General features: G+C 40.4%; 2 long non-coding RNA genes across 5 annotated transcripts; both read right to left on the bottom strand.

Annotated features, from left to right (window-relative positions):
- Positions 1-8565: 8565 nt before the first annotated feature.
- Positions 8566-12130, bottom strand: LOC137142681 (uncharacterized). Of its 2 annotated transcripts, none has more exons than XR_010916992.1 (3): positions 12003-12130; positions 11369-11455; positions 8566-8826 (listed from the first exon to the last, which is right to left on the bottom strand). It is a non-coding gene; the product is annotated as an uncharacterized lncRNA (long non-coding RNA). The 2 variants fall into 2 exon arrangements; XR_010916991.1 differs by having other exon boundaries at positions 8567-8826; positions 11365-11455.
- A 54697-nt stretch (positions 12131-66827) lies between these two features.
- On the bottom strand, positions 66828-112730 carry LOC137142672 (uncharacterized). 3 transcript variants are annotated; one of them, XR_010916987.1, is made up of 5 exons: positions 112627-112730; positions 100580-100757; positions 67469-67566; positions 67129-67220; positions 66828-66911 (listed from the first exon to the last, which is right to left on the bottom strand). It is a non-coding gene; the product is annotated as an uncharacterized lncRNA (long non-coding RNA). The 3 variants fall into 3 exon arrangements; XR_010916986.1 differs by lacking the exons at positions 66828-66911; positions 67129-67220 and having other exon boundaries at positions 67429-67566; XR_010916988.1 differs by lacking the exons at positions 66828-66911; positions 67129-67220; positions 67469-67566 and adding an exon at positions 96252-96387.
- Between the last annotated feature and the right edge of the window lie 13846 nt (positions 112731-126576).

Below are 126576 nucleotides of genomic sequence, written 5' to 3'. Positions count from 1 at the left end.
AGAGCCAACACAGAAGAAGCTAGACCCATGGCTATTCAACTACTGCAAAAACAACGATCAATGCAAATTCTGACGACCAACACTTCACAATTAATCTCTGATCCACAGCTACACCATTACTCTTCTCCCTCTCTCAAGAGGCAGCAGACTGGAAATTACTGCTGCAAGGAACAGTGTTCGATCATAGGTGAAACCTACTGAAAACTGTGGATTTGCTAGGGAAGCATCAAATCCTCAGTCAGAGTTTACAAGCCCTGGGTCAGGATGTAAAGTGTCACTCCTTCGCCCTTCTCTTCCTTTGTTCTCCTTCTTTTCAAAAGGTGCTGTTCCACCCCAGTCTAAGTCTTGCCCACATGAACAGTAATGCACGTTCCCTAAATGGTACTCTAGGGAGCATGACTACTGCCCAACTCTGCGCCTATCTTACCCAGCTAAAGCCAATGAGTTTCCCCACCTAGACACAGATGTGGATTGTACACATGGAGGGGCAAGCACAGTGCTTTCAGATCCCTTCTGCACCTTAGGTCTGTGCTCATAGAAATGACATACTTTTGTTCATCTCTGTGCCACATGAGGCGCACGTGGGCTCCACAGTGCAAATATGATCAGCAATTTATTATAGTCCCTGGAGGATTAGACAGAAGTTACTAAAGCTGGACAATTTTAAACCAACAGGCCCAGATAACTTGCACTCAAGGGTTTTAAAAGAGCTACCTGAGGTGTTACAGGACTATTAATGTTCATTTTCAGTTTATCTTGGAGCACTGAGGAAGTTTCAGAAGACTGGAAGAAAGCTAATGTTGTGCCAGTTTTTAAAAGGGTAAATGGGATGACCAGGGTCATTTTTGGCCTGTCAGTCTGATGTCAATCTGAGTCAGTAAAATGGACAGGCTGGTATGGCACTTGACTAATAAAGAAATAAAGTAGAGCAATGTAACTAATGCAAAAAAAGTGGGTTTATGGAAAATAGATCTGCCAAACTAATATCTTTTTTTGATGAGATTACAAGTTTGGTTGATAAAGGTAAAGGTAATAATGTTGGCAATATCTGTGGCACCAAGTCAAAGTATATTTTGATTATTATTATATTTTATATATTATTATTATTATTATTATTTAAACAAAGAGAAGGTTAAAGGGGTGACGACGATAATCTATAAATATCTACAGGGGAAACAAATACTTAATGGGCTCTTAATCCAGCAGAGAAAGGTATAACAATCCAATGGCTGGAAGATGAAGTTAAACTGGAAATAAGGCATATGTTTTTACCAACGAGAGTAACCAATCATTGGAACAATTTACCAATTTACTATGATGGATTCTCCTGCACTACAGTTTTAAAGTGAAGACTGGATTTTTTCTAAAAGATATGTTCTAGGAATTATTTGGGGGAAGGTCTATGGCCTCTGTTACGCAGGAGGTTGGCCTAGGTGATCACAATGGTCCCTTTTGCCTTGGAATCTATGATTTCACACAACAATTTAACAACCAATGAGTCAAATGGGTTTAGTTTTGACGAAGCTTTGAATTTGCACTAAGTTTTCTACTCTTTTTAGACCACAGTGCTACTTACCACAGAGCTGTGGTAGATGTAGAAGCATACACTGGGAATGGAAATAAATCATACATATTTTAGGTTGGAAAATAATCTAGAAGAGCTTTTACTTTTGTTTGTCTTTTAGGGTTAATCAGCCCTGCCTTTTGTCAATCAGTTTTTGGCACCCTTCAAACAAAGGTGCATCCCTGACCTGGCCTCCGCTTCTAGCTGAGCTATGAAGGTGCTGATGCATTCACAAAGCAATCTCGTATGGAAAATTGAAACCTTTTATCTGGGTATCCACTTTGCTATCTATCATGCAGTATTATATAATGCATCTTAGCCCACTCCAAGAAAGTAGAACTCAATTAGAAAAATTTTTCCAGAAAGTTTTTCTCACTGAAAATCAAAATATAAAATTTGGGGGGGGGGTTGTTGAAAAACTGAACCCCCCCCAAAAAAAAACAAAAAACGGAAGTTTCTGTATTCAACTTTCAGATCTGCTGGAGGAAGTCTGAGCAATGGAGGAGAGAAAGAATACAAGCCAGGTGGAAAGTATGTTCAACTGTACTGAACTGAAACAATGCACATTACACACTGTTTAATATCATGGCTACAACATATGTATGTTTCAAGTTTATTAAATTAATTCTCAAAGAACCAGCATACTAATATTTCAAATATCCTAGCTAACAAGAGGCTTTCATTTCAGTGGCAAAGCTCACTCACTATCAGTGTCAAATTAGCAAAGCACAGGTTTTGTATTTTAAAGCACAGATGTTTAAATGGGACAGTTCTTGCAAAAAGAATAGTGAGCCAGAAAATGAAAACAAAACTATGGTCAAAATCATATTGATATAGACCAGCCAAATATACTGATCCATTTCTGCTGCAACCTCCCTGTATGTTTCTTTCCCGTTAAAAATCCATGTGTATTCTTGGATAATCTTTTACTCTACAGAAAAAAAAAAAAAAAAACTTACAACTATGGAAATAGTATTAAAATAATATGGTCAATAAGTTTTATACACAGACTCAGACACATGCAATAAATAACTTGTTTATTGCTGTATGTGTTATTCTAAATGTTGAGGTTGACCTGTAAAGGACAGTGTTACACAATACACAGGCTATTGGGGATTTTACTCAGTAATATTAAAGCTGTTGAGTACAAAGGTTAAGACAACAGACTATGGCTTTGATGTATTTACTTTGATCTACCAGGAAAAATTTCCCCCTATATTCTCAACGTGGCAGATTGCATGTTAGAAACCATGCGACTATTCAAAGTTGGCAAGATTATCACTTGCCAAATGCTTCCTTACTCTCCTGTACAAGCTATCCTGCACACAGCTCATAGCTATAGGGTGCAAATGGAAAAAACTAGGTTTTAATCATGGCCACAGTCTTCCTAAGGGATGATGAGCAAACCAATTAGATGAAAATTTTCACAAATAGCCATTTGCATTGTTGTGTAACAGAGGGATCAATTTACAAAAAATGCCAATATCTAATCTCTCACATTTAGTTCCATAACAGATGCAACTAAAGATCCTCTGATTTAATGCAACCAAATATTAATGGAGCAAACCCACTGCTACTAAAGATCATGCATACGACAGTTTCTTTGAGATTAATTGAAGGTGGGACAGAAACTTTACTTTGTCCCAGATATAACAGCTATGTCAAAAAATAATTTTTCATCACTGAAAAAAAAAACACAAACAGAACATTTATGGTTTAGCCTGGAATTTTCCTTGGTTTCTGAGAAAGTAAAAGACAGTTCTGACAAATAAAATAAAAACCATTTCAATCTGCCAAGCAAATAACCTGTTTTGCTGTGAAATGTCAGAATTTCTTTGCAAAAAAACAGTGTAATTTCTCTCTTGGGCAAATTAGTAATTTTCAAGAGCTCTGTGTGCTGGCAGAAATAATTATATTTCTCCTTGGATCAAATATTCAAATTCATGTGAATTCTCCACTGAAACTTCAGTGGTTTTTTGCTTGCAAATAATTGCAAAGCCAAAATGGATAGCTTCACATTGCCTTACTGACATGCCTGGGAAAGTGCTGGAGTACAAATTTGTCAGGCAACCCATAAACCGTTAAAAATATGACTAAATAGTAATGAGAGCATGTCTGAAGGGAATAAATACAAAACAAAATGCCTAAGTGCTAACGGACCTATTGCCTGAGGTCAACTCTATTTTACTACATAAACTATCATTATTTAAAAAATAGAAATACATGGGATACATTTAGAGCCAGAACCTTTATGTATTCTGGGTAGTACCTTAGAACCCCACTGAAACCAATGGTGACTCAGAGTAAGGGACTATTCCATGTGAGAAAAGTTGGCAGAATTTGGCCCTTGGAATGTTACTTCTACTTTGAGACTGGATTGAGGTAAATCAGATTATTTTTATCTCACTCTAATTTATTTTACAGAATGTACTATCCTGGATGCTTTTTCAGATATTTTCTTTTCCCCTCCTATCACCTTAGGATATTGTAAATTACTCTCTTATTGATGTGTGTTTGCAAAGGAAATCAGGCATGCTGCTGTGGGCATATGGCATATTGCCACAGTAATCCTGTTGCTGCTGTTTTCAGCCATGGACTCGGCAATTAATTGTGTTGGCTCATTCATCACATAGCACAGTACTAGTATAGTATACAACTTGTACTGTTAACACTGTTGCCTAAAATACTGAGTTTTTTATTCCCTTTAAAAATGTTTGCCTGTTTACTTGCTCCTTTCCTAGAAACTGATTATATGTTCCAAAGTTCATCACTTAAGTACATTATTCATAAATTAACCAGCGCCACTGTTGATTCAAAGCCTTTATTCTCAATGACTTACCAGTTCTGTAGTTTCTGAAGCAAATTAGTGTCAAAGAGAATCATTACTTGAAATATTTCTACTTCCTATGAATAACAAACCAGGCTATTCAACAGCATATACATAAATCTACAGCTGGAGGATCTTGAAAATTAATTGTTGAAGTCTGCATGGTCTACATAAGCTTCCCTATTACAGCTCATGCTCCAACTAAATAGGACATTCACCTATTATTTCTGTTGCTTAAATCCAGAATCATTCCGTTTTCTTCCCAGCTTCTCTTCCTTGTATCCATGGCAGCCACATCTCACATAGTGGGGCTTGCTAAAAAACACCCTTAAAGTGTTGACACAAAGCAAGGAAGTACAGTCAGTGTGAAAACACAACAGTAACATGGTTTCTAAACCAATAGGGTTGTACTGCCTTAGGTCTAATTAGAAAAAGCGTATTCATTAGGGCTTAGGGTAAATGGAAAGGGCTGGGAGACAAAGACATAGGTGGCAGATAGAAAGTGAACTGGCAAGAAAAAGCAAAACAGAGAAACTGAAATAACCGTATATCTTGCGTACTCACTTCCCATCTGCCCTCTTATACATAGGGAAATATTAGAGCTAAAATGCAGTTGACATGTTTGCATGTGGTGGACAGTTAGAGGACAGCTGTGAAAGGGGACCCTACACTCTGGATGAAATTCATCTCTGCACAAGATTTGGGCACTACTCACACCCTCATATTAGTGTAAGGGAAGATTTTAACAGCCCAGCAAAGTGCCTACGCCACTGCCAGTAATTGGAATAGCGACAGCTGCTTTTGGCAATAAGTGTGGCAAGGACAGTAGGCCCTTGCAGCAACCTTAGCATAGCTAGGCAAGCTCAGGGGAGGGGGCAGGGGGAGGAAGAAGGTGACCATGAGACTTGAGCGTGACCCTGCGCCCTCCTGTTAGGCTTTCTTTTAAACTGCTGAAGTATGCGGTGTTGAAAAACAGGAAGTCTATCTATATTTGACCTCAGGTGTATGTTTGTTGGGGCCCGCAAGACTGCAGACTCCGCAAAAAACACATCTGTATAACTAATGGCTTAAAATGTCTTACTTAAACTACTTTCTCAGCAGTTACTGGTGATTGATAAGCTGTGACACCTTGAGCATAAAAAGGGGAAAGAGGTCTGGGTCAAGCGGACCTTTTGTGGACGTATCTTAAGATCCCCAGCAGCAGATGGAAAGCCAGCTACCAGAAATTTGTTCTGGACCCACTGAAAGACCCCTGCAAAGGTAACTATTGGTTTGGGGGGCTCTAACCTGTTGCTTATGTATGTATGTGATGGAGACTTAGTAAAGTAGAAGTTTTAAGTGAAAGCACTCATGTTCTTCTGCATGTGCCAACCATTTATCAGATGTGCTGTGTCCCCATTGATTTATTTCCTGACATTGCCTTACAAAGAGTAGCTACCAAAAGCTTTGGGTTAAAAAAATATAAAAATAAAATTAAACAAAAATAATAATAATAAATAATAATAATAATAAAGCAGGTAACACTAGGACTGAAGCATAGTTAGTCAGAAAATGGGGACAAAAAGCTTTGCTAATTTTTGCTTTTCCATTTTTTAAAACTGTGTTTCATAAGTTCTTGATATTGAGAAATAAAATTAAGATTCCCAAATGAGAAAGTTTCATCTAGCAATAACTAAGTGCTGGACCTCTGTACAGGAGTGAGTTTCAACCTGCCCATGCAGCGCACAGCCAAACTCCGAGCCTCACTGGACTGGGGGGATGTGTGGATGATTTTAGGAAGGCCATGAGACTTTATGAACAGCACAGCTCCACTGATTTACACATCTGCACTGGGGGAAAGCAGGAAACATAACACATCATGTCTGTTATTCTTTCAGCATCATACAGCAACAGCTTTACCTCTGGAACACACTAGCTACCAATGGACCCTCACAATTATTGGCTCCTCTCTGCAAAGGCCTAGTTCCGGGATATTTTGTAAGTCATCGTACAGAACTCCAGTTTTTTAATGCAGAATTTGAACAGTTGCAGTATATTCTAGTAGAAGAGCTATAAACAAACATATGACAAAAATATTAATGAGATACATCATGCACTAAAACCAAAGGGTCTCTTTCCACTGACTTCAATAGGCGTTACCAGGCACAAAAGAATTGTGGTTTTTTTTACAATTACAGTGACGTAGATACCGATAGGAAATTGGTGTGTGTTATTTTCATCCTTTTTTTAAAAAGAAATGAAAGTTGCAGTATTTTACAGAAGTAATTAAATATTGAAAACTAGATGCTTCAGTAGATATTTGGGACATAGGCTAAGGATTAGTCACTATAAATTAATTTTTTCAGATACTAAATCTGTATAAAAATGTCAGCCCTTGGAAGTGATTACTGCAATATGAATTTTATGGAAAGTACCAATATAAATCTTCAACACACACACAACTAGACCATTTGGGGGCTTTAGTCATCCTCCCCAATGTGCATGCATTAGTCCTGTTAATAAATAGAAACCAAGAGGAAAATACACTCCATCTATGAGCAAACATCTTGATCATCCATCTACTTACTATGCACAATGTTGAATTTTACACAACAAATCCTCACCACACCTATGCTGATTATTGACTTCTCTTCAAAGGCAACGAACAACATAATAGACATAACAAAAAGACAACATCATAATAGAGGGTGCAATTCTGGCCTAATGAAGTAAGTGGAAAGACTCTCATTGACGTCTAAGGACAAGAATTTCACTGTGAAAGTTTAGAACCAAAATTTTGGCTCAACCAGCACTAGAGTGACTAGATGTACTGATTTATTTTGGGCAGTCCCGCTATTTGGGGCTTTGTCTTATATAGGTACCTATTATCCTCCCCACCCCTCATCCCAATTTTTCATACTTGCTATCTTTTCACCCTAAATAGCACAATGGCATAAGTGGGGACAAGATCTCCCTATGATCCCGTGCCAGCATCATAGGAGGAAAGTAAGCTCTGCAAAGCTGTGCAACATCCCCTCCTTTTTCAGATGGGTAGGGAGGAATGTACTGTGGTGAGAACTGGCTGGAATCTTGTCTCATCCCTTACAATACATTGCCCAATGTAGCTTTGCTGGGTGTAAACCAAATTTACTCCCGTCCTGGAGGGGGAGGGTAATTGATAGAGAGACATTCTCTGAGTCACAATCTCCCTTCCAAGCTGCTCATAGGGCAGAGCAACAGTGTACTGCCCCTTCCTCTGACCTTGTTTGAGTGAGCCCTTTATTGCTTTTAGCAGTTTAGTCAGCAACTTTTGCATTTCTTCTCCTCTTGTTTTTAAGCACTTTGCAGCATCAGTTACTATACCGGTTAAAGGAATTCACCTGACTGATGTCACTTACAGAGAACTTTGTTACTGACAACAATAATATAAAGCTAAGCCTATGCCCATTAAAAACCATTAAGATTTTTGACATTGATTTTAATAGACTAGACTCAAACTTAGAAAAAAGACATCTTATATGAATAATATTTTTATTCCATTTGATTCAGCAATTAATACTTCATTCAGTTTTTCTGTTCATTGATTGTGATCTCTTTTCTGACATTTGAAAGATGTCTTCATTATTTTACATGGTCTCTAAAGTTTTCTCTTCAGAATTTGAAATTTTAACTGGTGATACATTGCCAACCAAACCCATGTTAGTCAAGCAGTAGCAATGTTTCTGCTCCTTGACTGAAAGAGCAGAATTTTAATAATCAGGTTTCTGGTAGATAAATTTGGCTGAAGATAGTTTAAACTTTCAAACAAATATCTGTAAAAACATTTTGTAGAATTTGTTCTGTTGTAATATTTTTCCATTAACAATTTCATCTGCAAAAACTAGTTTAAATTTAAGTTCTCTTAAAAGTGCAGTTGGGTTTATGAGGGTGTAAAATTGTACAGAAGGTAGCTAAATCCTTTGTGGGACTCCATTGGTCAATTTCAGCAATGTCTGAAACCAAGATTCAGGAAAGCACCCTTGTTCAGGAAAGCACTTTAGTATATTATAAATCCTATGGACTTCAAATTAAAGTTAAACATGTGCTGACATGCTTTCCTGAATTGGGACCTCATTCCAGATGTATACAACACATGATTATTAATATAACAGGCCAAAATCCCACAGCCTTTATTTTACATAGTCCTCTGTAAAAGCCACTGAAGTCACTATGAGATTTGCTTGAGTAAGCACTGGATAAGCACAGGACGACTGGTCTAATGATATTTTTAATGTCTATTTGAATTAAAAATAAAATGTCAATTGTCAGCCTTTTGGAGAGGTGTTTAATAAGAAATCTGTTAAAAGTGCAGAGGGTCCCAGACTGATCTGCAGGCCAGCAGTGGGTGCAGAACACTTGCTAGCGATTCTCAGGAACTAGATCATCCCATAATGCTGGGTTTCTTCTTAACATCCACCTGCCATAATATTAAAAGACAACTGAAAATACTATTCCTGACATACTTTCCTACTATAAAACTTTTCCATATAAGCAATGCCTGTAGTTACCACAGAATGTCATGCAATTGCAAACAGGAGGGGAGGCGGGTCCATGAGACACTCTCTTTATTAAGATGAGGCTCATACACTATGGAAAAGAGTTTGAGAACCCCACGTTAAATGGCTATCAGAGGACTGGGAATCAGAATTCCCGGGTTCTCTTTCAGGCTCTTCTACGGATTCATTTTGTGAGCTTAGGCAATTCCCTTAGTCTTTCCATGCTTCAAGTGAACAAAATAGTTCTCTACCTCATAACAGTGCAATAGAGAAATAAATTCATTTAAGCCTTAAAGTACTCAAGATAGTTAGTTAAGTCCAAAGCAGACTGCAAAGAGTTACAAAGGGATCTCACAAAACGTGGTGACTGGGCAACAAAATGGCAGATGAAATTCAATTCAGTGTTGATAAATGTAAAGAAATTCACATTGAAAAACATAATCCCATCCATACATAGAAAATGATGGGGTCTGTGTTAGATGAGGTCTAAGTACCACTCAAGAAAGATCTTGGAGTCATTGTGGAGAAAACTGAAAACATCCACTCAATGCAGTGGCAGTCAAAAAAGCTAACAGAATGTTGGGAATCATTAGGAAAGGGATAGATGATGAGAGAAAATATCGTATTGCCTCTTTAAAAATCCATGGTACACCCACATCTTGAATACTACATGTAGATCTGGTTGCCCCAGCTCAAAAAAGATATATTGGAATTGGAAAAAAGGTACAGAAAAGGGCATCAAAAATGACTAGGAGTATGGAAATGCTTTCATATGAGGAGAGATTAATAAGACCGGGACTTTTCAGCCTGGAAAAAAGACGACTAAGGGGGGATATGATAGAAGTCTATAAAATCCTCATATGTAACAAAGTGACTGGTGTGGAGAAAGTGAATAAAGAAGTGTTATTTATTCCTTCTCATAACACAAGAACTAGGGGTCACCAAATGAAATTAATAGGCAGCAGGTTTAAAATAAACAAAAGGAAGTATTTCTTCACACAGTCAACCCATGGAACTCCTTGCCAGAGGATGTTTTGAAGGCCAAGACTACAACAGGGTTCAAAAAAGAACTAGATAAGTTCATGAAAGATAGGTCCATCAATGGCTATTATGCCAGAATAGGCAGGGATTGCTGTTTGCCAGAGGCTAGGAATGGCCAATGGGATGGATCACTTGATGATTACCTGTTCTATTCATTCCCTCTGAAGCACCTGGCATTGGCCACTGTTGGAAGACAGGATACTGGGTGAGATGGACCATTGGTCTTACACAGTATGGCCATTCTTATGTACTCTGAGATCCTTAGATAACAGGCACTATATAAATGCAAGGTATACTGTACTTACACCTAGGTATGTGTATTCAAATTAAAGCACTGCATGAGACAAACTAAAAAAGTAGATTAATTTACAGTAAATGCCATGCGTGTACTTACAAGAGAAATAATTCTAAAATATAAAGAAAAAGATGCTGTAGCAAGTTATAAATAACTCAAGGATACAAACTAGCTGCTTCTGCAGTGTGGTTATTGACATTATAGCACACTAGCTTACTCACTGAAATAAAACATTGAGGAAAACACTATTGCATAAGAGTAGCTTTTTGAATAAGAGGCTAGAATAAACAACCTGCTCAAATATGCAACCAATTACCTTAATCGGATAAAGTTCACTGAACCAGAAACTCCAGACAATATGTATATTGCACCCAGTAATAGCATTAATAAGTCCTAGTCATGAAATGTTAATTGCATTCCATTAAGAGTCACTAACGCTGCCTATGAAATTTTAAATATTGTTTGCTTAGTTTTCCCCCTTCTAATTGGTGACAAAAATGCTTCCACCTTGCATTGCTATGTGAAGCCAGAGATAATTCAGGGGCCTGAGGATGTGAACTTCTTTGATGTTTTTCTGTGCTTTTAGAAAATCTTTAAGCAATAAATTACAATTATGTAAATATTACCCTTCCCATGGGGATAAATGCCTCTGAGATATCAGATGATTAGAGCATACAAAATTATTAGATTTACCCATGACCCGAATGCATTTCTATTTTTCTTATGGAATGACTCAATCATGCTCCCATTAAAGAATTTAGACACTGACTTTAATGGGAGGAGGATTCATTTCATCCTTTTAAATACTACCTGGAAAAAAAGACACTAGTTAATGTCCCATGTAACAAGTTATATCTACAGTATAAAACAGTCTTTCCATAGTTAGAACTATGATTTACTCTTAAAACTTCCCACTTACATATAGCATTTTATGTGAGGATCTCAAAACATTTAAAACAAGCAAGGAAAACATCTTCAGAACACTCCTTTAAGGCAGCTATGTATTATTATACCCATGCAACATCTGGGCAACCAGACAATGCGTGTCCATAATAAAGTGTTGTGGATAATGTATGGGATCATTTGGTGATAGAAATTATTTATGTGAAATGCACTCACTCACCCACCTCACTCTTGACATTTACTCTTGGTGAATGATGGCTCCACCGGACGCTGGTGAGCCTTGTGGTTACAGGACTGAGTGAGAGAAGAAGCTGCAGAGAGAGAAGAATGTGAAGCAAAGCATGTTACAAAAAGTAACAGTGATTATGCAGTAGCTCAGTGCTTCGTTTTTGGAATATGTGACTTGGTTACGATCTCTAGGGAAAAGGGTGTGGGGGGCATGTCATTCACCGGCCACATGCACTGCCCTTATGCATGGGACCAGCTATGGCAGCTTCATCGGCTCTAGCATCCCCTTTCAACAGCCACTCAGACCCTGAAGAGATTTGCCCCTTCTCATGACCCACTTATAGTTCCCCTCCCTGCCAAGAGACTAAAGAGTCCAAAAACATCTGAAGTCCACTGACCTTACACCAGATCTCAAGCCCCACCTCCCTAGGCTTAGCAGTCCTTGCCTGCTTTCATCTGGTAGGCTTTGAAAGCTCTTTTCTAGGTGGGCCAGTAGGAGCATCCAGGCCCATCCTCTATGCTGGGTTCCAGCCTAGGCCCACTATTTTCCCAGCTACCACAATAGATCCTAAGCAGCTAAAGTCTGCTTTGTCAGACATGCTGCTGCTGCTTCCCTGTGCTACTTCCTACCTCATCTGCTTCCAGGCTCCTTTAACAGAGCAACTCATTCCAGTGCTTTATCCCTGGAGGTTCCAATGCCTTTGACCCACTTTCCTCCAGTTTGTAGCTGATACAAAATCCCCTCTCAGAGCAGCCTGCCTGCCTGCTCTGCAGACTCTTAATCCAGCTGTACATGGTCTGCCCAATTAGCTGTAGCTGAGGAGGTATCTACTCTGTCTGTATCTTAACCCCTTAGTGACTGAGGCAGGATAAACACCCCACCCCAAACCCGAATTTGATGCAGAAGGCACTGCAAGCTCATGAAGGAGAGCCATATAGTCTAGGTAATAGGAGAAGGAAATTGTTTTAGCAGCTGTATTCTGGACAGGGATGAGATAATCAGACAATCAGGAGGACAGAGAGTTGTATGGTATGGTAGTCAAGGCACAAAAAACTCCAGTCAATAGACAAGGGTTGCAAAGGAAGAGAGAACACTGAAGCTGATATGATAGTGGCACAATGTGCTCATGCATAAGGAGACAGAAAAGAGATAATGAAAGGATAAAATAATCATCATATTAAGATTAAGGCTTTGACATAAACTTCAGGCTAAGGATGGCATTCTCTTGGAATTAATATACATCCATGTTCCAATCTTTCTTAAGCATCTGAAGCACATATCTATGAATCAGAATAAGAAGTTGTTTGATATGTGTAAGGGTTCTCCATATATAGTATCATGAAAAATGGGTGTTATCACCATATAATCATACATTGCACAATATGATCCTGATCTTATTCCTTCTTAGTCTGTGTTAAGCAGTGTGAGCTCATTTTAAAAATCTGCAAAGCAAACTGATAGATTTTACAGTGTCCCATGGGGTTATGCTACTTTGGACCGTCTTCTGAATCTGCAACTGTAGTCTTTGAAGCTCTGTGTTGTTTTAAGTTGCTTTCTGCGCATAGCCACTGCTCTCAAAATCCTTTTTATAATAAAACACTGAGATGAGGCTTAGAATTTACTCTTCAGGGCACAAGCATTTAGTAGCAACTGCAAGGAAGGGCTGCAGGAACTTGCATCACAAAGACCCTAAGCCTGCCACATTTTTAAAGTGATGACTCTGTATATGTGAATGTATCTCAGGGGATGAAAATGAAAAGTGGCAGAGTATATACCCCTTTTTACTGGAGAAGTAATGCACTCAAAGCAGAAATATTTGTACAGTCCTGGAGTCTTAAATTCCCACCATTCCTTATTTTCTGCTCTGCTGCATGAATTGCATTGAGTTCCTTTAAAAAAAAAATCCCTTTTTACAAGTCAGGTGGAATTTTAAAGCTCTAGAACTGTGTATAGAATGTAAGGTTTGATCCAAAAAAACACTCAATGCAAGTTTTTCTATGGATGTCAAAGCATTTGGATCCTCAACAAGTAACCTACTGCATCATATATATACACCTTGATTTTACCACCATCCAAATGTGTTCCCTCTTTTAATGCTCATGTTTTATTACACTCCTGCAACTATACTTCTTTGACAGGACAGCTTTACTTCATAAGGTTTTAGCATTCAAATGCCATCTTGAATTTTGATTGGTACTATATCTGCTCAATGAAACATTACATTAAGCCACTGACACAATAATTCCCATTATATGTTTCAAAGCAGTGCCACATATACAGATGTGAGCAAGGTCTGAGTGGCACTCCTCCTGCTCAGCAGCTGAAAGGGGGAATTTTATTTTCATGGGCTTTGTATTTGCATGAGTACAATTAAGTACTCAGCATATTGTATAAGTACACTAGGTGCTGAGCATGATGGGAAATGGTCAATGTGCCTGGTATTGTGTTACAAATCACTTTTGTGTTGACTGAAGGAGTAATTCGATGTATGAACAAATGGCAGCAGAACTGTGTTTAGCCTGTTCTGATGAAAAATTCACTCTCATTTAAACAGAGCCCAACAAGGGTGGCGGACAGATGTTTCAGGATTGTAAGGGGGATGAAGGGGGCAAGAAGTCTCTTGCTGAGACTGCACTAGCCCTGGCAAAGGGCTACCCTCAGGCATGGATTGACTATTTCCTTCCACAGTTAAAAGGTAGAATTAATGATTCCTCTTGGAATCCTTTTGCTTTCGTTCTGCTAAAATCAGGGACATTGCTCCTGTGTCAGCAGAAGGTTTTCCCATGAGCTGAAAGCTGAAATTCACTAAGAGCTGAAATCGCTAGAGGAACTGGGAAACCTTGACTGACAACCAGCAGTGGGAGTCAGGAGCAGTCAGCGCCTGCAGACAGAGGGAGCCTGCAGACAGCTGCACCTGCAGACGGTGGGAGCCAGTAGCGGGAACTTGGCAAGGCCCAGAGGTGGCAGGAGGCAGCAGTGGAGAGAGCCTGGTCAAACCCACGTCCGGCAGGAGCCTGAAGAAGGGGACTGGCTGAGTCCCCAACCAAAAGGTGGACACTGCAACTGCGACGGTCAGTACAGGAGAAAGCAAGAAGGGGGAGGTGAAGAACACGTCCCCATACTCTGGGATGGGTTTGGCTCATTGAGGTCATGAATGCTGTTGCACTGGTTCCAAAACCAGTGCTGTGTTACTACCTTCCTTTTATTAAAAGGTTTACTTTCTACACTCAGACTCACTGCTTACAAGAGGGGAAGTATTGCATTTTGGGGGTGCCCAGGGGATAGTGTGAGATTTCCCAGGTGGCTGGTTGGGGGCTCGAGCCAGTTTGGTGTTGTATCATTGACAGGGACCCCTAGATATAGAACCCAGCCCTTTGCTGCTGCCAGCTCTGCCTGGCAGAAGGGTTACACATACAAGAAAATAAAGACAGCAAATTAAAGTGTGTAACATAAAAAATGTAACTTCCTGTGTTATCTAGCTAGGAAAGCACCAGTGACAAGTATGGGACCTTCACAGGTCACCGATGACCTTTTCTGAGACCACTCTATTTCACTTGGAGATTTTTCCCTTCTGCAGTCTTATAAATCTCCATAAACACCCTGCTTATGAAAACCCTAGTAAAGAATAGGAACAGGTATCCATGCTTATCTGAACATTATCTGTCTTTGAGAAATAAGGTCCACAGATCCGTCACAATGATTCTTCAGCCTGCTTCAGCCTGGTTCTGACCCATCATGTCACCGGCAGCATGAGAATGCTTCCCAAAGATCCCTCCCATTCAGCTCTGCAGAAAAGGACCTGGGGGTAACAGTGGATAAAAAGCTGGATATGAGTCAGCAGTGTGCCCTGGTTGTCAAGAAGGCTAATAGCATACTGGGCTGCATTAGGAGGGGCATTGCCAGCAGGTCACGGGAAGTGATTATTCCCCTCTATTCGGCATTGGTGAGGCCACATTTAGAATATTGTGTCCAGTTTTGGGCCCCCCACTACAAAAAGGATGTGGACAAGTTGGAGAGAGTCCAGCGGAGGGCAATAAAAATGATTAGGGGGCTGGAGCACAAGACTTATGAGGAGAGTCTGAGGGAACTGGGCTTGTCTAGTCTGCAAAAGAGAAGAATGAGGGGGGATTTGATAGCGGCCTTTAACTACCTGAAAGGGGGTTCCAGGGAGGAGGGGGCTAGGCTGTTCTCAGTGGTGGCAGATGACAGAACAAGGAGCAACGGTCTCAAGTTGCAGGGCAGGAGGTCTAGGTTGGACATTAGGAAAAAGTTTTTCACTAGGAGGGTGGTGAAGTACTGGAATGGGTTACCTAGGGAGGTGGAATCTCCTTCCTTAGAGGTTTTTAAGCTGAGGCTTGACAAAGCCCTGGCTGGGATGATATAGCTGAGGTTAGTCCTGCTTTGAGCAGGGGGTTGGACTAGATGACCTCCTGAGGTCCCTTCCAACTCTAATATTCTATGATTCTATGATTCTATAACATCCACAGCCAGGATGATTCAAATCTGCTTTCTTAAATTACAGAGTGTGTTAAATATATTTTGGGAAAAAAAACACAATTTTTTCTGCTGCCAAACGTGATAAATTATGCCTACTGACAACAAATCCAAATGCTTGGATGTCACTTTCCATCTCTAATCTGGATGATCCATTTGTCTCCAGAGTAGGCCAGATCTGTGGACATTATTCTCAAAGAAAGGAATTTTTCAGTTAAAATACAGACCAGCTTTCCTATTCTATGTGCAAAGGGCCACAGATCTGTTACAATGGGGTTTTTGCAGCAATGTGCCTCCCATGTAGGAAGCATGATCATCTTTTAAAAGACAGACAACCAGAATGAGATAGATTATATATAAATATCTCATCCATCTTCCCCTGGGCACTATGGGTATGTCTACACAGCAATTAGACACCCGTGGCTGATCTGTAAGGTGGGAGAGTCCCAGAGCCCAGGCTCTAGCCCACGCTTGGAAGTCTACACAGCAATTAAACAGCCCCACAGCCCGAGCCTCACAAGCCCAAGTCAGCGGACACAGGCCAGTGGCAGGTTTTTCGTTGCTGTGTAGACATACCCTAAGGGGTGGTGAAGTCTGCCAAAAGAAAGGAAATGGTATTGACTAAGCCAGGATGACCAATAGCAAAATTTGGTGAAGTAATGACTTTCTAGCAGATCTCAGTTAAGGAGATATGACTACATTGCCATGAAATTGTTGGTGCACCTAAGGACTGGACTTTGATCCTTAACCAAAGGTGGAATCTTTGTTGAATTTACTTAGGGAATGAATGCTATGACAGTTGTGAGGACAACTTGTCTGGGTCTCATTAGAGAAAACTCCTAACTTCAAATAAAATTCATCCTATTGCAGATAGTAGCCATTTGGGAAGCCTATTTTAATGAATAGGAAGTATAATGTGACCGCCTTCAGAGGTTCAGTTGTGGGAGTCGGGCAGTACCAAGTTAAAGGACTACTGCCAAAAATACCATGTTTTACTTATTATTCATTTATATATATTTTTCTGGGTCCCCTAATAAGGCCTTTCCTTTGTTTTATATGCAGACTCAGTGCTTGAGAACAGGGAACATAAGGGCACCAGGGAAGGTATTTCATTTCCACAGGTTTCTGAATGGGGGCTTGAGCTGATGATGGTGGTTAATTTTAAGAACCCCTGGCCATTTAAACCCAGGTATGTTGGGGTCTACTGCATGGGGCAGAAGGGCTACATACAAATTGGAACAAATGTCTGGAATTTTCATCAGAGAAGCTCTGCAGGACGGAGGGCTAGTTGAGCCTTTGTCCGCTGGGGAGGCAGAAAAAAGCTGAAGGGAACTTCAGGAGGTGGGGCATTCCCCTGCTGCCAGCGATTGACAGGTCTGGTTCCGCCTCCCAAGCTGCAAGCAGGCTAAGGCACCTCTGGAATGGATCTGTTTACCTTAGCACACACTAGAATAAATTTTGGTTTTGTACCATTGAATGTGGCTTTGAGTCACTCAACTTTTTTAAGTTTTTCTAGGGGAAAAACAAAACAAAACAAAAACAAAAAACACACCATAAATGCTCTGGCAATCATAGTTACCTTATTTCACTCCATAGCCTCTTTAATGCAAGATGTCAATCTACTTGTCTGGAGTCCCTTAAATCTATCCCTCAATCATTTTTGAAAGTTTAAGCTTAACATGAAGATTTATTTGTAAAGTGGGGGGAAAAAAGATTGAAATCCACTTTCACAAGAGGTATATCAGTAATCTGGAGAATCCCCATTTCTAAAAGGTAATTTACACTAAGAAATGGTCTGTCTTAGATGCTGAGTAGTTTAAAAAGCAGATTCTAACATCTTTATTCACACACCGATACCCTGCTGATAGTCCCACCTAGGTCAACGGGACCATTTGTGGAATAAGGTACTAGTCAACATAAGGGTTAGAATCCAGGCCTAAATTTAAACAGTTTAAATTTTGCTACCAATTCTCATACAAAAACACAATTACTCTGCTTTGTAGAAATTGTTTTAAGTAAAATAACAGTAATCATTACACACATATTGGACTAAATCCTGGGGTCCTTAATCAGTTTGGGGGAGTTCAGGCTTTGACTTATACATCTTGCAACGTTCAGTATCATTTCAGAAATTCATATTACACTCATTATAAACTAAAGTTTCAAGATAAACTTTCTGGCTTCAAGTCTGCCTTGTTTACACATGTAGAGTAGTGCCTTACTCTGCATTTAGTCTCATCTGGCAGCTATGAGACTACTGTAGAGTAAGGTACTACTGACATGGATAAATATAAAAGAATCAGGACTGCTGTTGCTTATCCTGTGCTGTTTTTCAGCCCAAATAGAGAGGTCAAAGGAGGTAGATGGTGAACAAATTATTCTAGGATTAAGCATTGTATCATTGTTTTGTAATATTCCCAAATCTTCAACTTGATTGGAGTCTTCTATGCACTGCTGTAATATAAATAATCAACTATAACCCCAATTATCCAAGGCTCTATTAACTCACATTTCCTTCTATCTGAAATAAGGTCATGTCTATTATGGTTTATGTCTATCAATCACATTGAAGAGTCCCTTAGTTATCCAGTCTTATTCAATGTCTCTCACCGCATTTAGTTAATTTGAGCTAGCACCATGCCTGGAAATCTATGAGTATTTTGAGACAGCTCTTCAGACTGCAATAACTGAGAAAGATCATATGGGACAAACCACACAGCATTTCTGCCTGTGGCCCCTCATTAAAAAACAACCATATCAAGCATGCCCTTGTGGACAAAATTCCTGCCACTATCTCACTAAGGGGGAAAAGATTCATTTAGTTTTCTAGGGCTTAGGCAACTCACTAAAACTGATCAGCCATAGCAGCTGCCTCATATTAAACCCATCAGTTAGCTGAAACACTGTTAGCCTCATATATATCACTGTGGTAGTTTTGGCAGCATTCATTCTCCCAGTTCTATTATGACATACTTCCCTTCTAATATTAGCACTGAACAAGCACTCATCAGGTATGTTTCTGCCTGTACTGAATGGATAGGATTGACAACAGCAAAATGCACTAATGGCTTAGTGCTTCAGCACTAGGAGACAAGATTCCCTCTGCCTCATTCTTCACAAACGTTGTAAAGGTTGTTTGTTTGTTTTGGAGGGGGAGGGGGTCTTTTAATCCTTTTTTGAAGGAAAGGATATTGTTTGGTTTTTTTAAAGCAGCTTTTCAGGGGTTGTTTGGGTTTCAATTAGCATTTTACAGAAAAGAAAAGATAAAATTAAAATGGAAATATGCCCCTTAAAACTTTCTTTAAAACCTCATAAGTAACAATCCCATTAATAACCCTTACCAAATCTTTATATCAAACTACTGACCAGTGCTCAGAGATGATCACCGGAGGAGCACCGAATCAGAGATTAGAATACACAGAAGTAGGGATCAAACTTCCCACCTCTTTAAGTGTACTAAAGCCAATAACTCATCAGAATCTACAATTTGTGGTTAAATATTAAATTTTGCTAAAGTCTGCTTATAGGGAAGAGAGGTTATGAACTGGGGGCTGGTGAGATGAGAGGAATGTGTGTGTTACTTAAAATCTGCAGTGCGAAGCCAGGCAACTGGGGAAGATTCTAGGCAGAATCAATATAGTGAAACAGGGTTCCCTGCTCAGTGTTAGGAGAAAGGGACTCTGTGATATTTTACCCTTGTCACCTAACATCACCCACTTTATTTCTGATTCTTAAAAACAGCTCTGGTGTCTGAATTAGCAGATGTGGAAATAGTGCAAAACATCATCCACTGATTAGTACAAGTTTAAATGCAAGTTTTCTTTAGCCATGTTCACACTCTTAAGTGTTGACTGTGTGCGCAAAAACAGTACTTGAAAACAAATTTTAAGCTTTCGGTCTCAAATACAGAAAGAGAATTTTAAGTTTTGCTTTCCATAACCATTCACCTCAGAAACCTAATTAAAGAGAAACATTCACCCAATAAAGGGAATAGAAACAAAGATAAGGGACTAGACACACAGCACTACTGTTAAGTATCAAATACAGACTTGAATTTCATTTACTCTAAGAAAAATTAAGTTTACTGAATAAATAAAGTTGCCATCTGCCCATAGACATTTGCAAACAGGGAGGAACAAAATATGACGCATAAAATACAAATTATGAATTATCTGCTCAACTGTGAGTATTGACCCTGGCATGCTTCTCTGGTGATGAGTTTTAAATAACACTAAAAATTTATTACAAATTAAGTTTGATTGCCAAATTACTCTGGAGTCTAATAAAACACAATTTCCATAAATGAGTGTAGGTTTCTTCTGCCCAGATTACAAGTATTTTCACTGTTGATAACCAAGTTTTCTATTTCAGTACATCAACCTGCCATTGTGTTTTATTGGGGTGGTGGATACTGCTAACTAATACACTATGCCTTTGTGTGGCTGACTATAAAGTGTGTGAAGACAGGGAGATATTTTATAAATGTTTATGCTATATTCCCAAGGCATCGGTCAAAGCCCTGGCAGACTCCACATGAAGCTGTTATAGTTTTTCTTGTAACTTTCCTTAGCGCTCAACAGCAAATTGAAATCTGGGAGCTTTCCATATAGTTCAAGAAGCCTAAATTAATGTTCAAGTTTTAGGTGGCATAGCTGAGAACTCATAAATCATGTGACAGCTATTAGACTGTACTTTTATCTCTCTTACATACCAAACCTCAGGACTTAAATGTCTTTCTTCAGCCTTGTTTAACAATTTTCTATTTTTGTTTACAAAGAACAGTGTTTCAGAAAGAGAGGCTTCCTGTCCATGGTTTACATAAGAAAGAAGTGTTACCGGAAAGCTTAAAAGATGATTTCTGTGATTACTCATCCCTTTTTGACAGATCATTCTCCCTCTGTCCAGCCTGGCATGCCTCTGCTCCAAATATCAAGCCAGTTTCCCTTTAGCCTTTACCTTCTACAATATAGTGGCCCTAGGACTAGCCATTTTTAGGCAGAAAAGAATTTCAGGGTAACTGTAATGAAAATAGCCGTAGTTGACTCCCATCCACACAGCAAGAGAAGATTCATGCATGGAGGGTGTTTTGCACACACACAAAGTTGGCAGGTGTTATCAACCAAGCAGATATTATACAATTGATAAAGTCATAACCTTCATCTTCAGAAATATGAAAAGATGACACATTGGTTTTGGGGTATAGCGCTAATGGAAGAAATAACCCAAGATATTACTATGATAAGAGTAAAACTAGATGTCCTGATGCAGGCAGGTAGCTAAATAAATGATAAATTACTACCCTGTGATGTATGTTTCCTTAAATTGAAAGAGAATGAACCAAAAGTAGCAGTGAGAGGGATGCAGTGATGGATGAGTTGTAAAGGAAAATATCACCATTAAGGAATGCTGCAATCCCTTTCAGCAGCAGCAATTAATGGAGCATTGTCAATTAGCTTGAAAGATTTAGTGTAATGGATCTGTAATACACCTGAGGGATAGTCCATGTTGCTCAATAACAAAGGTTAGCAGTAGAAATTTGGTTCCCTGCATTTTTAATCTGTGATTTTCTTCATGAAGGGAAAAATGAACAAAGGAAATCAAGATAATTTAACATTTTTGCAAAGGTAAGATTGGGTGTTTCTAAACCTTCTGGTACGTCCAGATTCTTCAGAACTTAAGCTTTCATTAGTAAAAATGGTCTTGATCCTGCAAAGACCAATAAATGGTAAGCATGAAAATAGTTTCACTGAAGTCAACAAGACTACTCACAATCTTAAAGGTAAGCACATGTATAACTCTTTGCAGGACTGGGTCCTATGTTTCTGAGCCTTCTCAACATGACTCAGTCTATTGTTATCACCCTGTTTTATGTGTGTGGTGCTCCTACTTCTGCCACCCTAGGCCCCGCATTAGCAAAGTACTGAGGTATGAGACTTTCAGCATACGATTTATCCCATTTAAGTCAGTATGACTTTTCACATGCTCACGTGCGGCTCGGGCTATGGGACTGTAAAATTGCTGTGTAGACATTTGGGCTCGGGCCTTCCAAGGGGAGCAGTTGGGGCAAAAAACCGAGCTGTCTTCAAAACTGAGCTTGATAAATTTATGGAGGGGATGGTATGATGGGACAGCCTAATTTAGCAATTAACTGATCTTTGACTACTAGCGGTAAATATGCCCATGGCCTGTGAAGGGAGTTAGATGGGGTGGGTTCTGAGTTACTACAGAGAATTCTTTCTTGGGTGTCTGGCTGGTGAGTCTTGCCCACATGCTCAGGGTTTAGTAGATCACCATATTTGGGGTCGGGAAAGAATTTTCCCCATGGCAGATTGGCAGAAGCCCTGGGGATTTTTCTCCTTCCTCTGTAGCATTGGGCATGGGTCTATACCTTGAAGTCTTTAAACCATAATTTGAGGACTTCAATAACTCAATCACAGTTCAGAAGTCTATTACAAAGTGGGTGGCTGAGGTTCTGTGGCCTGCGTTGTGCAGGAGGTCAGACTAGATGATCACATTGGTCCCTTCTGACCTTAAAGTCTATGAGTCTATGGAACGCAAGCTCTAGGACCCCGTGAGTGGGGAAGGTCCCAGAGTCTGGGCTCCAGCCCGAGCCCGAATGTCTACACAACAATTTTTAGCACAGCAATTTTTAGCAGCCTGAGCCCTGCAAGTCTGAGTCAGCTGACCTGGGACTGCCACAGCCGGGCCGTGGAGCTTTTATTCCATTGTAGACATTCCCATAGATACATACTGTCACCTCTCTGTCAAATGTTGGGACTTTGCAGGTCAGGTTCTTGTTGGAGGTTATATCAGTGATGAGCAGTCTTACAATAAAAAAGTTGCCCTAAGAATATACCCAGGCACATCATTCCTGGAATAAAGATGGTCAAACAGTATGCAGGCCATCCGTCTTTCAGGGATCTCAGCCAAAGATTCATGCCTAACTCCCAGTCAGAACTGGCTCTAGTTAGGGAGTTTGCTGTCTACCTTATCCCACAAAGAGACTGCAATAGTGTAACCAGAATCACAGTATCTCTTCCAGGACTAAAAATTCACTTGCACAATAAGAAAAAAAAACTTGCAAGACAATGAGTAACAGTGCCATCTGATGATCTCTGCATAACAAACAGCAGGTATTTCTCAAATTTAAGAAACAGTCCATAAACTTCAGTATTTATATGCATCTGTACTAGCCAAACACTGCCTAAGAGATTCTTCGTTTTAAATGAATTATAGTTCACCTCTAAACTTTTAGAGGAATCTGAAACCATTGCACTATTTTTAGATACATGTAATACCAACTTATTCCCCTGACATGAATGCAGCCATCTGTCAAATTCCTTCTGGAGAACAGAAGTCAAATGTATAACAGATTTAGAAATTACAGAATACTCTTCAGGAAGACGAGACATCTCTCTGGAACCTCATTAGTAAGCCACATCCTGATATTTTTATATAATTGCATTTATTTGTCTTATTCCCATTTGTCTGTGGTTTGTTTTGGAAAATGTGGGGTTGAAAACAAAAACTGTGTTCCTGTCACTTACATCCTCTTTCATTTCCAGGTTGGATTCTTTGTCTCTGACCTGATTCCTTTGAAACCGCCAACAATGCTTTCAGGAGGAGAAACCTTGCTGTAGAACAAGAGCAGCGCAACATCTGCCACATGCATAACCCTTCCTCCACAAAGCTGACATCATTAAGAATAAAATTCAGGTCATGCAGTTCTTCTGATAAAGGCCTGATCCAACAGAACAGCTCTATGGCATGGTGACATAAAACAAGCTAAGGAGGGCCATGAATGTTGCCCTCCGTGGTAGTCTGATCTCTTCATGGGAAGTTCTGCCTGCTACAAAAAGCAAAAGAATAAGAGTTCCCATTGCCATTGTCAGCATTAGACAGACCTGAATCATCATTAAGAGTTAAACTAACATATGGGGCTCTGGCTAACTGGCATTAGAGATGCTACCCTTCCGAAGGGATGTTCACAGGCTATGGAAGAAGTAGAAGAAGAGTCCATTAGTTAGGGAGCTAGCCTAGGACTCAGTAAAGCTGGGTTAAATTCCATCTCTGCCATATATATTTCCTGTGACACCTTGGGCACATCAATTTAGTGTTTGTGCCTCCGTTTCTCCTCTGTAAAATGGGAGTACCAATACATCCTGACTTCATAGGAATATAAAGATTGTGAGAAACTTAAATTCTACAATAATGGGGCCCATATAAATACCTAGGATACAGCATTAGGTTTTGTACCAATTAGATCTTGTTATGTTTTAAATATGACTTTCTGTTTTAAATATGGCCCCATTTAAGTTTTCAGGAATTTTGCTATTGATTTCAATAGGGTAAAACATTTTGCCATCTATTATAGGTAGAGCTGGTAGCACTGCTTATAGTTAAGATGGCCTGATGCTTCCTGTTTAATAAGCCACTGAAAACAGGGTCTTACAATTTTGCCACATTTTAATAATCTGGTTGTAATTTTCCATACCAGGTGACTGCCTCAGTTAGATTATTTTTGAAATTTTCAGCAAAAATGGTTCAGCTATTTCTGAAAAAAAGAGACTGGGGAAAGTGCATTGTTTTGCCTGTGTTAATAAAATTCTTAACCATTTAAGAAACTCTAGCTCCTCCATGCTTTGGAGCAGAGACTTGAAATTTGGCAGGAGGGTTGCCCTGATGTCAAGGGGTACCTTTTGCTGCTCTTGTGAAAAAGTGCCCAAGTTTTGCAAAGTTATCAACATTTCCAAAATCTCAGTTTGCATATGCTCATTAGAGTCTTTTTAGAGTTTAGCAGCTAAATTCTCCAAAGTTTCCATCTGCACTGAGCATGCTCAAGTCCAGGGTCATGCAAGATTTCCTCTGTAATTGCTGCTCCTGTCTGCTGCAGGCCACTATGGTTCTGGACACCAGAACTGAAAGCAGGTGTCAATGGACTGGGATGAAGGCAGACAAGCCCAGTAGTGGGAACAGGCATCAGGCCCCAAGGGCTAGGGACAGAACCAGAGTCAGTAGTCAGGAGCCAAAGCCAATGGTCATACTGGAGGGCAGGAACTGGATACGGGAGCCAATGGTTGAGCTGGAGTCCATAGTCAACAGCAGGAGCCAAGGGTCAAACCAGAGGGTAAGACCTGGATCAAGCAGGATACCAGGTAAGGAGGGGTGCGAGGCAGGGGCAGGACAGAGGCCAGGCTATGTGCAAGGCAGGAGCAGCAGGAACAAGGTAACAGAGCAGGCACAGTGGTAGGGATGAGCACTGAGAAGCCAGCCAGCTGCTGACGCAAGAGCCAGCCTGCTGGCACCAGCAATCACGCTGGTGGCATGGCCAATCGTACAGCCAGCTGCTGTACTGCTAAGGCTGCCTGGGGACTAGCTCTACAGGCCCTGATTTAGCAGTAACACCTAGAGTGCCTGTCCCAGACCTGAAGAAGAACTCTGTGTAGCTCGAAAGCTTCTCTCTCTCTCTCTCTCTCACCAACTTAGTAGCATTTAAGGATATTTACTTTATATGTTTTGACATGTGATGCTGACAATGTGTGTTTTAACAGTTGAGCTTTAACTTTTTGAATCTCAACCTTTGTCATTAACTATTTGCTGATACTGCCCCTCCCGATAAATTCCCACAACTGTGAAAATTTAAACTGATAGAAATAAAATGCTTAAAAATATACATTGATATTATCCATCAAAATGATAAAAAATAAAAATGAAATTCAGTCAACCTTAATGATGATACAGTTTTTAATTATAGGATCACATACAATTTTTTCCTACATGACCCCTACCCTCAGTAAAACCATGTAGGAGTTGAGGGGGTTGTTTGTTTGTTTGTTTTTGTTTAAGTGTATATATATATATACACACTTCATAGTGATGATACTTGCCCATTTTTTGTAAAAAACTATATAATCTAGTGCTAAATTCTCTGCACATATTTTAAATATCTGCTTTCTCCTTTGGACTTCTCATTTCTGTCTATTCTGTTTTATTCAGATGGTAAATTCTTCAGTACGGGGACTGTCTGTATTTTGTAGCAGGGGTTTGTGTGTTTTTCTGTAGTGTGAATCACATTGTCAGCATTAAACCAATAAGAGATCAGGTAATAATAAAGAGCACATTTTTACCCAAACTTAGATCAGAAACTGGTGAATAATTTTAGAGGGCTTCTCTGCTGATGAGGGCACACCCCATATATTCACTTAGCATGAGGTAAAGAATGATCTGCTTTTAATATACAGATTTTCTGTAGAACAGTCTTGGCTCAGAATCCACATTCTCCACTGTAGGTATTTACTTGGATAACATAACCAATATTTGCTTTTGCATTGCATCTTTACTGTGCATTTTGCCGATGATAAAGGGTAGTATAATCACTTTAAATCACTGTACTAAATAATACACAGTTAAGATGAAGTTACTTCCATAAATTATGAGTAAATTGGACTCCCAAGGGCAGTATCACCATTCCCAAACATTAAAAAATCATAAGGCTTTTAAAAAAAAAAGTTTTCTTTTATTTGCCATGTTTTTCTGAGCCTTTAGAGTTTGAACTTTTCTCCATAATCAGAAGTTCTAGAAACTTATTGTTTATTTTAAAAGAAAACTGAGAGAGCCTTATAATCACATGACTCCAGAAGCTAGGGATTTAAGAAACTGCAAAAAACTACAGGAGTTCAGAACACTGCAGTAGTACACTTCCTTACTGCTGCTTTTAGTATTCCAGCAGACTGAGGTAGCACCTTATACAGTTAGAGTAGCACATCTTCTCCCTTCCTAGCACTGAATTTTGGAATTTTGAGTGATTGTGTTATTTTTCATAGGATGACTCCTCCTTCAGGGCTATGTCCTGCTTCATTCAACTGAAAGGCAGAACTGAATCCATATTGCCATAGCACTGCTGTAATTTTACACTTTCATTGGAGAGCAAACATGTACAACCATACTTCTCTAAATGTGCTTGAAAACAGAAGGATTGTTATTTTCCTAACTAGAACTTTCATCTTCACTTTTAAAGTAGTGATGTTTATTCAGCATTAATATGGAGAAGTATAATTAATGTTTAAGTTTAACATAGGTGACCACTTCTGTCACAAACAATTTCTAGCTGAATAAGTTTAGCATAGTTCATTCTGGCTCAGCCAAGGAAGTCTTGTGTTCACATTATATTAGGGAGGAAGGTTTGCAAGTTAGAGCACAAGCCGGGGATGCTGGAAACCTGGCACTTCAATTCCTGTCACTGCCACAGACTTCCCGTGTGACCTGCGGCAAGTCCTTTATCCTCTCTGTGGCTCCATTCCCCTCTGTAAAATGGGGATAATCGTACCTCTAGGGGTGTTGTGAAATGCTCAGATGGGAGTCAAGTAAGTACCTAAGAAGTTTGGCTCAAACATCATGTGGTGTATTGAGGACAGCATTGGAATTGCAAGCTGTTGCTTTGCACGTGAGTAGCAGTGTTCCCTGATCCTGCTTGCAGATTAGGTGGCTCTGTAGCAAAGCATGAATTGCAGCCAGTTACCAGACTGCCAAATTTAAAGCAAGATGTAGTGAACTGTGTGTCTGTTTTAGGGAGCAGTCTGTTTTTCCTCTCTGTTATTGATCTGAATTCTCAGAAATGAAGCAGCATTATGTTGCAACCTTCCAACAATAGTATTTATGTTTTTAATGACCTCTCTGTTTGCATTTCATGAAATATAACACATTGCAATAAATGGGAATAAAGATGCTCTACTGAGCATGTTAAATATCCAGCCAGATATAACCTTAAGGAAGAAACCAGAGATTGATCTGGGTATTGCTCAATATGCAAAGAGGCTATATCCCTCTGGGATTTGCCATGACGACAATGATGTTGATGATAATATCTGAGCACATTATAGAATCAGGTCTTTAGAACAGATTGACTCTCACTCAACCATTTTGGTCTGGACTATATGTAAATTTGTAACCAGAGAGCAACTCTCAGTTTGTAACCATTGCCTTTTGTTTGTGCAGCTCATTAATAATATACTGGAGGGCAGCTGCAGGATTGCAGAAAGTGTCTGGAAATGAACCAAACAACACTGCATCATCTTGCCGACTATTTTTGTTCTTGCAGCTGTTTTTCTTATTTCATGTTGCAAATAAATAAATAAAATTATAAGAGTAATAATCCTGTGAACACAAAGATATCTTGCACTGAACAAAATTAATATCATAAATAGTCTCAGTACCTCATCAAATGATGGCCTTCAATTTGCTACTGTAGGTGCAGGAAAATATTATAAAAGTCAAAAAACTGGAGAGTTTTCAAATAATTTCAGTAACATTTCAAATGTTGCCATTCACATTTATAATGAAATTGTTGTTTAAAAAAAAAAATATCAAAGCCTGTCCTAAAAGTATATTTTATATTTTCCACTCTGTTACTCTGATCTAAAACTGGTATAACTCCACTTTCCAATGAAGTAAATTAAGTTGCTCCAGTTTTATGCCACTGTAACTGAGTGAAGAACCTGAATGAGCAAAAATTACCAAGAGGGAAAGCTATATTAAAAAATAACAGGCATTAATTACCTCAAGTTCTTTCATTAAGACCTTCTAAAACTCCAGAATCATACATTTCTTGGGATAAAATCTGAAGAGTTGACCTCAGATTTCTCATCGTTTTTTTTTCCAGGAAGTTAAAATGTTCAGATCCACAAAGATCTTGGCTTCATTGTAGCCAAAGAAAATATACCAATTATTATTCAAAACAACAGAAAGATCACTTTTGAATGTGTTGGAACTGAGCTATGCAACAGCCTGTTGGAAATGTGTATGTTTTTCCCTTTATAAGTGACCTTTTTCTTAGTTTTCTTTTGAGTCACTACTCATTATTATCAATAATAGATATAAAAGAAATAAGTGTACACCATAATGTGACGCTTCCTGGAGGTACCCAGGGTTGTGAGGCACCTCGCTACCACCTGTCCTTAGCATGAGGAAGCCGTGTGTGTGCCTGCTCCCCAACTTCACCCACCATGGGCAACACAAGCAGTTGCCTCTTGGCCTACACAGGCTGCATTCTCTCTCTAAAGGTTAACAGTAGGCACACTGCAATCCCCAGGCCCTCCAAGCATTTCCGTGGGGTGTCCAGACCCTGTTGCACTGGACATTTTCTGTATTCACAGATTCGCCACACCCAAAGAAGCAGAACACCCCCAGCTTACCAGTTTCACCTGAAATCACCGCTCCACCTAACATACAGCACACAGATGTTTAAAGTAAATGTTTATTTAACAAAGGATAGAGACTCAAGTGATAGTAAATAAAAGTACTGGACTCAAATGGTTACATATAAAATAAAATCATAACAAATTCTAGAACCTAGACTTACTTAACTAGATATTTCAATGTCTTATAAAACCACGCTCACCCAAAGGCCTTCCAGCATTTTACTGTCACGTTTCGCTGTGATTTTCCATTCATGAGACAAGTCACACTGTCAGTTTGCCACTTCTGTGGAGGATTCAGAGTGTCTGTTTACATCACTACCCTTCCTCCCTATAGATCAGAACAATCCAGTGTCCTTATTTATAAACAGGATCTCCCTTTCTGGTTGTTTTTTTCCTGTGGCTTTCCTCTCTTGTTGACTTTGCAATCTCCTGATTTGCCTCAGGCTAATTATGTAAATAGATACACATTTTGAAGGAGACAATACCTACTTTACATATGACCAGACTGGGAGATGTCCAATTACTCCCTGCCTGAAGGGTACCTGTCCGAGACCCTTACCTTCTAAAGGCTACTTGCCTTAGGAATGTAATTTTCAGTATAGATACAACACCTTAAATATTATCTGTACATATATTTCACGATTACGATGACAAGTTCCTACTAGCTCTTGGTAGAGACCTCACATGCTGCCCTTTAGTGGATGATTACGCATATATCCGACCCAGGGGATCCTTTTAAAACTCTATGCACCTCTTGTGCCCTCTGCCAATTGGCACCAAGTGGTTGCTTTGATTATTACATAAGAAACTGCTCTGAGATCTTCTATTTCAGTTTCATGTGTCTATATTTATAGTTTATAGAGTGTCCTCACAGAGGCTTATGTACTTTTCAACTGCCAGTAGTTTGGGTAAAAGAGGCACTAATTCTCATTTGATAATCTCAGCCAAAACCCTTCTCCCTAAACTGAGACCTTTTATCTTATCAGAATGTCTGAAAACAGGAAAGTGGCAAGCAGGTAAAATGTAATTTTTCACTTATTCTCTCCCAAGTTCCTCCTATATTGGGAGTTCATAAACATTTTTATAGCATGGACCACAACTTAAGACAGATTGTTGCATAAAGCACCATCCTACCCATTTATGATCATGTGGCTCATCTGATTTTCCATTTGCTATTGAATAAAAACCCGTTAAAAAAACCACAGGAATTGCTTAAATAGAAAAGTATTTCTCTATTTTAGCTGTCTTTAACTGCAAATTAGCAACTAGAAATGCAACTCTCCATGTGACCAGATAGACCCATTAGCCTTCTACTGACCACAGTTTTAGAACCACAGGACTATACCTCAGATATGGAGTTAGAAGAGGCTATTCTTGGCTTCCGTTGGAGAAGTTCCGACAACTTACTCTTTTCAGGAGTCATTTCTGACCCACAACATTCATATAAAAACGAACAGCAACAACGAAACCTAAGTCAGTTTTTCAGAGCACAAAAGCAGATTAGGAAATTTCTCATCTGTCCATAATCAAGAGCAGCAAATGACGTGAAGAGATTTCACAGACTGCCACACTCTAGTAATGTACATTACCTAAATACAAGTGGGAAAACTGAATATGGCTGAGAAACTGAATTGCTGAGAAAATTGTATTTTGTATATAGGAAATGTATTAAAGCTATAACAACAACAAAATGAAATTCTCAGGAATAAGCTCTATAACAATCAGGCTGCTCATACTCTCCACCCCGTACCCTCTGATTCCATTACAAAGGTTCATAGGGATCTATATTTATGAAATTTGATGTTTTGAACCATCACAGTGTGGAAATGAAACAGTTACTCTAAAGAGTGTGAATCTGTCTCTGCACTTGTGAATTAAACAAATTTTGGAACAAAGAAATACCATAGAAACAGCTTCAGAATTTCTGTACTCTGTGGGATACCTAGTCAGGATCTGGACTAATGTCTTTATCTTTCTGGTACACTTTCAAAGTCATTCTCTTCTGTGTCTTTTTTCTTTTAAATGTCAGAATTGTAAATGTCTAGACAATATATGGGGGACCATTACTGACTCTGCAAAGTCAGAGCTTGAACAATTCTAGCAATTAAAAAAACAAACAAACCGTTGTTCAAGCCATGTAAAACATTTTTAAAAGGATTCTGTTAGGTATGCCTGCTTCTGCCCCATTGAAGTCATGCAAGTTTTGCTACTAATTTCATCAGGAGGAAGATATAGCTTTAATAATCTTGTTTTATGAAATTTCTTTAGCCACTTGCTTCATTTCAATTCCCTCCCCCCACCCCTTGGCCCCTATACAAAGGAACATGAGTTGTATTAAAGGTAACTTGTGCGGGTTCTTCACCCCTCCTTCAAGTACCTTTGTGCCACTTGGGCCCTGTAAAGGAAGAGAAGACTGGCTGCACCTGTATCCCATGTTAACAAATACCAAAGTGCAGAAGAGACCCCAGCAGCCATAGAGCTGGCAGATGCAGGTCCCATGCCACCTTCCCCACAAGTCCCAGTGCAGGATAATGTTGGAGATGGAGAGAAGGCATGGCTCTGGCTACCCTCAGCTGATGGATGGATCTTTGGGGACTGTTGCCAAATGGCACATGTTAGACCAGCCCCACAGCTTGTGCTCTAACTTGCAACTTGGGCAGGGGTAGAACAACATATTGGATAGCCATAGCCTCATTGACGCCTGTCAGGAGGAGAGGTTTCTGGGTAACCAATCCTAGTACTTTATATGTTGTTTTTCTTCTCCTTCAAGATGATCAGCATCTGCCACCCGCCTTTCCTGCCACATTCACCTTCGACATGTAGATCTCCTCAGCTTCTCCCACTTCCATCCTTAGATACTTGAATCCCTACATCAACAATCAGTCTGACTCTACTGCCCTCTCACCACCTGCTGCTCACCTCCTTCAGCCTCAATCTCTGAACCAATGACCCACCACCCAATCTTGCAGTGAATGAACAAGGGCCCGATGGAAAAAATTGCATGTGATCATATAATGAAATATAAGTGATCATGTAATATACGTAAAGTATATACACAAGGATGTAGAATTAAAGTTGCACGGGGATGGGCATAAGTCTGGTGTTTTTTAACTTTTGAGTGCTTGAATTTGCAACCTAAATTACATTTTCAAAAAACTACATAAAAATGTTATCTCCTCCATTTTAATGAAAAATATAAAAGCAAATTCTATTATCTGTTTTCAGTTTTCAAATGATTTTTTTCCCCAAGAAAAGCCTATTTCTTTTGCTGAAAATTTCAACAAAAATGAACTGTTTATCAAATTTTTTCACTAAAAACATTTTCAGACAAATTATACTAGCTATACAGAAAGTGCAGCAGAAAAGAATTATGATTGTGTTGTTAAGGTACTAGACTGGGACTTTGGAGATCTCTATTCAGTTCCCAGATCTGCCATTGACTCCATATGCTTCAGCTCCACATCTGTAAAATCTGTAAAAAAAAAAAAAAAAAAAGTAATGATACTTCCTTTCTCCTATGCACCAAAAGTCACATCAATTTAGATTTTAATCTCTTCACAGCAGGGACAATCTCATAACATGCATTTGTACATAGCAACTTGGACCTTCAAGCACCGCTACAGATGGTCCAGCAATGCAGAATTTAGCTAGAATATTGATTTAAAACATCTCACAATTGGAGATGTTTGAAATCCAAGTTATTATTCCGGCCCACCACTACATTTATTTTGGTTTTACAGCAGTATATTTATCTCATGTCAGACACAGACAATAACTTTATTATTCTTTTTGTTTCAGCAGGCCCTGGAAGCATCAACGAGACCAGGTTCTCATGCTGCTAGACTTCGAACAGTCAAGGCAGCCCCTGACTCAAAGCACTTACAATTTAAGAGACAAGATGTAACCGGTGCATGAAACAAACAAATGGTCAGGAAGAAGGTGACAAGGTAACAGTGATAGATGTTTTAGTACAGAGTAGTGCCATGCATGATTTCTAGGTGTAATAAACTTACTCAGAAGCACAACTTTCCTTTGAAAATAAGCTTGATAGTAGTCTTACCTAAATCTAAAATATATTATTTAGCCTTTATAAACTCTCAAAGGTGACTAAACTTTGATTAATAATGTCTTAGGCAGCAGAGTAATAGCAATCAAACAGATGCTATGCAATCTTCCCTAGCAGACCTGCTCTGTGTGAATTTATCTGCAATTTAATAGCAGACACTGTAATGTCTCTGTGATATTTCATTCAGATCTTGTGGAAAGATCAGAGGAATAAGAATCAGAACTCCTGATATTCCTAGCTCTTTTACTGACTTGCCATGGCCAAATTGCTGATGTCATTTCTCTGTGCTTGGTTTACCCATCTGCAAAAATGGCATAACATTTTCTGTGGTACCCTTTGGGGAATTGTGAGGTTTAATTTACATTTGTAAGGCACTTTGATAGTCTTCGTTGAAAAGTGCCATAAGTGCAGAGTAGTATTTCAGCTGGGTAACAGTCAGACAGCAGGTGATGTGCAGCAGCACTGAAAGTTGCTATTATCTTGGCTTAATAGTAATGGCTGGAAACAAGTTTCTGAAGTATGTCAGGATGACATCAGACATTTTCACAGTACAGACACTGGGTTAGTCAGGGTTCTTAATTTATCAGTACTGCTTGACATTCTGTTCTATCTGAGCATGGCTTTTGATTAATAGATCAAGCATATTGCTGGACGGAAGAGACAAGAATGGTGGCAGGCTGGACTGCACTTTATTGATGTGGGTTCACTTGTTCTTAATAGTCAGTGAGGGAAGAAACTATCCTTGTGTCAGGGTATCATCTTATACTCCGTGAGTTATTGGCATCATTCCCATGAACAGGATTGCCATAATTGTGATTATGGGTAGGAGGCGTCAAACACTGTCTTGAGAGGTGGCAGCTACAGCAGGTAACATGCAGAATGTCATGACAGCCAGAATGGGACATTTTCCTTTGAAATGTAAAATATTGTCTGTTGCTTCCAAGCCAAGAAAAGTTCGACCAGTGGCTATCAAAACACATTCATATTGAATAGACCCCTGAATACTTACATATGAATCCCCTTGGTATTTGCACTATGTTTCTTGTCTCTTTTAAAAAATTATTTGGAATCAGATTTATCCTTACCATCCTGCACCTCACCAGCATCTCAAGATTTATCTGAAGGATTTGCTAATGATTGTGTGTGAGCAAATACTATACACTTTACTTATCAGTCTATTAACTATTGCATGGGAGAACACGAGGAGGGGATCTTTCAGTGTGCAAATGCAAAGTCTAGCTTGATGCTCATTAGGAACAAACCATGCCCTTCAATAGACCCATGCAATAGCCTTGAAATCATTGGGGTTTACGGGGAGTGGGAGGTACAATAAGGACATAATTTGTCCCATGGTGTGTTCTGAACTCACACAAATATGATTTTTCCCTGGTTTCAGTAACTGACTATTTTTTCTACTTCTGTCCTCATATGAAACCAAATGATTGTTATATACTCTATTTTTCAAAACTGTGTATGGCTAAATGTTACTGCAGTAAACAGCAAATGAACCACAATCTCCTTCCTCTCTAATCTAATCCCCATTCTAACTATGTATTTCTAACATATCCTTCATCACCGTATCTGGGAGCCACTATTCTTGAACAGCCCGCCCCACTCTCATCCTGCTGTTCCAGTTAGCAGGACTATTCTGAGCAGTTACTATTTTTTACGTTACATTTTTTAAAAATCATTTTTCTGTAAATAAATGTTATAATTTCTTTTAAAAAATATAAACACTTGTTTCTTAAAACCCAGCAAAGGGAACAGGAAAAGCCATTTTGGTCAATGTAGTACAAAGTAACATGAGCTTTTCAGAACAAAGTCAATGGTTGGACTAGAATTGGAGTATCAGTCTATCTATGTACTTTATTGTTTTTATAACACTCATCACTAGAGTACATAAGTACTACTGTGAATACACAACACTTAACTGAAGAGAACAAGTTAGTTTCTCACTCTTACAAGAAAGGGCAAAACTGCATTATAGGATATATTTATATATAAACTGGATAGAAAATAATTAGAGAAATGTTGTTCTCCTCCCCAATGGTTTCATTAAGGCATTGAGTGGCTGGGCTGACTGGATGGTATTAGACTTTTTACTGATATCTAATTGCATCATATGTTTTATTTATCTTGCTGTGATTTAAAGTCCAGAGCTTATAAATGCCAAACATAAGAAATGTTACCAGCATTACTGCATCTACAACAGTCTTAATACTGTCAAATCAACACATGTGCCTCACTCATTCATTATATTTAGCTGTTCAGACATTTACAGCACTATTACATTATGTTGAGTCTCAGAGTGGTGGTGTCTTTCATTCCACTCTCTTATTTGTTTTACATTGTTTGGGGAATATCATTTGATTTACATTTCCCTGGACAAAAACACATTATCCATTCATAGATATATCAGCTTCAAAGTGCACCATACCAGGAAAAAAATTCCGAGGACCTATATTCACAGGTTTGAGAAAAAAATGAACAAAAACAGTGACATATATGCCACTATAACCAGTTACATCATTTTCTAGCACACTTAACAATGAGTTCAGGCTTGATCCTACACTCAATAGCTCTCATTAACTTTAATGATGCAGAATTAGGGCCTTAATGAAAGCTCATGTCTCTATAAAACAGCATTTCTAAAACTAAAACCCTTGTATGTTGGCTTATGAATTGGGTGTTATTCATGAGGGTGAACACAGCACTGTAAAACTATTATTGTGAAGGTAAGTTCAGGATCTTAAGGTTAAAAATGAAATAATTGTTTTCTATGTTACAATCCTTCCATTTAGCATTACATTAATTCAATACGTACAAATTACCTCAAATTCTTATTCAGTGTTCACTTAGGGAAAACTTCCATTGAAGTTTACCAGTTGCTAGGATTGTCACTGAGAGCAAAATTACTGAAATTTAACATAGGATTTTGCCCTGTTAGAAATAATGTCTTAGAATATTAAAATTGAATTAATGTTTAACATCTGCTGTATTTTCTAGCATTTATGACAGTTTGCATTCCGCTCACACTGGGCAGTGAAAAATAGACTAGTCATGGAATCATAGATGTCAGGCTGGAATGGACCTTGAGAGGTCATCCAGTCAAGCCCCACTGCACTGAGGCAGGAACAAGTAAATCTGGACCATCCCTGACAGATATTTGTCCAACCTGTTCTTAAAAGCCACCAATGATGGGGATTCCACAACCCCCCTTGGAAGCCTATTCCAGAGCACAGCTACCCTTATAGTTAGAAAGTTTTTCCTAATATTTATACTAACTCTCCCTTGTTTTATAATAAGTCAATTATTTCATGTCCTACCTTCAGTGGACGTGGAGAACAATCCTCTTGATCACCATCCTCTTCATAACAGCCCTTTACATATTTGAAGACTGTCAACAGGTCTTCACTAAGTCTTTTTTTTTTTTTTTTTTTTTTTTCAGAATTAAACATACCTAGTTTTTTTAATCTTTCCTCATAGGTGAGCTTTTCTAAACCTTGTATCACCTTTGTTGCTCTCCCTTGGATTCTCTCCAATTTGTCCATATAAACATGTGACTCATTGGCTGGTGTACCATCTTGTGGCTGGGGTGGTGTAGCAGGCTCTCCCCTCCTTTTGCATTCCTGTTGACACACATTCTGGCCCTGCAGTGGTTTGCATCTTCTTGCTATTCAGCTCTCTGGCAGGGTCACATAGGACCTCACCCTTTCCAAGGTAAATTAATAGTCTAGCAATTAACAGTCCTTCACCTTCATGTTGGAGCCTCAGTTCAACTCCAGACTCACTAGTCCTTTCCCTGGTATCAGGGGTTTTCAGTAGTCTTTGTTGGTGAGGGTTCTATTCCACTTTCCTTGGTAGACTGTGGGGAGAACGCAGGCCCTCTCTCTCCACTAGGTTCCAGTCCAGGGCCCCTTGAATAGGAAGTCAAGTCTAACTACACAGACCCCTTGCTCCCTTCCTGGACCACTTCCTGCCCTGCCCTGCCTCAGCTTCTGCCCAGTCTCCCAGTATATCAGCTATGCTCTCACTAAGCCTCTTCCACCAGAGCTTTCTCGTCTCCTCTCACAGGGCAGTACCCCACTAAATAGAAGTCTTTCTGCTCCCTGTATGCCCCTCCACCAGCATACAAAATCCTGGGCAGATCCACTTCTTGCCATTTCTTCCGAACTACCTTGGGTTCCTTGCTGCAGACATACCTTCCTTGTCTCCCTGAATGAGAGCCTGAAATCTGCTCTCCTTACTGGTCAGGCCCTGACTGAGCCAAGTTCAGCTCTTTTGGGTACTTCTCTACAGTCCACAATAGTGAGCCTCCCAACCCCGGCTGACAGACTTGAACTAGCAGTGCTTGCACTAGTGCTCTAAAAATAGCTGTGCAGAGAGCTCTTTGAATGGCTGGCTCAGGCTTTGATGCTTAGGGAGTGGTGTCAAATCTATTGAGCTTGGTTGGGTGACTCACTTCTGTGGGCTGTGTAGACATAACTTTAACTATTTCCTCCAGATTTGATATTTATTGCAGGTGCAGCAGGACCAGGCTTATTGCACCCACAGGCTCTCATTAAGCCCTCCAGTCTCAATGTGGGGCTCATGGTCCCTGACTTTTTTGAAGTGTGATGCCCAAAACTGGACACAATACTCCAGTTAAGGCCTCACCAGTGCTGAGTAGAGTATCTTCCATTATATACAATATCCCTGTTAATACACCCCAGAATATTAGCCTATTTTGCATCACAGTGCTGGCTCACATTCAATTTGTAATCTATTATAACCTGCAGATCTTTTCCAGCAGTACTAGTACCTAACCATTTATTCCCCCTTTTGTAGTTGTGCATTTGATTTTTCCTTCCTAAAGAAGGAAAGACTTTGCACTTGTCTTTATTGAATTTCATTCTGTTGATTTCAGACCAATTCTCCTATCTGTCAAGGTTATTTTGAATTTGAATCCTGTCTTCCAAAGTGCTTGTACCCCCTTCCCAGCTTGGTGTCATCTGTAAAATTTATAAGCATATTCTCCACTCCATTATCCAAATCACTGAAGAAAATATTGAATAGTACCAGCCCCAGGACAGACTCCTGCGAGACTCCACTAACATTCTCCTGGTTTGACAGAGAACCGTTAATAACTACTGTTTGTGCATGATCTTTCAACCAGTTATGCACTCACCTTATAGTCAGTTGCTAGTTTACTTTACTTTCTGGTTCTCACATACCAGCACAATGCTACAATGTTTGGCTCATCTTTGTCAGATATTTCCTTAAAGTTTCCACTTGAATGGCTTTAAAACATTCTAAACCTAGCATATAAAGGGCAAAATTTTATAACTTGGATACACAAAGTCAGAGTCCTCAATAAGTGGGTTTGACTTTCAGACATCGTGAGTACTCTCCGCTCCCATTGAAGTCAATGGAATCCGTGGGTGATAACTACCTCTGAAAATCAGACTGAGTGTGCTCTTTAACACTACTCAGATATGTTTTTAGTGATCCCTTAATTCAGTCAGGTATAAAATTAAAGCCATGCAACATTTGCATAATTTAATGGGGGGAAATGTCTGCCATTTTCAAGTAATGTTGTGCTCCAGAAGTTACGTTTTTTCCCCACAGAATTTCTGCAAAATAAATTTTTTACAATTATTAAAAAGTACAACTGCAGCATATCCTGCATCTGTACAAGATGATTCATACTGTGTTTAAGTAGATCTGAAATAATGTTTGCAGATTCATATTTAGACTAACAATAAGTAAATTAGACAATCCATACCAATATTCAATTTGTCAGATTTATACATAGAATCATCCATGTGACACTTTGTAGTGTTTTGGGTTAGAAAAGAAGAAGGAAAAGAAAGGGAAGTAATGTAGCAACAAATGAGTGGAGAGGTGAAAAGAGGCCAGGGAGAAATTCCAAGAGGGATGGTGAGGGACAAAAGGAGTCCCAAATGCACCCCTCTATTGGAGGCAGTGTTTCAGGGGTTGAAAACAACTTGTATAAACCTTCGCCATTGTAGAACAGATTTGGCTTTTCTGTACTTGAGACACAGATTCTATCCAGGAGTGTGGAGACTATTCTCTTTTGAAACCATTTGTTTTTGCATTGAAAACATACAAACCTCCACTTCCTTGAAGGTTTCAATGCAAAGTTAACTTCACTCAAAAAAAAGGCACAGACAGCAAATTTTAAGTAAGTGTCATGTAATTATGTGGTTTTGCAAGAGAACAGTCTCCTGGTAAAGTTCTTATGCCCAAATTGTGTTTTTCCATGGAAGGGGGACAGGGAAAGAATGTGATGTTCACCTCATGAAGGTTCTCAAAGGGGTAGGCTCTGACTCCCTTAGAAGAAATGGCTCTAGCCCCCATATACAGTGGATTTAGGAGACCAACTGAAGGGACAAGGCCATCCACCCGAACGCAACATGCTTCTGTATCTGCAGCTCTGGGAGCCCTTAGCTCCTCCATCTCCCTGGCAGAGCAGCTCCAATGCTCTCATGCTGTCAGGGACGCCCTTGGCTGATGCCCTAGAACAGAGAAACTACATAGAAAGATTAATGCATCCCTAAGCTGCATGCAGGGGGTCACTATGGCCACAGAAGTTTCTTCAGTCCTGTTTTGGGGAGGACTGGAGCACGGGTCACATGAACGTTGTGCTTCATGAATGCTCTGTGGTTGGAAGGACAGAATTCAAAATTTCTTTTACTCATTCTTTGTGCACAGAGGGAAAAGTTACCTCAATCCCTAATTAGAATGACAGGTATGCTCCTACGTACGATAAGGATTTAGTGTGCCTGCTCACTGTAACTGAAATACAATGGCAGTTTGGTATATTTGCAATATTAGAAAGCACAGTTGACTAGATTCCAAAGCCAAAAGGGACTATTGTGATCATCTAGCCTGACCTCCTGAATAACACAGGCCATAGAATTTCCCTAAAGTCATCCCAGAGCATATCTTCAGAAAAACATCTAGTCTTGATTTTAAAAATTCAAAATGTTTAATGTTTTGGAAAAAATAATAATTTGGCACAATAAAGGAACTAGGTCAGGAAGGAAAGAAGAGAGACTAATAATTCTGAGCAGTGCGTTTCAATAAAATGTCCTAGAGCTTTATCTAAAGTGGCAGTCAGTGCTCTCTTGCTCAAAAAGCATTCACACTGATTAGGTGTTGAATTCTGACTCTTCTAAATGTTGGCCTTTAATTCAGGATCCATCATTTAAATTCACCTTTAATCAGAATGCTACATAAAATATGTTGATTCTGTATTACAGAGAAGGATGGTCTGCTCCTGTCTCATCTGCATTATTATATACAATAGGTTTCTTCAGCAATTGGCATCTTTGTATGTAAAAGACATTCATGCTTGAGGCGTCTAGGATTGCTCAAGTGTTTAAAGTAACTAACACTCTTTAAATTTGCTTGGGCATATCTCATTGGTAGTTAGAAAATTATAAAGGTAAAAACATATATATATGCCCTTAAAATGAGCAGATTCCTGTATGCTTTTCCAGAGCACTGCTCTGAGTTATATCAGAAGCCCCACCGAAATTTTAAAATGCTCTAAGAATGAAAATTCTGCATTCCACAATGTATTGTAGAATACACAATGGAGACGGAAATAAACAAACAACAACAACATCAAAGAACCTAGGTGTCAAACATTGATTTAGATCAAAACAATAATCCCCGATCTTCTAAAACAGAGTTACCATGGTAACAAGTCTTTGGGGGGGGGGGAGGGAGAAGTGTGCAGTCCTAAATAACTAAAGAAGCTGACCTGAACAACCTGACTTGAAGAAGAACTCTGTTTAAGCTCAAAACCTTGTCTCTCTCACCCACAGATGTTGGTCCAATAATAGGTAATACCTCACCACCTTGTGTCTCAGCCCTAAATAAGTCATTTCAAAGAATTTTCAGGCTGCTATACTTCAGAGAATCTTTGTGCTTGAGTTTTAATTCATAACTCAAGTAGCCATGCTTGTTTTCATAACATACGCTAACAGCAATCCCCATTACCATAGTCTCTTTGCCAGCAAAAAAGTACAATCTGTTGGCACATGATATTATTTATTCATTTTACCACTCTGAATAATGGATGCAGCTCATAAAATGCTGTCAAAATTTAAAATACTTTATTATGTTCTTAACAGCTTTGCTGTGCACTTAGGAAAGACAAGAGCTTTATTCTTTATTGGAGAAAAACTTATGCTAGTTTGAGTATCCATTTCAATTTGCAGATGTCTGATTTTTGCCTTAAGTTCTCTTTAATTCTTGTTGCAAGAAAGGAAATCTGTGTAATTATTTAATTAGCAATAACAAGTCACTCAGACACAAAGCAAAGCATAGACAATATATATATAGTATTTTTGCATTAAAGTTTTATGCTACATTTAAAAATGACTATGTAAATATGGCACATCTTATTCTGCAGATCTGTGTCAAGTGGCTATTCAGAGTCATGAATATGACAGAGACACTGACACCCCAATTTGGCATTTATTACTAGCAATGAAACACTGGAAAGATCCTAGCTTCACTTTCAGATCTCAGGCTGAGTTTCCAGGGCTGGCAGATACAAAAGCCATATTTTAGTTGCAAAGTATTGGCAGTCATCAAGACACAATCACATCACCCAGGCAATGCCATTTGATAGTCACTTTTCAAAGCAGGACTGCACATAAGTCATTTTTTATCCATTTTTGTTTAAACTGGAGATAAATGTTTCTATCATAATGTCATTTAGGATCATGCAATACTTTGACAACTGAAAGAAAACCAAGTACTTACTTATCATTTTTGCAGTATTTAATGTATATGGGGCAAAAATAATTTGATGAAACCTAGAAATGTTATCAAACTAACACCTTTAAATTTTGTTGCTCAATATTTTAATGGGAAGTTCAGAATGTTTTTAAAATATGTTTTCCAGTAGAAGCTCATGGTATGAAAAGTTAAAAAAAAATTAGAGTTAAAAAAATTAACAAAGCTATGCTCATTTCACCCTCAGCTCAGCATTTTGAAAGAGTGAACATTAAGAAGCACATTTCATCATAATAAATGGAAAACTATGATATAATTACACGTAGAATTTCTGAGAATCCTTCTGGTGCTGACCATCTTTATAGGACAGTAGTGTCCTAGTCGACCTTGAAATACATCACTGATGAGAAGACCATTGTCAAGATAAAACCTTTATTATGAACAGGAACTACGTACAGAAATCAGGTAACAAACTTTCTACTATTCTGTGTAGCTGCAGCCTGTGACTGCCCTGTCCTAGCCTGCTGTTTCTGCCCAGCAGGAAGTGTGTTTCTAGAAAACCAAAGACTGCATCTAGAGTGTACAGGAAATGTGGTATCTCTACATTTCCTGGAGGATCTAGTCTACATTCCCTTTTTTAAAAGTTTCCTGAATTAACTCTTCAGGTTGCTTAAACACAACCCTAACATGCCTCAATAAGTCTCATTGGGTGTTTCAGTAATTTCCCGATCTGCTATATTGCAAAAACACTCTTTAGTAAAATTCTTGTCTATAAGACACCGTTCAGTCTCATGTTCAATAACAGGGTCAGTTTGTGAATTGTTTTCAACTTGTATGTCTGCTCTCACTTCACTTGTCTCAGCCAAGTTGTCAAGTATCTTGAGCGTATGCTTACAATTCCTTCGTAAGATTTTGCCTTCATCTGAGATCACTGAGTATGGGAGAAGTAACTCTTCTTTGATCACTACATCTTTCACTGGCCTGTGCCCATCTTGCCAAATTCTCACCCAGTCTTTGTTTAACTGTGCAAAAGGTCTTGCTCCTTTATTGTATTATTTTGTCTGATTGTACTTTCCCTGTACTTTCACTAACACAGACTCCTTAGTCATCCTTTGTTTTTGTCCCACATCTGATAATAACAGACCTATAAATACTTTATTAAGAAGTTCATAATATGACTTTCCACATTGCAGCCATGTAAACTTTATAGTTGAGTGGTACTAAATATGATCTTTTCTTGCATCCATTGCTTTTTTTGAGCAGGTTCTTTACTATATGTTCTCCACATTCTGCTACACCCCCTAGAGAAAGTCGTGAAATTTTGTACATCCATACACCAGATCTAGGTGTCTTTCAATTTGTGCGTAATCCTCTCTGTGGCTGTCACAGTGCCCTACGAGCTGATGTCAGAATGTGCTTTAAATCATGGAACGCTCTTTCATGCTCTGGTGTACATGCCCATTTGGTCACTTTGTGGAGGAGATGTTTTAACTGAGTTGTGCAAGAACTTAGGTATGAATTTGCAGACATAATTCCACATGTTAGCAGCCTTTGAATTCCCTTTTTATCTTCAGGTCTTGACATGGTCAGCATTGCTTGCATATTTGATTCATTGGATAAGATTCCCCTGGAGGTCAGTCTCTCTCCCAAGTACATTATTTCCATTGTTTGAAATTGACATTACTTATTCAGTTTAAGGTTATAAGCTCTCACCATTTCCAGTACTCTCCTCATTCATTCCTGATGTTCAGTGCCAGTGCTGCCTCACATTACTATATCATCAATGCGCACTTTCACATCTGCTAGACCATCAAGCATCTGGCTCATTGTACAAAGAAATACTTCTGGACCCAAACATTCTGAAGTGCAGTCTTAGGAAGCAGTATCTGCACAATGGTGTGGTGAAAGTGCACTTCCTGGAGCTCTCAGTGTCCATGGGTGTAGTAAAAAGTGAGAGCTTAAGGCCTGTAAAACAAGCTAAGGCCTAAATGGAAAAAGCCGAGTGAACAGGAGTATAAGGGGTCACTCAAGTTAACTGAAATTGGCACAGGAAAGTGCTGATACTGCAAGATTGCCAAAATATTACTAAAATATGTAGCAGGTGCAGAAGGCACCAAGACATCCTGACACCAAAGAGATAACCAACTCTCTAAAATGACACTTTGATGGATAGAAATGACAAAAGGTGATAAATGGAGTAGTTTTGCCCAAATCAGCCAATTAATGGAAAAAGGTGGAATTAGTCTACGTCAAGAGGGCAGCAACTACCTACGTCAAAGGGGGCAGAGCGAAATTGTATGAAACAATGTATAAAAGAGGGTGTCAGAGGGAATATCAGCGTCCAGTCTAGGGGATAATGGAAAGTCCCGCCGTTGGGCCGTGGCCATTGTAACGCCGCCTATATGAAACTGACCCAGAGATACTCTGTAGGTCACTTCTTATTGTGCCGCATGCAATAAACCTGGCCTGGATGCCTTCGTTGCTCAGCTAATCCATGGCCGTGGTGATTCATTCGATTGTGAGAGCCATCTCGGTTACCTGCGCAGAGCTGGGACAGCATCTACACAGGGACACACACATGCAGCCTACACTGATAAACATCGGTGACCAACACACCGATTACCACAACGGGCATCTGCCAAAATCCAGCCAATGCATCTAATTTGCCATTTCAGACAACAGGTCACTTTGTGTGGGTAAGTGGGAGTGTTCTCTTTTTATGTGTTTGTTCAGCTTCTTAGGGTCCATACTCAACCGTAGTCTCTCCCCCTTCCCCCCCCCTCCTTATTTCACTGAATTACTAAGAAATAAACCCAATCTGTTGTAATTCTTCTATTCTCCAGATGATACCATTTGCTGTCAGGTTTTGCAACTCTTCTTTTAGCATCTTTCTTAAGGTTTGTGGTGTAGCACGTTCCACAGGTTTGGCATCTTCTCTTAACTGCATCGTGTATGCATATAGACAAGTCAGATGTCTTCAAGTCACCTCTACATCCTAGAACACTCAGAGAGCTGACTGAGGAGAAAGCTGAACCATTAGTGATGATCTTTGAAAAGTCATGGAAGATGGGAGAGATTCCAGAGGGCTGGAAAAGGGCAAATATAGCACCAATCTATACAAAGGGAAATAAGAACAACCCAGGGAATTACAAACCGGTCAGCTTAACTTCAGTACCCAGAAAGATAATGGAGCAAATAATTAAGCAATCAATTTACAAACATCTAGAAGATAATAAAGTGATAAGTAACCGTCAGCATGGATTTGTCAAGAACAAATAGTGTCAAACCAACTTGATAGCCTTTTTTTTACATCTACCGCTTCCCCCTTTTGCAGCTGGGAGTGGGGGAGAAGATTTAGATTTGGTATATCTTGACTTTAGTAAGGCTTTTGATACTGTCTTGCATAACCTTATCATAAACAAACTAGGGAAATACAACCTAGATGGAGCTACTATAAGATGGGTGCATAACTGGTTAGAAAACCACTCCTAGAGAATAGGTATCAGTGGTACACAGTCAAATTGTAAGGACATATCGAGTGGGGTCCTGCAAGGATCAGTTCTGGGTCTCGTTCTGTTCAATATCTTCATCAGTGATTTAAATAATGGCATAGAACACACTTATAAAATCTGCAGATGATACCAAGATAGGAGGGGTTGCAAGTGCTTTGGAAGATAGGATTAAAATTCAAAATGATCTGGCCTACTAGAGAAATGATCTGAAGTAAATAGGATGAAATTCAATAAGGACAAATGCAAAGTACTCCACTTAGGCAGGAACAATCAGTTGCACAAAATGGGACTCTTCCCTAAGGAAGAGTACTGCAGAAACAGATCTAGGTATCATAGTGGATCACAAGCTAAATATGAGTGAACAGTGTAACACTGTTGCAAAAAAAGCCAACATCATTCTGGGATGTATTAGCAGGAGTGTTATCAGCAAGACATGAGAAGTAATTCTTCTGCTCTACTCTGAGCTGATTAGGCCTCCACTGGAGTATTGAGTTCTGGGCACCACATTTCAGGAAAGATGTGGACAAATTGCAGAAAGTCCAGAGATGAGCAACAAAAATGAGTAGGGGTCTAGAAAACATGACCTATGAGGGAAGATTGAAAAAACTGGGTTTGTTTAGTCTGGAGAAGAGAACACAGACAGAGGGGACATAACAGTTTACAAGTGCATAATAGGTTGTTACAAGGAGGAGGAGAAAAAATGTTCTCCTTAACCTCTGAGGCTAGGACAAGAAGCAATGGACTTAAAATTGTAGCAAGGGCAGTTTAGATTGGATATTAGGAAAAAACTTCCTAACTGTCAGGGTAGTTAAGGACTGGAATAAATTGAATAGGGAAGTTGTGGAATCTCCATCATTGGAGATTTTAAAGAGCAGGTTAGACAAACACCTGTCAGGAATGGTCTAGTTAATGCTTGGTTCTGCCATAAATACAGGAAACTGGACTAGATGACCTTGTGAGGTCCCTTCCAGTCCTATGATTTTCTGTCACTGGGAGGCACCCATTTCCTGTGGAACATCTTCAAATGACACTAATACTACTTTCATCTCTGGTTCTGTGTTGTCTTTATGTCTCTCTATTATAGACATCCTCTTAATGAGGCCAAACACCTCATACATATGAAGACCCAAGACTGGTTGCTTGCCACCGTGTAGTACCACAAACTCTTGCTTATCATTTTCCCTTTGTATTTAAGCATCAGTGTGCACTCTCCCCACACTGGAATTGTTCCTTCATTATAGTCTTTCACAGACATTTCTGATTCTTCCCTATTTATGTGCTCTTTACATCAGTCTATTTCAGTTTCTATTATATTTACTTGTGCATCGGTGTCTATCTTGTATATCACTCACATGCCATTTGTGAACATTTTAATTAGCCAATCTTTTGCATTTTCAGCCTCCTCCATTATTATGCTTAAAAACAACAATCTTCTCTTCACCTGAAAAATCCCTTTCTCTAGTTAATACAAGAACTTTCTTGCCTTCTTTGGCACATTTTCGCAATGGCTGGACTTATTACAGTTTTGCCTGAATGCAAGGCATTTCCTATACTCATGCTGGTTGCCACGTTGTTGGCATTGTTTTCCATGTTTCTGTCCTTGGCCAGTTTAATTTCTTTGAACTTTTCCATTGCTAGTTTAGCTATTGGACTCCCAGTCACATACTCTGTGCCTTTCTCTAGCCGTTTTTGTGTGTGTGTGTTTGTTCTGTTGCGGCCCAGAGCATCGGGCAGCAGGGTGGTGGTGGCTGAGAGAGGGAAGGCTTAGCCTTCGCTGGCCTTTGATACCCCCTGCCTATGCTCCAACGGATTTGTCCATGTAGCTTTCATATACAACTCAAATTGCTGTTTGAACCTTTTCCACGCACATCCAGCATTTCCTGTTATTTTCAGGGCTAATGGGGGAGTTACTTGCAGTTACACAAGCTGTGAAGCAGGCATATCAATATTACCTCCCTTACTGGGTCTTCCAGCACCCTGTGCTTTTTTAACTTCTAGTGCCATGTGGTATCTCCCTATTGAGCTGACTGGTGTCAAGATAAACTTTTATTATGAACAGATCTGCACAGGAATGAAAAACTTTCTTCTCCTCTAGAGAGCCTGCGACTGCCCTGTCCTTGGCTTCTTTGTTTCTGCCCCAGCAGGAAGCGTGCCTAGAGTACACAAAAAGCATTTGCTAAAGCAATATGAAGTAAAATGGAAATTTATTTCAGTCTCATACATCCAGATTTTCAGAGGTGCTGAGCATTCTCAGATTCCACTGATGTTGTTAACTGGATTTAACTGCCAAAAAATCAGGCCCTTGCTGTCCTTTGGGTTTACATACCTGTCAGTGTCACAACCAACCTCTTTACAAAAAGATGGCTGCCACTAGGACCAGGCTCAGAAACACTAACTGTAGAAATGGGCTCAAACCAAATCCTGGGAACCAAATACCTATATTTTGAGGAAATTTGGAGAGATCCAAATATCATCATTAATCCATCTCTAATGAGTCACCTACAGTTGAGAAATACCCTCAGGCTTTGGGGTGATCTGAATCTAGTTTCAAACATTCCAGCTTGTTCTCATCTCAGGTCTAAATAATGGCAAATTTCTCCACAGGTTAGCACAGAAATGCTCTTTTTCAATTTTCAGACATTCAGATTGCTGCACACATCTTGCTCATTCTCATTAAAAATATGTTAAGCCAAAACACAGACTCACTACTATAAGTAGCAGTGATTTGGGCCATTCCTGTTGCATGCTGTTGCATTTTTATGAAAACCGCTTTGCTTCAGATATTTGTGATGTTGTAATGATATGTCTGCTTTTATTATCTGCTGCAAGTTAATAAAAATCAAAGCAGCCAGTTGTCTGAGATTACAGCTATTAGCTGTCAGTAAAAATTAAACTACAGCAGGAAGTTTGTAAGAAAAATCACATAATTAAATTTAAAGTGCATCTGAGCTATCTATCTCATTGAAGTACATCCTGCCAATAGCAAGAATGTTGTGGTCATTGGCCTTCCTCCACATGATATTTTCCTAAGAAAATATATGTATCTGATTAAGAGTTTTAATTGGCGATCTTGGCAAGAGGGCGAGGTTTAGTTCTCAAATACAGAAAATACTTTCAGGGCTCAATCCAAAGCCTATTGAAGTCAGTGAGAAAGCAAGAGTGGTAGACAAGCAGGCTTAAAATATCCTGGTGCTGAAGATAAAGCCACCCTCAGTTTTGCCTGAGTTTGCAAGATCTCAGTCACATTTTGATTTTAGAAAGTCAAAACTGGAGGGGAAGGCATCATTTCAGATTCAGAAGTCCCATTTAATTTAAGCCTTTAAATTTCAGAGCCTATCTTTGCTCTGACTATTGCTACATGCTGCCAGACATTCAGTAGCCCAACATGGGAATCATCTACCAGTGCTTGAACACTAGTAAAACCAGGCCAGGGAGACAGCTCAAGCAATTCCCACTTGGCTTGAACAAGAGTCTGGATTCACACCATGAGCTATGGTGGTCTTTTCTTTATTTACAGCACACATCACCACCACTTTTGCACCGAACACTAGGAGTAAGCCTGGCAGAATTCAATTTTTATATATATAATTTTGACAGATTCCATTAATGTTTATTTTTAACCTTTATTTTTATCTATTTAAATTTTCACAGTTGCAGGTAATTATGGCAGGGCAAACAATTATTTAATGACAGACATTCAGATTCCAAAAGTTAATGCTTTATAACTGTTAAAACACAAATTGTCAACATCACATATCAAAATACACAGAGTAAATCAAACTAATAAATTCTCAAGCAGCATTTTTTTTTTATTTTGCCTAACTAAATTTAGGTTATTATTGATGGAAATATTTTTTCATCAGTTTCCATGTATATGGAGAAATTGTGTGTTGGTAAGTTTCTTCACATTTAGTAATAAAAATCAGAGCGTCATAGATTCTAAGGCCAGAAGGGACCATTGTGGTCATTCAGTTTGCCCTCCTCTGTAACGCTGGCCATAGAACAGTGGCATACCATGGGTCTCCAGTGCCTGGGGCCAAGCCTGCATTTGCACCCCTCTGCGCAGGACAGGAAGGGTCCCCAATTCCCACCAGATGGCGCTGACCCCCAACTGCCCTGGGGAAGGGGGGGATCTGTACCTGTGTGGGGGGTGGGGGACATGCCACTTAACTCCTCCTGCTTGGGGGACTTTCTGCAGCTCTGGGCTCTGCCCCTCCCCACCATGGCACTTACCTGCTACACGGTGCCCACCTCTGGCGCTGGCTCAGGCAGAGCTGTCTCACCCCCCAGCCCTTCACGACGCGCAGGGGACGCCGGTGCCCTGACCCTCCCACCCCTCCCCTCGGCATGCCACTGCCATAGAACCTCCCCAGAAATAATTCCTAAAGTATATCTTTTAGGAAAACATCTGATCTTGATTTTAAAATTATCACTGATGGAGAAGTTGCTCCACTTTTCTAGTTAAAACATTATTCCTTTATTTTCAGTCTGAATTTGTCTAGTTTCCACATCCAGCCGTTGAATCGTGTTGTACCTTTCTCTGCTAGACTGAAGAGCCCACTATTAAAATATTTGTTCCCGATGTAGGTACTTTTTAGACTGTCATCAAGTCACCCCTTAACCTTTCTTTGTTCAGCTACATTGATTGAGCTCCTTGTGTCTACCACTATAAGGCAGTGGTCCTGAAACAGTGAGCCACGCTTCCCTAGGGGGGTGTGGAGAAACGTTTTTTGGAGTGGGAGGGGGGAAGACACAGGGGGCCCAGGCCAGTTGCCACGTAGGGGAACATGTACAGTTGCCATGTAGGCAGGGAAGGAGCACTACCTAGCTCTGCCCCACTCCTTGGCCTCCAACTTCCAGCCCAGACGACAGTCCCGGCTGCAGCTCCAGCTCCCAGGTGGCACAGACTGGGTAAGGGGGAGATGCAGACAAAAAAGTTGCTATAAAGCAGCTGCTATAAGGCATGTTTTTTAATTCTTTAATTATTCTTGGGGCTCTTCTGCGAACCCTCTCCAATTTAGCAAGATCCTTCTTTATTTGTGGACACTAGAACTGTCTGCAGTATTTCAGCAACAGTTGCACTAGTACCTAATATAGAGGAAAAGTAACCTCTCTTCTCCTACTTGAGACTCCCCTGTTTATCCATCCAAGGATCACATTAGCCCTTTTGGCTGCAGCAACACACTGGAAGTTCAGGTTCCACTGATGATCCACCCCAACCCCCAATCTAACTCTTTCAGGTAACTATGAACTGGGGTTGGGGAAAGATAATCTGGAACATGAAATACTACTTTTATTAATATGATCTTGCTTTTTATTTAGTGTTTGGACTTTCTACAGCAACACAGATCTTGATAGAGTTATTGGATTCATCCTCATGTAATATTATTGTTTTATTTTCCCCTCTATTAGTATCCTGAATGAGACATTTTCACTAAAAGTAGCAGCAAGTCCATACACTAATCTAGAGCCCCAAACCCAGCTCTCACTGAGATTAACTGGAGTGCTGTATGCCATTCAACAGAACTAAATAGTCCTCCGAGGACATACTCTCCTGTACCTAAGGACCCACCTTCACTGGGGCTGGAACTATCTTAGGAGAAAAGTTTCTAACATATTTAAAGCCTCTTCCGCCTAACATTATCAATAGAATTATGTTGTCTGGTGCCCTCATGGAAAAACCTTACCGAACTCAATAGGGTTGAAGCCAATAGGATTACGTAGAGGTCTGTACAGGATGTTTTTCTATTCAGTTCTTTGGACTTTTCGACCCATCATATACAGCTGGGATATAATTCTCTAGAACAGTTCCTGGGGGGAAAAGGAACTCTAGAAAAGTAATCATTTTCTTCTACATTGAAAATTCTCTCTCACAAGGATGTGAATTGGGGCATAACTATGTTTCACCTTTATTTAAAAATAAATAACTGAAAATCCCCACTTGATGCAGCATCACTATGTTGTAACTGTGGGAGAATTAACTCTAACCCATGTTTTAAAAAGACCCCACTTCACTTATCATATTTCCCACAAAAACTTAGATTGAGCCTAAAAGAAACAGGATTACACATTGTCTGCAATGTCTGACGTTGTCCCCTATTGCCAAAAGTAAACAGTGATGTGCACGTGGGTTATTTTTAATCAAATAGAATCATAATATGACGACATCGACAGCAACAGCTATTATTTGGCATAGCTCTGTATGCTACAGTACTTTTTTGTACCTTTGTGGCATTGATTAATATGAAGGCTGTTTCTGAAAAAGTTAGTTTGCATTTATGAATATTAGCATTTTCAGGATCAGGCTCTATGTGAGCAAAAGAATAATATCTACTATCAATTAAGTGAATCTAGGCTCTGTTTTGAGCATCTTATTATGCTAGGAAAAGGATTTTTCCTTCTAAATTTCACCTTTTACGGTAAGTTTATGCTTAAAAAAAGGTTCTGACAGCCCTTGAAAACATTTTTCATCAAAATCGATCGCTAAAGGGCCTTTCAGCTCTTAGCCAATGATTCCAATACAGCCCAGGTCAGTAGTGACTCAAAGTCCTTATCTGACATCTCTGGGATGTGTTGATGATTTCAGTCCAGTTCTCAAGTTGTCACGTTTCCATCTCACAGTTGACACCCCTCTGGGAAGCTTCAGTGGAAAAGCCAAACAGTGAATTGACATGAAGACTAAATTATCCTCTGACCTTCCTGCTTGTTACATGCACTGGCAAGGGATGGAATGGGAAGAAAATCACAGTACTGCTGCCCATTCCCTGGATAAGTGGAGGATTTCTGTCTCCAAGGATCCTTGCCCAGTACCATGCCTAAGCACTAAATAAATGGATTTTAAAATGTAAGAGGAAAGGGGGGAAAAAAACACCTTCTTTGAAGTCAGAGCTATCCATCCTCCAGACAAATGAAGTTGCACTAACATTTGCATAGCTTCATTATGACTGGCAAAATACATGCTTAATTGAATGAGGCACACAAGGCCCTATCCAATTCTCAATTAAGTCTGTGGAAAAATTCCTGTGTACTTCAGTAGGAGTTGGATGAGGCCCTGACTGGCCAATTTCTCTCCTGCCAAAAAAAAATCTTAAGAAAGTTTTTTTAATCCTACTTGCTCTCTAAAAGAAACTGAATTTTTTCTGCCATAGAAGAGTAAGCACACAACAGAAATCCCCTAACAAGTTGCAAATACACACAAATACAGTCGGGGAAAAACAATAGCAAGGGAGTTAGGTATAACATGAGCATTCTGTACTTTTAGCCTTCAGCGCAACAGGCACCAATGTGTCTTCAGTCCAGTTTTAGTGTCAAACAGAAATATTTAGTTTTACTTTGGGGTTATTTTTGCCAGTTTCCTCAGCAGGAAAAAAAATGCATTGAAGAACTGACATTTACTAGATTTTAAAATCAGCCTTACAAAACTGACAGACATGACACTGACAAATTAAATCCTTTGAGCCCCTCTAGTTTACCCTGGAGACTGGTCCCTGGATAGCCCTCAAATCTGAGGTCACAGATGTGGTATATTGCCACCATAATCCTCTGAAAAAGCTGCTCAGAATGTGGGTCATTGATATATAGACACGCACACACACACCCTCATTATCCAACCCTCTCATTTGGCAGCCCATATTGAGAGCTGCAGCCAAGGTGAGCTCAACAGAGGCCTTGTCTAGATGAAAAAATTGTCCCAACTTAACTAAATCTGTTTAGAAACTGATTTTAATAAGTGGCTGCAATCCCCAGGCACGGACACTCTTATTTGGATTTAGCAGTGCCTATATATCAATTTAAGTCAGTAAGGAATTGATTTAGCAGAAATCACCCCCTCCCTCTGAAGTCACTTATCCAGTGTCACCAGATCTGCAGTTTCATTCATGCAACATTCAGTCCTACACTTGATGCCCAGGGTTGCAGCTCAAACTATCTTTTCTGATATCCAGCTGGAAACACCTCTTTGATGCAGACCTGGCCACATTGACCCAAACCTTTCTGACCTCTAGGCAGGATTACAGTCATGCTCTTTACCTGGGATTACCAGGGAAGCAGCACAGAAACTGTAAATGGCCCAGCACATAGTGGCCCATCTCCAAAAGGACAATAGGTAACAAGAGCATATTTTACCAGTGCATTGGCTCCCTGTTCAGTACTGGAACTTGCTACTTATCTTCAAAGCCCTCAATAGGCCAGTACCCAACTATCTCAGGAATTAGCCTCTCCTTCTGCAGGACACAACACCCTCCCCCCCAGCCCCAAGATCAATAGAAATGAAGCAGCTAATGATATCCAGGAGGAGTTTCATGAGAATGGAGGACAAGGAGGTGGGGTGTTTTTTTGTTTTTGTTTTTTTTTAAAAAGGGAAGCATGTCCTTCTATAGAATTTTTAACTGCAAGAGATCAGGATGCATTCATGTGTTGCCCTTAATCAAAGATCAGTTCAAGACATGCCAGGACTTCCCTTCCAAGGTGACACCACATTGGACACAGTGTTTTATTTCTCCTTAGATCTGATCAAAATTTCTTCATCTGAGTTTTTTCTTTTAAAATGGAGTTATCAAAATTAAGATGTTCCACAAAAGACAATTTGATTTGATTTTTATATCAGAGAACAAATTTCATTGAAATCAAAAAACAAAGAACCCCTCACTCCAAGCACAATTTGTAACAGGACATTATCTGTTATTGCCACTTTAATAACTAGCCAACCTTTAAATTAATTAAAACTGTATGGATCTTTTCTACATGAAGAATGTAAATGATACGTAAATTAAATAGATATTAAATCTGTTGCTAACTTTTCATTTGGACTCATTAAATGAAATCCCCTGTTTTATACAGAGGGGAAATATTTCACCTGAAGTGATGAATCATAGCTGTTTATATAGTGAAATAAGGACTGCAGTGTCAGTCCTTTGAAACCAAATAAGCATACAGTAAATGTTTTTAGGAACACAAGGCAAAATGGATTACTAAAAGCAAAATATTTTTTAAAACTGAATCATTTGTTCTTTTGGTCCCTTCACTGCATCACATTTAAGCCAGGAAACAGGCTCATTAGTGGTTTTGTGAGTCTTGTTGGTTTCTCTTTGTACTAATATATTTGTTACTATTGACAGTATGTCAGCCTAGCAATATAGGTTTAGGAAAGCAAATCTATATTTAGTAGATACAAAAACAATCCACAAAGAAAAAAAATGTGCAATTACAAGGAAACTATAGAATGTATACAATATGTAACAAAATGTGACATCTTTGTTTCAGTGAATTGTAAATAAGATCGCATTAAACAGGAAGAGCTTACAGGAAAGAATAAGCAATGAAGTCATTGGCTCAGGAGAGTACAGACTGAAGTCCAAAATGGCTATTTAAACCTTTTTCCTCTGCAATTTTATACTGTCATATGAGGTTTGGGGTTTATTAAGCTTCCTCTGCTTTGTTGTTAACAACAAAGGTGTTATTTACCTAGGTTCCCACCTGGTTATTTAAAATGCATATACTGAACCTGCCCTCCTCTAGATTCTTTTAATCATATTTTCAGTTCTTTCATTTTTAATTTCCTTATTTTTTAATTTCTACCATTTTATATTTTCTCTATTCACACTATTATCACTTTTCTATTTTTATCCTCTCTCCAGTTGCCTACATTATCTCCTTTATCTCAAAATTTAGCTTTTTTCCCTTAGATCTACTAATTTTCTTTTTTTTTTTTTTTACACTCTAATTCTTTTTTGCTTTCTCTGTACGATGCAACCTGACCTTTTTTTTTTATCAGCTACCCTAGCACATCTCTCTTTCTTGACTCTCTCCCTAAATAATAACTCTACAGAGATTTGCTAGCCCTTTTAACCTGAAACCATAAACTAGAGAGAGCTGAAGATCATCAGTATAATTCTTTCCTCCAGGCATTGAAGAGTCTTGGACAAGTTAATACAGGAAACTGTTGTAGCCGCCTGGCAATTTTCCTTTTAACATCTTGGTGCTTTAAAAATCATGTGTGACTGAACTAGCTCTGAAGCATTAGATGATAAAGGATGGATTTTTCAGACTCAGCATGGCACAAAAGAGAATCATGGTGAGGGAAGGGAAAGAGAATGAACATCTATCTTGAAAAGCTAAAACAAAAATATAAAACCCGTGACCTAACAGAGTCCTTAATAATCAAGATACGTGAACAGGAAGGCCTGACTATCCACTGCTTGTGAAGGCTCTTTGAATTGATAAGAGGATGTAAAGCCTCTCACTTCCTAGTCTTGTCTTCTAATCTGAAAATTTCTAAATATGACTAAGGCCACAGACTACCCTCAGTTTAGGGTAGACTGTGGCTCCAGTCACATTGACAGCAATAGGAAATGGTGGCCATTTTCAGAAAGGGCAATTCTTTGTGGCATTCTCTTTAGCAATGCCTGAAGAATAATGATCTAAAGAATCAACTTTCAGTTATGAAGAATAAATACAAAAAAATATTAATCCTTTAAAGCTTCTTTAAATGTTTCCAGTACATGAGATTTCAGTGAATTTTAACTGGAAAAAAAAAGTGCTGAAATTTGGGGAGGATACAGTATTTTTCAAACATAACAAAAAGGCTGAATTCCTGTGTTAACTGCAAAACTCAATTCAGCCTTAACCATATAGCAAGTACACTGTGTCAAAAGGCCCTGTTTTATTCCCTGTATTTTTTTTGCCTTTCATGACACTTGATATTTAGACAGAAATCATTGCATTCTTGCCATCTGGCCACTGCACAACCCATGTGGCATCTGTCTTAAATGCTGGGATGAAGACATTCCATATAACAGTGTTTTAACATTTATTTTGTTTTTTACTGCTTTGCAATAAAAAACACGCATACCATGCTCTGGGAGCCTTTGACAATCACTAAAACAGACCCATCAAATACCCCTACTAAATAAAATAACTAGCAACAACATATCTTCAAAAGAAAATCCAACTCCCCAAAGAATCCTCACATCACCACTACTAGACAGCAATCTCATGGGGGAAAAAAGGGGGTTAGGGGGGCCCTGCAGTGCACCCTCAAGGTTAACAAACATGGTCTGTTGCTGACGAAGGAGAGAAACAAGTTCCAAAAGCCTAGATCCCTAACGGAGTCACCCAATTAGCTGCCTTCTCTTATCCCAACTGGGTTTCAGCTCAGGCACCTCTGCTGACCACAGCTGTAGTAGCCTGTCACAGGAAGTTTTAGATAGGTCATCTCAAGGCCATTTAGGGCTTTATGTCAAAAACCGACATGTAAAAATCAACCCAGAAACCAATATGCATTCAGTGCAGATTGCAGAGCACAGGTTTCATCTGTTCAGACACACATACAGAATGCACCTAGTCTTTTCTCTGTGTGTATGGACAATAACCCAAATATAGTACTAAACCAAACCAACATTTCCTTTCCCATCAACGTATCAAGACTAATAATTGCCACCATCACCTTTAGCCCATGTAATCACCTTTAGCCTTTTTCCTCCTCAGAGCCTTAGAAATCAGACTGATCTTGCAACACTGTATTACAATGAAATAAAAAGGAATGCAAGGTAGGCATACAAAATAACCATCAAGTTAGAAAATAAAATAGATTTTGTCATAAACACTGAATAATGTACTTAAATTAAATACATTTTGAACATAAATCTCCAGGCAAAAACCCCAATTTGGAGCTAATTAACCCTAACACAGCTAATCTAGATATGGATAGCACTGAATATGGGGTTAACCTCTTACCAAGGAATAGGCAGGGTTTTGCGTTAGCAAGGAACATCCCTTTGTCAGAATCCACTCTGATCCCTATTTTTCTCCCTGGCATGGCTAGCACTCCATTTACACAGAGGCTGTCAATTAGAAAGAGATGTGTAAACTTAATAAATACCCTTTGAAATAGCCAGAGAAAAGTTCAGTTGATGCCCTTTGCAAGATTGTTGCCAATTATCAGATAGAGGGTTCTGAAACCCCAGGGGTCAAGGTGGAGAAGGGCTCAGATTTGATGGTTCAGATAGCAGCCATTTTTTAGAGCAGGATAAGAAATTAAGTATCCAATTAAAGTGACCGGTATTGTAATGTGAAAATAATGCAATCACCTAGCAGATCAAGTTTAACAGTAACCAGTAGCCTTTCCTCACTGGAGGCCTAGGATATCCAATTATTGCACTGTCAACAATCCACTCCAGTCTGGCTGTTTAAAGGTCACGAATGAGGTTTCTGGTTCTTTTCCTTTAAGTCCCTCCTCGCTACCATCTCCTCTCCATTTGACACATCCCTCATTATTATTTGCAGTGGAGTACAAACTAGAGACGCAATGAGGACCAAGAGGCACACACACACACACACCCTCCTTGTGCTAGGCATTGACCACACATATAAAGAAAAGTTGGCCTCTGCTCACTATCTAAGTATAAGATAAGAAACAATAAGTGAATACAACAGACAGATGGAGGAGCACAAGGTCTCACTGAGATGATCTTGATTAGTGTAATCGAATCACTAATGGCTATACCGTGCACTACATTCTAGCCACTGGCAAGGAACAGTGTGCTGTTGCACTGTCCCTATAGCAGCCAGGGAGGGAGACTGTGACCCAGACTCTGGGGGTGAGAGTAAACTGTGAAGGTCTATTTCCAGCTCCGCATGTGCTCCCAACATGCTCACATAGCTTCACCCCCTAGTGCAGTGGGGTCATGCCAAATCCCCACCCACCTTCACAAGGTATTGGACATAATGGCTGTGTGGAGCCTCCTATCCACTGCGCACAAGAAGTGAGAGTAAGGCACAAAGGTGTAAGGAGCACCTTATGTCCCCTTCCTCCTTTCTGCTAGTATGTAGAATTGGACACAATTTCTCCCTCTACCAGTAGCTCTGTCAGTTCTCCATCAAGCAGTGGTGCCCATTCTATTCTCTCAGTGAGGACACATGCTAAAGGAATGTCTACACTGCAATAAAAACCCAAGACTGGCCCATGACAGCTGAGTTGGGCTCATGAGGCTCAGGCTAAGGGGCCATTTAATTGTGGTGTAGATGTTTCAGCTCAGGCTGGAGCCTGGGCTCTAGAACCCTGAGAGGGAGTGTGTCCCCCAGAGCTCTGACTGTAGCCAAAACCCAAATGTCTACACCGCAACTAAACAGCCCCTTAGCCTGAGCCCCTGCAAGCCTGAGTCAGCTGGCACAGGGGTGGCCGCGGGTGTCTAATTGCACTGTATACATACCCTCAGTGTGTAACAGGAGAACCACAGCACCCAAGGCCAAATCCTCCCACTTTTAACTTTGCAGTTTAACTTTGAGGCAGTTAGTAATAATCAAAAGATAGAAAGCAGAAATGGAAAAGTTCTAGAAATCCAGCAAATAATGTATGTAAATAAACCTATTTAAAGTGAAATATCTTTGCACTGTATTGAATGTACAAGTCACTGATTAAAAAACAAACTAAGTACAGATGCCCAGGTGTAAAACTAAGGACAATTTAGAACAGTATGTGCAGGTAATAAGATAAAAGAGGCATACACTCATATTTGGAGTGCAGTATTTAAAAAAAATCATGTCCTATTAATTTGTTTTCTGTTTGAGTGCAAATACACAACTGGCAAATTGAGAAGCTATTTAACACCAATTCTGAACTGCCATTGGCAGTTTATCTATTCATACTAGATCAAGATTTTTGTAAATTGTTTAATAATATATTTGACAGCAAAATTGATTAGATCCAGCTATTTAGAGGTTGGTTATTCCATTCAGCAGGTGGCTTCCAGTTTATCTTCTAAACAGTGAATACCAACTAGTTGATTGGTAGCTTTCCAGCTAGTTTTTTCACTCTGTATATGCCAAAGGCTCCAGCCACTGTTGGTATCTTTAAAGGAATCATTCTGAAAAGCATGTTAAATGAGGTGGCCCTACACGAAGAGTTTGCCTAGAGTTCTTTAAGTACATACTTTGGAAAATAACACATTTTAAAAACATTTTAGTAATAAAATTGGGTTTGTTCACTGGAAGTTGGCAGTATTTCAGCTTCTCTAAAACCTGTTTCTTCTGCACTTCAAAAGCAATAAGATACAAGTTAATATATTTCCTGTTCCTAATGATTGCCTGTATTCTTACATTTGTTACTTTTTGGTGTAATCATTTTAGTAAAGATATTTTCATCAACAAAGAAAACACTAAGGAAAAAAGATAGGAAGACTAACAGAAAAATATTGCCAATTAGGATATGCCATAGACTAATTCATGCTACCTGGATTCTCCATCAATAGAATGTAACCAGCATTAAGAATACTATTTAGCAATTTTAGCACTAGTTGAATGACATTTAAAATAATCTAAAACTCCATTTATCAAGGCCTTGGTAGTGGCCTAGTTTCTATATTGGTTGTAGGTAATACTCTAAGATGTACAGATTTTAAAGTTTCTGCCTCAACTGGTTTTTACAAGATTTAGCTTTCAAAAAAATTCTAAGTTACCAAATCAATGCTTCCGCTATTGCAAGTTACCCTGGACACCTAAAATTGTCTATGCTATTCTGTATATCCTACTCGATGATTTTAATTTATCTGGTTTTCTCTCTTTCTCCATTAATCAGCACATCAAATATAAAAACAACATTATTGATTGTGCCCAACTGCCTGAAATCTAGAGTTTGAACTTTGTAACTTGCAGGATACTTTTGCTTTTATTCTGCTTTTATCCTTGATCATTTCTGTTAAATAGAGTTTATGTTGTAATACTTTTTTCTGCTATTTGTGGTGTTAAAACCTTACAAGAGGGGAAGAGCATATTGATATAGTTTCAAAAGGTTATGGTAGCCATGGTACTTTTTATAAAGTAGCTCTACATTTACCTCATCTTTCTTAAAGAGATCACTTTGGGGTTAGAGAAGAAACTGGGTGTCAGGGAGCCCTAGGTTCTGTTTCCAGCTGTGGCACTTAGTCCCTCAATGACCTTAGCAAGTCGCTTCTGATGTGATACTCCAAAATGTGCATTTAAAATGTCGTTTCACAACTATTCACATGTAACTTTGAAATAAGCCTTCTACTGAGACTGGTTGAAGAGTTTCTATTGAAACTCATTTTGATGCAAAATTGGGTTTGACAAAAATTTCATTTCAATTTTTCATCAAAAACCAAAAGCCCCAAAACCTAAGTCTTTGTTTTTTGCCAAAACCAAAACATTTTGATTTGGATATGCCCCTGTGGTACTACATGGGAATTTTAGTTTAGGTGTCTCATGTTCCGATTCTCCTTTACGGACCAGGTCCTCCATACAGACTTCATCTCCCATCTGTAGACTGGTGGCACGGTCCAACCCGCGTCATCACGACCCTTCCTCATCCCAGGCTCCGAGGAAGGCCACAGCGCCTTTGTCAAGGGGAATAAACTCCCTGTTTATGAGTCTGTAGCCCTGGCCCCCAGACAGGGTGGGCTTCCCCAGCAGTCTATAGCCCCCAGGGCTGGTAAGGGGTCTGTGGCACCCTGGCCTTCCGACAGGCAGGGTGGGCCAGTAATCTATTGCCCCCAGCCCTCAGATAGGCCAATGGCTCGCAAGCAGGGCTGGAAAGTACCAAGGTCCTATGGCCCCCAGCCCTCAAACAGGGCGGGGAGGTGGTGGTGAGTAGTCTGGTGTCCCCGGCCTCCAAGCAGGGCAGGGCAGACAAGCAGTCTGTTGCCCCCGGTCCTCAAGTAGGTGGGCAGGTACAGTCTACAGCCTCCGGCCCTCAAGCCGGGCAGGGATGGCAAAGGAGTTCATAGCCCTGGCCCTCAAGCGGGAGGGGCACGTACAGGTTGCAGCCCCCGGCCCTCAAGCCGGGCAGGGCTCATGCGGCAATCAATAGCCTTAAGCGGGCGGGGCAGGTCTAGAGGTCTATAGCCCCCGGCCTTACAGTCAGGCAAAGCTTGGGGTCCTCTGGCCAGCAGTGTAGAGGATGCCAAGCACTCCCAGGGTGGTTAGGGAATGGGGGAGGGGGACATAGGCCCACCTGACTCCACTGCGTCCCAGCCCAAGGCCCTATCACCACTGAGTCAGAGGGGCTCCAGCCACAACACGCTAACGGGGGTTTCCCCCTGACTCAGCCACTTGCTATGGCTGTCCCTGGGCCACTTCCTCCCACCCAATCCCTGTTTACCTGCAGCCATGTAGCTCCCTCCAGGTCACTGGGGGACGTGGTGAGCAGGCATCCGGTGAGTCCCTCACCATCAACCAGCGGCAGGTCCGGAAACTCCTCATGGTCATCTGCAGAAGCTAGCTCCTCCAGGTCACAGGGCCCCAGGGGTTCCTCCAGTCCGCAAGGTCCAGTCCACGCCGGTGGGTCCTCCATGCCAGGCAGTTCCTCCAGGTCAGGCCGGCCTCAGGGGGTTTCCCCCACCCAGCGGGCTTGGGTAGCTGCTCCCAGTCACTTGGGCCCAGCGGTCCTACCCAGTCACTCGGGCCCGGCAATTCAAGCAAGCTTTGGAGGCTCCGGCCAGCAGGGCGGTTGCGCCAAACGGCCACAAGGCCTGGATCAGGCCTAGGCCACAGCCTCTGGGAAGACATGTCTGCCTCCAGCGGCAGCTTCCCCCTAACTGAACTGCTGGGCTTGCCTTTTATACTTCCTACTGTGGCCCTGCTCCACCCCTCTGCTTCTGGGTGGCTTGGCCTGCAGGGCCTGGTTCTGTCCAGCGGGGGCAGAGTGAACCTTCCTCGGGCCCTGGTTCCAAGGACGGCCACAGCGCCTTGCTACACCATCATACACTCCCATGGGACTTACATGACGCACTGCTTCCCACATGTAGAAGGGAAACTGTGGTGCATCATGGGAGATATAGTCCAACCACAGAGCTTGGTTTATAGAGAAAAATGGGAGCAGTGGCATTTCCAAAGCAAAATATTTTGGATTTTAGTTTAAAATGTCTTGTTTTATTATTTTATTTTGAAAAATAAAAGGGTTTAAAAAAAAAAAAAACATGGCCTGCTTTACTTTCTACTAACATTGCTTTACTTTCTGCTAACATTGTTTCATTAAAATTTGATTGCTCAGATGTTCAAAGAAAAACCACACAGAAGGAGTACAAGCATGGCTAAAGCTGTTTAAAATGCTAGTGGAAGTTTTCGGCATTCACTACTCTAACAATATTTGCTTATTTTGTAGTGAATTGTGAAGATCTGGTGCCCTATAAATATGAGACAGACATTAATGAATGTTTGTAAATTGTTTTATGATCCTAAAATGAAATGGTATCTAATTCATTTTAAACTAACCTACTTCCTGCTGAATGTATTTCTTCTTCAGTTGATGAGCTCACTTCCTACTGAATCAGAACTTCATCCTTATAATATGAATTAAACCAGAGAAACCCTGAGCAGATCTGATGAAACTTATTAATGGATTTTCAAAGTTCTCAGGTATAAAATAAATTGGCAAAATGATTAAGCACTCTCCTTGTCCCTATTCTGCCATATTGCCATATTAGCTAAACAACATTTCTAGTGGCTTAAAGAACATGAAGCTATTGAACATAGTGTTAAACTAGAGTACTAGAAAAATATAAGGGGAGAATATTAGTTCAGCAATATAATACCTGAAAAACCAGTTTATGAACTAGAGCAAATTGGTGTAGTTGTCTCACCTTGTCAAAATGAAATAAAAGTGATACCCGGCCCGTAGCTAAATTGCTTATTTAGGACATTGCCAATTGTTATTCTATGCAGTTACTTTAATAGACACATGGATCAAAACATTTCTATCAGAAGGGAAAAGACCAATAGTTCAAACAGAAGGATTAGATGCCCATAAATCTAAAGGTAGTTTAGGATTTCCCAATTTAGAGATGTTATATACTCCAAAATGTCTTTCACATTCTTCTTTTTGAATCAACTGCATCCTACCTGTTTAGAAGCTTAAATAACAGCACAACTTCTAATTCAATTGCGCTTAGCTGCCCTAATTAAAAATCGCCACAATAACTGCTGTAGTAAGGATACCTGAATTGATCAATATTTTAACCAGATTTAACCCATTGTTCTTCCTTTTGGAATACTGCTAAAAATTCATGGTAAGTCCCTTTTTGGAGAGAGTGGAAAATGACCAGGATTGCTTCCTCAAGACTTTTGCCTGAGACTTTTGCCCAACTGCCTTTGCATCCTGACAAAATGGTTTTAACATGGGAAATCACCAGCCATGGAGATTTCATGTAAGTTATGTGATTTGTATTCCTGCTTGCCTACAGCACCTAACCAACAGCACCTCCAGCACTTCCTATGTAATAATCTCAGTAGTGAAACATGCATCTGCATTTCATCCAATTTAAAGTTTAAGTGACATTACTACAACTTTCTCTCCTATTTGTGCATATCAGTCTAAAAGAGATAAATGTTTTGATGACAGTAAATTGAACTATTGAATCAAAATCAAAACTAGAACAAGATGTGTTGCACAAGTGCACCCTTTTAAATGTGGGCTACTTGACAATAGAGTGCACTGGAAATCAGGGTGGTAATCTTACACACACTAGTTATCTGCGTCCTATAATTAGCATTTTGGGTCAAGTGTTATAAGTTATACAGCAGTAGTACGAAAACAAGTTACTATCAGAGTCTGACTGATATTTACTACATGGGTTTTCATCAATACACTAGACTATAAAGACTTTAAAAGATGGGCTATTGGGTTCTACTTTCAAGATTGATATGTTGAAATGGTAGAAATTGTTTTGGATCAGCACCTTCAATGACAAAGTGAAGAACTTCTAGTTCTGTGGCAATAAACATTCTTTTATATAGGGAGCAAGACTGCCACTCATTTCAGTGAAACATACATTAGCCAGGTGTAGAGAGGTAGATGACATCACTAGCCCAATTCTGAAACCACTACTGCATCCTCCAGAGTGTCCCCTGATCTAGCAGGTGGTACTGCATGCTACAGTACAGCATGCCACATTATGGGCCTGATTCTCTTCTTCCTTAAGCCTTCCAGTGTGGTCTATGGTGGTAAGCAGCAAGCTAATGCTTATATGGCTCTCTGCCCTCTCCTACTCCATTTCCTCTCTTCTAGATCTGGCATCTGTCCTGAAGTCTCTCTGACTTCTTCAATGGCCCCATTCTGCCATATGTCTTCTCCATTTTCTGTATTGCTTTGCATATCCTTCTCACCTTTATCAGACTGTAGGTGGGATGGATACATTAAGATTTGTTCAATAAGCCTCTTAAACAGTGGTCATTGAAGCATGTTTTGTACCATGCTGTAATAAATGAGAGAAGAGGTCCTTGCTGCCTTCTGGACATCCCAAGATGTTACTAAATGCATTGAGTTATTTTTACTTTGCTTCATCTGTCCATAGTCCCAAAACACTTTTTATAGCACTGATTTAATTGTGCTATTTTGTTTGTTTGTTTGTTTAATACACTGTTGCTTTCTGTTACCAAATGACAGATCAACTGATGGGTACTTTTTTTCTTTACCCCCTTCTGTTTTCATATTTCTCATTCTTTTATGAGCGGATGATATTTTTAAACTATGGAATTGCCCATAGCATTTTCTGAACACTGCTGTCTCCTTTGTGCTGCCACACTGTCACAGAGCAGCCTTATCGTCTGAAAATCAAGGCCAGAGAATCTTGTCCAAAGGATTCCATGAGGACTGGCTAAAGCCATGACACCAAGACAGTCATTTCAGGAACTGTATGGAGGTAAGAAGTTGAAACATGCATTAGTAGAGATGCCCTTATTTTGAGTTGGGCTGAGGCTAGGGTGACATCCCAGATTTTTACAAGCCACAGTTTCTCCAACTGATCTGTTATAGTGCGTAACCAGCTACTAGATATCATGCATGTCATTTGTGCTTCTAGGATCTGCTTATCACAGGCAAGCAGAAGTGAGTACCTTATTCCTAAAAGAAGACGTGAGTAAGCTCCATTTACCCATGCTATCCTTCACTACTCGTCTGGGAAGCTGGCTTCAATTATGTTTGTTACAGTTGAACCTTGGAGTAGTTAATTTGTGTGGCAGAGCAGCTGAAGAGGAAGGGGTTAACTCCACAGGCCCAACTGTACTAGCCACGCTTAGTATAATGAGAGCCACATGACTGTGCTGAGGAGTTACCTGGGTGAGAGTTAAGGGAACAGACAATATTAGGAGTGCAGGGCAGAGACAAGGGCCAGCAAGGAAGTTGTAAAATGCTGCCTAAATATTTTTGAAAGATTTGGGGGGCGGGGGAAGATTATTGGCTGTCTAGTATGGGTATCAAAATGGCGTGTAACCAAAACCAGTCAAGAAATAGTATTTAAAATCTGTGCTCATGGCTGCACAAAACTAGTTTAAACCAGTTATATCATCAACTAGGCATATCCTGCAGTGCTAACGTTTTCAGTGAGACAATTTGCAGCAGGAAGTTTTACTGGTATTTCTCCCTCCCCATTCTGTGCTCCTGGCCTAGCAAGAAGGGATCTAGAATATTGAAGCCCCAATGCTGAAAGCTGCAGTGCACATTCAGAATCCTGCACTCCTACAGAGGTACATTGACTCCAGCTTTCCAGATCATGGTCTATAGGCCAGAAGACAACGTTGCCAAACCCAAGTATTGAGTCTGGCCTCAGAAATGGTATGAGATTTTTAAAATAGATTTGAGATTCACTTTATTTTACGTCTGGCTTTAGAGCCTTTAATGTTAACTAGAGCTGGTCAGAAGACAGGGGAAAGAAAGATCCATGAAAAACTTCCGTTTTGGGGCAAAATATTTAAATTCAGTAAACCAAAGTGCTGCCAGGGTGCCTCATATTCCCTTTATTCTCTATAGACCAGGCTCTCTTGTCAGACTGCATCTCCCATGATATACCATCCACGGTCTTCATTTTTGGTGAGGGGACATCACAGGAGTCCTATGGCCATTGTACATTATACGAGATGAAATGCAGGTGGGGGGCCCTGAACCACAGGGGAGAAGAGGACCAGGAGACACAGCGATGGCACATCCAGAATGAAATGTTGGGGTTTTGGCGAAAACCAGAACTTTTTGGTGGGTTTTTTTTTTTTTTGACAAATCAGAAGTTTCACAGTAAACAGATTATTTTCACCAAAAAAAAAAAAAAAATCTGTTCAGTTGAAAACTCAGTTTTTGGTTGAAAACAGTTCTGATATAAGATTTTCAGTCAGCCCTAATCTTCATGTTTTTACACGCCTCTGCAGCCACGACGGCTAGAAATTCATTGTCTTTTTTTTTTTTAAAGAAAGCTGAGAATCTCATGTATTCACTTGACTCCATGATCTAAAGCCTTTTCAGGGTTCCTCCCCACTCCAATTTTTATTCAGCTAAAGCTGTTGACTTGAGTTATCATCTATGAAATGATGCACAATGCACTCTCCTATTCCTTAAAAGATTATATATTTACCCCTGTATTTCCCCTCAGTGGTCCAGCAGGGGCACTCACTCTCAGGCTTCCAGCTCCCCAGCTGTTGCCTCTCTAAGGTGGAGACATGTCCCTCTTCCTTCTGACCAGGGATTTCCAGGCTGCACAGTTCCATGCCCTCAGGTTGCCCTGGGACACCAGCTTGCTATCTCTTTAGAGACAGTTAACAGGTGTAATTGCTACATTTATAAAGGTACCACTGCAGTATTTTCTTTGCAAGCCTATTGTCTCCTTAAAGTAAAAAGCACTACAGAGAAGACAGTAAAAAGAAAAATGCATGTTCATAATATTATCAAACATCACCCTAACATGGATGCTGGCAGGAGCAGTCCTTCAATCCCCCACCCAAGTGGATTCCTTGTGGTTACCTGTTCATCACAGGTTCAGCTCAGATCAAGCACACAGCCTTATGAAGCCTCAGGATTGGGGCCCTCCATGGACCAGGGGTCCTGGCCACTTGCTGGAACGAGAAGAAGGCCCTGAGACAGTTTAAAAACCGGGCTATTTATCCAAAAAGCAGTTATTTGTCTATTGATTCCTGGAGAAACCAGTCTGAACTAGTATATGCATCAATCAACCCTTTGACCCCACCCCCATGGAGATAATTGATGAAGTGTATTAGCATGCCCCCTCCCTATTAGAAAAGGTACATGAAATGCTACAACACATACACAATTGCATTTTAATATTCCCCCAAAAGGTATTAACCTTAATTCAATAAGGTTTAACTTAATTCCATGAACTTTCTTCCAGGATATTTGTCAGTCTGTCACAGCTCCTTCTCCTGTGTCTGTCTTGTCCGGCTCCTGAATGAAGCGACATCAGACATACAAATGGTTACTATTAACTTGTTTAAGTATTAAACCAAAGAAATAGGAAAATCAGTGCCTCCACCCCATTAATCCCAATGGCTTTTAACTTTAAAATCATAGATTTTACTTTTTGTCTGAAACCACCCATCCATTTGCTCTTGCACTTTTTTTTAAAGGCATCCCTCTGCACATCAGTCACATACAGCAGGAAGCAGTGTACAGATTCCTAGCTTTTCTCTCTTTCAGACAGACTGCTCATGTATATGTTCACATGTTTGCTCTTCTTGCATTAGAATATTCATTGGATATAAATTATGTAAAAATATGAAAGCCACTAGAACGTTGCAGGAAAAGCATACACTCTCTTGGCTAGTGCTGATGTTTTTAAGGTAACCTTCTTTCTATTGTATAGGGACTTGAAACAAAATCTGTTCTTTGAGAGACGCTTCAAAACAATGTTTCCAGTTAAAAATATATTTCATCTTATAAATATATTGTACCAGAATATTAACACACCATACCAACAATCATGATTAGAGATGGGCAATTTTTAATTGGTTTTGAAGCATCCAAAACTATTTGCCAAATTTGGGTTGAATACGATTTTGGTTGGAGAAAAAAAAAAACAGAATAGTCAAAACACTTTTACTTTTCCCCTCAAAACATCATTTCAATTTTTAAATTTTAAGTTTCTTTTATTAAACACGCACACGCACACGCACACGCACACACAGAGGGTGAAAAAACACCGAAAAGGCCAGACTGAAATGAAAAAACTCAGGGGGGAAAAATATGATTGAGTTAACCAAAATGAAATGTTTTTCAGTCAATGTGTTTGAATTGAACTGGATTTTTCAGTTTAGTCACCAAATCAAAAAATGCACTATTTGCTCAGCTCTAGTCATATTCTCTGGCTAATGCAGTATTGTTCACTATCAGGATGAGAAGTGTATTTACCTATTGTAAGTCTCATGATACTGGAGAACAAGGAAAATTTACACTTAACAGATTCCATTTAATAGAAATGCACTTCCAATTGGGTTATCTTTCCATCAAAAAACAGGCCACCTCCAAACCATATTACTTCTCTTCTAGGGCTAAATGCTCAATTATCTTTCATATCCATATCCTCTGTCAACTAGATCTTTGTCTGTAGCCTTTAATCTTAACCTGAAGCCCCTAGTGACACAACTAACGCACTTACCAGAGAAGGAAGAGGTAGGTTGGGGGAGCTATTAAAAATATTAAAGAAATGAATATTCTAAAGTTATTTGCTCATTACTTTAAACCTTTTCCTCAAAACCCGTTTTGATAACTAATACGTATATGTTGCAAATTGTCACACCAGTTGGAACCATGTGTACTTTAGTGATTTCTAGAACACCAGACCCTTCCTATTAACATTATCTGATAGTGATTGAAAAGGGATTGAGAGTTCCATTTAGGTAGCTGAAAGTGTCATCTACAGGAGGTAGAAATCAGAGCCTCCTCCCCATTATGAGGGCTAGCTGAGTCAGTTATACATCAAAGCCCCATTCTCATAAGGAATGGAACAATGAGAAAGATACACTAAAATTAGGGCACATGGAAAATAGCTACATGCCTTAAATCTTTTTCCATAAGTGCCTATAATTATATCCCCTTGTAATTATGTTGGTCATTCTGCTAGCCATTCTGTACTGAGTACCAGAAGAGAGGTGTTCTTGGAGAAGCCATCATCTCTTGTTTGTAGCTTGTTGCTCTTCTTAGTGACTATTTAAGGAGTACTGTGACTCCAGATATTATGGTTAAGCCTGTCCACCACCCTCAATCAGTTCAAATTCTACTTCTCCAACACAAAAGATTTTTCTGCTATTTACCTCCAGTTTTTCCAGGACCATAATTCAAGGGTCTGAGCTATTAATTTTTTTATATGCTGTATAACTTGGCCTGCTTAATATCTGCAGACATTTGTAAACTTACTATGCTGCTATAGTGAATATGTACTATTTATATGAAGATAAATTTAAGAAAAAACCCAACATGTTATTTAGGGTCTGTAAACTTCTCTTCACTTGAGTGGTCCTGATGACGTTCATATTCATGAGTGAGGATTTTGCACAACTGGGGCAATTAATTATTAACGTTCCATGACATCCTTGTGTATTGTTTGCAAAGTGCATAGCATAGTCTCAGTGCTACAAACATTTTAAAAATCATACCCATCCAGGATACCAACCAGGATTAATTGATCGGAAAAGCCTTGAAGGTTTTCTTCCAGCAGTGTTCCTAGCAACTGAAGACCAGTCTTATTCTAGGTAACTTTTAAAGGATCTTAATTTTGACTTCCTACTTTGCAGCTCCAGAACCTTTTCTACAATTACCCAGGAACATTATTGCCTCTCTCCTTGGAAACTCCTTTCTCTGACAGACCCAATGCTGCATTATGTGCTTTTAGATAGGTTTCTTTTTGAAAAACCACTTAGTTTATATAAACAGCGTAATCTCACAAGACTGCACTGGAAGATCCATCCAGGTTTCAGTAGGTCAATTTTACAAATACAGTAAACAAAAATTGACATTGCATGTCCCCTTTTCTGCTAATATTTTCTGGCATTAAGGAGCAGCCATCCAAACTTACATCAGGTAACTTCAAAAAGAAAAAAAGAGCTGACCCATAAAGTTGTCTCCAAGCAGGATCTTACCACTGTAAATTAGGCCTATGAATCATAGTAATGGACTAAGCTCCCATCTATTACTAATTCAATCCATTGAGATAAATCTGCTAGAAGAGGAATACCAGACAGTAGTCTCAGTTCACGGGATGCAACTGAGGAAGAGGTGATGCAAAGGAAAGATTTGCATTTCCCTGATCCTAGGGCCAGCCAAGGGGCATTTCAGCTTGGCTGGCTATGGACCCAAACGGTGTGTCATCTGGGGATTACCCAAAGTAGTGCACATGTAGTGTCCATGCCCTTCTTTTGGCATGACTCCTATAGTTATGCAGCAGGCACCCAAGCATTTCCCCAAGCAAGGGTAATTCTCAGCTGGAATGATCTGCCAGCTGCCCAGCAATGTTGCACTGACAGAGTGGTAAAAGGAGCCAGAGAAAGGATTAGGATAGAGCACAATTTCTTTTTACTAAATGCTTGACTGTGATAAAAAAATTCATTCCTTAAAATAAAAATACTGGAATTGATTAATAGATGCTGGCTACAGAAGTCAGGATACAAAGTTTAATAGTGTTCAAGACACACTTAGGACCAACTCCAGCACCATTTTCTACTGGAATTGGCCCTCACTAACTGACTCAATCATCTGCAGTCAGAAGGGATGAAAACCATGCAGATACAGCTTTGTGACAGGTTGAGAGAAGGGTGATTTGGTGTTTCTGCAACATCAGAATCTCAACAGAACCCCCTCCTTGACTGCTCTGTAAGAATTAAAGCTAGGGAATGGGACCAGCCATTCTTTGGCACTATTCTCCCACCTCCCCTGCAAAAATGCCTTGCCTAAATTAATGCCAACTACAATATTGTTATGCTGAGAAGTACTGGTGACTGCATAGTTCACAAACCTCTTTGAAACTACGTGTGAACACACTGGCTCAGTTAACACAACAGTCAGGCTAAATTAGTCACAAGCCCCCCACCTAAGACTAAGGGGGTTGTGAAAATTCCCAGGAGTTATAGACTGGGTGGGTGGAGCAGCTTTTTGCTGAGTATTGTTTTGGGCCAGAGTGTTGGCAGGGGGGGAGGGGGTGTTGTAGGGGTGGCAGAGACAGACAGCTAGAAGGAGCAGCTGAAAGCATGGGATCTGACCCTGGAAGAAACCTAGGGAGAGGTTTTTGGGTTGGGGTGCAGGAAGAGTGCTTGTGGTGCTGTTTCCTGCTATTCGATTCCTTCTAAATTAAGAGACCCAGAATTTTGGACATTCTTTGTAAATAAAGAAAATGGTATTAAAGAAATACATAACTATCATCAATTTCCACTGCCAAAGGGAACATCCCCAGTTGCTAAGCTTTGCTAGCCACTCAGGTCAAAAAGGGGCAACAACATCTTCTGCCTTCACAAATACAATGAGTTCTAAGCAGTTGGAATCACAGGAGCAGGTTTTACAGCATTTAGCCAGTCTAGCTCGGAGGACAAGCCTCAGAGGACACCTTGCCGTCTTTCTGTGCTCTTGCCAGCTAGTGTTTGCTGCCCACTACAGTGGATCACAATCATTTATTTTAGGGAAAAGGAGGAAAAACATTTACTGGAAATTTGTTTGTTTTTCAACCAGCTCTGCTTCTGGCAGCAGCATATTCACTAGCCAAGGGGTAAGGAAGAAAGAGGTTGGAATTCTTGCTAACCAACCCCCACACTACACTCTTCTGGAGACACAGTTTGCAGGCTGGCACATTAGCTAACCAGCTCTCTAGGGAGACAGACTGAGGGATCCTATATCAGTATTGGCCCAAGGGCAGAAGTTCCCTACCCCCTCTGGCATGCCAGTACAGCAGAGCATAGGATTTAGCTCCAGTTGTATTAGAAACTGATGATGCATTTTAGTGGAGTAGGATGCTGGAGCAGCATTGCCTTTTTCAGACAGCAGACTTGTATTTAGTTAATAGTAACGCTCATTCTCTGCTACACTACACACTTTTAATTGTGTTTAGTTAAGAAATATGTAGAAAACACGATAAAAATAAAACATTTACTGTACGGACTAAATCAAAAAACAAAGGCCATACGTCTTGGAAAAAAAAGTCTTCAGATCTATTTCTGCACACAAATGATTGCCCACTATGCACATTAACAAAAGGACACATTCCGAAGAGAGCTACTGTAGGAGTAAACTGTGGTGTGCACATTTGCCACTTGGACAGTCAAAGTATTTTTCAAAGCCCAGGTGATTCCTCTTTTCTCACTGCATCTGCACTTAGTGAAATCATCCACAGAGAACTGGTTTCAAAAACAGGCTATAAAGCAAGTTGGCAAATGTAATCTGTGCACAAATATATTGCTCTGTCATTTGGAATGATATCATTACTAGTTTTATTTAGATTTAAAAGGACTTACACTTTTAACTGTCACATTAGGCACCTAGATCTCAGAATCCGGCCCCAGGGGTTATTCACAAGACTTCTGCTGAGCTGCTGCCAACCCTGTAGGTGCCTGAACTCACTCAGCACCTAAATGTTTGCAGTAAAAGTTCTCAAGGCACCTATGTTTCTGCCTGTGAGTGTGCGAACTGCAGCTCTATGCCAGCTGTCTGGATGCCCAAGATCTAGAGCAATGCACAAACTTGGGGAAGTCTGGTGTTCCTCCAGCTAACTGACCTGCAGGGTCTGATCTGGCGAGCGTGCTCAGATCTCACCTACCAGACTGGGCCCCTACAGATGAGCTTACACAAAACAGAGGAGCAGCAGCTCCCTGATAGCTTTCAGCTAGGATACTCATCTGGGATGTGGGAGAACTCTGGTTCAAGTTCCTCTGCTGGCAGAAGGCATCTAAACAGGGATCTGTCACCTCTCAGGTGAGTGCCCTAACCACTGGGCCATGGGGTATTCTGATGGGGGAGCAGGAACTGGCTCATGGGTTTCCCACCTTCAAGATGAGTGCTCTAACTACCAGGCTCCAGCGTCACTCTCTGGCCCGGGGCCTTTCATTATTTATCCACAGTAGAACAGCTTCAAGAGGAGAGACGAAGGGAACCCCACATCAGAACGTCCGACAGTCCTGTAGATTGCACTCTATCTTGACAGGCAGCCAATCCCTGTTCAAATCCTCTCACCCTCTCAAGTGGAGGGGGGGACTTGAAATAGGTCTCCAGCATCCCAGGTGAATACTCTAAGCACTGGGCTAAATTGTGGGAGAAGTCATCCTCTATTTCTCGCTTTCCAAATGCTGGGCATATAAACTGGGATGTGTGGCAGAGCTGGCATATGCACAGTTGTAATGCCCCATGTGTGACATTTGGCAGCCCTGTGTAATCTGTTCATGGACAATCCACAAATGAGTCACCAAGGGCCAGTGCAACCATGGTAGACTAGGTACCAGCTCATGCCAAGGTCATTAGGCCTTACTAAACACTGATAAATGCATAGTCTGGCTTGCCTTTGTGCTAGCATTGTTAAAATAGATGTTAAGTTTATAGGTATGTATTTAGACTTCATGAAATGTTTGTAGGATGCGGCATGTATTGATCTCACTCATAACAGCTGTATCTGATAGTATAAAGTTATACTGAGTGTTTGCATTGTAAACCTCTGTAATTATTCAACTCACCACATAGGAAAGAAGAATCAATTAATGTAAAGTGCTGGTCCTGCACACAAGAAGGCTCACTGAAATCAAGTGAGCCATTGTGAAACAAAGAACAAAAAGACTTTGTTGATTGCTCTACACATACCCATGAAGAGGAGACAGCAGCTGATACTTGTTCCATCAGTTTGAACTCTAGTGAAAGGGAATAAAAATCCCTAACCAGAAGAAACTGTATCACTGTGCTTAGAATTTGGAGAGGGCAATATTGCTAAGCTTAAGCAAGGGGTCCCCAAGCTACTTGGGTTGGGTTAGCCCTAAAGGACTGTAGAGTTTGCACATTACAGCAGCTTCTATTACCTTTTGAAACTTAAGACTAACTCATTTTTGTGTGTGTCTCTTTGCCTGCTTTAACCTTGTAAGTAACTCATTTCTTGTTTCTTAGTTAATAAATCTTTAGTTTATTATAGGATTGGCTGCAAGCATCTTTGGTGTGAGTTCTAAGGTGCAATTGACCTGAGAAAAGTGACTGGTCCTTTGGAACTGGGAGTAACCTGAATATTGTTGTGAGTTTTGTTATAAGAGACTATCAAAAAGGCAAGCTTGCCTAGGTGGCAAGATAGACCAGAGTGCCCAAGAGGACTGTCTGTGACTCCATGTTAAGGCTGTTATAGTGCTTGAGGAGTTCACACTTGATACTTGACTGGTGAAATTAATTCTAGAACACCATCAGTTTGCTGTTTGTACAGTCTGCCCTGAGGTTGGTACTAATGTTCTTGAGCTACCTCTAGATAGCTTGACAGTCAAATACAGTCATACTGACGAGCACCTATTTCCATGAGTTGTATCACTGATCTCTGAAACTGGCTCTGAGTAAGTTGTATTACAAGTTATTTGCCCATCTCAAGTTGTAAGTGATGCCTTGTTTCCATTAACATTCATGGATTTCAGAGTATTTGACTAAACACTAGACTGAACAGATCTTACTAACTTGAAGTTGTGTGGCAAATCAGAAGAGGAAAATAAACCATTTTATTGTAAAATCACATTTCCCATTATTGAAATATGATTTGACACACTCATGTAACACATGCAAATTGCATCTCTTAACCTGAACCTGTAACAAAATGTAATTAAACTGCAATACAAGCTATTAGAAAAGTGAAAAACAAAAACCACTTTGGGTTTCTTAATCATAGGAAGGTGTTTAGTTTAGCATAGCCCTTTTAATCATAATATACTTTTCCATTATTCTCAAGTAAATGAGTGACTAAGCTACATTTGATTACTTCTTAGCTCTTCTCAAGATCACTTTACAAAATGGTTGCATTTAGCATTCAAGATTATACTCAGTTTGCTTCTCATTGAGACAGGATGAGTCAAAGAAACTTAATCCATTGATTCCAATACACACACACACACACACACACACACACACAAGCTTCAGAAATACTTGAAATGAGTAAATTCTGAATTGACTACACTATGTATTCGTGGTAGGTCACATCCAAGAGATGAATTATGAACCTTCAACGTTTAAACCTTACTGTATATTGAGCCAACTTAAAATATTTTACTGATCATGAAAAAAAGCAGATCAAATAAATAATCAGAAAGACCACGAGGATTGCAGAAAACCTCGACATGCACATAGCATTTCTTCTAAACAAGGGTTAGGTTGTGCTTTGATTTTATTCAGCCTTGCATGAGAGCAAGGCTTCAACTCACTACCCAGTATGGCATGGAGGACTTGCCTAATTCTGAGCACAGAGAGGGAGAGTAGGGGCTTCACAGGCAGTATTTGCAGTGGGAAATAAGTAGGTGGGGAGGGGCAAGGAGTGGAAGAAACCATGGCTGAGCAGGCAGGGGGAGGGGAGAAGGGGGACAAAGTGGTGGAAGTTATGCTGCACCTTGGCAGGGGTGTAGTAAGTTATTCCCCACACCTTCCCCATCACCTCCAAAATAAAAGGTGAGCCTAGAGAAGAATTGTGTATTGAAGCACAAATTCCTTCCCACGACTCCTCTTTGAATGTCACACCCCTGCACTGTTCCATATTCAGGGTGTACCCCAAAGGCTCCATTTAGCCCTCAATATATAGCCTTAATACGTGTAGAGGGAGTAAAGGGGGGGAAAACGGACAAAAGTTTCCATTGTATACTGAATATGCAAGTGCGTTATTCTATTGATTACCATAAAATGGATGTTGCAGCATTGGGTACTGCTCGTATTTGTTATTATTCTGTATAGAATTAAAATGCATGCAAGCATGAAGTCATGAAGGGCTAAAAATAAACCAACATTTTGAAATAATTATTTTTTAAATAAATATTTCTGCTCAGCACAATAGCCTTTTCTTCTTGCTTTATTTCTGTGACTCCAGATGTGTCACGTCAGTGCATGCAGATGATGGTGTCATTAGTAAAATAGTTGAGCTGAATTAATTCAGACAAGTTTGGCTAATTCTGAACATCTGAACACTTATCTCCTTGCAGGCTTTTTGCCACTTGCATTCCACATAGCTGCTGCCAACAGACCAGGTCATTACCAGTCCAAGAGGAGTAAGGTCAGAGGAGCTTTTGTAAGGGCTTTCCTGACTCAGTAACATGCAGTTTTATCTGTGATCCCATTTCGTAGCAAGGCTGATAGTCATTTCCACTTCGCACTGAGATTACTTTACATTTCTTTTAAATGAATAAGTTCCTTCTCCTTTTTTAATGGGTAATAGCTGAGCATAATAGACTCTCCCAGCTCTCATCAAGTAACAGACTCTTATTGCAAATTCATCTAGTATGTATATTTTATTGAAAAGTAGCAGGGTCTGAGAAGCAAGTTTGCGGTTTGTTCATGATTTCCAGAAGCTGCTGCAAATGCCAGCAAAAGACTTTCCTTAGCATCCCACTACTTTTCAGTAGACAGCAGTATAGACAAGTTAGCAGATGTTACAACACGAAATGATAAGTTCAGGTGGTAGGGGAAGTGATCCATGTCCAGTATGTAAGATACTATGAGGAGCTCTGCATAAAAGTCAGTTAGGAGGTTTGAATCTGGCCCTTACTCCCAGATTAGTCATTTATCACAAGAAGTCAGTCTCACTGAAATTAGTGGAACTATTACAGAGTAAGGCACCACTCCAAGAGAGTAAGGGTATCATAATCTGGCCCTCACTAATTGGAGTGTAAATATGGTAAATAAAGTTTTACATAAATATTCAAGTTTTGGTTTACTTTAACAGCTTTCATTCTCAGATATTCTGGCAAATGAGTTTACTGGCAAGAATGTTTGCTGAAAAAAGCAAAATTTGAAGAGAATATTAGAGAATTTTTTCAAATACAAGTGTTAAGGTTTATCCAATTAGACCACAGAAGCACCCCAACAAAAACAGATCACATTTCGTATTTCAAATATTTAAATCTTGCAAACTAAGTGCTTGCAAACAAGAGAGACACAAAGAATTATTTGAAGAAGTTATCTGAAATAGTTTCAAATAAAGAATAAATCTGGACAATTCATGAACAGAGAAATAATCAAAATTAGTTGAACAAAGAATTCATTATTAATTATTTGTCTACCTCTGATCACAATAGTAGTTTGAGCCAGTCTATACCTAGTTACTAATGCATTATTATAGTGAACTATATGCACATACAGATCAAAATAAATTCATTCAATGAATCTGCAAAGGAAATCCTCCATGATATTGAGGATGTAGATATGAGCAGTAAAATCCCAATATATCCATCTTTATGTGGCATTACTACTGTAAAGTAACTAAAATAGACAAAACTTTTTGCCATGCATATAGAAATTCAAATCCAAGCATAAATTCTCTCAGTACGGTTCCATTGTAGTACATTTTTATCATTCCATTATAAAATAAATCTGGTTTCTGTACAGTGACGAATACTCACGTCATTCCCTTTGATGTTCAACTGCAGTAGACAAAAATCCACATATTTATATGCACAAGATGTTTCATATGGAAGTTGAGGAAACACTTGCTCCCCTACAGAGAAAGGGACTTTTTCTTATGCAGTCTCAAGTCAGTGGTTACACTGGCTGAGCTACGACCATCGAGAGGGCTATGCCTAGTGAGATTAAAACCCTGATATTATTCTTCAACAGATTTAAATTATGGTCCTTACCAGAGCTTTTTCCATACTAGTTATTTTAAGGAATAAGGATAAGAACAGCAGACCACAGAGATGCTTTCACAGTAAAAGCAAACAAATTTTTCAAGGGCACTTGATGGCCTAGCTCTGCTCCCACTGAAATCAATGGGATGCTTATCTTTGACCTCAACAAAAGCAGAGAAGAGTCAGGCCAATGTTAGCACTTTCAAAAACCAAAAACACCCTCACTCTAAATTTTCCAAAATAGAACTCACCAACTTCCCTGGAAAAAATTTAATTGGCACAGTAGCCCAAGTGGATTTACTCTAGGTGGGCTGTAGAGAGGTTCTCGTGTTTCACACAGTAGATACAAATACTTCAAGGCTCTCGCTGGACAACCTGAAAAGAGTGACCGTCCACACCAGGCCATGCAGACTTTGCACCCTGAAGTCAATGGGGTTATGGTATGACTGAGCTGAATCTGGCCCAGCCTTTGCATTTTTGGATGCCAATATTTAAGTGACAACTCTTTTCTCAGGTTTAGCAAACTTTAGTCTGGGGATCAATTCATTTCACATTGCTTTCTAATTTCAGTTTTTCCTGCTCTTATTTTCCTGGCTTTTTATATTTCCTTTGCTTCCCCCTCACAATGATATGTTATACCTCCAGATTTAAAGACAGCTCCTATTTTCTCACTGAAGATTTATTTGGAGTATCACAGATCTATTTACATATAGACTGTCATTTATTGTTGTTGTATTTGTCTTTTCTAAAGGCAATGTGTATACTTTAGCCATTTTATTTGACTGGATGATTCACTGTCCATGGATTTCATCATCCTTACTAGAATACCGACCATCATTCATAAGAGATCTCAATGTTATGTATCACTTTACAGAGTGTCAACAACTTTTTCTAAAGAGCTAGGCCATATGGACTAGACAGCCATTGCTACCACACTATTCTCTTTAAATTATGCTTAAATTTTTAATACTTTCTGCTACTAACTTTAGACATCCACTTACTGTGACTTCCTATTATATGATAAAGATTTAAATATATTTCATACGGTTTGTATCTTGAAATTTGTGGTCTCTGATGAGAGTGGTGTGGACAAGTTTACCTGGAGAGAGTGTGGGCCAAGTTCTGCCCATGGGGTTAGATTACAGCTTGGGCTACATACACACTGTTACGGTGCACACTCACATTTAGAGCACCACTGGCATCAGGGCATAATGTTGCAGGGGACTTCACCTCTTGCACCCCCTCTGACCACTCTCTTGGACTTGCGATGGCCAGTCTCTCCCCAAGTCTTCCACGGTCTAGCCTTCTAGCCAGGTAATTTCTTAAGTTCAGCCCCCTTCTGGGGTAACAGAAAGTCCAACTATAAGTCCAGATAAATATACAGACTAATAACTCTTCTGCCCCTCTTGACTCCACTGAAGTTCTCTGCTCCCTAGCCCCTACAGAGTTTCTCTTATGCTGCTTCTCCCCCCCACCCAGCAGGTTTTCCTTCCACTGCCTCTCATCCCCAGAGACTGTGCCAGCTTTCCTTAGGGTTTGCAAAGAGCAGAAAAGTTACAGAGCTCCACCACAGGAACCTACACTACTTCCTGTGGGTATTCTAGCCTGACTTCCCCTAATACCTTCCAGAGCAGGAACTCCACCTTGTTCTTCTTTCCAGAGTCTCTTCTCTTAAGTGTCTTCAGCTTTCTTTAAATAATCAGCTCTCTAATCCCTGGCACCTGGGGGCAATGAATTATAATTAAGTCTCCATGCTAGTCAACTGGAGGGTAGCAGTCAGGGCACAGGCAAAGATGAGTTCATCTTGCCTTAAAGAGCCAGCCAGCCTATGATACCCACACAGTAAAGTAATGGGGAGTAGCCCCATTCTCCAACACCTCACTTACACAGGCTACATAGGCCCAGGCATGCAAGAGAAACCACATCTAAATGCCTGTTTGCCCAACCCTTTCCTCCCTTCCCCAAAATTATAGTCAAATATGTAGCAGCTAACAGGCATTGTGCTTCTCAAAAGTGACTTGCAGGCATTGAGAGACAAAGTACCTTTGTTTGGTAGCACTTCAGGTGCCTTTTAGAGAGTAGCTCAGAATAGCATATAAATTGTGAGTTCCATTTCTTGTTTCCCACTATCCTTATGGAGAAAGCAGGGGTTATTTACTTTATATTACAAATTTTCAAAAGTCTGAGTTTTGATTTTTCTCCCTAAAACGATTTGCAGCAGATAAGGACAATCCAAATCTGTGGAAGGAATCCAAAGATTAAAAACAAATCTATGACTTGTAAATGTTATTAATATGATGCAAGAAGCACAACTATACTTCCAGTTAAACAACATACCCATTAACCTCTCTCTGCATTTTAGTTTTCCCACCTAAACATTTGATTTTAGGCTACTTACCAGAGGGTTGATATTAAATTTCATTAAATTTAAAAATATTCAGATCCTCAGATCAAGGCCTCATCAGAAGTGCAAATTATTACTACTTATTCATAAATATAAGAGTTTAGATTTAGAAGTTCAGTATTATTATTTTTTTTTTATTTTTTTTTTTTGCTCAAGTCTAATGTGTGGGAAAATTTGTCACTCACATGTTTCAATTAAAATTGAACCAGGCCCTAAATACATGTTTCAAAACAAAATAATTAATGCTATGATGTGTATATAGTCTTCTTAGGGCCTTCATCAAGAATAAGCTTAATAAAACCACTGATTCTTTTTAAGTGAGTGCAGTTAAGTTTTGATTTCATTTCTTACCAGTATGTTATAATGTAGTTTGGCAATAAATAACATTCTAAAATAATTCAGATGGGTGCCAATCCTGTTCTTCCCTTTCTCATTATCTAAGAATGAAGCCTGTTCTCTAAATATTTGTATTTATTTTAAACAAAACAATGTGATATGGAACAGTGAATGCTTTAAATTCATGAGAAACATATCAGAGTCAATGAATAATATTTGTAGACTCCTACTGAAGTCTTCCATGACATAGGACTGTTGTTCCTATTACACAAGGAGAGTGTCTCTCGTGAGTTAAAACTAATCTGAAATCCAATAAAGTACTTCAACAGCTTCAGTATCAAGTTACTGTTAGCTCCCTTAAGGTTTTTATTAGTTTAATGTCTTTTTTTAAAAAAAAAACCAGCTGAACACACTGTAACTGCAACAATAATACTGCATTATTATAATTCCATCCTGAATTGTGTTATGACCTGTGGTTGTATTTGCAGTAATCTTGTTCTAATAATGAAATCCCAGGTTTCTGTCCAGATTCCCAAGCAACTAAAATTGCATATTCTTGTACAACCCTAAACATACAGCACATATAGCTTTAGAGTATGTCATTCCTGATCGATCACTGCAAAGCAAAGAAAATATTGGAGCAATATTAAATCATGCAGCACCATGAATGCTTGGAAGAAGATAATCTGACACTCAAATACATAATTATTCCTCAAGGGCTTACATGCACAAAATCAGATACAGAGTATATGTAATCACTGCACAAAGCAGTGCACATTTTGGCCAATAAATGTTATGCACATTAGTATGAGTATAGGGACACTTGAGCCAAAACTAGAACATCCAAACTGAACCTCTACTATAGTGAAGGAGTCAGACTTGGATCTCCAGCTAGGGGCTTTGTTTTGTTTTATGGTTAGATCTAAAAAGAAGCTATTTTCCAGTTCTGGTTTGGATGCTGCTGAAGTCTCATGAGAACTAACGAACAGTCTCATGAATTCTTAGCTGCAATCTGACAAGATATCTAAGCAGGAACAACTCACAAGAGATCAGTGCCTTCAGATCTGAACCCAAACACTAGCCTAAATGAGGATCTGAGTAAAATCTCTCCAGTATAAGTAATAAGAGGCCAAACCAAAAATTCAGTTCTGGATGCAGATTTTGAACCACCTATGCCCCGCGTCCCTTAAAAAGCCCACACAGAGAAGGAAATTCTTTCAAGAAAGATTTTTACATCGTTCTGAATTCTATAGCAGGGAATAATTCCCAATCACATTCTATCTTATATTTCAAAACATATAGACAGGTAATTATTTTCTATTGAATTCAACAGGACTTTTCCCTAAGGAAGTATAAAAGACAGTTGTAATATTTGAAATTTAGATCTAGATTCAGATTCTCACACACTAGTACATGGTATTCATATTCAGGCTTCTTGTTTGCGTGCCTTCTTAATATATACATAACAAACTGGATGTTTGTAAAAGCCTGTGGACCTAATTTTGCCCACAATTGCATTCTGGCACCCATGGGCCTTCAGAGGGATTGCAAAAGTGTACACAAGCCAATTGCATCTTCTTTTAATCTACTAAACATCTTATTTCTACATATTATTTATTCAAAGAATTGTCATAAAAGTTCTCATGGCACTGAAATAGAAATAAAAGAAAGGCCAGGAGCACACTTCACAGAGAAAACAGCATTAGGAGTTGGCAATTACCATCTCTAAAGAGGATGCATCAAGTTCCCTCTCCCATCTTTTTCTTTGCGAGGGTGTGTGTAGGAAAATTGTTATGAAAATAGTTTGCACTTACTGCTCCTCTCACCCAAAGCTCTTGGTGTTTTGTAAACACTAATTAAGCTTCAATGCCCAACACCTGATTCAGAACTCACTGAAGTCAATGGAAAGACTCCCATGGAGTTCATTTGTGCTTGCAGAATGGTATGTATTACTGTTCTCATTTTACAGATGGAGAAAGGAGGCACTAGCTGGTTAACTAGCCTTTCCAATAGGAAGAAAGTGCACGACAAATTGAGAAAGACTCCAGCAGTCATGAATCCACCCCCACCCCCCAAGTCAATGCTCTCACAACTAAACATAACTGCCAGTGCTTCTGGGAAAAAGCCATTAAGCTGGGTGTTCAGCATAAGAGGAATGGGTGTGGCAATATGAAACAAATACAAAATAGAGAAATATAAAAAACGTGCAATAATGGAAGAACATAAGAACCACCATTGAAGGAAATGATTGTTTTTTCCAGAGAATATCAATATTTCTATTACAAGCCAACATAGTTGATTATAGATGTAAGCTGACATGCTTGCAGCTGTTTTCATGGCTTAAGAATGGGGGAGTGACTGTTTCCTTAGATCTCCAAAGTATCTATATCAATTGTGCTCATAGAAGTGAGTCATTTTATAGCAAAACCCTCTGCACACTGCAAATTCCATGCTGCATTGGTTCAAAGATCTAAAAATAAAATTAATAAAATAATGATAATAATAATGATAATGATGCTTGGGAGTCTTTCCTAATGGGAAATGACATAAATTGGTTTCTAGTTTTAACTAGAAAAAGTTAAGTCCCAGTACATACTCACATTTTGTTCAAAAACAGCTACTTTTATCAAAGCAAATGGTTACTCACATTAGAAATCTTTAGTTTTCCCACTAGTGACGGAAACAATTCAGTTTTTAGTGCAAGGCAAGCCAAAATGGAGCAGTGAAATATTTCTTCATTAAAAGTCTTTTTTAATATTATACTCCTGATATTTAAACAAGTATTGATCTTTGATTAAAAGGTATTAAGAGACCCTGTGTCGCAGATGGAACAATGGCTAGTGACACTTAAAAATCCATAAACCTGACAAGAAAGATATTGAAACTTGTGTTTTAATTTTAGATCATTACTGGTAAGGAGCAATTCTATGAACTCAGGAGTTCTTAAACCGATTTTGCTGATTTAATGTCACCTTAGGCAAATCTCAGTAACAGAATGATGTACTTAAATGGAAACATAGATATTTATCAGTTTTCCTCAATATTGAAATAGTTTCTATCACAAATCCCCAGCAGGACTCTCGTGCAGGGAATCCAAGCCTCTGTGCTCTAGGTACCCCGAGTCTGAACAGAATCCAACCACTGTCCCAATCCTGGGGTCTCTAGCATTGTCACGGCACATAAACTTTCCATCTGGTACCTCCTTCTGAGAGAGTTGGAACCCACAGACAAGCTGCCTAGCCCTTCTGGGTGCAGCACCAACCCTTGCAGACTCCCCAGTACTTAAACCCACCCACTCCCAGAACTCTACTGAAAGGTGTGAAACTTCTGGTTTACAGTTTAACTCTCTCAAAGGCATGCAGCAGTTGTGAAGCAGTTCTACACATACACACAGCACAAAGTCCAACATCTTTATGTTCTTTTATACTTAACCATGTAAAGCACAGGACTGTACAGACCATACAAACAATAAACATTACACAGTCTCTTTCTTATCTCACCCTTCCCTTGGGAGTCCCTAGGGTCCATTGGTGTCCAGGAAGGCAGGCAGGCAGTCCCCAGACTCTTGCAGGCTCTTACATGGTGCTTGGTTTCTCCCTCACAAATCCCTTACACACCTCTCTTCTGCCCTATGCTTTCTCTTCCTTTCTGACTTGCTTTTAAATACCCTCTGGCTTCGTTTGTTTAATTTCTGGGGTAGCTTTCCACTGCTTCTTCTTTCCCTCTCACTTCAGAGGAGTCAGCTAAACTGGTTTTCTAAGCATACACCTCATGCACTATTCAGATGTTTGCACCTGAATAGGGTAGTTGAGTGCCTAGCGCACACACATACACGCATTGTATCTGGCCGCTGTGTACCTGCTACAGGACCTTTCCGCAATGGTGGATCCACATACAAAGACACTCATGACACAGCAGATGTTTCATAAAACAGCTTCCCAATAGCACCCAGAATTCATAAGTTGTACATTCATAAGCTGTGATGAACTGGGGCTCTTGTACAAGTCTTGGGTTTTGGATTTCTCCCTTCCAAATTCTGTATGTTAAGCTTGTGTCCTAGTGTCCTGAGATGGAGTGGGGCATATGATGCTCTTCAGCCTAAGACATTGCTGAAAATGGGCAGTTATGCAAATGAGGAAGTTTGGGCTTGTGTTTAGAGTATTATGCTGCATCATGGGTTAAATTCCTGGCTATACCAAAGGCTTCCTACCTGACTTTGAACAAGTCAGTTATGGTGGGATTGGCAAAAGTACTCAGTGTTGGACTAGCTCTGCCCACATTGGAGTCATTGGCTTAATTAAGAATCACATTTGAATTTCCCACCCCTGGTTTCTATGTGTGTCATCTGCCCATCTGAGAAGTGAGATACTTCCCTACCTTACAGGGATATTGTGAGCATAAATCTTTGGCTGGAAACTCGTGTATAAGATGGAAAATTGATTTCCCTCCTCTGGAGATTCAATATCATTGCCTATCCACTTACACCCTGGATAGCCCCATTCTATGCTGCAATTTGTTCATCCAGGAAGTGTCCATAGCTAGCTGCTTCCCTGCCTTCCTTGGGATGTCTTGCACCTCAGTGGGTGCATAGAAGTAGTAGATCCTGGTGCCCCAGGGAGCTCATGGGTTGCTATTAATGCCATGGTGTTGCACCAGGCACTATTTAACGGGTAGCTATGTGAATGACTCCTCCCACCTTAGACCTCACTCTTCCATGTTTCAGCATTTTATAGGATACCTACTGATGTTGCATGCTGTTGTCCTTCTGGATTCTATCTATGTATACATCATGCCACTAAGCTATTTTTCCCGGATGCTGGAGAAGTGGGCGGGGGGAGGGGATACGACAGTGCCTATTTTGACAGTCCCCTGCCAGCTTTTGTGAATCCTCCTTCACTCTGCAGCATGCAAGTCATTGTGTTTATGACTCATTGTATTAATTGAAAATGTCACTGAATGATAACCTCATGAGAGGCACCTTTTTTTTTTTTGATGATCTCAAGAGGGTCAGTACTCAGATTTCTCAAACATACATCAGTGCAAGGCAAGGAATATAATTCATGACCTATCTAAACTACCACCAAGAATACCGAGATTTAATAGTGAATTTCCATTTGTTTTATATATAAGATAAATACAATTTTAATTTCAATAAACTTTTACTTTAAGTACGGGGGCCCCGGTCATGCATTGAGAAAGAGCTAGATCAAAGTGAAATTTGGAGCTTGCTAAAACTATGGTTAATCAAGGTTACCATAATGAACTTCCTCTCTGCCCTTAGAAGTGGAACATGAACTTACAGTCAGTCCAAGCCTGCAGTCTACTCAGAACTACCATTGATTTCAGTGGTATTTTTGCCTGATTAAGAACAGAAGACCAAATCTTAGTTGCAGAAGTTAGGCCAGAAATTGACTGTTCACATGAGTAAGGCGAGCAGAATATGGCCCTAAAGACTGAAGAAGGATCAATCCCAAGAGGAATAAACAGCCACAGAATCTTCCATGGAAGTGCCATTCTAGTCTGTAGCATGACTTTGTAAAAATGGCATGATCTAATGCAACTGACCTGCTCCCTGGCTGTAGGTGAAGTTATAACTGTTTATTTAGTGACAAAAATGAGTTGTTACTGCTTTTTACCCCTATAGAGCCAACTCAGAAGGGATTGAGCTGTATTCTGCACCTTCTTGTGGATAAACAAAATCACTTACAAAGTTCAATCAGTTATACTAATGAAAGAAATAACTCAGTTTGAGTATCAGCCCAGGCTGAGTTTGCAGGGCTGGCTCTCAGAATATCTGTACACTTGTGACCTGTGTAGATTTGATGCAGAGTCTTTAAGAAAGAAGTTTGGAACCCTCTGATCCCACTTACATTGGAAAATGACTATGTAAACTTTGCGCTTTAACTTCAGTGTGTGTGAGTTCTCATATCTGTTTGTACAGTATCCTTTATAGTAATCTGCATTTGTGTATGTGGGGAATGGATTACATCTTAAAATAATCATCGTCAAGTTTATGGTAAATGCAAGTTGTCTATGCCTTTAAACACAGGATCCATTTTAAACTCTTGAATATTCATGGTATTATAAGATAAAATGGCAGCTTTTGATTCAAAACACATACTCAAAGCTCATCTAATTTAAAAAAGAGAAACAAATTTTTAAAGTTAGACAGCTTTATATCATTTTTGGCATGAAGTACTACCCAAATGTATACCTTATACAGACTGTAAATCAGGAAATTTAGAGTAAGTTTACAAAAAGTAACATTTTAACCCTAGGGGACAAACTCGCACCAAGTGGTTGAATGTTGTGGTGGTAAAATCTGTCATTGCTGATTTATTCATTGAATTATACTGAGGAAAATTAAGAGTTAATAGGGAAGTCAGGATTTTAACAGAACAGGAAACGTTCTCAGGAATTAAACTCTGGCTCTTTTCATAGAAAATTGTATTTAGTTGTTTCAAATAAACCACTAAATAAAATTTTCTGGGAAGTGATAAGTAGGGTGGGGGGGACACTTCAGAGTCACCCATTCCCACCTCTGCACCTGGTTATAGTCCTATTAGTTCCAAAGAAGGAGCGTACATCAACTTAGATATTATACAATTCAATTCCACAGCTTTATGTTACATTTGTGACACCAGCATTTCTGCTTGCCAGACAAAAAGAGGCACCTTAGTCAAAACTTTTGATAGTGGGAAGCAGAATATGTTTAGCCCAAAATCTAACACACAGGAGCACAGAGTGGTAGTCAGTTATCAGTCTCGTCTCCCCGCCCTCCCCCTCCCCCCCCGACCCCATGTATAACACGCTTCAGGATGCAAATGCACTCCATGTATCCTGGACTGAGATTCTCATATGCACCCCAGCTCTCCTTGTGACCTGAATTGAGGAAATCAGCAGAGCTGCCAGACAACTGTCATCTTAGTTACTTCTCTACCTCTAGTTCCTGCTAGGGGAAGCATACAAGTAGTGGACTACACATCTCAATAAACTCAAGTTACTACAAAATGAGTAACCCCTCTTATGTGTAGTCACAAAAAGTGTCTTTATAAGGAGGTGGGTGCCTGAACTCTGACAACTGACTGCACAGTGTCTACAGCAGTAGCTTGCAGTTCTGTTCACTTTCACTGCAGATGTCAGCAATAGAGACATCTAAGGGAAGCTACCAGTGCTGCCTCAACTCTAGTTGAGTGAGTTCTTACTCTACCCTTGAGGAAGATGTTCATTTCATAGCAGAGCAGTATGCACCCTGTCACACGCTGTACCCCATGTACACCCTTATAGTGTGATTTGTGTATCATTCACATTCACCCTTGTAGTGTACCTGTGTATGGTCTAATGCAAAGTATGTCATGTAAGCTGTTTCTGGAATGCTCATGACATGCTACCATAACAATAATGTTCAGTATGTTTCCTACAATGTCATGCATATGTACAGATAGGAAACCCTGCTATGTCATATCCCCAAATGTGTGTCTCAGACATAGGTGTGCGTAGGGGGTGTGCTGGGTGTGCCCAGGCACACCCTAATGTAGGGGTGTCAAACATCCGGCTCATGAAGCGTTTTGATGTGGCCCACAGGGCCATCTCGCTGGAGGATAGAGCTGCCGCCAAAAGAGTGGAGGGCATGCGATTTTCCGGCGGATGGCAAGACACAGCGAGCTGCCGCCGAAAAAGAAGGAGCTGCAATATTTTGCGGCGGACGGGAATGTGCTGCGATCTGCGTTCCTATATCGTTCCTCACGATATTGCTCGGTGGAGACTAGGAAGAGGCGAGAATTCCACCGGCGGGTAACTCAAATGTGGCCCGCCGGTGGAATTGAGTCTGATACCCCTGATAAAGAACATGAAAAGTCCCTGGGTGCACACCCTAAAGAAATGTGCTGCGCATGTTTATCGTTTCAGAGGGCTTGAATAAATGAAGACAAAACACAAAGCTGTGACTCCATGCCCAGCGGAGGCATGCATGCATACAAGAACAATGGACTGGCATAAGCACCTCTGAGCACTTTGGCTCAAGTGGAAGAAATGCCCATTGCCGGATGTGGCTGATCACCTGACCCCAGAGGGTTGAGGAAACTTGTTAAAAGAAAGAGGCATCTTTGTCTCGAGGCTCTCCTTTGGAATCCATCTTCTAAGCAACCTCAAGGACTGGCACCTATCCACCGGGGAAGGTGGGGGGAAGGAAGGAAGCCTAGTTGCCAGAGGCATCTCAGCCAGCAGTGCACAAACTAACATTACAGACTGAAAGCTACTGAAATATTAAATCTTAGTTTAGGATGCAAGTTACCTTTTAGTTGATTGTGACCAACTCCTTGATGCATTATTAATCTCTTGATTTATATTAATCTGATTTATATTCACTTAATCTTGCTGTAGTCAAACGTATTTGTTTGTTTTATCTGAAACAGTGCATGTGGATTGAGCGTGTGTAAAGACTTCGCTTGGAGCGACAGAGCTGGTGCATATCAATTTCTTTGACAAATTGACGGACAAACATAAATGATCCTGCAGGGTGCAGTGTACCGCTCTGAACCCTGCAAGACGGCAGTTCCTGGGGTTGCATCTGGGGCTGGAGGTGTTTGCTAGGTGTCCATCCCATGATCGGTTGGCCAGAAGCGCTCTTTCATTGGGCCAGGGACTGATTACTCACAGGAGTGGGTGGTTCACACAGCAAAGTGAAGTAAGTCGGGGCCCGGGAGTGAAGAATTGGGATGACAGCTACACACCAGTCCAGATTGTAGGGGAGGGGGGAGAGATGTCACACACCCTGAAATCCATTTCAAACAGCCTCTTGGAGGAAATGGACTGTCCTTTCATACAATCTATGAATGAGACAAAGTCTGGGGGACTTTCAGGAAGGTCTCATTCAGTGCAGGTGGAAGGCAAGAGCTCTTTGAATGTCCATTAAAAGCCATACCACCTCTTTCCTTCTAGAATGGGGCTTAGGGAAAAAGCCAGCTAGATGGATGCTGTGACTGATCTGAAAGTCTGACACAACCTTAGGGAAGAACTTAGGATGCAGCTGCAAAGAAATCTTATTGTTGTGGCTGACATGATAATGTAGAAAGATGTGACAGAGAAAAATGCCAGAGGCTCAGATGGAGGCTTGGTGAGGGTTAATAAAACAAGGTTCAAAGTCCCATGGTGGTACTGGTTTTGCCACCATAGGAAAGAGGCAAATAAAATCTGGCAGCAAGCAGGCACTAACTGGATCAGAAAATACAGAGTAGACATCTACCAGAGGCTGAAACACACTGATGGCTGACAGGTGTACTCAGAGAGCTACTAAATAAGCCCAAAGATTTTAAAGGATAAAAGGTAGTTCAGTAGGTCTGGGATTGTAGCCTGTAAAGGGAAATTCCTTCTTGGTTACACTAAAAGGCAAGTCTTTTCCACTTTGCTTCATAACATTTCTTTGTAGAGACTTTCTACAGCCTCTCAGGCCCGGACATCAGCCAAACAGGCCCTCCCTAACTTGGACATCTATCCAAATGCTGTGCCCTCAAATGAAGCGTGGCTGGGTTGGGGTGGCAAACTATCTACCCTGGTTTAATAAAGTGAAGTATCAGGGAAAAGCAGAGAGAAAGTCAGCCAGATAGTTGCAGAAGCATCAGATACTGACACAGTGCTATAAAGGATGAGTTGTACCTTGTCCTATCTGATTTTTCCTTGATACGAGACAGATAAAGGGGGAATTGGGGTAGGAGGAGCAGAGAATACATATCAGAGTGGGTCACAGCCAGGAGCCTTGTGAAAGAGAACTCCACGCATTTACTGTTTACATAGGAGACAAGGATGGGAGACCCCACATCTGAAACACCTCTCATGGAGTTAGGTCATACAACTCCTATTCATGTTCTGTTGCAAAGTATCTGCTTGGAGAATCTGCCAGAGAGAGTGTTGTGAATCCCTGACAGGTAGTTAAGGTATTCTGTATGGGAATGCACCAGTTCCAAAGAGCAATTGCTTCCATGCAGAGCTATGAGGAATGTGCTCCTCGCTGTTTATTGACAGAATGGTCTGCTGTCATGTTGTCCAAGAATACATGGATTGACTGGTCACAGATATGCAGGAAGAAATCTTTGCAGGCTAATTTGATTGCTGTCGGCTCCAACACATTTATGTGAAGCATAGACTTGGGAGAGGAGTGCACCCCTAGGCAACCTGTCCCTCTGTGTGTGCTCCTCTAACTAAGAGGGGCACATCTGTGGTCATAGTCTTTGTTGGAAATGGGGGGTTGAATGGTACCTCCTCCCCCACATACTTTCCTTCTGTCCTCCCACCAGATAAGGGAGGCGAAGATTCTTTGTGGAACTGTGACAAGCAGTTCGAGACTGTCTGTGCAAGACAGTGTAGATGGTCTACAGCCAAGCTTGTAGGAACTGAAGTGAAGCCTCACAAAACAGGGTCATGTAAGTACTCATGACTGTATGGCTCAACAGTGCCAGGAGGGATCGAATGGACACTCTGAAGCTCAGAAGTTAGGTGAGACTGGTGACGAAGAGGTAAGTAACCCCTGACTAACAGCAGCCAACCTTGCTCCAATTAATTCTATAGATTGTGATGGTTCTAGGATAGATTCTCCAGGTTCATCTTGAGGCCCAGACTTCCAAACAGATGTAGAAGCATAGTGGTTGCTTCCCATGTTTCCTGGGAAGATCATCCCTTCAGAAGCCAGTCATTTAAGTAAGGGTAAATGGTCACTCATTGTCAATGAAAGTGAATTGGTTCCACTAACGGTAGTTTGGTAAACACCTTTGGTGCTATTGAGCGTGCAAAGGGAAGAACTCTGTATTGGTAGTGTTGACCAGCCATAAATCTCAGGAATCTCCTGTGTGCTGGATTAATGTGTAGGTGAAAGTAGAGTCTTTGAAATTGAGGGCTGTGAACCAATCGTTTGGCTCTCACAACAGAATAATGGACAACAGGGTCAGTATTCTGAACTGGCAGTGGATCAACTTGTTCAGTTCACCAAGGTCTAAAATGGGTCTCCATCTCCCTTTCTTGTTGGGAACAAGGAAGTACCTTGAATAGAACCCCTTTCACCCTTGCTGTAAGAGGTACTAATTCTAAACAACCCCTGTTTGAGGAGTGACTCTACCTCCTGCAGTACATGCTTTCATGGAGGACATGCTTTCGAAGGAGGACACGAAAAGGAGTGGGAGTTGGAGAGCAAAAAGAAGTGGGTAGTATACCCTGAGGAAACTACCTCCGTTACCTGTCAGTTGTGATTTCCATCCAGGCAGCTAGGTGATGAGAATGTCTGACTCCAAAGAGTGGGGAAAGGCCAGAGAGGTTGTGCAGTTCAAGAGGGACATTTGGTGCATGGCTTTGAGGCTGTACCAAAACACTGATTTCAAAGGTGGCAGTGGTGGGGAGGCAAAAAAATGGTTAACTGTGGGAACCGTTTCTGTGTGCCCTCTGATGTTTGCATGGGGGTTCATACTGTCTACAGAGGCTCACAACCATGGGTGCCTACCTCAGGGCAGACTGTCAAAAACAGAGCAGACACCAAACTGGTGGTATGATCTATAATTAGATTTCACCAAGCCTCACAGGGTCCCCTTCTCAGGGCATAATCTGGGACCGAGTTTGTCATAGACCTCTTCTGACTTGGAGGATACTGATCCCAGATCCACAGAGGGGAGCCCTCCATATCAAGGGAGATAGCAGTAACCTGCCCCTATTCATCGATGGTGCCAGTGACAATCTGGCTTGACTCCTTTTTGTGGGCAGGAACGGAGACAGATACCATAACAATAACAGTAGTGGTTGAAGTCTTGGTGCTGTGCATTGAGGTCTGGAGAAGAGAAGTGACTCTGGTTCCAGAGCCAAGTAATAAGCCAGAATCACTAGTCATTTCCAAAACACAGGTCATTGATATCTGCGCGGGGGGGGGGGGGGAAATCCAGCACCCTGAACGAATTCTGAACAGCAAAGTAGAACAACTCCCAAAGACTGAGGTATATTCTGCTGCCATTTAGATGCTCACTATTACACTGCCATCAATTAGTATCATGTGCAACTGAGAGCCAACTGACTCGTGCTATATCTAACCTATGAAAGGATGGTCTCGGACATCTAAAGAAGCTAGAGGTCTTGATTACTTTCTGGTTAATTCTTTTTGCAAAGAGACCTCCAACTTTCCTTCACCTTCTATCCCTACCACAGGACCAGTAGCTTCCTACATGCAGGGGTGTGCATGGGCGAGGGGGAGGAGCAGGGGCACACCTCCCAATAATTGACAGGGAGAGCCAGCTCCACTGGCTGCGGTACCACAGGAAGGGGGAAGAGCAAACTCCTCCAGCAGTGACGAGGGGAGTGAGCTCCTCCGGCCCCAGGGGGGCACAGAAGGCACCCCTCCAACAGCAGCCAAATTTTTATTCCTGTGCACACCCCTGCCTACATGATATTTCAAGCTGGTTACTTGATCATATGCAGCCTATAAAACATGGAGAGGGACATTCCGCAAGGCTTTTTCCTAAGAGTCTTGTGGAGAAATAGAGCCATATAGAACACAGAGACTACACTAGAAAAAGCAAACTCCCCAGACGCTTAAGAGCTTTAGCTTATCGCCCTATTAGGCAAAGGGAAGCACCTTGCAGAGTTTTGATTTCTAATCAGAATGTGAAAGGTTTAGGTCAGATAGCACATTCGAGCTGCTCAATTAGGAAGGGCATTGATGCTCTCCTACTGTAAGTCTCCTTGCTTCAGCAGAAGACAGAAAATCATTACAAATGGTTAATGCTTCAGTCAGTCTCTGGGTAGCAGCCTCTTGGGAAATATAAAATTGTTTATATCAGAATACAGGCAACAGATAAAGCCAGAGTCATTTTTATCTTTTAGTTTCCATGGAGACCTGTGCCCTGCATATGTTTCCCCTAACAAGTGTTTCAAAGTCAAATCACATTGAGTAAAGCTATAAAAACCACAACAAGGCAGCACAACGCTTTGTTATAGTGACGTCTCTCTGTCAATTATATCTGGAGATGCTTAGGTACATTTACTGATGGTCAACTCTTTGCAACAAAATTTGTTCTTAGAGTTAGCATATAACTCAAATATTTTACCCTTAGAGCTACAGTATTGATAATGAATTCACTGCCTTTCTTCTAAGAAAGCTTTCATTGAAGTAAGTTTGAGCTGTTTACTTTAACTCTTCATTTTCACAAAAGGAAATCACACACAGGGTTGATAACTGTAAAGGCCCAGATTGTGAGCAGTGGATAAGGAGTGATCAGAGCAGTTCAAAGTGTGTGTGTGAGTTAGAGGTTCATGTGCCTAGGGCTCCTTAAAAGTCAACATGCAGCTTCATGCCATACTAGAAATTTTCTGAAGTTACTATCTTGTTCTCCAGAATATCAGGTTTTTTATTTTTTTTTAAAGTCTGTGGCTGTTACGGTTACAAAGAAAAATCTGTTAATAATTGAGGTTAACTAATGCAAAGATGTTAACAGAACCTGCAACAATAGCTTTGAGGGTGTGAATTGCCCCATTCATCACAGTGTGGTGTTATGTCAGAAGAACGGCCATATTGTGTCAGAGCAATGGTCCCTCTAACCCAGTATCCCGTCTGACAGTGGCCAATGCCAGACGCTTGAGAGAGAATGAACAGAACAGGGCCATTAGTGACAGATCCATCCCCTGTCATCCAGTCCCAGCTTCTGGCAGTCAGAGATTTAGGGACACCCAGAGCATGGGGTTGTTTTTAGTCAAGATAGTCAGGGACACCATTGATGAACCTATCCTCTATGAATTTAACTAATTTTTTTTAAACCCAGTTATATTTTTGGCCTTCACCACATCCCTGGCAAGGACTTCCACACCTTGTGTGTTGGATGAAGAAATAGTTCCTTTTGTTTTAGATCTGCTGTCTATTAATTTCATTTGGTGACTCCTAGTTCTTGTGTTATATGAAGGGGGTAAAGGACACTTCCTTATTCACTTTCTCCACGTTTGTCATGATGATTTTATAGACCTCTATCATATTGCCCCTTAGTCCTCTCTTTTCCAGGCTTAACAGTCCTAGTCCTTTTGGTCCCTCCTCATATGGAAGCTGTTCTCTACCCTGAGCTGTTTGAGGTGCCCAGTGAGGATTTAGATGTCAATATTGTCAGCTATTTCATCCTTCATGTGAGAAAGCAGAGGAACATCTTATTTGAGCATTTGGGAGATCCAATTGATTGCCCTCCCCCACAGTCAAGAAGCCAAGCCTGAAGAGGCTAATCTAGCCTGTGGGCTTGTTCAACTCCAAAGAGCCAACCTCAAGAAGCCTGGTTAACCCCAAAGACTACCTATGAACCTATTTTGCACATCTTCACAATAAGCAGTGTCTCATTTTGACAGCTCATGTTGTTACAGCTTATTTTGTGGGTGGAGCTTGTAAGAGCATCACCACATTCCCTTCCCAGTCTGACCCCTGCATGTACCACATGATAGCAAATAACAGCAGAGAATTCCATTCATATTGAACAAAACTGGCTGTTTAGCATTCCTAGCTGACTGCAATTGCATACACTGACTTCTTAGTGCCCCTCTACTCCTCCTTGTGCCAATTTAGTGTAACCTAAGGAATCAGACATACAGTGTAAACTCCAGATTTGATCTGTTTTGGCAACACCAAATTTGTTCAGAAAATTTGGGTAATTTAACACGTCAGTGGCAGAGGGATTCAAGTCAGAGAGCCACAATGACCTTTCAATTCATAGAAAGTGTTTGGATAGCAACAGTTTGGCAAATAGAATTGAGCACCTGAAAACGGGCCAGATTTTTCAAAAAAATGCTCAACAGCCACAGTCTGAAAAAACTTGGTGAAGTTGCTACTGAATGAGGCAGGGCTTCACAAGACCTCTTGCCCATTCCTTTAGTCTTTTGCATGGCAATATTTTTGTAAGACCCATATTTACATAATCATCCCTCCTTTATAGAAGGAGGGGATTAAATGGGGCTTTTAGGATTATTTTGAATTCTAACATGTAAATATGTTATTACTTCTAAACAGCTCTAAGCTAGAGATTTTAGCTGTCTGAATTTTATTATTTGCTCACTGGTTCCCATTGTCTACCTCAAGTGTTTTTAATTAAATCCTAGAATCTCTGGATTTCTTTGGAAATGAGAAAGTTGCAATAAACTCTTATTGTAATAAAAAAGAAAGTCAGAATTTAAAAAGAATATTTGTATATATTTATAAGAGTAATTCCAAGTCAAATAAGGGGCAGATCCTCTGCTGCTGTAATTCAAAAGAGCACTATTGAAATCAGTAGAGCTATAATGATTTACATTACTTGGCCATACAACTTAAATGCCAGACAGTCATAACATCTATTTCAGTTGACATTCAATAGTTTTTGTTAGATCAAAACAAACATTTCTCCCAGAAATCATAGACCCTACTAGAGCATATGTCTTGAGCTAGTTTTCTACAGATCATAAAGTCAGTCTTAAAATATAACATCGTGTTATTGCTGCAATGTTTGGGGCCAAGGTCTGCAGCAGAGAACTTTGTTACTTTATTTCAAATTACTTTTAGGGATAGATGATCCAGTAGAGCTAAATAAGGACTCACCTGACCAGTGTTTATTCTTTACAAGTGAATCTGAATCAAAAACATATTAGAGAGGAAGCTTAGAATGTTTCTTCTTCTATTCCCATGTGCTTCAGCGCTTCTTAATTGCGGTCAGCACTGGGACAGATGTGCCACACCTCCCCCTAGAAAGAACATGACCAGGTCAACTTTCTACTAGGGCCAAAAATAAACAATAAGTTGTTCTCACAAGATATCCAGCCTGTTTTTGCAGACAGAAGAGGTTTGGGAGGTTTCACTTGGCTTTATGGCATATACTATCTGAGATAGTGTGGATTTCATTCTAATTCTGATAATATGGTACTGAATAGTCATTAGGCTTGGCCTACTGTACAGCATCCAGAAGGAAACTGCTTACTTCCTTCATGGATTTCTTTTTCCAGGTGTTTTTGTAAGTTAAAAAAGGGAGTGCAAAAATCCATTTAGTTTGGCTCATTTTAAATATGCAATAATATTAGTACATGTGCAAAAACAGTGATTTATGGTAGAAGTAATTGTTGCTAAACTAATATATTCACATCTAGAAGGTCTAGTGTTACTAGATAGCAAGTGTGAAAAAAAATCAGGACAGGGTGGAGGGGGAGTGAGTAATAGGTGCCTCTGTAAGACAAAGCCCTAAATATCAGGACATCTGGTCACCCTAGAAGGCCAGTGACAAAATGTAATTCAAAGTACAGAACACATTCTGTCAGATATTGAGGTTCCACAGCCTAGAGGACCTTCAAACAAATATGAACTGTTGCTCCATTCCTTTCCCACACTGTACTATGGGATACACAATCAGTATTATTGCACTTGAACTTTGGTATAATACACTTTGCAGGAGGATATAAAGAAAATTCAAGCAGAATGGTGTATATTTTTCTTACATTACATAGAGCATGTAGTCTTCCTCTTACATTAGAGAATGAGACTTTTGCATTTCCACCTTTTGAGGGGCGGGGAGGGAGGCAGAGAGAAAGTTGGAGAGGAGAAATGAAACTAAAGAGGCTTCTATCTCAAAAATCTGATAATCACCCACATTTTGCTAAACATAAAATGAATCATGAAACGAGACAGGTAGGAAGTGTTGTTTTGTTAATTATTCAGGCTTTTACTGTATATAGTTTTCTTTAACACCTTGATCTGATATAAGACAGCTCCAGTCAAAGAGTATATACTTATAGGGAATATGTTGTTCACAGAATTTAAGCATTCCTTCTCTCTAGACTTGTTCCAGTTTTCCAACATTTATCTGACAAGAGCTTTCATGTCTATTAAAAACTTCTCTTTACTCATGTTTAGCAAATATTTGCAAGCATTTTGGTGGATTAGACATTGATGTCAATGTGCCAAATTCACACCTTTTCTGTAGTTGTCTTTAATGAACATGCATGTGAGAAAAGTTTGTGTACAGAAAGGTTCTTGGAAAGTAAGTGGAGGCCTTTCATCAAGATTCATTGTGTGACTAAATTAAGTTTGTAATGTAGCAGTTCAAACTATGGTACATCTACTACTCATGTTAAACAGCATAAGACTCCACTCTTGACTACACTGCTTATAGTTACAAAAGGGGTATAACTGAGTACTTCCGACATGATAGGTGCGGTCTTAAAGCCAGAAAACTGCAGCAGTAGGATATTGGCCATTTAAACGAAGGCTGCTTTCACACATCCGTCACTGATGGGCAAGAACAACAGTAGAATCATCTTTCCCATTACAGATCTATGTACTTCAGAGCTGGTTCAATATTAGCAGTGGATTGGGCTAACAGGCTGCAGGTTGTTTAAGAGAATACAAGCAGATCATACATGCAGAAGATTCTATAGCACAAAGAATAGTAAATAAGAGCTCACAGATCTGGGAATTATCAACACCACAACTGAGATCATGATTCTGCCAAGTGTTTCTTGTAAAACACTGAGAGCTCTCGACTCTTACTGAAGACAATACAGAGCCCAGGAAGAGCTTAGTACCTTTCAGGATTGGGCCTTAAAAATGCCTATGGTAAAGTCTCACATACCTTACTAATGGCAATAAGCAGGAGAATGAGCGGTCTGGTGGGGCTGGGGAAGAACAAACCAGCGAAGCAGCATCAACATTTAAAAACATATTTAAGGGATTTGAGGAAGAGAAAACATTCAGAAATTTGAAAGTATAATGCATCAAGTAGGACATTATCCACAGGAAACAGACAAAAGAAGAAATTTGTCATTAGGGATTGCAACAAGCTGGCAAAAGACTACTTTAAATAAATATTACTATTATAAATAATAATATTCTGCACTTGTAAAGCACCTTGGATAAGAGAATCTCAGAGCACTTTATAAAAGAAAGGTAAAGTATCATTAGCCTTAACAGGCTGCCTTATCTTACAGAGAACTACATAAACCGTAGTAAAGAAAGCCACCCTTATCGCCAGACTTGCAATATGAAGGAGTCACCCAGAAATGCAGGTTTAGTGACAATTACTGAAAAAGTTCTGGAATCTCAAGGAGCTGGCAGAAGAATAAGTCCTGCCTCCAGAAGAAAAATAAATATTTTAGAATAGAATAGGGTTTGTTTGTTTTTTGTTTGGTTTTTAAAGGCACAAATGATAGGAATGCTATTCAGAAGCACTAACATTAGCAAACATTCATATGTTACAGGAGAATTGCCTGAAATCTCAGGATGCTGTGAACACATTAATATGATTCATTCATTCATTTGTACAGGAAGGGAGTTGAGAGCAATTTAGCTTTAATTTGGCTAAATCAGGTTAATGGTTATGGTTCTATCCCTCATGCTTTAGTAAAGTTGATAATAAGAAAACATGCTATAAAGATTCAGTGTTCTCTAAAAAACACATAAAAGAAGAGCTTTAATGTGCCTTCCTAATGAGAAAAAAATTCATACAGCAGCAGAGACTTAAGCATGCCATTGTACAGGATCATTATGAATCATTTGTGATGGTATCCTTCTCAGCAAGAAAATTTCTAATTAAAGCTGGCCTGAAAATGGAAATCCCTTCCCATGAAAAATTTTGCATTTTTGGAAAAAAAAAAAAATTTGTCCCACAGTGGGATAAAAGTAAAAGCCACTAAATTTTTTCCAGAGGAAGGAATTTCAAGGGGGGAGGGGGAAACCAACCCATTTTAGGAGACCCAGAAGGGAATTTTTTGGCTTCCAGCTGCCTACCTAAGAGGTTTTATTAGTTTCAGTAGTGAAATTGTTAAGAGCCTTCCAGCCTTACTGTGGGAGAAGCAAGAGATGTGAGGCCTAGGCCTTTCTGGTCCCAGAGCTGGGAGAGAACAGGAGACTAAGCTACTTTGTGTCAACTTAGTTGTGCACGTGTCTACATTTAAGTTTGTCTGCTAGTAATGTAAGTGCCCATAAACACCAATCAATATACTGCAGAACACCAGCAAATTTGCAGTTCCAGACGTTCCCCCAGCACTGTGTTTTTAATTGCCCAGCTCTCTCCTAGCCAACACAAGCTCATATAAAGTCTGTCATTTTATTTATACAAAATCTGCACAAATCCTGTTATCCCAAATTCAGTTTCTCAAACACTTCTATCTAAACCCACTAGTTTAGATAAGACAGAATCTATCAAAGGATAGATTTTAAGTGACCACCAGTAATGAAGCATACAAGTCAGAACTGATTACAAGTAAAATATAGCTTGTTAAATTAGGCATTAGTGAAGGCCTGGTCTACACTACAGAGTTTTGTTGACAAATGTGGACTTTTGTCAACAAAAACAGTGGAGGTGTACACACTGAAATGCTCCTCCCACTGATATAACTCTCCTGCTATGCCATCATAATAAAAGCCACCTCAATGAGAGGCATAGGACTTACGTCTGTGTAGTTAGGGTGACAGTGTCAGCATAGACATTTCATTGGCTGTCACTGTCAATTTCATGACTCCAGGGGAGTGTGAAATTGACAAGAAAGCCAGACAGCTAGAGCCCAACTGCCCCCTGCTCCCATAGAGAGATGTGTGGCTGGACCCTGCTCCCAGCTGAGAGCCAGGAAGAGAAGCCTGGATGGCTGGACTCCGCTCACAGCAGGGAACTGGAAGGCAAAGTCAAGGAGCAGCCCACCAGGAGCCTGTGAGGCAGCCGGGCGGGAGCTGCCAGTGGAGCAGAGAGACTGGGTGCTCAGCTCCCCACACTGCTCCTCTTAGGTTGACAGAAGTACTCCTGGTGAGGACGCACATCACTGATCCAAGGAGGGAAGTGGGGACATCAGGCACTGCAATAATTAATATGGTGGCTGTAAGTTGACCTATGTAGGTCGACTTATCTTTGTAGTGTAGACAAGGCCTAAGTGAATTCAAAGCAAAGTCTCTCACCATGTGTTTCAGGAGTCTTACTGGCTGAATTCCTTTTAGGATCCTTCCCCCAGTCCAAAACTGTTTCCTTTGTTCTTCCAGTGTTATTGATGACATGGTAGAGAAAAAGGGAGAGATCATTTTGGGCCTTTGCTCTTCCTTCCTATAGTTCTTTCTCTTCTTTGAGAGCCATCTCCAGCTGAAATTCATGAGATAAAGCTGTTTGTCAAGATGTAGATTTTTTTTTTTTTGGCCTCACACCCTCTTTCCTGCCAAAGAATGGCCACTTAAACCAGGTGATAGTCCATTTGATTTTATTGACACCTACCTGAGGCATCAACTAGTCTTCTGTCTCTGAGGAACTAGTTTGTGAGTGCTCCCCAGTTGAAACATCTTAGTAATATCATACAGTAGAATTTTATTACTTTACATAAAATGTTGTCAAATACAGTAAAATGTAATAATGATTAGTTTTCAAATGCGACCTCACAAGGCAAACTTTGTATAAAATGTATCATAATTCTGTAAAAGGAGTCACCAATCCCCCCCAAACCTCTGTGAATTTTGAAAGTTTCTTTTCCTGATTGTTCAGCTTGGTGAATACACCTCTATCTGCTCTCTATTGTTGTATGCAACTGCCCCAGTGACCACGCTGGCTACCCAACACAGGTCGCACCCCTGCCTGACTAGACAGGAAATATTGGACCTCCTGGGCATGTGGGGAAGAGGCTGTGCAGGCACAGCTCTGAACAAACCATAGAAACATCAATATCTATGAGCAAATTGCTCAAGGAATTCAGGAGAAGGGGTACAACAGGGACCAGCAGCAGTGCTCCATGAAAGCTAAGGAAGTGCATACCAGAAGGCCAGGGAGGCAAACAATCGATCCAGTGCCCAGCTGCAGACCTGCCATACTTGGAGGAGAGCCCACCACCCCACACACCACCATGAATACATCTGAGGAGCCTGAGTCACAGGCCCCTGCCATGAACAGTGAGGATGAGGAGTAGAGGGAACAGGCAGTCAGGAGATCCAGTTGTGCCATGAGCCAGGACCTGTTTTTGACTTCACTGCAATCCAGCTAGTCCCTACAGTTGAACACAGGTGAGTCTGATGCAGGGGAAGGAACCTCAGGTAATGTGTAAGTTTCCCATTACAGTGATGGTGTCGCCAACTTAGCAGGGCACAACTATCGACTTTTCATTAATTTGCTTGTACAAAAAGAGGTAGTGGTACAACAGAGAGGTAAAGTTGCTATTTGCTTTTGATTCCCCTTTGGGGGGAAGGAGGCATGCAGAGCAATTCATGTACAAAAGGCAGCCCTTGGAATCCTCCTGAGATCTCAATGAAACTTCCATGGAGGTTACACTGCAATCCTCACCTGAAGGTTTCTAGGAATGCCAAGTGTGTTTCTTCCCCCACAGTAGGGCACTGTCCCACACCAGTCAGCAGTAACTTTGGCAGGCACCATGGTCACGAACAGGCTAGCAATATACAGGCCTGGGCAGCTTTGGGATGTCAGCAGCAGCTATAGTCTGTGCCTTATCTTATGCTCAGGAGTGAGATATTAGCTAGAACCACCACTGCCTATGGAAAATGAGGCCCGTATTCAGTGCCAGGGCCCTATGCTCATAGTTTCATGAGCCAAGCAATTCCCTCCTCATTTCCTTCAACCCTGGTAGGCCATGCTCTCCATGGCTCGAGTGGAGAGTGGCACTGGGCACAAGCACTCCAAAGCTGAAGTGTCAATAAGGACGTCTTGTTAAACACTTTAGGGGACCAAGAAAAGAGGGGAAATCTGAATTTTAAGTTTCACTTTCCGTTCCTAGATACTGACAATGGTACCTGTGCTTTATCCACAGCTGCAGCTGTTGTGGCCTTAAGGGGTTCCCCCTCCATGCCAGAGGAACGACTGACCCAGATAAGGCATGACGACGAAGACAAAGCATCCCCACTCAGTGAACCATCCCCAGGGATCCACCAGCAGTTGCATAAACATGGAAAAGTAGCCCTTTTGGTCGATTTACTTTGTGCAAGGTGCTCTGGGGCCAAAACAGGGATGTGCATGCCATCTGTTGCTCCGCCACAGTTTGGGAACCCCATAGCTACAAAGCCATCCATTATGTCCTGCACATTGTTCAGTCACAGGCCTGGCTAACAGGAGATGATTAATGGTCTTGCAAGTTTGCATGAAACTAGTCCCTCCGCAGTGGATTTCCATACTCCAAAGAGACTTCCCACTAGCTGGCAGCAATCTGGCATTGCAAGTTTCCATAGTGTGATTGTCGTAGGTCACACCATGGCCTAGCACAGTGGGGCTCTGAGCCTCACTTGGTTCTGGGCAGTCTTTTCTTTGGGGGGGGGGGGAGGGGGGGGAAATGGATGTGTGCTTAGCTTATATTAGGTGACATTAAGTGAAATCCTAGTGGAGAGAAGGCAGTTTGTAGTTTTCACATGGGTTAGCAGATTGAGATAAACACGAGGCCCTTTAGCAGGTTGAGATAAGGACTATGGGTGTAACTAGGTTTACCTCAACCTTCAAACTACAGACTACCTTGTTTCCACTAGGATTTCACCTTGTGAGAGCAGACATGAATTAACATCTTTTTCCCCCAGTTGTGACGGATTCACATCACTTACTGCTGGCCTGGCACCTCCTGTTGGTTGTCTGGGCATTTGCTTCAAGCCAACACCCACATCCCCAGTCTACACACTGTTACTCTTCTTCCCAGTTTGCCTGGAGCCCTTCCTGCAGCTGTTAGGACCCAAAGCATCCTCTTTATGACTCAGCCCTCTGGCCAAGCCACGATCTGTGTTCCCCCCCTTCCGAGGGAGATTTGCCTCCTCAGAAGTCCAGTCACTTTCCCAGTGACTACCGCAATTTCTCAATCCCACCACTTCAGTAACTCCTGCAGTCACTTATTCTGCCTCTTCCCTGGTCGCTAGAGGGGAGGGACCCAGGCCCACTCACTACTCCAGGTCCCAGCCCAGGGACCCTGTGGATCATGGCTTCCTGCTGCATCTCAAACTTCCTTCCCTGCTGCTGTCTCCCCCATTTCCCCCAGCCCTGGCATCTTCTCTGCCCATCCTCAGAGCCTGCTACCACCCCCTCCCAGCAGTAACACTGTCTCAGGTGCCACAGGCCATTTAGTCTGCACGAGAGGCAACCTTCCCTCAGGGCTCCAGGCAATGACTGCTCTGCCGCCTGATTGTTGAATGCTTGGCTGGGCTGGCAGTGTTGTAACAGTTACTTTGGCTTCTGCTGCAACCCTCCTGTAGGGCTCCTATCAAAGTAATGATCAGAGAAATAGCAGCAAGGCCAGAACTGTGTCTGTAGGGATCAGGACCATAATAGAGTTCTCAGCAGGCTAGGTGGTTTTTGGTGATGGTGCACCAAGTCCCCCTCCCAGCTGGAAGATAGTTTCATCCACTCCCTCTTCTTACCAGAGGGGAAGTGAGGTGGGTATAAGGCGTATGCCCCTCTTGCAGCAGGGGCAGTTGATAGGGGAACCTGGGCCCCACCAGGCTCCAACCAAAGGCCTTAAAAGGGTCAGTGATTGGCACCCTACAATGCCCTCTGAGTTACCCTCCCTGGGTCACTTCATAACATGCACTTCCCTCCCTCAGCTCCAAGTCCAATAGAAGGGAAAAGGGAAAAAAGTGATAACTAAACCTTCAGCCCCAATCAAGCTCAGCCTACAGTCTTATTCCTCTCATGGTGGCTTCTTCAGTGCTCTTGTCCCACAGCCCTCAGGGTAGGTACGTCTTCCTCCCTAGCTTTCCCCCTTCTGAGCTCAGTTGCTCCCTTTTTAACTTTTTCCTCCAGTTGGAGCATGCTCTGAAGGGATGGGGCCACCTGGGCCCAGTATTGTACTTGAACCTCTTCGGGCCAACTGTGGAATTTGTACATTCTGTCACAAGGACCATGCCAGCTTCCATGGGTTTAAGAAGGGCTCTAGCATGGCTTTTTTGACCACTGTAGGCCAGATTGAGAATGGCATTATAAAGCCATGCTATGTTACCTAGAAGAGTCATAAAGTAGCTCAATACTCTGTAGCATGTGTTGATAACTTGTATAGTCAATTGCTTGACCACATTTTGGTTCATTATGGAACATATTCAAGACACCAAATAACCACTATCAGTCAAGTTTATTGCTAACAGCCAATAATAATAATAATATAGTGATGGAAAATGGTATCGTATTGAACCAGTCTCCAGGAAGCCATCTCGTGCAGTGTTATTACATTTACCCTTACACAGAAGGTGTGCTACCAGAGTCACATATTTCAGCTGGTTTTAAGGATGATTTTACAGCTTTTCTCTTTCCATGTCACTAAAATCTAACCCATCAGTTGGTCCCAGTTCCTGTTGTTCAGTTCCTTTGCTTAGTTTTTGATACTAACATTCCAGGTACACATCCGTGAAGGCACCTCCTAGGTTTGTACAAGCATACAGCAATAATATATATGTTGTCCTTTTTCTTTGGGACATTCCAGTATTGGCCTGTGAGTGTAATTCCTACTTGTTGGTATGCTAAAACACTCATTCTGATGCTGACAGTTTTCCTATCTACTTAAGCCAAAACTTATGTCAGCTAACACAGGTCATTATGCGATACTTAGCACCAGTAAACAGAATCATAAGATATCAGCAAATGTGGCCTATATAAAACAATATTAGGTGCTTAATGCATACATATATACATCCACATCTTTATGTGCTAGCCAGCATATATTGGGTCACATGTGGTTTGACTTGGGGGCAGGGAGGAAGTCTGTGCACATCTGTCAGGAAAAATGTGCTAAGAACATGGCGTCCTGACTATTATTACCAACAAGGGCAAGCCTGAGGCTGGGACAGCAGAGGAGTTCAGAGTCATGTTCTAGGGCAGGGTTGATACCAAGTGTCATGGTCACAGTCAGAGTCAGGTTTTAGGGTCCAAGTCAGGAGGTAACGTCAATATTAAGCCAAGGTCAAAGCCAAGAATTCAGAAGCAGGGATGGCCCTGGCACTTACAGAAGTGTAACTCTGTTGCCTAGATAGTTCCTGGAATGCCCCTTGGGTTTATATAGGACAGAGAGCCAGTTCGGAGCCATGAAGTTGCAGTCCATTTGTCAACCCTTGAGGCAGAACTTCCTATGCTCTGTGTCCACAGAGGGTCAGGGGAAATGGAGTACAAACTGATTACAGCTACCATTGGGTGCCATTCTGGAGATGTCAGCTGCCTGGTAGTTCTACAGCCCTGGGTTCTATGACCCATGGGACCTTATGATAATTTGCTTGAGCTAACATGGTTTCTCCTCCATCATAGAGCAGCACTAAATGAACCCTTTTTTCCTCCTCATTGGCAGTATGCATGCATGAAATGTAAGCCTGGATAATCTTACAGCACACAATCTATTTAGGAGGAAGTTCAAGATGATATTTCCATACTCAAATTGAAAGCCAGCTGCTCTTGCCAGACTAGTTCAGCGTCACAGCAAAAGGCACATTCTTTGTATCTTTCATGCTAGCAATGTTATAAGTTGAGGGTAGAGACTTTAGAAGTCATTGCACCAAATTCTGTTCCATTACACAGACTGCAGTATCACTGAAGTCAGTGGAGTGGGGATGAGTGGAAAAGGGCACCACATTTTGCCTCTTAGGATAGCTATTATTGAGAAAGAGAGGAGCCCTTATGACGACAAGAGCATCCACTTATTGCTAAGTTCTTCACTGCTGGTGTCTGGCTGACAGTTTAAAAAACAGAAGGTGCCACTTATCTTCCATGGTAAAATGCAATCAACAGGAAGTGTTCTCTCTGTTGCTTTAGATCTAACATGTACAGCATAAGAGAAGGATGAGCTATGTTTAAGTTAGCAGGGATAAATGAGTGTGATGTGCTTTGCAGCTGTGTCCATGGGTACTGTATGTACCAAGATGAAGCCAGGTCATGCAGAAGACGGTTCAGGTGTTTATGTAGTTGGTTATTGGTGCTAGTTATGCCTAGAAAACAAGTAGTCTTCCTGAGCATTTGGAATTGAAAATTCTACTATAAGCAGTAGCACTTACAGCATTAATAATCATTGGTCTGGCTAACATTTTAGAATGCTTAATCCTTTTACATCAGCCATAGGATTTGTAGACCAGAAAGCAGGCAGCAGGGTGAATGCTTTTAATCTTTTTCCTTTACTGGTGCAGTTAGCACAGTAGTCCGTTTTATCCAGAAGGATACAGTTACCTTTAAGCTTTCATGTAAAGAGGGCCTTGTAAAATTGAAAAAAAGTGACCACGAATAGAAAGACAGTAGGAAAGAACAAAGGATGTAGCTGGCTAAGGTTCATTACTCCTTCTGCACGGGGAATGAGGGAAGAGTAGTGAGGTAATGTTGAATGAAGCCACCCAGTAAAAAGCAGGCTAAGATCTACCTCTACTGACCTAATAGCAGCAGGGATGCCAGGGTTTAAAAGTTCAGAACTCCTGAGGATCAGTTGATTATTGGCATTCATGTCTCCAAGTAAACATTAGATGTATAAACACAAAAGGAGGAAGGGAAGAAGAATCTTGCAGTTAAGTTACATGACTCAGATTTGGGAATAGAAGCAAGGGATACCATTCCCAACCCTGCCACAGGTTTCCAGAGTGTTGTAGCCCTGCTAGCGAAAGGAAAGTCTGGATGCCTATAAGATAGTATGTCACTTGAGGTCAGAGAGTAGGTGGTTATAACAAACTAGCCTCAAAGGGTGAAGCGACAGCAAGTTAATTAGCATTTGTAAAGTTTTGAGCCTCAGATGGAAGCTGAGAATTAACACTGTGAAACTGAAGAATTTCTATACTCAACCAAGTCTTGTTAAATAAGTGAAATGCTAACTGAGATGTAACTAAAAGGTCTCTATAGTATAGTTTTAGACACTTTGATCATATGTCAATGAGCTTCAGTGACAGTACGAACATGCACTTGAAGGAAACATGCTGCTCTCATTTTTATGGAGATTTCACCTTCCCTGTAGACTTGCTTCACTAATATTAGTCTGACAAGAATTCTGTTATTATTCTTAATTTTCTTGCCAAGCAAAAAGGTCTTTGATTTATCCTTTTTAAAAAACAAAGGCTATATAGAGATTTAATCTTATTATGGACAGCAGCAGAATATATTTGCCTTGCAAGAAAGACCAAAATTACCACCAACGTTCTCCTTATTTAAAAAAAAAAAATAGGGATACATCTAAATTGCCTTTGTCAGTTTAATAAGGATACCCATAAAAGAAATCAGATCACTCATGACTTAGTTTGCCCATATCGGCACTGCGGCAGAGTATGAATTGAAAGGAGATTAAAATTTTAAAAAGTGTATTTGTCTGAACTGTTTGAATATTTTAATGTTTATCAAAGAATAAAAAAAAGAGAGGGGTGATTGAATTTAAACTTAAATGTTTGGAAGGAGGAACAATAAAGGTCCATTTCCTAATCTGGTTAGGGTTACAATTTTGTTTGTAAATGTGTGAACCCATTCACTTTAGAAATAAGAAATGACTTGATGGTCATGCCTCTCCCCAAACACACACAAGCCTTTCATGAGTTGGATAAAGCAACCTTCTCTGACCCCTCACAAACTGCCTGAGATTATTTCTCCCATCCTGTCTGAGTGCCCACATGGCCAACAGACTCTCCCACACACTCTACTTTACATCCTTAATTTCCCTTACAATCTTTGAAATTAATGGGAGTCTTTCCATTGAAATCAATGGTTTATGGCCTATCTGAAGCCAAGAGATCAGATGGAATAATAGAACATCTGCCAGGTCTTCAGATCTCCTACACTCTGGACTTCTTCCTATCATGTATGCACAAAAACACTTGGGGAAGTTCTGAAGTACACCTGAATTCAGTCAGAGTCAGAGACCCCCAGCAAACATATCCGGACAGACCTTTTGTGCTCCATTAGGATCGTCAGTGTTCGAGGACTTTAAGAGGGCATGTGAGAAAGGTAGATAGTCATGGATATCTTTGGTCAGAAGGAAAGTCCATTGAGGAGACACGAAGACAGAAGTATAGCCTGGAAAGAGAAGAATTATCTGGAGAGCAGAGAAGGATGAAACAAACCTAAGAAGGTTTGACTAAATGCGTCAGCTAACGAACTCCTTTGCTTTTGCCCATTTGACTTTTATGAGGACAGGTGATCATATTTGTGTTGAACACCACAAGGCCTTGCTGCAGACCCCATTGGAATCAGTGAGAGGCCTTCCATTGATTTTAGCGGGCTTTGGATGTACCTTATATGCCATGGCCTGGGGTGCTTTCCAAATATGTATTACAGAAACCATGCTTTGAAATTTTAAGAGTTTTCCTCAAGTTGAGTGATAACATGTCCATTGCACAGTTAATGCAAGATTATGCACATTATTTCTGGGAAGAGATAAAGAGATTCAAGAATAATAAAACCAGGGAGAACATGGACTGAAATCAAACTGAATATGAACTTCAAGTTAGAAAAAGGTTGGAGGCCCCAAGTCAAAGCATTTAAGCATGTACTTAACTTTAAAACACATCCTTAAGTGCATTGCTGAATTAAGGCCAAAACAAGTTACTCTCATGCAGAGCCACAAAATGCTGATACTAGTATCAAGGTGCTAATAGATGCCTACTAGAGTTGGTCAGAAAGCGATAAGTTTTCTGCAGAGTGATTTAAGAGGGGGAAAACGTTTTAAAAATTGGGGAGGGGGGATGAAATTTTTCTGCAAGAGGTTTTGTTTTAAATAGTTTGACAAAGTTTCTAAATAAAAAATTCTCATGCTGACATCTCAATATTCACCTCCAATGCTTGTCTGGATTCAGAGGGCAATGCATCTGGGAAGTACAGTAGAACCTCAGCATTCCAGACATCTTGGGAATGGATGTTATTTGTAACTCTGAACAAAACATTATGGTTTTCAAGTTTACGACTGAACATTGACTTAATATAGCTTTGCTTTACTACTGTGCAGAAGAAAAAAATGCTGCTTTTAACCATATTAATTTAAATGAAAAAAGCACAGAAACAGTTTCCTTACCTTTTCCAATTTAAAAAAAAATCCCCCCCCCCCCCTCTTTTTTTTAGTAATTTACATTTAACATACTACTGTACTGTATTTGTTTTCTTTTGTCTCTGCTGCTGCTGCCTGATTGCGTACTTCTGGTTCCAAATGAGCTGTGTGGTTGACTGCTCAGTTCGTAAGTCTGAGGTTCATAACTCAGAGGTTCTACTGTGTGACTCAAGGAAATCCTCAGTTGTGCAAGCTCTGAGCAGGACAGGTGGACCTGGACCAGCACCAATCCCAACTGGATATCCTCACAGAGGCTTCTTAAGGTCAGAGGAAAGGGAAATTATCTGGCTGGCTTGAGACAAGATGGGGCAGGAAGAGAGGAAAAATTAGAGAGTTTTGAGTGGTTACAGTTTGCTCTTTTAACTTTGAGCTCATAGCACCACTTTCACTTACTTTATTGTACATTGCTTTCAACAGTGTTATAAATGTAAACAAGCTACCTAATCTTATCAAAAAGTTCACTACATTCCTCATAAGCCCCTGAATTCAGACTTCTATGTTGACACATGGCTTTAGGGTATCTAAAGCTAAATTATTCGTGTTTGTTGTGATGATAGTCTATGAAATGTTTAAACCCACAAAAACAACTCCACTCTTTTCCACATTGTTTAGCATAGCAGCAAAATCCATTTATTCATCGAATGCTCTGGGATTTGTTTTAACTTCAACAGACAAAGAAATTACTTGTTAGTGAGTCTGCTGAGAAAAGAGCTCCATGAGCTGTCCTGACCAAAAAAACCCCACCAACAACCAACCACATTGATGATGCAGTTTTGTACCAAGTACTGGTTGTTCTGATTCTGCATGTTCATCGAGTCCAGTCACGGTCAGTTAGGACCGACCAAAGACCAGCCTTCAGATGGTGCTCCCTAAAATCTATCTATATAGATAATAAGTGTAGACCAAGGCTATGTATAGAAGCAGTAGATACAACTGTTCAATTAGTATTAACCTCTGCTGGATTTTACCTTTAGGTCTTATTGATCATATTCATATATCTATCTTTCAAATCCTTCAAGGAGACCACCTAGCCTTAAGTTTTTACTCATGAGAAATTGCAGAAGGACAGTTTTCAATGTTCAATATGAAATTAGTAGGATTCATGTCTGTAGAAAGGAACATAAGTAGCTGTTAGCATAAAAGATTAAGGGTTATTGCCCTGAATCATGAGGGTTTATAAGCCAATCACTGGTTTCAGAAGAAACTTTTTCTCTGAGCTATTTATTCCTAGTTGAGCATTATGAGGCCTGTTCCTTCCTCCAAAATATCTGCTTCTGGTTTCTGTGAGACAAAAGATCTCCATGAGAGGTATAATATTGCTGTAGCACATGAAGAATGAGGTCATCAGACATGATCCCAAGGTTTGCGGTATCAGAAAGAAGCTTCAAGAGGGAAGGTTGAGATGGTATGGGAACGTAGAAGGGAACATAGGGAGGCATTCCAGACTACACTCTGTGGACAGAGAACAAGAGGATATCTAAGAAAGTGTACAGGAAGCCTGAGTAGCTACAGAGCAATCATGGGCCTGGCAAGCCTGGAAAAGACTGATCCAGTGACATGACGACACAGCTACCTGGGGAAAGGGGAAGACACAGAACTCAGCTTTTAACTCATGTGCATAGGCTTTAACTTGAGCTGCTAATTTGAGTTAAAAGCTGAACTGCTGTGTCTTCACTGCTATTTTAACCTGAGTTAGCTAACTTGGAGTTAAGAACACACTTCTTTCTTCCTCCCCAGTGCAGACACACACACAGCAATGATGTGAAGATTAACATACATTTGTGAGGAGAGGAGATACTGGGAAGGGGACATACAAGTAGCTAGCAAGAAATGCTATTGTATTGGCTAAACAGATACTTTTCTATTGGTAATCCCTTCCACACCAATATAACACTTCAAGAGGGGGTTTCCCTTCATTCACCCTGACATCACTTTCTTTCACGCTCATCCTTATAGTTGGAGCATCCTTCCTCTCCTAACAATACCAAGCAGCTTCCTTCCCCTCTTGAGGGGCACTTCAGTGTAGGAAGGATTCCTGAAAGATCACATCATTGGGGGACATCTCCAAGCCCATATTCAAGTTGTTGTCCTATCTACTACACTTATCAATGGTTACCTTTCCTGTGTAATAAAGTAGATTTTCTCTTCACTTCAATGCCCCCAAGGATTCAGTCTTTTGCAGTTTACAGTCAAACCAGGATCCAAGCATTGATGGACACCCCCAGCCCATTAACGGTTTTCTTCAGTGAAGAAATAACACTGCATATTTAACAAAAACAAAAGTATTTTGCTTCTCCTTATTTCCCAAAGTTTTGTTTTTGTTTTTTGTTTGTTTGTTTGTTTTTTGTTTTTTTTTTGGTCCCTGGAGTCAGGATGACCCCATGCGGTTTCTTCCTGGTGTGCTGGCTTTAAGTTGCCTTCACACTCTCACTTGACACCAGACAGGAAACAAGGCTTCCATCGTGTTGGCTTATAATGCTTAATCTACATATGAACCAAGGCAGACAATAAATCTATATCCCTTTGTCTGGCACAATCTGTTTGTCAATGATGCCTGAGACAGATTTAAAAACGTGTTTTCAGAATATGTGCATGCAACTCCTTAAATATCATCCATCCCTCTCACAAAAATTATGAGGATCAGGAGGATATAACCTTTTATTAAATACTGCACTTGACCCTCTTTGGATAAATATTATGAAAGCAGTGTACTGGGTGTAGTGAGTTTGTTCTGTAACAGTAACTTCTGACAAGCCTGACAATGAACTCTATCATTTGGCACTGAGGTATTCAGAGGGTCATATACATTTACCTCCCAGGTACGGAGGTGTCACTGCATCAGTTTCCCTCTCATGATAGGGAAAGTTTAGCACGCCAATCAATCCAAAAATCCCTCACCCGCCTATTCAGATAAGCAAAAACCCTGCAGAACACACAACATAAACAAACACAAGCATTCATTCCTCAGTACAGGGCTCACATTTTACCTAATGAAAAACTTACATCTCACTAAGGACCCTTATTCTTCTGCTTGCTTCCATGCCTCCTCCCTGGCCTTTTCACAAGTTCCTTCCCCCTCAGCTAAACACTCCATTATAACTCTGGGTCAGCTCCCACACACCTTTATACTGATGAAATGGAGTTTACTTATAGGCCTGTTCCCTTTCCCAGCAGTCTTTGCCCTCGGCCTATAGTTCTCATACTTCCTGGGAACTACAAGTCCCAGAATCCTCAGCTCTGGGCAATGGCAAGAATATGAAGTCTCAGCTCCAGACTGAGTCATTAAAAATCAGCATACCCTGTTACAAGCAACTCTGTTGTAATGGTCTCTTAACTTTTGCTCTTTTGCAATAGAATAATGTATCTTCACTACTAAAGTTCAACAGTAAATACTACTATTTTCTTTTCTTTTTTCTGCTAAAGGCAGAAACCCAGTTGTTATATTACAAGATGGTGCTTTTTTTGCATGTTAGCAAACTTTTTTGAGTGATTTGCAAAACACATGCTAGCAATACAAAATGACAACACAGATGATGATTTGGCTATTGGGCCTTCCTTTGGTTACAGGGTAAAACAAAACATAATGGGATTCAGTTGTTTAACTATATTTTTCAAATACTTTTTATGTTTACCAGCTTTTTCACACCATATTTTCATGTATATTCATAAGATTTTTTTAAAAGAAAGTTGAGCAATAAAAGAGGCATCAATTCACAGGCACACACTAAGGGCAAAGTTTCACAAATAGCATGCCCCAGGTGGTAGAGATAACCAGGCAAAGCCACAGAGGTTGGGGAAAAATAACTTTACATTTAGCCAGCTGATTCAGTCACTCTTTCAAAGGGACAAACATAGGGTCAAATTCTGGTTTCAGCTTGCATGTATAATTAAGAGCATGTCTTAAATACAAACAATAAAAAAATAAAAACCATGGCAGCAAATCTCAGAGCCCAGATCATCTGACTGGGGCTCACAGGGCTTACATTACAGGACAAAAGACAGCAGTCTGGACATTTCCAATCAGGCTGGAACCAGAGCTCTGAAACCTGGTGAGGAGGGAAGGTCTCAGAGGTGAGCCTCCAGCCTGAGTGGCAATGTCTACACTCCTACTTTTAGCCCCATAGCATGAACCCCTGTCATTTGACTTGGGCTCAGACTCGCTGCCATGGGATTTTTTTTTTTTTCAGTGTAGAAGTTCCTTGAAAAGCCACAGCTGCATTACTTCACCCCAACCCTGTCTCCCTTAGTACCTGCAGGGCCTCTATAGACTCTTTGTGTGTTTAATTGCAAGAAGCAGACAGAGTTGATGGAGAGGTGTCTGGCTGGTGGGTCTTGCCCACATGCTCAGGGTGTAACTGATCGCCATATTTGGGTTTGAGAAGGAATTTTCCCCCGGGTCAGATATGCAGAGACCCTGAGGGTTTTTTGACTTCCTCTGCAGCATGGGGCATGGGTCACTTGCAGAGTAAACCAATGTAAATGGTGGAGTCCGTGTAACTTGAAGTCTTTAAACCATGATTTGAGGACAACAGTAACTCAGCCAGAGATTAGGGGTCTATTACGAGAGCGGGTGGGTGAGGTTCTGTGGCCTGCAATGTGCAGGAGATCAGACTAGATGATCATATTCTGACATTAGAGTCTATGAGTGTATGAGGTCAGAGACAGAAAGCAAAGCAAAAGAAGCGGGACAGATTTGAAGGGGGAGATAGAGGTGGGTAAGGGAAGAGGTAGTCTGTTCCAAGTAGTATACTACATGAAAAAGGTCTGAAATGAAGAGTGGGAGGACATGACAAAAAGAGCTTTAAGGAAAAGAGACTGAGCAGTCTGTAAGACCCAAGAGAGGGCGAAAAAGGAATGAGAACTCAGACGTTGGCATCAGAGGGAGGAGCAGTGTAGAGCCTTACAAGGTGAAGATTAGAAGATGGAATTCAATTCACAAAAGAGATGAAGCCAGTGAAGGGGCTAAAAAGGGGGGGTGGATGTGCTTGGAATGGCAGATCATGATTATCTGAATTCCAGCATTTTCCATAGAGTGAAGAGAAAATAAAACACAGGATTCTGTAGGCCCCAGGTGAATTCACTAGCAAACTACCACAATAAGTTTTTTCTAGGTAAAGGCAATAGAGAAAGGGAATGAAGACATGCCTCTCTGCAGGCTGTAAAACACAGAAAAGGCCTGTGAAGTGTCAGGGTAAGGTAAGTGTCAGGGTAAGAAGACTCCCTTCTGTCGCCTCAGCTTGTATTATGGTTATGAATTATGCAATAAACTGTTGACAAAAGCTCAGAACTCTGGTGAAGAAGCTCAGAGTTCACAAGCACACTACTCTTCCCCCACTGATACTTGCTGCTTACTGCAAGCCTGAGAGCACTTGTTAAACTCATGATGACGAGTGAGGTTAAAAAACAGTGGAATTTCAACCACGCTGGGTGTGGAAGCCAGCAGAGCTATATAAGGTAACAGAGAGAGGAAGAGAGATCATTGGAATGAGTACATTCTTAATGCAGATGTAGGTTGGAGGAGATATGTGGTGAACCCCAGACCTACAGCATCAGAACAACTGAGAAGGGAAAAGAGGAGAGGGACATTGCGGACAGAGACCCAACACAGTATGCAAATCCTTGAAATAGAGAAAAGAACATGGACTTTGGGAAACAGGGCATTGGAGTGTTTCCCCACTCCCAGCCCTCTTCCCCAAGCAACGTTCTTCAGTGGCAATTTGTGTGTGGAAGATTTATCAAGAGGAGAAATGCTAAAAACAAAATTAAAGTCAAACTTTTAAGAATCTTTTTTCCCCCTTGTCTCAGATTTCTCCAGCTTTGATTAAACTTTCCTACAGGCAATATCAGGGAGCTGACAACAGCATATGAGGGTGAGCCACAGCACCCAGAGGCCTCTCCATTAGCAAGATGAAATGCATGAGAATCAAAAGAAGAAAATTATCCAGCTGTAAACAGCTTATGAAAATAAGCCAGCACCTGGAATACCCACTGTTGTGTGAGTTAAAGATGACACACATTCATGCTGTGCCATTTAAAATCTTCTACATAATGATTTGGATTCTGTATCTTTCTTCCTCTGCCCCAGCTCAGGGAGGTTTGTCCTGAATCACTGACTAATTTTATTAGACTTAGACAAGAAGCTGCATGGATTTTCCTCATAACCTTCCTTCAGGTCATTAGGTTTCTTTATCAATCCTCTTTAGGATTATTTTTGGAAATGTAGCTGAATCCCAACAATATCAAGACATCGACTATCAGATGGATATGCGTAATCCTCTAAATACAGCAGGACTTTCAGTGATGCTTGACAGCATTTAAGGGATTTTGGTATAGTTTTTTTTGCCTGATACAGGACAGGCATTTTTCACTTCCTTCAGGACCTGCTGTGATGGAGCAGCCTGGTCATCAGCCACTGAACAAGACCCTGAAAACATATTTAACTAATTCTGGCACACGTAGATTACAGGTCTCCTGCAGAGTAAAACCGTGAAAACTGCAAATCTTACTGTTCTAAAACCTGATGTGCTGTGCTGTATTATATATTGAAATCTGAAAGAATGGTAATGCATGACACCTGTTCCCACATAATGAAGACTAAGAAAGTTATAAGGTATTAAACAAACAAAAATGTATAGCAATTCCCTTTGCGGCTCCACCACCACAGCCTTTCACACCAGTCCTGGAAATGAGAACACATAAAATTCAGTCTCCCCCTTGCTACAGCAAAATCCTTAAATTATATCAGAGAACAACTATCAAAGGGTGATATTAACTTTGTCTCAGTTAACTCTGAACTCAATTTTTATCTGACCTTTTGGCAGTTGGAGGTACCACATTGAATAAAGAGCCCCAAACCAAAGGCAGATTTGTTTCTTAATTCCTTTTCCTTTAGAAATCATCCCTAAGACATTCTGTGAAAGATAATTAGCCAATTCTTTCTCAAGAACTGTGAAGAAGTTGCCACTCCAAGACATCAACTCAGAAGACCTCAATAAAGGCCACACACTTCACAGAAGTTGCCAGGCTTTAAAAAGACCTTTATAGAATGGAGGCAAATCTAGACTCCATAACTGACAAGCTGCCAACAAAAATAGGTAAGAGTCAAAGCCCAACCTCCCAGCACGATGAAGGAGAGAAAAAGCAAGGGACTTCCAGGCCAGTGGGGAGACAGAGTACAGCAACCACTGAACAGACTGGAGGGAAAGGCCATCATTCTGCTGACTAAATCAATGAGGCCCTGGCCACACTCATCGAATGACAGGAACAGTAAAGGAGAGGGCAACCAGTAGTATCTATTCCCAAAAGGCCCGGATAGGGGGATCCAGACATACTAGACAGTGCCACAACACTAAGGCCACAAGATTATCATCAATCAAAACACATCTCTGAAAAGAGAATCTAGGAAGGAGCCAGCATCATTTTCTGCAGGCGGCCTTGCACCGTCCCCTCAGTCAGCTCCCAGTTCCTTAGCATATATAGCTCAGATCCAAAAAAGAACCCCAAAACCTTAATCCCAGAGGTGCCCCATTGCATTTGTTGGGACAACAATGGGAGGGGCTGCCAATCGAATTGCTCTAATGTGGGCAGAAGATGCCTGTTCATACACTTGTAAACAAGCACAAAGGGCCTGAATGTCACTCTCAGATTTGATAAAACCTGAGATATCATCAGCATAGACTGACAAATTAACTGGGAAAACAGCAAGCATCCCTGACATAGAAAGGCCAATCAGACAGCTTCAGAGAAGGTGCAGGAATGGCTCCAAACTAAGAGGAGACAGACTCCCAGACAGAGGACCTCTGCAAACTGGGAAGCAGCTGCTAAGACCCTCAATAATCTTTAGGATACTAAAATCATTGGCCCAATACAAAAACCTTCTAACTTCTTTAAAAGATAGCCCTGGTTAACTCTATCTAAGACTTTCTCTTGGTCCATTGAAACAAAATCCACATCCAGATTACAAAGTTTGCTAACAGCAAAAAGTCACGAATTAAAAAAAGATAATAAAAAATAAAGCAGTTACGAATGCAATGTGTTTGATCCAGTTCTTCAGTCAATTGGGTAAAGCACTGAATAAAGTCTTATAATAAGAACAGGGAAAAGAAATAGGTCTCGAGTTCCATAAGTCACAAAGGTCCCCTTTGTTGTACAGCAGGGTGATTACTGCCCTGCAGTAATTGAAGGGCAGCTCTTTCTCCTGGATACACTCCATCATTACCAGAAAAAAGTCAGGACTGATCAGATGCCAGAAATGCTTGTAGAATTCAGATGGCAGCCCATCAATACGAGGGCCTTGCCTGTAGAGAACTTCTAGACTGCAACAGAGAGCTCCTGCAGGGACAGCAGGGCATCCAGGAACAGCTGCTTCTCACCACTCAGACGGGGTAACCCCTGGTGCAGCTCCTCCATTGCCAGCATGTCACAGCATCAGGCGAGTACAGAGTACTGTAAAAAGAAACAGTTGCTTTCCGGATCTCAGCAGGTTCAGCCTCAGACAACCATCCAGTAGCCGTAGGCTAAAAATCTGCTGACAATTTGTGGACTTTTTCTCCATCCCAGAAAAAAAGCCTTGTGGGAGTGAAGCTGAATAACTGGGACCAAACCAAAGTTCCTTGCTCCTTCTCTTCCAACAAGCACCTTAGGAGCTGGTACTTCTCAGTTAAAGTTTGATGAATCTGCACTGGGTTTCCCACATCAAGGCTGCCACAGATACCCAAGATGTCTTGTTCCAGGGCACTCATGGCTTGATGCAAAGACCACATGGTAGCCTGGGTATACTGCTGGCAGAACCACTGGATCTGGACCTTTCCGACAACCCATTGCTTTCTCAGGGACTCGGGGCTAGTGCTGCCACCAATGCTCCCAAACACAGGAAACATCTGGATGAAAATTCAAGTCCTGTAATAATTCGGTGTTAAAATGCCAGTGGGAAATACAGGCAGGAAGAGGGAAAGATACACTGACAGAGACATAATGATGATCAGACAAGTGAGTGGGAGACATGGAAGACCGAACAAATATATTCACACTGGCATTCATGGTATAAAAATGATCCAGTCTAGACACTGAGATGTGGTTGGGAGTACCTTTCAGAAAAGACTACTGCCTAACAGTGTGGGGAGAGAACCTCTCAATATCTACTAGACCAAAGGTTTGCAGGAAACAACATAGTTCTCTGTCTGACTCAGGGTCTGGCTCGTCATGTTTCCTGTCAAGACCATGAACTACAGGGCAACTGAAATCCCCTCCAAGGACAATAATCCACATCCAAGCATGGCACAGGCCAAGTGCTGCAGAAAGGAGACATGATCTCACCCCAGGGTAGTAGCATTGACAGTAAAAAGTTTTAAAACAATAGTGCCAATACGTGTCTCCACCTGGAGGAGCCAGCCCTACACAGTCTCCTTCATAGAGAAGATCTGTGCCTCTGCATCCTGGGAAAAGAGAAGCTTTCCTGTCCCATTCTTTCAACCATGCCCCTGGTTATCAAGGGTCTGAGCATGCCTCTTGAAAAAAGACAACATCAGCCCTGTTTTTGTCCAAGAAATTTGAAGAGGTGTGCCCTTTTATAATCATCCCAGCATGCTTTAACACAGAGCCAAAATTTGAGCAGCACCACAGAGACTAGAATGAGAGAGCCAAACATCAGAGAGAAACAATGGAAGGTGGAAGTACTTTGAACAAAATGAGCTGTGGGGAAGCCTATATATCTTGAACCAGTCCCCACTTTGCTCAGCTTCCTCACTTTGCTCAACAAGTTTTTGAGATGGAACTGTTTCCTCCGATCAACCAAGGTATGTCTCAAGACAAAGGGAGCTGAATGAACAAAACACTGTAAATCAGGGGAAACGGGCTTTGACGACAGTTCCCCACTTCCCTTTAGTGCTATCCAAAAAGTCCTTAATCTCCTTCACACTGAATCCACCCTTCCTATATAGCTGACTGGCTGGAACATCAGGAATAGTGAGGAATCAGGGAGATCATCATCATCCTCTTCTTCTCCCTCAGACTGCACCAGCTCAATAAAATATGGAGTTCAGAGTTAACTGAGACAAAGTTAATATCACCCTTTGATAGTTGTTCTCTGATATAATTCAAGGATTTTGCTGTCCATTTTTCAGAGCATTCAGCGTGCTGGATCGGGGGTTTGAGGACTCACCAAGCCCTGGGAAGACAGTACCCCACTGGGAACTTCAGCCATGGACCTATCACCCCACCTAACACTATCCTCCTTCTTAGGGCACACTGCTTCATCATCAGCCACTGTCAGCATCTTAGGGGCCTCCAAAGTCTATCTATTGTAGGAGGGCTAGCTCTGAAGTGCACAGAGAGGAAGCATGGTCTACTTGGGGGAAAAAGGGTCAATGGCAAAAGATTGACAGAGGAGTGTTCCAATGCACTAATCCATACAAGGATCAGTGTTGATTAACACAGTGTTCATTACTGCTCTTGAAAAGAGAGTAAAACAGTGAGGTGGAAAAATATGCAGATGACATAAAAGTAGGTTAGTCAAGGCTAGAGAAGACTGTGAGGAAAAAAGCTAGGTGATTGTAAAACACAGTGGCAGATGTAATTGAATGTTCACAAATGCAAGGTAAAGCACATTGGAAGGAATAACTTCAATTACTCATAGATACTGTAGGCTACATGAACAGTAAACCCGCAGGAAAAAGACCTGGGCATCATTGTGGTCTGCATACTGAAAACCTTCTTAGAGCTTTTCAGAACAGATGCCTTTGTTTAGCAGTATTATCTTTGCGATTCACCTTTTCTGTGCAAGCAGCAGGAAAAAAGTCATTATTATTTTAAATAGAAGCTGTGGCTTCTAAACAAACTATTTCCTGGTCTTTTTGTCCAGTAGGCTTTTCTCTGAAAAATTTCCCATCATTGCAACCTCTGGTACTGCACTAATGTAGATGAGGCTCCAGGCAGTCACTGCTATTTTGAGTCCAGGTTTACGTGACATGGTGCAAGCAATGAAGAGTTTTACAATGTTAGCACCATTAAAATATTAGTAGTGTTAGAAAGAAAAAAGGGCTAATGTAGGCACAGCCTTTGTGTGTGTACATGTGTATACGTACACACACGTACACACACACACACAAGCGTTAAATGTATCCTACATAAACCGGGGATAGCCAAGAGGTTAATTGTGGAACAATATGATAAATTACACTGATCATGTAGTTTTACTTCTTTACCTGCACTCTGTTTGCTAATCTATCTTGACTGGATCTACTTCTAATATTCCAAGCTTCATAACAGCTTCATTGGGCTGCCATAAGACAGTCTCCTTCTTTCCTCCAAATGATGAAATTCTTCCTTCCTCATTCTTCTCCTTCACCAAAAAAAAAAAATTACAATGGCTTGTGTTACAAGATGTGACCAGGGATTAGGGCACTAGTCTCAGACTTCAGAGATCTAGATTCAAATCCTTGCTCTGCCACAGATGCCCTGTGTGTTCTTGGGCAAGTCTCTTAGTTTCTCTGTGCCTCAGTTTCCTAGCTATAGAATGGGCAAAAATATTACTTCCCTACCTCACATGGGTATTGTGAGGATAAATAAATTAAAGACTGTGCTGTGCTCAGGTACTACAGTAATGGGGGTATAAAAACCTGAGCTAGATGTGCAACATCCAGTTCTGGAATAATGATGGGTTTAAGATTTCACATCTCAAGAACCAACAGGGCTAAGGAGAGCTGGGAATCCCTCTTTAACAAGGATAGAAACAAATGATATTATTTCATTGGAGAGTATGAAATACCAGATCATAACAACCCAATATTAATTAGTATAGTAAAAGTGTTTTGGATTATTTTAGAGGTTTTATAGTACTAGTTATTACTATTACTTCTTTAATTTCTGCTAGTAGAAAAAATGCAAAGCGTTACAAAAAACAGTACCAGTAAAGATGTATAAAACTATCTAACTCATTATTTTAAACTAGTCTTTCCGTAAAGCATATGCAATAAACAAAATTGTGATGGGTGAATTATGAGGTCATCCCAATTGAGCACCAATAAAGTTTTTGTAACATCCCACAAAATCATCGCTCGCTCTCTCTCTCTCACACACACACACTTCAGAGCCTATTTCATCTGCCAAAAAAGAAAGATATTGGGGGTTTGGTTCACCATTCATTCACACAAAGTACCACTTACAAGACTAGAAACAGCTCAAAATGCAAACTTTGGATAAATATTTTGAACATACACAAACCCATCGTTCAAAAGTGTTCAGGTTTATTGTTATGCAAGGAAACACCTTTATAACATAAGAGTTACCTTGATGGGATGTGGTAATTTAAACTAGATATCTATCTAGGTCAGGGGTCACATAGGGAAAAAATAAGTAGTAGTCCCTACCACATTCTGGCCAAGAAGTAAACTCTGTCCATAAGAGACATAGCTCACAGAGGATTGGATAGATGTTCAAAATATGACCACACATGGTCTCTGGGAAACTTCAGCTCAGCTCTGCTTCAGTGTGGTCTGAATGCCCCTCTGGGCTCTGCTGGGCTCCTCAAGCTTGACTTCTGTGAGGAAGAAACAAAAAATATAATAATAATTTAATTATTATGTTATTCTTTTAATAGTAGATCATTACAAACTTGTTTGTACCTTTACTGAATACTAAGATATTGCTATAAGTATGTTATAGCCAGGATGCTTGAAAATATAACATATTATATTATAATTATTATATATATATTATAATATATTATAAAATGTTTGGTCTGCTTAAACAAATTGCAGAAGTTTTCTACTTTCTGTCCCTAACAATAAGCGAATGTCAGGAAGATAGCCTCTTCTTAGCCATAATACCACATATATTAACTCTAAAAGTGTTAAACATATTCAGATAAGCCGCATTTTACACTTTAACCGTATACTATTTCTTTTCTGTTTAAAAGATGTATTTGTTATTGAAATATATGCTTTGCACAAAATATTTAATAAAAGTTTAATTACTATAACAAACAAATTGTAACTCTAAGGAGCTTGGGTCAAGAGACAAACCCTGTGAGTGTCTTATATCTAGGCCAGGACATCTCCCATGATATAAGATATTAACTGATACAAATGTAATCCTTATATCAAGAAAACAAACCATGTAAAACATTCATGTTTTAGAGAAAAAGCTAATGTGAAAAGGAATGTGGGGTTGTATTATCAGATCAATAAATCCATGGTAAAGTGGGCCTCTACCAATCCCTTTTTGCAAAAAAGAAAACAAAACCTCTTCTTGTGTCTTTAAGCCTCTAGGGAAAATATACGTAGTGAGAATGTTTTAAACCTTTTGTTTATTTCTTAAATGTTTAAATGGCAAACACCTTTGTGAAATTCTTACTTGCAAATATGATAGCTAAATGCAAAGCTCCTAATATCATTGCTCGGTAAATGGTAAAATGCTTTATGTACCAATATGGAATCTAATGGCCTTGCTAAACTAATTACTAATGTAAGAAGTCATTTTAATTATAGAATATGTATACTAATGGAAAATTAATTAAATAGTGGCACTGCTCAAGTAACTCTCTAACCCAACACAGGAAGAATCATCTTTCCAAAAATGTTCATGCAGTATCAACAACTTCTCTAATAACTATTTAAACTACTGACTTACTTTAAGAATTATTTAATATTATAAGACTGTTTTTAAAACTGAAAACTTTTACATAAAGAACAGGAGTTTGGACTGTTTAAAAGCTTACTTATGTTGTCCTATCAAACTCTAATGAAATTGAAAGAACATCTCAGAAAATGGTTGGAATAAAAAGAAAGAGTTAAAACTAACTTTAAAAGTTATCTGATGCTTTCCTGACACAAGTAGAAAAGAGACAATTAAAGAAATGTTGAATATGCATTAGGCAGACCTCATATTCAGGAGCTGAAGGTGTCACCTCAACAAATCCCAAAGATATGGAGCCACTGAAAGAATGCCAGCAACCAACTTTGAATCTAAACAAGCCTGAAAGTGGAATATTTTCCTAATTTCTGGAAATAGAAGGAAGAGAGTATGAAAAAATGCTAAAATGAGCACTCCTCACACACACACACTACAATCTCTGGCATCCATCTTAAACAGGAAGTACAAAGCACTCATCAAATTATCTTGTCTATGTCTACAAGCAAGCTGCCATGACAGCCAAGAAAAACAGAGAAGAGTAAAGAAGAAACCAACCCCAGAAACCCTCACCAATACTTCAACATGAATTGGTGAGAGAAAGTTAACTAAGATGCTGCCAAGGGATTTGATTTAAAACTCTTGTAATAATCTTGTTGGGATATGAAAATGCTGTTGTAACTTAAAATATTAACAGCTTGTAATTTAATCACCAAATGGTTAAACTATGTGTTCCTGAAGAGGAGACAGGACTAAACATTGGCAAACAGAGAAAAAATAGTGGAATTTAATTGAATATAAGTTTCTTAATATTCATATTTGACTTGTCTCAAGACAGCTCATTAAATGGCTTCTTCTAAGGCCTGGTCTACACTGCTGCCAACGGTCGATGGGAGATACAAAAGCTATGTAATGTAGCTTGCGTATCTCCCATTGACTTACTTATGTTGCTGTACTTCAGCATCTCCACTGTGCTGCATCCATGGGAGACACCCTCCTGTCGACACAGCCTTACTCCTTTCAGGAGGGGAGAGGGTGGATTAATGGCATCCACCGGAGAGCACTTCCGGGATCAATTTAGTGGGTCTCCACAGCCTGCTCAATCGATCCTGCTGCATCAATCCGGGCAGCCCTGGCAGTGTAGACATACCCTGAGTAGCTGATTTAAATACCTTCTTCAACGTTATAGCATTTAATTATGATTGCTTACTGTGCCCATCTATAAACTGACTGATTATTATTAATAACTGGACAGGTTTCACCTGCCCTTACACAAATTATTTTGCCTCTGCACGAACAGTTTTTAAGTATCTAATACGATAGCAAGACTGAATTCACAATAATTTGAGAAACTATATACTTTGGTCTTAACTTACCAAATGAAGAATGCCTTCCCAGGTGGTCCCCTCTCAAAGGTGTAAGCTCTGCTAAAATCTTTCCACAGACAGACATACAGGAGAGATTGTAACCAAAGTAACTAGTTTATCACTTGAGTTCTGTCATTTGTATTGCTTTGTTTAATGTGTTCTTTCTCTTTTCTTAATAATAAAATAGCCATGGTTAATAATTTAATAATAATAATAAAATAATAATAATAATTATTATTATTATTATTTTGTTTGATTTCAGTCATGGTGTTCCATAAGATATGCAAAAGAACCCCTTTGACTAAAATAGTGGGAGTCACATTCCCCCAGTTGGCAGTAAGAGACACAAGAGACACAATGGCCTACCATTTCTTGATTCTCTAAACTAAATTGTTTTAGTAATTTTTAAAATAAAATTACTTGGTGGCCAACAATTTTAAATTATTTCTTCTACCCCACACTTATTAGTCTTATTTATGAATATTGTCATCGTGCCTAGGAATCCCACTCATAGCCCAGGACTCGTAGGCATTGTACAAACACAGAACAAAAAGACAGTCCCTGTCCCGAAGGAGCTTACATGAGGCTCACATGCCTTGCCGGGGTTCTCTGCTCGGTGTCCCATTCTGGTTCCCTCCGTTTGACCCTGTGACCCATGCCCACTCCTTTTTTCATTCTTTTGTTCCACGCAATCAGTTGTGTCCTGGGCTCAGTGACTCCTCCCCGCCAAGGGGCAGGGCCTTTAGCAGTGGGCAGGCTCACGCCCACCCACTTCCCAGCTTCCAAATAATCATTCCTGAGCTTGGCTCTTCCTCAAGGGGGCTCTGATGCGCAACTTGGGCTTTGCTGGGTTTCGTGCACTTTGCTCCTTTTTGATTGCATGTAGAGAAAAGTGCTCCTATCTTCCAAGCCCACACACTGGGAGGTGCCAAAATGAGCTGTCATTCACAATAGATCTTCATTCTCTCCATCCGACATTGTCTTTCCTCTGTATTCTTATATGCGCTGATGAACAATGAGTTACCAATGTTAGCATTTAAAGTATTAACATTGGCATCTCAGTTAGCCCCCATTCAGATGAATGGAACAGATCACACCTCTCAGAGCTATTGTTGCAGGCTCTGCAAACACAGGTTGATGTCACAGCATCACTTAGTCTTGAAAGTGTGACCTGAGCGTATCTTGGCAACCATAGTAACAGCTAGAGACTTCTTTTTTAAATGCATCTTAGATTCTGATGAACCAGAAGACAGCATAAAAGAGTTGCCCATGTACTGTGTGAATCCTGATCTAGGCTTTCATAGGTCACTCTCATCATCCTGGTATCTGATCACTTGCTGAGTAGTTCTAGAGAATAAGAAACTCATCCTTATTTTCAGAAATTAGATGGCAACTGTTAAACTTTGAACTGTGAGCCCATCGTTAGTCCATTAATAGTTCTGGGATTTTTTTTTTTTTTTTTTTTTAAATGGAGACTATGGAATTTTGTGGCTAACGTTAAATCTCCAATGGGCATCTTGTGGAAAGTGCTACACAACCAGTAATGGGAGAAATTAATGTTGCACAGTATGAAATCTGTTCCTAACTCACATTCAGCAGTTTCATAAAAGTCATTCTTGCCTTTTCTAAACTAGCTGAAAATAGGCCCTCCATACAGTGTCATAAAATTCTAATATTTTCTCCATCACTTGGTTCCAGACAGTAAGTGCATGCATTATTTATAGAAAATAATTGCAAGACAATTAGCTGAGTGAACGCAATCATTTCTGAATGGGAGTAGGTAGTGAGACACAAAAAGCATATGGTATTTTACAAACTGTTTATAAATACTAAAAGCAGATTAGAAAAGAAACATGGAGTTGATTCATCAAGAACAAGAAGAGAAAAGGAAATTTCCCAAAGGTTTCCCAGTGATTCTATTAATCAGGAGCTTCATTTAAAGTTTATTTTTACACATTAT

This window comes from Emydura macquarii, unplaced genomic scaffold (genome assembly GCF_026122565.2).
Source record: "Emydura macquarii macquarii isolate MOO-44397 ecotype Brisbane River unplaced genomic scaffold, CSIRO-AGI_Emac_v2 contig_3240, whole genome shotgun sequence".
Classification (NCBI taxonomy): Eukaryota; Metazoa; Chordata; order Testudines; family Chelidae; genus Emydura; species Emydura macquarii.
Note: the sequence above shows the minus strand (reverse complement) of the source record. Positions and strands in the feature narration are given on the sequence as shown.